General features: G+C 35.3%; 2 protein-coding genes across 2 annotated transcripts; both read right to left on the minus strand.

Annotated features, from left to right (window-relative positions):
- Nucleotides 1–2,802: 2,802 nt before the first annotated feature.
- On the minus strand, nucleotides 2,803–15,898 carry LOC138712173 (glutathione S-transferase 1-1-like). Its single transcript, XM_069843669.1, has 5 exons — nucleotides 15,649–15,898; nucleotides 11,137–11,195; nucleotides 9,207–9,348; nucleotides 7,739–7,903; nucleotides 2,803–3,140 (listed from the first exon to the last, which is right to left on the minus strand). Exons 1-5 carry the CDS (start codon nucleotides 15,787–15,789, stop codon nucleotides 2,988–2,990), a joined length of 660 nt encoding a protein of 219 aa, XP_069699770.1. The 5' UTR covers nucleotides 15,790–15,898; the 3' UTR covers nucleotides 2,803–2,987.
- A 6,732-nt stretch (nucleotides 15,899–22,630) lies between these two features.
- LOC138712175 (protein 5NUC-like) lies at nucleotides 22,631–96,632 on the minus strand. Its single transcript, XM_069843671.1, has 10 exons — nucleotides 96,420–96,632; nucleotides 73,377–73,847; nucleotides 37,781–37,984; nucleotides 36,116–36,323; nucleotides 34,366–34,566; nucleotides 34,050–34,213; nucleotides 32,202–32,310; nucleotides 30,737–30,892; nucleotides 29,331–29,534; nucleotides 22,631–26,920 (listed from the first exon to the last, which is right to left on the minus strand). The coding sequence occupies exons 2-10, from the start codon at nucleotides 73,728–73,730 to the stop codon at nucleotides 26,745–26,747; spliced, it is 1,776 nt and encodes a 591-aa protein (XP_069699772.1). The 5' UTR covers nucleotides 73,731–73,847; nucleotides 96,420–96,632; the 3' UTR covers nucleotides 22,631–26,744.
- Nucleotides 96,633–114,472: the final 17,840 nt, after the last annotated feature.

The following is a 114,472-nucleotide window of genomic DNA, read 5'->3' on the forward strand; positions in this document are numbered from 1 at the left end:
TGCTAACGAGAAAGACAGACTACGGAGTGATGTCACATTCTTAGTCATAATATGGCTAACATTGAACAGGTTTATATATAAATACACGTTTAACATGAGTTTAATGTAGCAATTCCTTTGTATTTTAGAACTTTGAATTATATTAGACGATTGTCACGATGCCCATGACTAGACCAACATAACCATGTGACTCTGATTCGTGCCTGTCTTTCTTATTAGCCACGCTCCAACTCAAGGTCACGTTGAACACATTGATTCTTCGAATGTTCGAATGCACTGTATACCGTGCGTTTTTATAGCGCTTTAGTAAAGCGCTTCATGCCTTTGCTGCAGTAAAATGAGGGTAAAAAAAATGCAATTAGGTCAGCTGACTGCAAAATGGTGGACAATTAATATTTGGCTTCTATTACTGCAGTAATAAATTTAACCCTAAAAGAACCGAACATGTTAAATAGTTTCGACTTCCATGATAATGACATGGAATTATTATTATTAGACGATTTTAACAATAATAAACGTTGCATAAGATCAAAACACGCATTCCCCCATGATGGATCATGCAGCAAACTTGTAAAGCGAAGTTTTGATTTGCTGCATGGTTGCTACAGCGCTGCTGCAGTGATGGTGAAGCAAATGTAATAAAAGAACGGTCTTGCTGCAGCGCTTTACGTCTTGCTTAAAAAAAACGCACGGATACATAGGTGCCGAATTCGTGGGTGGGGGGGGGGGGGTGAGTTAAGGCACTTTCTGCCTCCTCAACTTATAGAGCCAGGAGCGTGGGCCCCAATAAAATTAATAGGGAGCCTCGCCTCGCCTCTCCAAATAACTTTAAGAGAGCTTCCTCATGTTAAAAAGAATTAGAACTAGGACATAAGCCAAAAATGATTATTTCAAATCCATAAGGAGGGCCAGTTGCCGCAATAATCATGTTAGTGATGCAATTCACCCCTTTCATGTTCTAAAAACAGTTCTTCACTAAGTCCTCCAAGTAGACGTTGAACAGAGTAGATGAAAAAGGGCATCTTTGTCGCACTCCTCTACTATTTCACTTCCTTCCGACATTTCTTCTCCTATTCTGACTTTGACTCATTGGTTCGTAATTATAAATATTACTGAATAGCATTCTCTTTCAATCCCACACTAATTTTCTTTAGGATCCCCATAAGTGCATTCCATTCTACTCTTATCAAAAGTATTTTCCAGGTCCACAAATACTACATACACTTCTTCATTTTTTCTAGGTATTTTCCGCCGATTGTTTGTGGCAGTCCAGTTGCATTTCTCGTATCTTTTCCCTTCCGAAAACCAAATTGTTCCTCTTCCAACTCTCCTGCCATCTTAAAACATAAACGTTGATTCAATATTCGCAGTAGAATCTTCGCCGCGTGCGATATCAGGCAAAAGAAAAATAAATATAATTCATGCAAGAAAATAAATCTGTCCATCAAACACCATAACAATGCAAGAGTGTGGTCCGTTGCTAATTAAGTGACGTCAGAATATGACCCCCAACCTGGAGGACCAGCGATTTTAATCAGAGTACGCCCGTCTAGTCTGAGTTTGTAATACAATCAGAATCCCTTTTCCTAACTTTTGAAGCTCCTGCTCCTTAAACTTGCAATAACTAGTCCGTTTTAGACGAAGATTACTGAATATATATATATATATATATATATTTATATATATTTATATATATATATATATATTTATATATATATTTGTCTGTCTGTTTGTCCGTCTATCGGTGTGTCTGTCTTTGAGGTTAATTGGGGACGTGCCGTTAGGATTAGGACCAAATAGAACTAAATACACAATGTCGCCAACGTAAGGACATGACGTTGGTCTGTGACAACTCTGGGCCATAAGCTTGAAACAGTGGAACCAAAAAGATGTACTAGTATCGCCGTCAAATTAACCATAGTTCATCTCTTTTTTCGGTGTGTTTATCAGCTGTTTTGTTCATATTATTACGTATGATGAAGGATGGATAGAACAGAGAAAAATTCTCTCCGGCACCGGGACTCGAACCCGGATTATCAGCTCTACGCATATGCAGACAGCCAAGATGATCCTGTCGGTCATGGCCCTTATGATAGTTTTTGTTTCGTAATATTGATAAACACTAATATGAGAAAAGCGGTGAATAATTTCATGGCTGCTAAAAGTTTTCTTTGTAAAGGATGAGGTATTTTCTCTAGAACACAAATAAAACGGCAACACGATCATACGTACTTAGCGTTTTGGCGAACATTAACCTGAAATTTACTTTCTTTCATTTAATGATATTCCCTGAAACACACCTTTTTCCTCTTTATTTCATTGTGATAACCTACTTTAAGATCTTACTACAGCTGCATTTTCTTTTGGTGTAATCAAAACACCGCCGTTGTACTGCATAAACCTTGCAATTGACTAATGGAGTGAATTGTTTAAGAATATAGTCGCGAATTTTACTACCACTATTTCGATTATCTTTTGTTTGACACGGATCGGTACAGCCCGGTGACTAGTGGCCAGCGAACAATGTCGATCTACCGTGCGTATTATCCAGTTGTTTATTTATTTATTTTGTTTACTTAATGTGGGCGATATAATTTTAAGCCATCTCTATTGTTACGCCGTTGGCGCCAACATCTTCCTCTTCAGCGTTAACGCTGTATAGGTTGTGTGTGTGTATTATCGAATCGCCGATACCGTGCTACTTTCGTAACTCTGTGTGGGAGCGTATCCTCAGATAGCCAAAGTCGCCGATTTTTGGGCAGGAGGTAAATGGAATAATGACAAGGAATTTGGTATTTAATATGTAATAAAATTGCAGTTGTATCATTTATTGTTTCACAAACAGAAGAGACATACAATATTAGGGAAAAGTTTTGTCTTCAGAGAAATTCTTCAGGCTTAAATAAGTTTATTTATCCCTTCTTTATTAATAAATTGTCCCGATGTTACACCTCGCTCTATCAAATGGGAATTTGTCTTTCATAAACTCATTTGTTCGCTCTTTCAGCCACAAGCTTAAATATTTTAATAATTATGCTGTTTCCTTCTGTAATAATTTCCTCGTATCCTTCAAGAGTTTCCTTCGCCATCTTCAGCCATCTTGAAACATTAGGATGCTTGCTGACATCATACCCAACGTCCTGAGAGAAAAAAAAAAAGAGAATATATCTCAATAATTGCAGCATTTTATTAAAATAAAGATCACAATTATTATAGCTAGTGTATGTCGAATCGACATTGTCGCGTTTAAATCTGGTAGATATGATGAAATGTTGTATAGTGGATCCAGCTATTATATTTGATTCCCACAGAAGCCAATCAGTAAATGTAGACGCTGAAAAAAAATTTAGCCGACCATTTTCTACTACAAAAATGCCTACCATCTTAGCGATATATAAGTTATTGATCTGTTTGTCAGTGCAAGAGAAACCGTTACCACTCGTTTTCTTCCTTTTTGTAGTTAATTCCAAATACCAATTACCTTCGTTAACGAAATCGCTACTGAGCCCTTGAAGCTCTCGATTTACGTCTTTATTCCACTACTTTTCGGCGAATTGATATCATTGCCATTAAGAACAACTCGGCATAGATTCTCGATCCCACCATCAGATTTGTGACATGCAGATCAACCGCATGAGGTGGACAGGCGCCCTGGTGTTGCGTCAGCTTTTACACCGATGTTGGATTAAGATTTAATTTGGGTGTAGAATTTCAATTTGTTTAGGTCTGTTCGACCTTTAAAATCTTACTGCAAAATACCAATAAAACCAACCTTATTAGGACCTTTACGAATATGGATCTATGAACCAACAATCCCGTTCTATAAAGATAGGCTAAATATAGCCTGTCCCACATTGATGTAATAGGTCTGATGGTGGGAGCACGAGTTACCATACCCTCCTTCTTTGCCAGCAAATGTAAAAACCTGGGACTAACACACATCATTGTGAAGGAAATAGCCATTAGTGCCCTCAAAGGATCGGTTCAGATATTGAGAAATCATTTGTATGGGAGTGATAATGGAAATTTCAAGTTATCTTAACCGATGGCTGTTGATTGGTTTAGATATCAATGCCAATAAATCCGTACTATTATTTTTCTCGCGGTATATGGCATTCAAATCATTCTAACCTATCTGATGATATTTTTCCCACTTTCTTAACTGTAAATGGGCACATTGGGTACATTTCGTATATTCGATTCCCTAACCGTTTCAAATGTTTATCATTTTACCTTTTAGGTGTGTTTCCAAATTATATGTAATACGCTTTGTCAAATCAGGCAACTTTTTCATGAGGGAAGCTAAATTTATTATATATTTAGATTCTTCTTCTTTACTAACTGTTATATTGATTTCAATTTATTGTCGGTCTCACATTCACCATGTATTTTTGTGTTATAGCTTGACTGTAATATTGTATTATTCTTTGTCATAATGCACCCTCACAAGTTGGGGTTGATGTTAAATATTTTATCATTATTTATATTTTGTTGTACTTTAGGAAGTTTATGAAGTTTTTTTTATTTATTTTTAGTGTTGATTTCAAACTTCTGCTGTGAACGAGGAAGATTATTCTGGACTTCGCTATTCTCGCAGTGTGGAGAATTCCAAATAGTGACGTGCGAAAATAGGGACTAGCAGACTTCAATTCTGATGTGACCTAGAAGTGACTAGAGAAAATCTTTTTGAAACCGCCTCATTCAGGTAGAGATTTTTTTTTTAATATTTTGTAGATCTCTGATATACGACTTCTAGCTTCATTTATTTATCGAAAGAAGCTATAGGCCTATTATTTTCCTCTCCCTCGGGTGGAAATACAAATAAACTAATATATATTATAATCCTGTTTATAAACAATATAAATTGTTATATTTGAAGCCATGTTTAGTTACAGTACTTAGATTTCTGTTATTTTATATACTGGTACGTTAGAACAGTGCTTCACAGAGTGCATTGCACTGCATTAACAATACAATACTGAGGGGGTGTGAGTGCAAACTGTGTAAGTGACAGCGAAATAAATAAATGTAAGTTACATATTTATTTACAATTTTTGTTTTTATCAAGTAATATCTGACAGGAAGTGTGTTGAGGTAATTTGAATGTTTATTTTTATTGACAGAAACATAACACTTAAAAGTAGTCTATTGATTTTTTTTTTTTTTTTTTTTTTTTGCGGTCATACCAGTTATATCAGGAGCAATAGTACGGCTGACAGGAACCTTGAGAATATGGTTTAAATTAGCATCTGAAATACTCGACCGCAATTTTGTTTTTGTGCACTTGAGGACAGAAAAAAATCGTTCACATATACAAGTTGAGTAAAACTTAAAGTAAACAAAGTTAAGCTCCTTCCAGTGATCGATACCACACAATTATCTTTACATGTTGTGCCAGCCTAAGGTTCTATTTATCTAATGTAGCCTAACCAAACATAACAAGGTGTTTTTTATTTATCGAAACAACACTATTCTGAAGGTTAGAAAAAAAAAAAAAAAAAAAAAAAAAGATCGCTAAACTGCGTAACCTTTCGACTCAGTTCTAGTTCCGCCTCCTATACTTACCGCAATAATCGCGGAGGATGTATTTGGATACCTCACAGCGGTACTTTTTACCTCGTTGCACGGCTATTTGCACGCGTGCAATTTGGATCATTTGTGAAGCCCTGCGTTAGAAGATACGTAAATAACTTACTTTAGTTACTTACGGCTTTTCAGGAACCCGGGGTTTCATTGCCGTCCTCACATAAGCCCGCCATCAGTCCCTATCCTGAACAAGATTAATCCAGTCTCTACAATCATATCCCACCTCCCTCAAATCATTTTAATATTATCCTCCCATCTACGTCTCGGTCTCCCCAAAGGTCTTTTTCCCTCCGGCCTCCCAACTAACATTCTATATGCATTTCTGGATTCGCTCATACGTGCTACATGCCCCCCCCCATCTCAAAAGTCTGGATTTAATGTTTCTAATTATGTCAGGTGAAGAATACAGTGCAGTTCTGCTTTGTGTAACTTTTTCCATTCTCCTGTAACTTCATCCCTCTTAGCCCCAAATATTTCCCTAAACACCTTATTCTCAAACACCCTTAATCTCTGTTCCTCTCTCAAAGTGAGAGTCCAAGTTTCACAACTATACAGAACAACCGGTAATATAATGTTTTTTATAAATTATAACTTCTAGCTTTTTTAAGAGCAGACTGGATGACAAAAGCTTCTCAACCGAATAATACTTATTTTAGTTTTGTATATTCCTAGTAAAGATTATCTTTTATTGCACATACGCTGTCTTTAAATAAATACTTTGTTATTGTTTTTTATTAAACCCAAGTAATATTTTGCTCAGGAGTACTATTCCTGTTGTTCACTTATATAGGTAGGCCTACACATTGATACACGAATAAACAGTACCGGGGCGTGCAGGGTAACTGCTGAACTGCAGCGTGAACTGTTGACTCGCAACTTGCTCTCCGTACCAACCGAAGCTTGTAAGAGTAACCAAACGCAAGACTCTATCGTTGTATGTGATCAGGGGTTCAACTCACAGACAAAAATAAAATTCTAAGTTCAACTTGATCAGTATCCACTTCTCTCCGAGGAATCTGCGAGATTTGTAGCTACAGACTATACCTATTAGAGTGCTGCATTGGAGTTAAATCGCTCGCTTGAACTCGGTTGAGTGTCGCACCCTCGAGTGAGATACGATCGGTCGTGATACGCTCGTAATAAATAGAAGCACAGTATAAGGTCATCTCACCGACATGTCTTATCTTATATGGAAGGCGACAGATAAGATACACATATGTTTTGCTCACACGGTAAAAATAAGGCTTTATTTTCTGCGTTTATGACAAACGTTTAATGGAACAGTCAATGGAACGTACCAAAACAGCAACATGCAGTTATAAATGAAATAGTATGGAAAACTTCGATATACAGTTATTACTGATAATTAATAATTATTTGATTTACCACATAATATCATACCTATCATATTATATATTATATAATATGATAGGTCCATACATAGTGTTCCGCCTATATACTGCGACAATGTAGAAACGTTTTACAAAATATTACTGATATAGCAGTAGATTAATAACAATATTAGTACAGAGATAACGTCACAGAAAATATAATAAAACGAATAATCATGCTGCACAACTGTTACAGACGCAAAGATTGATACACTAATTATTATTAGAGATTATTATTATTATTATTATTATTATTATTATTATTATTATTATTATTATTATTATTACTAGAAAACTTGATACAGTTCTTGCATTATCGTGATTGTGTTCCCCGTTTATAATAATTACATTTACATCCAATAACATCTATCAGATGTGGCATAAACAAAATCAGTCCTGTGTGCAAAAAAAAAAAACATTTACCTACAACATTTATATTACTTTTAAAGCAAGTTTTGTAGTTGTACTATGGAGAGATTAGTTAAACACTGCAAAGTTTTGAAATTATAAACATCTGTGTTGTTACTACACAGTTCATCGCTGTAACAAGAACGAATGTCTAACGCTCGGCTTATACCGTTCGAGGATTTATCGCTCGTGATAATTTTACTCATCATGCATGTGCGCTACCTATCGGGTTATGCTATGAACTACTAGGCGCTCGAGCGAAAACGTCGTTTTACTGGGGACATCTTTCGAAGGATATCAAACTACGTAAAGATTAATATTAATGACAACAAAAGAAAAACAAAAGATATTACCTTCATTATAGTCACTGTAGTGAGAAGTGCTATGTCCGCTATGGTTAGGTCATTTCCTGCCACCCATCTTTCACCTTCAAGGAACTTTTCAAGTAATTCAAGAGGTTCTTGGAAAGCAGCAATGTGTGCGGGATCAGCATTGGCTCCTTTATAGAAGACAGGATACTATTCAAATGTAAAAAAATAAGTTAATATAAATCTAGATGTCATTTATTTATTATTAGTTTGCTAATTTATACAGTAATGAACACAAAACAACTACAAGTACTTATTTACAAATGGCTTCTAAGGAACCCAGAGGTTCATTGCCGCCCTCACATAAGCCCGCTATCGGACCCTATCCCGAGCAAGATTAATCAAGACCCTACCATTGTATCCCACTTCCCTCCAATCTACTTTAATATTACCCTCCCATCTACGCCTTGGCCTCTCCAAAGGTATTTTCCCCCAGGTCTTCCAACTAACACTCTAGATATATTTATAGATTCACCTATACGTGCTACATGTCCTGCTCATCTCAAACGTCTGGATTTAATGTTCCTAATTATGTTAGGTGAAGAATAAAATGCGTGCAGTTCTACGTTGTGAAACTTTCTCCATTCTTCTGTAACTTCATCCCTCTTAGTCCCAAATATTTTCCTAAGCACCTTATTCTCGAACACCCTTAACCTCTGTTCCTTTCTCAAAGTGAGAGCCCAAGTTTCACAACCATACAGAACAACCGGTAATATAACTCTCTTATAAATTCTTACTTTCAGCTTTTTCGACAGCTTCTCAACCGAATAATAACAGGCTCTTCTCATATTTATTCAACGTTTAATTTCCTCTCGAATTGTAAAAAAAAAAAAGTGATTCAAGCCTCATTGACCATGCATCGAAGAATTATTAAAATAAAAATAATAAATACAGTTTTTCTTTATACGATAATCTTTAAACCTCCTGCGACTCGGTTAAAAGTGTGTCTAGGAGTTCTCAATTTTTTTGTGCGAAACATTGACACCATAGTGCAACTTTTGCGAATCTTAAAATTTTTAATTCCGGAAAAATTTTTTTCGGCTTATTTCGATACACCGTACTGTAAATACTTCCTTCGCACATCGCCGACCAGTGATGGAAGAAACGTCATAAATATATTGGTTGGATGGTGTAGCTGCCTATATTGGAAAAACTGGAGATCCACGAGAAAAACACCAACTGCGACCTTGTTCGCCACGAAGTGTCATTCGTGTACATTTAGTCCATCATCCATATTGATTTCGACGACTTTGGACTCTGAATAATGTACATCTGCAGTGCAGAGTGGAACAGAGACAGAAAACCCTCTTTTTTTCTCTCGTTCTAATACGACTATCGCCAGCAGTGCTCATTACAGAAAAGTCTATTAGACGAACGCATGTTCAAGCTCATACTTGTTTTGTGCCTTGTATCTGTAAGCTAGGTGTAACTCGGCAGCTTGTCTCAAACTTACATAGTAATTTATATACTTAGGGTACAGCGTTCCAATGTCAAAGTAAAGTCTTTGATTGACCACTGCACGCTTCTTAGGATCTTTGGGATACAGAGTGTCGTCTTTGCCATATTCATCTACCAGGTAACCGAGAATTGCACGACTGTAACAAAAGGAAGTTAAAGTTAAACATTGTTTTGATTCAGAACTTAAAACTTAAATTAACTGTACTAATCAATGTCCAAAAGTTAATTAATAACATGTACAGACAGATTTCATATAATATGTGGACTGGAATTACCGCATCACTGACATGCATTTAGATGATGATGATAATGATGATGATTATTATTATTATTATTATTATTATTATTATTATTATTATTATTATCATTATTATTATTACTATTACTAGATATCTCGTGATGTTCCGCAGCATTCATTTGCACAAACCTATGAAACTTCTTTCCATGTGGAATTTGCTATATGCCTGCCCTGTGGTTCTATTTCACCCTTCAAGTCTTTCAAGACTTTGCTCGGGATAGTGCGACATAATGGTATCCATGACTGAATATAGGTTCTGGTAAATAATTGCCTACTTTATCTAATATCTAGCTTTGAGCTTTATTGATCATTATACAAAAAGCCAAATTTATTGAAAATTGCCTTCTTTTGATCGAAAATGGCAAAGAAGAGTCTGATGTCGTTACGTCAATGCGAGGAATTAATATTCTTTGGCCAACATTTGCGCCAGTAATAATGCATTTGAGGCATTACGCATTATCGATTGAGCCCAAATTGGCCGAATTAAGTAAATTAGGGCTCAATCGATAATGCGTAACGACTCGAGTGTTTAAACCCAAGTACGAAATCGTAGCTTCATTAGATCTCGAGATATTTCAGTTTAAGCACAGCCATGTTAAATTAACATACAGTGCAGTGGTCTGAACAGCAACTTTGCTGGTTGACCAATAAAAAAAATCAACATGGCTATGGTTTAAGCCCAATCTGGTATATACAGTCACGAAGCTTGAGTTATGAGGGTGCTAGGAACAATAGACTGTGCAGGTACTATTTCGCATTGTCTATAATGAGGCGATAGTAGCGATCCCAGTGGTTAGCAACTATCTATGGATGCATATTTACTACGTATTGAGCTTCATGACTGTGTATACTAGACTGTGGTTTAAGTAAGAGGTGAACAGATTCTCCAATTATTTTAATATAATGTATATATATATATATATATATATATATATATAAATTTATACATTATTATTATTATTATTATTATTATTATTATTATTATTATTACTATTAGGCCTATTGATGCTACTGTGCACACCTATACTACTAATCCATACTTATAAAATAAAAGTTGAGTAAGACGCAAGTAAGACGATTATTGTTTTTAAAAGTAAAAATAAAGAGGCATGGCGCTCTCAGGTTGTAGAAAAAAGTACCAGGGCGGCGCCCTGGCGCCTTGGCACGACTACACCCCTGGCTATAAATTTGACAACCTTTGGCGAAGGGAAACTATACTGCCTGTCTTTAATGTCTGTAAAGATAATTTCTTTCGCCAGCTTTCAAAGTTATTTCATAATAATCTGAGCAACAAGAGCGCGCGGAGACAGAAAACTGTATTATCTGACGCAAATTATTTCGCAATGGACCCTTATGATTTAAGTATAAAATGGAATGAACGGATTTAGCCTAATTCAATCAAACTGACAGTGGGGTACTAATAGCACAGTCAAATATATACATTCACGAAGCTTGAGTTGTTGAGGGTACTAGGAACAATAGACTGTGCCGGTACTATTTCGCATTGTCTGCGATGAGGAGATAGTAGCGATCCCAGTGGTTAGCAACTATCTGTGGATGCATATTCCCTACGTGTTGAGCTTCGTGACTGTATATACTAGACTGTGCTAATGGTTCGATTTATTACCTTTCCCACAGCACATATCCGTTATCATTCATTGTTGGAATTGTATGTTGGGGATTCATCTGCAAAAGAAAAATAGCAAGTCAGTCACTACATTATAAGACATATTAAGGAATATTTACCTATAAATCTACCTACTTCAATTTTGTGACCGATCGCTTAAAAAATCCTGTCTCGCAGGAAATTGTACTCTTCCTTTTAAGTTCCATTATCTATTAGTCCCCCTTCAAGCGAAGAGCACGGGCTGGAGATTGCCCTCGCACGTAGGCCGCTTGGGTAGTCCATTGTACTATCCGGAATGGAATGGTGTGTATGTCATAAGGTCCCCGCTACAGATGTAGGTACAATTATTATTTGTACTTACCGGTCGAGGTGGGTTCCTCCAAGTTGGTGACTGGGGGATGCAACGGTAGCTCTCGTACTGTTCTTTTCGTCCATATATCGACTTATCACCATTCTGTCCTTTTCGTTCTCTCTTCTTTTTCATCTCTATCTTTCTCTCCGCCGGCCACCATTGTATGCGGAACGCCCACCACATCATCACGGCCATTTTCACCTTTCCAGTCGCCCTGGTTGGCAAGTTGGTATAGCGCTGGCCTTCTATGCCTAAGGTTGCGGGTTCGATCCCGGGCCAGGTCGATGGCATTTAAGTGTGCTTAAATGTGACAGGCTCATGTCAGTAGATTTACTGGCATGTAAAAGAACTCCTGCGGGACAAAATTCCGGCACATCCGGCGACGCTGATATAACCTCTGCAGTTGCGAGCATCGTTAAATAAAAAACATAACATTCACCTTTCCATTCCCGCTGTTAGTTCTTTGCCACGTCCGCCTACATGACGGGATTTGTTAAGAATGCCTTGTTAGGCTTCATTCTTCTTTCTCTTCTAGTTTTTTTATATTCATTATTAGGTTAAGTGTCCTAGGCTTATAACTCCCGTCTCACCAGCGGGGATCTTACCTATGTTCGTAGTCCTGTCTCACGGTTTCGAGCGCGACTTCCAAATTGTGTGGCCCAACAACGAAGCAATAGTGGACATGAAGAAGTTTTACTTTGCCGGTTGAGGATTGGCCACTGTCGTCTGACACATGGGCATCTGCTATGTAGCGAGCCTCAACCGAAGTGTGATGTTTGCCTGTTACCAGTTACAATCGAACATATATTATTGCATTGTAGGAAATATGACCGTGCCCGTCGTCAATGCGCAATTCGGCCGAATCTACGTAACGCTCTTGAAAATGATTTTAATTGTGCAAATGCAGTTCTAGAATTTTTATCCAATATAGGTCTTGACAAGGTGATTTAGATTTTATTTGACCAGCTGTTTGTTTTACCCTTTGGATCCTTTACATCCTGAGGTTATTTTGCTTTATTTAACTTGACGTTTCGAAGCATCTACGTCCGAATGCTATATAGAGTTTTACTGTTATATTTGTGTCTGGTGGGATTTGTTTTATCATTTTTTTTGTTGCCTTTTAAACTTAGTCTGGTGACCAATAATTGATTCTTTATAATATTTTAACGAACACCTTGTTAGTAATGCACTTGTGTAGCTGATTTTAATGTGATAACGTTTTTTAGTTCCTGTTAGTATTCAGCTTATTATATCGTTTGTGTTTTGTTTTTTGAAAGAATTTTAGATAAGAGCGCAAATAGCCATAGTAGCTGACGTGCCCTTTTTAAACCCCACTAACTAACTATTTGTACTCACCCAACTCATATTTTATACTCAAAATGTCCCCCGTTGACTGTTACACATTGCTGACACCTTCTTATAAAAGTATTATTAACTTTCAGAAGTTCAGCAGCACTGATTGACTCCATTTCAGCATTTATGTAGTCTTTTACGATCATTTATTGAATCTGTTTCTTTGATTTTTTTAGCTAGGTTTGTTTATTGTTTTTACGTAAGGTACGGGTCTGTTTGGATATTTCTGTCGGAACTTGCGTCGCGTTTTCGCACAATATTTTACGTATGATTATAAATATACACAATCTCACGTAATAAAAATGGCATAGAACTAAATACTTCATAAAATAATCAATAACTTCACACAAATAATTAAACCAGCTCATAAACTAAAGAGCAGTGGAGTATGCGTCCACTCCGTACGGCAGCCAATGAGACCGCCAACCGGGAACTGCGTCATCAGCGTGTTAGTCACAAGGTCGCCTGGAAGCGGGAAGGGGAAATTCTCCGGGACAGTTAAGAGATATTCCCTGTATATACAAATATGCAGGGTGGAAGTGAAATAGCCTTGCAGATTTCCAGAGCGAATAGCTCATGTTATATGTAACAAAAAACTATAATCACATTGGTGGAAAGTTCATAGTTTTTTTTACTAAATGTTTAACAGTTTCTTGTTGGATAACTATTGCGAGTAGGATCGTGATTTTTGTCCATATCGATAGGAAATCTAATAAAGAATAATTTATCCATCTAGCGTATTTCAATAGCGTGAACAGTTTTCGTGTAAATTTAATTTTAAAAACTCTTAAATTCAAGCCATTCATTGCATGAAGTGAGAGAGTGGCAACGTCTCGGCAGAATGCATCTTACGTACGGAGACTCACCGAGTTCGTTGACCTCTTACATCTGTATAACGAGTAAAGTGTATTAACGACTGCTGAAACTTCGAACTTAATTTTCTAATTAACCGTGCATTTAATCACAAAACGTAATATAGGTTTTCTGTTCATTTACCCTATCGTCCCTTTCATGCTGCAAGGATATTTCACTTCCACTCTGTATATGTTATATACAGTAGTATGTTGCCCATATGCATGGGTGGGCAACTCGTACTCCCAAGGCGCTAAAAACCTTGGCACAACAAAAGCACACACCGAGGCAGCCGCTGCAGTTACAGCAGCCAATCACTGTAGACGCAAGCGAACCAACAACCACTCGTGTTGCAAGGCCCTCGTACACTGCAGCTATCACAGAGTTCGTTCTACCTGACTGAGTTTGTTCACAGTTTGAGAGCGCGAGTTGCCCACCCATGTCCATATGCTTTGGTAACTTTCTGTGAGCGAAAGAGTATCTATCGTTGGAGGATGATGGAGACTGGAGAAGTGACATTAAGGAAGACTGTTCTGAAATGTTTCCAGTGTGACAATGTTAATGGATATTTGTGTATTTTGGTGCAGTGTTTTTTATGAATATTAGTTTACCGAAAATGGAAAATGAACAAACTAAGTGATGTGAATAGGAAAGACGGAACTTGTAGATAGACAGATAGTGGGGTTCAAAAAGGGCGCGTCAGCTACTATGGCTATTTGCGCCCTTATCTAAAATTCTTCATAAAACAAAGACACAAATAATACAATAATCGGAGTGCTAAAAGAACTAAAAGGCGTTGTCACGGTAAAACGAGGTACACAAATGCAGTATGCACAAGGTGACTTGTAAAAAATCATAAAAGTGAGCAGTTCTCCGACCCTAGGTTGTATTCAAAACGAACAAATAAAATAATAAAACTAAGGCCACCAGAGATAAATTGTATATCGCATTTCAAAACAATACAATTTTATAAAATATTCGAATGTATAGGGTCCGAAGTGTCAACTACGTAAAATCAAATATAAAACAACAAATGTAACTTCCGGTTGTATAGAACGGAATTTGTATAAAACGGGGTTGATTCATGTTTTGTAATCGCAAGATTGTGTTAAGCACTTTCACACAGTAATATAGTTTCTGGTCATGAAAAATGCCCTAACAGTTGATAATATTAAAATTACGAAAGGACGATCCTCATCATTTTTCTTTTCTTTGTTTTTCTTTAGCATAACATCTAAATTATTCTCAAAGATCTTGTCTTCCCAGGGCCCTTTTCTGCGGATTTTTTTTTTCTGAAACTTCCGTCATTTCTTCTCTCATCCTCATCAACCACCCGCATTTCATGTGTGTTACTGTCCATTTCTGCAAAATGTTCCACTAAAATGTCACACATATCACGCCATGACTTCGACCTGATACCTCTATTTTTGTATTCTTCACAAAAAGTATTCCCAGAAACATTGCCTTCTATCTACTTGACTAATTAACAGCTCTATATCCACAATGATAATGCATTCAAACATTCACTGTACTGCTGCACTATGCTACTAAGCTATGCATAATGCGCATGATTGTGTCAAGTTTTGGTTTTTCTGAACTGACGCACGCGAGAATCAACTGTTCTCCGTAGTCCGTAGCACGAAGAGGGGCGTCCGTATGGATCCTACGGATGTGCATGGCACACAGAACTGTAAGCTCCCATATACAGTAGGCCTATATAGTGATCAAGGACAGTATGTAAGGTAGGTAATTTGCTACGGATCCGTAGTCCTTAGCGCGTAGCATACGCATGGCTGTGTAACGGACCTAAAGAGTACGATGAGATAGATTAATATTTTGTACTCTCCGTACCCCTCTTTATTACTATAGTCATATTTAAGTATAAAAAAACTATATTATAACATCACAATACGTGTATTACCGTATATAAAATGTACAAAACATGTAGAACATACCTTAAGATATTCCGGTTTCAAGTGATCCATTTTACTCAAATGAATTTCGATAAGGTTCAGTTCCAACCCTAAAGCTCTAGCCGCCAGCATTATAGCTTGACAAGGACAGCTGCCCTTCGAGTAATATAAATCTATAGGCATGTCCGTAACAATTGTTGAATTTGTGGGAATAAAAAAAATTAGTCTCACTTTTAGTAGAGCCACTGAACGTGCGTGAGAGCAACTAGGGCAGGCAGAAAAACATAACGGAAAAGTAACTTATCACTGGAAACACGTGACATTTTATCACTGCTTCTACCACGGATTCAGGTTATCTATACTTCTCGTAATCTCAACTGGTCAGATGTTAGGTAATATTTTTATTTTCGAATTAATCTAGAGACGACTTTCAGATAATGAAACAACGAATAATATTGGAGTGACAATACCGGAAGCACTAAACTATAAAAGAACTAAACTTCTAACTAATACGGGCAGGAAATATAGGCCTACGAGTCGACTATCACTACTACTCGTAGACCTGGGGTTTTAGGCTACTAAAAATGTATGTTTAGGCACCTAGAATACGTTTATAAAATGATAAAATAACACTTCAAAATGAATGCTGTAATAGGCCTCAAAATTGCATTTATTTCTAAGAAACAAGTTATGTCATAAGAAAAATACAATTTTCTAAATTTCAAGTTAGTTTGTGCATTCATGACTCATAGGATTTAGGTATTACATGGTTTAGGATTTATTATTAATAGTTTACAGAATAGTACATATACATAATAATTAAAATTAACATGTATACATTTACAATTTTACACATTAAATATAATTACAATTTTTAACACGATTTCTAAAATCAAATAATTAATATAAGTTGTCTTGTCTTGCATTTACTCAGTCATGACTCATAATACATCATTAAAACATTTAAAATTAATACACAACGATAATTTTCATATGCTGTATCTTTATAAAACTGAAATTCGCCCAATATGACGAGATTTAAAGCCACTGATATACCCAATGGCAAATACTATTATTGTAAAGCTCCTTTTTCAGTAGTTAGAAATTGAAACGGTGTGGGGTGAAGTTCCTGGGTAGCTCAGTCGGTAGAGCATTGGTGCGCTCAGCCAAATGTCCTGGGATCGATACCTGGCCCCGGAAATTTTTCCTCTTGAAATTATTCAAGTCTGCTTCACAGGGAGCTTTACCTGAAAGCTAGATTTCCAGTTAGAAATAGTTTAAATTGATAATGAATGTAAAAGTAATCTTTGTAATTAAAAGCAAATGCATAAAGCCATCCTGCGATATCAGACTTCCTTAGCATGAGGTCATTCTTCAGAAGAGAGGAGAAGTCCAAGAAATCAGAGATTACCATTTCTGTAACAATGAATGGTGATTTCCTTCCACTAATACGAACCAGTTGGGCCCAATCGTGTGGATAATGGATAGGTAGACCATACTTCTTTTTCTTCTTTTAAATTAGGCTTTGATCAGTGTCACACTCCATGCACATATGACCTGGGATAAGGAATTTGTGATCAATGGTATGCAAATGAGGGTTATGCTGTAGCGCAATCATGCACGTGACTGCAAGATGGCTGTTCTTATTCTGGCCTTAACATGAATCTAATTACATTGTGACCTGTTTTGTGTTGGGCTTAACTTCACACAAGTAAGTACTTATAGAGACATGAACCTTTTTCATTTGCTCCTCTAGCTACTTGTCCCTCATGCTACATGAAACAAATAGTTTGTTCTTGACCAGAATCATGCACTGTAAGATTGTAAGTCCAAAGTTTCCTTTTATAAAACACAATGGAACTGCTGACTACAGGAGTCGATAAGCACTGTTGCAAGTCGAAAGTTATTGTTTTACTTTCGTAATTTTGTTTGGACACCATTTTATCTATTATTTTCCGATCATATGCTAAATCTGCCATCATCACATGTTCTTCCATTCATTTTGTGATTTTATCTTTTTTTTTCATTTTCCGACACCTCTATTTTCATTTGTATCTTGTCACACTTTGGACATGTGTCTGCTTTCGGTTTCTTAGTAGCTATGTTAAGATCGTGAAATATGGTTTCTTACACTCTTCAGCTCACATGGTCTTCTGGGAATTTCCTGACGTACTCTTCATACATTGCTGTTAAAGTCACATGAGATGATAAGTAGGTCCTTGTGGATTTTTTCCTAGCATAATGACTCTCATACGTTGGTGGGCTGATTTAAATTACTGACTTGACTGTTTTTACACGCCATTATATACAAGGTTCATCCAGGAAGTAAGTTTCAATGGCCTATAAAGAAAACAAAAACATTAATAAGGAAGAAAAATTTATTGCACTATTTACAGAGATCCACTGGCTACTTCTCAACATAATCATCACCGTTATTGAGGCATTTATCGTACAGGTGCACCAACATTTGTATGTCCGTAGTCGAGATGCTCGTGGAGAGCGGTCTTGGACTGGGTGAGAGTTGCCGCACCTACTGCCAGTTACTGTCCACTCTATCTATAACCGCACTGTGCATTCGTAATGCTATTTCTTTACATTTATAGGCTTTAGTATTATTTACTCAGGTTCATTTATGCTATGTTCATAAATGGAAATTATGTCTTATTTATTGTTGTTTTCTAATGCCAGGCATTTGACAATAAAGTCATTTGACTTCTTGCAATATTTTTCAAAGATATTATCATGGTCAGCCACTGAAGCACAGATTTGAGGTGTTCCGAATCCATTTCTTGGTCTGAGTTGTACAGCTATCAAAAGAAAAAGTGGCCGCTCTCCTGAAACAAAGTTCCCTTCGGGTATCTTCGCTACAATTCGGAGACAGGCGATGTTACATGTTGTTGGACCACATTGCCTGATATCTACAGTTATAATTGAAGTATTCTGTGTGTTATGCGATAGCGTAATGGTAGCGTTCAGGCCTGTTATTCATGAGGTCCTGCGTTCGACTACAACCTCGTGCTGTCCACACCTGTGGAGTAACGGTCAGCGCGTCTGGCCGCGAAACTAGGTGGCCCGGGTTCGAATCCCGGTCGGGGCAAGTTACCTGGTTGAGGTTTTTTCCGGGGTTTTCCCTCAACCCAATACGAGCAAATGCTGGGTAACTTTCGGTGCTGGACCCCGGACTCATTTCACCGGCATTATCACCTTCATTTCATTCAGACGCTAAATAACCTGAGATGTTGATACAGCGTCGTAAAATAACCCAATAAAATAAAATAAACAACCTCGTGCTTTTTATGTTCTTTTTTGTTCTGTTTTTGAGAGAGACAAACTATACATAATGGCTCCTTTCTCTTTTACGATTATTTTAGTAATTAACATCAGGTTCATTAATATATTATGCCATGACTTTATCATTATGATATTGTGGCTGCAAATGGAAAGAAAAAATATTTTATTCTCAATAAAAATATCTTTCGTGGCATAAACAAAACAAATTTACTGGCGTCGGCCTTAAAACATTCAAACAATTAAGCGTTCAAAAAACAAAACAAAAAGCTACAATTCAATATTTAGTCTATCTTCCTCTTATCTCGATCATCTTGCAGTCGAGTGGGCATGGAATTGACTAGTCTTTGCAAATAGCGACTGTTCTTAGACACGATATTCCAGGCATTCTGAACATACATACATAAGTGTTCTGTCCATGGGCAGGTCTTTCATTGCAAACCCAGCAATCTCCAATCTTTCCTATTTTCTGCCTTCCTCTTAGTCTCCGCATATGATCCACATATCCTAATATCGTCTATTATTCTTTTCAACCAGAGACCCGACCAATTCCTTTTTCTCTTTCTAATCAGTTTCAGCGTCATTCTTTCTTCACTCACTTTTTCAAACACAATTTTATTTCTTATTCTGTCTGTCCAATTCACACGCACCGTTCTTCTCCACAACCACATTTCAAATGCTTCAATTCGTTTCTCTTCATTTCGTCGTAATGTCCATATTCCTTCCCCATACAATGCCACACTTCACACACCGCACTTCACTAGTCTCTTCCTTAGTTCTTTTTCCAGAGGTCCGCAGAAGATCCTTCTTCTTCTATTAAAAGCTTCCTTTGTTCATGTTTGCAGTTTTTCTTGGGAAGGATAGGTCTAAATGCGGTAACATCCCGTTGCTTTCCGCACACCACTATTTCTTTCGCATCTTATTAAATTCCAGGGGGCCCAAGCGTGGAGATGAGGAGAGTGGATTTGACTAACTGGGCCCTCCGGACTTCACCGAAAGTCACGGCAAGGGTTAAATATTAATTCTATCAGGATGTTTGACCCGATCAGAGACTGGGAAAGCTCAATTAGCCTTTGCCCCCTGCATCCTGGACTAGCTTCTACAAATCATCAGAAAATCTTAGAGTGTGATTGGGCCAATTTTTCCGAAAATGTTTCCACACTTTTGCCCTCGTAGCTCAGCGGACGAACGTCGGAATTTAGATATCTACGTCTCAGGTTCAATTCCTCGTTACTCCTTTTCATTTTATTGTGGTTCAAGATAGTATAATGTAATAATACAAAAAGAAAAACTAATACCAGTATTATGCAACTGGATTTTTCCAAACCTAATATTAAATGTATGTTATTTATATCGCTAAAGAACGATTACAATATAAATAACTTGAATATTATTTATACAGTATCACTAAAGAACGATAACAGAATATAAATGATAAATATCGGTTTTTTTAATTAATATAAGATATTATATAATACGTGTTTAATTATCTAAATAAAATAGCCTATTTTACAAAGAAAGATGTTTATTTGTGTTATAATAATTACTTACATAAAATACAGATTATTTATATTGCGAAAGAACAATAACAATATAGGCCCTAAATAACTTGAATATTATTTTATAATGCTAATGAAGGAAAACAGAATATAAATGATAACTTGAATATTATTTATATCGCTAAAGAACGATAACAATATAAAAAAAACGTGAATATTATTCATATCGGAATTTCACAGATTTATTACAGATGTATTTAAGAAATTGTAGAAGAATAGTAATTAGTAACAGTGTTCTATTTATTCTTCTTGGAGCCAAATTTGCAACTTTTAAAAGTGCGGTTACTATTGAAGTGTATGTGTTGCAACGGATGCTTGATTTATGTATGTGAGTCAGTTATGGGATGCTTGATGTCGTCGCAATGTCGTAATTATAGTTTGATTGTGTTTGTGTGACTATTGTGTATTAATTTATGATGTATGGTACGGAAAGCTGCATATTTGTGTTATAGAAGTGTTACGTATGTGTGTTGTTAATGTTTTTGTATGTTTCAAATTGATAAATGATATTTATTTTGCAATCGTAATGCCTAATTTACGGATTTTTTATGTTTTGCTTACATCGCATAAGCTAATTTAATTTTCTTTTCTATTTCTCTTTATGCTTATATTTTTTGTGTATAAAACTATAGCCGTAACATACATATGTAAAATAGGGCTAACCCCCATTGGAGATACAATAATAATAATTATTATTCATATCGTTATAAAACGATAACAGAATACAAATGATGACTTGAATTTTATTCATATCTCTAAAGAACGATAACAAAATATAAATAACGAGATATCCATAAAGAACGATAACTGGATATAAATGATAATTTGAATATCATTTACATCGCTAAAGAACGATTAAAAATAAAATGAAAACTTGAAGAAGGCCCGAACCCACAACCTTTGAATCATTAAACAAACACTCTAACGCTGGTCTACGAGGCGCAGATATGGAACACTTTCATAGTTCCGGAACTGCTTGTACAAGCACATGCATCGTGTAACATCGCCGCGACCCGAAGTGGACTTTGAAAATATTTGCTGTTCACGAGTGTGGCCACTTTTTTTTTTTTTTTTGACAATTGTACATGGGCAGTTAGGGGACTGATATATTTCAATTCTATGCAGGTGCTTGGCCAAACAGTCATGTCCTGTTGCAAATCTAAATGCACCTACAGACGATTTTCGTGGTAAGTCAGGAATTAACTGTGGATTATGATGGAGAGCATTCCATTTTTTCTCTTGAGATTGTGTTATCAAATTTTGTTTGTTGAAGTCTAAGTATGTAGATTTAATAAATCTTATCGCAGAGTAATACATAGATTTAGTAACACGTCAATGGATGGTATCCATTGGAATACAATAATTCTTTTATTGAGTGATATTAATTGAGAGAGCACTTTAGTTATTTCTGCTGTTTGAGATGAAGTGTGTGTCTAGAGACTATTGATAGAATAGCTGCTTTGGAGTCTGACAATATAACTACATTCTTAAATTTATTGATGTGGCATAGAAGATTCCTGAGACTTTCACTTATTGCAATGATTTCTCCATCACTTACATTAAGTCTTATCTAGAAACTAACGTGATATAACATAACTTTAGTTACGAAAATCATTATACATATAGCATATAGGTATAAACCAAAAATTCAAATGTCACTGTATACAATTTTTTTTATAATCACGAAGTTTCTCATTACTTGATTTTCCAAAAATGGAATATCGTGTATTTTTAGTGATAACTTAAGATAGGGATTTCGAATTCTAAAAAGCGAGATACTTCAAACATTTTTAAAAACTACGATAATTTGGTCTACTCACCATTTAAATGACATTTCCAGCTAGATCACTGCTAGAAAACAAAGGATATCGCCTCTCCTGGGTCCTGCAAACACTATATTTTGCAGATCCATGTATCTGAGTTAAAATCATACGATTTTTCGAAAAGAAGTCAATATTTATAGTCACTGAAATGATGTTTTATTGTAATTACAGCTTAAAATGCCCGAAAACACATTTTCCCTTTGGTGGAATCTCACTATCACTAAGCAAGAAGCCAATAGCAAGATAGCCTTCCTTCAATCATATTGCTTAACAGTTAAGATTCTATTTGAGAAGTGCAAGTGGCCGGTGATGAGTCACGTGATCACTAGGCAGAATCATTGTTGCGAATAAATATTAGTTCAAAAACAAAGAAGGAAATTTATTTAAATACATTTTTTATAGTTATGTATTGTACATTACAAATATATAAATATCATATTCAAATATTGTATACAAACATCTGTTTACATTGTTTTTCGTTTTTACATATTTTATTTAGTTCCCTGCCCATTTCTTGTTCATGGACTCGCACCGTTAAACGGACACTACATAATGCGACAAAAAAAAAAACTACAAAAATGACCTAGATTTCAAGTCAGCTCATGAAATCATAAAGCAAAACAAAATATAGAAAACCAACATCAAAAAGCAGTACAAATATAGGGCCCATGAGACATCTAGGGGAACACAGGACAAAGGTTTCAAAATCGGGATGTCTGAGGTCCCTAATTTAAGAAGCAGTACAATTAAATACCATTATACCAAGCTACTTTACTTAATGTGTTGGGAAACGAACTATCGTACCTTACTGAAAGGCCATCAACAGATTTTCTGTGGCTTCATCTTGGTACTCATATTAAGCTTCCATTACCCCTCCCTTCAATGTCTGATATAATTTGATGGCTGGCCTACACTAAATTACACAAATTTGTAAGTTGAAGTAAGGACAAGTTTTAAACAAATATTTACAAGAATATATTAAGTCAGTAGTATTTAACTATAAAATGAAATCAGTTTTAAAAATAAAATTTAACAGTGATGCTACTGATCATACAGTAGCTTGTCACTCGAGATATTCAGAATACTGCAAGTAAAAAATAAGTATATTGTATTAATTATTATAAAGAAATTAAAAGAGTATCGGTGGGAAAATCATGACGAAAAGTAATATTTTAATAATCTGTGGCTGGACAGCCCATGAAGGACCAAGGTCAACCAGCTGACTGCTGACCTCATGTCCACAAGTCTCAGCAGAAGTGAACGATCATCCAACCAATAAGGGGATGGTTGATCTGCACCATTCCTCCAGATTTCACTACGTAGCATAGCTCCCCAAATTCATCACAATGCTGGGTGGGCACCAGTTCCGTACACTGGCCGAAACTCCATGAGAATAATTATTCTTCCCCCATGAAGACTTGAACCAGCACTCATTCCGCAACGTGAGTCCTGTCATGATGCCTTAGTCCATGATAGTACAGCACGGGGCAAAATGTTTTAGTACTATCAGTTAAATTTATATCATATTGATATTTCTGTATTATCTGTCCCTAAAAAGTACTACAAAAATTACAAATTAAGGGATTTAACAAGCAGGGTTCGGATTTCCACTACCTAAAACCTGCCTAAATTGTTACAAAATGACCTATAATTTACAAACCAGAACTGCAAGAATGAATCAAATTCGTGGAAATTGGTCTTACAATTTAAAATTCAATTAATATCTGCATAAAATGTAGTAGATATGTACAAAATAAGAGAACAGTAATTTATTTATAAGAAAGATTATATAGGCATCAATTCTTTGAAATTGGTAATAGTTGTTAGAAACTAAACATGGAACATTTTAAAGCAACTTACTCGAAGGTTGAAGATTGGAATAATATTTTAATACCAGTACTTACAAATTCTGTTAATAAGGTACCGTAATTAAGAACTTAATTAAAATATCCTGCAATATACCAGTATATCTTTCATTAATAAAATGGAAATGAAACTTCTTCCTTTCAAAAGTAACTTAAAAATACTTCAAATTGCATATGAATTCATACAGAACCCTCTAGTTACTTCTTGATTCATGTCTACATACGTTTACAGAATTTCAATTTGTTGTCTGTAAGTTATTAAAGTTCTTCATATTGATCTGAGAGAGTAAGTACCGGTATATGTATTATTTATAGCCCCATAATTTGCTGTATGAAGCTTGTGTTTATGTAAATACATTTTTAAACAGCGAGTTTCAATTAATGATAAAATTGTAAGTAAATAAAAGTAATTGCTTATATAAATTAAATACCAGTAAGTTACACTAACACATATGCATGCAGGCACGCACACAGAGACATACAAACACACTTTTATGTCCATTGAAATAAAAGAAACGTGTTGCAATTTGGTACCACATAATATGTACTTCAAGAAAATGTATTTCCACGTTTAATAAGACTGTTTGACACCTGTCTCTTCATGGTTTTATTTTCTCTTTGCGACCAGATGTATTTAGAACACTAGCCTTATAATATCTAATATAAAATTACCAGATCTTTCTCATCTCTGGTTAACATTTCTCATGCTAGTAAATACTTGTATGTTGTCACAGTGGCTTATTTACTGAAGTTGCATGTAACTGAATCTTAAATATTATAATTTTCTATAATTGCACACTATTTCTAATCTGAATGCTACAGTGACTACCTATACTACACTGCTACTATTTCTTTTTTTTTTCTTTGTGCAAGTATCTTTGTCTAAATCTTAATTTGTGATAATGTTCTCCGAATGTACATTACACTTCAGCAGTGGTTCTGAAAAATGAAGAAATAAATGTGCCGTAATATCTTCATTTTTATTATTTATATAATTATAGTAGGTTAAATTAGTATTATTTTTTTGTGGTGTAACCAAAACGAGAGAGAATAGATGAAGAGAGCGAGAGACAGATGGAGAATTGGAAGCAGTATTGTAAAATCTATTACGAAAATATAGTTATGAATTGTTGTGTACTGTCGGTATTGATTACAAAACATAGTTAAAATAGATTTTATGACTGGTACTTTTATCATATACCTCATTCACGAATGGTAACTTTAATATGTTAAATTGTGTACAAGAAATCTAAACTCTATTACAATAGTATCACAGTCTAGTATATACAGTCACGAAGCTCAATACGTAGTAAAAATGCATCCATAGATAGTTGCTAACCACTAGAATCGCTACTATCGCCTCATTACAGACAATGCGAAATAGTACTTGCACAGTCCATTGTTCTTAGTACCCTCATAAACTCAAGCTTTGTGACTCTATATACTAGACTGTGGTAGTATGTGTAACATCATATCATACACAATGCAATTTTGGCAGAGTACATATTTGTAAATGCACAAAAAAAATAAAGAAAATCAATGACCAATGGTAATCTTTAGAGACAGGGTAATTCCTTACAATTGTGTTACTAACGGAAGGTGCATATCTCTTCATACCAACAACCGACCAGCATACGTATATACAAGGCATACCAAAAGCCTGAATTAACCTTACCTGTCACGATACTCGACCTTACGAAAACTCACTTTCTGTGTACCTACCAGGAAGCTTACATGCAAGGCATGCAATCCTTCCTCTCCGCCAGCCACCACTTTCACAGCAACTTTCCACCCTTATTTATGTGTGAAATTGGGTCACCACTCAATTTATCTTTTGTTTACAGTAGGTGTGACTACTAGAAGCCAAGTAGGCTACATAAATATCTTTCTTTGGTAACGCAATTGTAAAGAAAATCCTGGCAAAAGAGTTATCTACTAAAACTGTTTTACTTGTCTAGTTACTGCCCATTCCTACTAATACCGCTACAAGTTTACTTTATCTTGCACATGTCACATAGCCTTGTTCAGCTTGTATTAAAATTAAATACATAAAGCCTGCTCGTACAGTACCGGTACCTTGAATGTCATCGACAAAAACATTTTATGCAATAATAATAATAATAATAATAATAATAATAATAATAATAATAATAATAATAATAATAATTGAACTACAGGCCTAATTAATTATGATTGAGTTTATATTTTTCTCTTTAAGAGGAAATATTCGCACTAATGTTCATGATGACTTCATTTTATACTATAAACTTAAGACAGATTACTGGTACTTCTGTTTCACTTTTGAAGACTTAAGCTCTTACTGTTTTACATTGGTGATTATATTTCTTTAGTATATATTACTTTTCAAATGCATGAAGGTACCGGTAACACCATGGCATAAGAAGAACTGAGTTAATTGCAAAATGAAAGAAATGAAAGAATACCTCACTCTGATCTCTTTGAACATAAATGTTTTTTCTCTCAAAAACACACACATATACATTCAGCAACATGTTTTCTCAATGATATTTCAATAACTTGAAATAATCATTAGGCCTATGAGAACAGTGTGTTGGAAATGTCTAAAAAATATTTATCGTTTATTACACTGAACTCATGATAGAAGCAAAACACACAAGGAGTGGCATTAACAAGAAAGACGTGGCTTTTGACGCTGCTCCTGCTGAACCTTCTATTAATTTTATCCTCCCTTCCACTCCAGCATACACAGGACTTCTTTTTTCGAAATAATTCCTCGCCATATCTGTGTCAGTTGTGTCTGTGGATAAAATAAATGATGGGTATTATTGCATATTTACATTAGTTGATTGTGATTCGCTTTAGAACATTTTTAATACCTGTAACATATAATAAACTTTAAAAACTTAATGGATTCATCTCAAATCTGTCTCTCAAAAAGCCAGCCGACACAATTCAATTCTCTCACAATTTATACGACATATTTCCCGACATTAGAACATCACATAGCAAACTAAAACCTGCTACTGGCAGCTTCTGTGGACCTCTTAATTTGTTTACAACCAGAAACACTGGAGTGCTAGTTAAAACAAAATAATTGCATGAATGTTAGCTGTCTTATTGTGTTGACTCTTTGCTACTAACCAAAAAAAGCAATAATAATGTACATATAGAATTAGATACTAGTGATCAAATGGTTTCCCCATTTACTACTACTACTACTACTACTACTACTACTACTACTACTATTACTACTACTACTACTACTACTACTACTACTACTATTACTACTACTACTACTACTACTACTACTACTGCTGCTGCTACCACGACCACCACCATAATCACTACCACCCAATACCATTCCCATGACGACCAATACCACCACAACCACTGCTACCACGACCACCGCCAACACGACCACTGCCACCACGACCAAGACCACAATAACTGAGGGGCATTTGGCACTGTAGTGGTTAAGATGCTATGTTACAAAGCCAAATGATATTAGATTCAATTCCCGATGAGATCATTAATTTTTCCAGTTCACCTAATCTTTCTATCTGCATTATGGCTTTGAGATTGGTGCAGTACAGAAATGAGTACCAGAGAATTTTCCTTGGGATAAAGACGATAAGGAAGTGGCACTGATATCCCTACTGCTTATTTATAATTGCCTTTTAAATTACCTGAAGGTTTATTACCGCTGTCACATAAGCCCACCTTCGGTTCCTATCCTGAGCAAGATTAATCCAGTCCCTACCATATATCCCACCTCCCTCAAATCTATTTTAATATTATTCTCTCATCTACATCTCGGCCTCCCCAAAAGTCTTTTTCCCTCAGGTCTCCCAACTGCATTTCTGGATTCCCCCATCGTGCTACATGCCCTGCCCATCTAAAATATCAGGATTTAATGTGCCTAATTATGTTAGGTAAGGAATACAATGCGTGCAGTTCTGTGTTGTGTAAGTTTCTCCATTCTCCTGTAACTTCATCCCTTTTAGCCGCTGATATTTTTCTAAGCACCTTATTCTCAAACACTCTTAGCTTCTGTTTCTCTCTCAAAATGAGAGTCCAAGTTTCACAACCATAAAGAACAACCAGTAATATAATTGTTTTATAAATTCTAACTTTCAGTGTTTTTTTTTAAAGCTGACTGGATAACAAAAGATTCTCACCCAAATAGTAGCAGACATTTCCCATATTTATTTTGCATTTAATTTCCTCTCGAGTGTCATTTATATTTGTTACTGTTAACCCAATGTATCTGATTTTTAAACTTTTCAAAGGATAAATTTCCAATTTTTATATTTCCATTTCGTACTATGTTCTGGTCACGAGACTAATTACATAGGCTTACTTTGTATTTTCATGATTTACTTCCGAATCTATTTCATTACTTGCTTCAAGTAAAATTCCCGTGTTTTCCTTAATAGTTTTTTTTTTCTCCTAACATATTTATGTTATCCACATAAACAAGCAGCTGATGTAACCTGTTCAATTTCGAATCCTCTCTGTTTTCCTGGACTTTTTAAATTCCAGAGCAAATTAAAAAAGTATCTCCTCGCTTTAGTCCACAGTGAATTGGAAATGCATCTGACAGAAACTGACCTGTGTAGACTATGCTATACACTTCACTGAGAGTCATTTTAATTAATAGAACTAGTTTCTTGAGGATACCAAATTCACTGAGAATACATCCCTACTGCTACTAATACTAATTACAAAGGTGGAGTCTTAACCTCTCGCTACCCTATGGGACTCCATGGCCTGTAATATGGATTTCTTTACCACCACCACCACCACCACCACCACCACCACCACCACCACCACCACCAAAACCACAACCACCACCATTCTTTGTTATTTTGTCTTTTTGTTTAGTCATCTGTCCGAAGACAGATCTGAACCTCACAAGTGATACCAAGAAGGCACCTCTTATGAGGCAACGAGGCAAGGAGATAATGGAGTAGGGTGGCCAGTTCCTTTCTCCCCTTCATTGCATACATCGCCGATTAGCTACATATTACACTAATCAGATTTCAGATTCATACAAACAAAATTGTTCTTTCTCGGACACATATCGTCAAGTGAGATATACTGCCTGACAATAAATAGATGTACAAATCAGCCAGAACCTCAATCAGAGGCATTATTTTGTTATTAGGTGATATATTGATCATATTGTAAATGTTGGATAGACTTACCCATCACTAGCTCCCTTCTGAAGTTCTTTTTTAGAACTTTATAACCGTCACCACCTTCAGCTATAAAAACTGGCATTATTACGTTATATGTCTCTTTAGCCTCTATAGGCTTGTACACAGGCACTCGGCATTCACCACATCGTGCATATGCTTTTACAACACGCTTGCCATTTGGCTTGCGTAAATCATATTGCACTTTCAGACCTGAAAACAAAATAGAAAGGTCGAATATTAGAAAATAAATATCTTCTAACATGCCTAAATCTATTTATGTGCATCCATGTGAACTTGGCACACTTAATATAAAATATGTACCAGGTAACTATTTTTGAAAAATGTTCTTTTTATGAAAATTTATATCCACACATCCACACTCATTTTACAAGTCAATACTAATCGAAAACTATTTTCAATTTAAAAATTATAATATTAAATACTATTGTTAAAAAAAGGACGTTTATTTGTAACTCTGAACAATATGAAATACTGAAATACAGTTGTTAACAAAATTTGAAGTTACGTGTATAATTTTCCTTAAATCATACTCAAAATTTGCTCCTAATCCAGCCATAAATATAGTTAAACCAGAAATAAGTAAAATAAAAATACTTAATTAGTCACTAAAAACAACTCTAAACCGAATTAATAAAAAAAACCCTTGCAGTAACTAAAGTTGATGAGTGAACTAGGAAGTATAGGACTGTTAAGATTTGTCCAGTAATAATATAAGGGTCTTCTACTGGTCGTGCTCCAATTCATGTTAATAGAATTGCAATATTTGTTATTAACCAGAATATAATTTGGTTAATAGGATAAAATTGTATACCTCGGAAGTTTGAATTGTATATGGGTATAATGAATAGAATTGCAATAGATTCTGTTGTTTGATTGCATGTACTGCGATTATTTCTTATGCTCTACGAATATTTTGTTATTTAAAATACGACGGTAAATTAAATACCTTTGCTAAAACTATTTCAAGTAAAATAGGAATTCCGCAAGTCATTAGATATTAAATAACGCAGAGAAATGCAGATAGCTTTGTAGATGAATGATTTGATTGCTCGATTGAATAGCTAATTGATCTGTTTTTGGTTCGTATATTCACATAAAAATGGACTCAAATGGCTGACGTTTCTATAGAGATTTATTTTTATTATTATTACTATTATTGTTATTACCATTATTATATTGTGTATATGAGTTTTGTTTGCATCTATTCAGTCAATAAAATGCATGATAATAAGTTAAATAATGATAGATTCTGTCTACATTAACCCAAATATATTTTTATTTTGCAAATGGAATATAATTATTATAAAATTTGATGTAACTTCATGCTCGCATGAGCTACCTCAAGTACCAGTAACGAATAATCCAGATATTAAAATATAATGTGTACATACCTGAGTACTGAAGAAATTTCCCATTGCGCTCACTCGGATTATAGTTATGGACACTAAACTCCAACACTTCCAAGAGATCAGATCCTTTCAGACTCATGCGCACCATGTTATTAACAAAAGGAAGCACTGACAGCAAATCAGCCATTGTCACCTTTCCTGCATTGGACAAAGAAATATTTGTCTTCATTTAGAGCCGTTATGTTAAAGTACTTAAATCTTGATTTATGAAGTTACTTTTAAATTTTTAAGTGGAATGCAAATTGTTACTGTTGTTATGATTTCTTATATGTATCGAGGTCATGAAGTTTTAAATTTTCAGAACTAGTATTAGATATTCGAAAATATAATAATTATTCTAATTGAACTTGAAGTACAGTAGGGTTGCTAAATAATTCACTGATGTCAAATTATTTGTGTTTCCTATGGTATCCTGCAAATAATAAAATTTTAATAATATGATTACAATTACATATGCAGTACCTAAATATCTTCTATTTGATTTTATTCTGATGTTCAGATTCATCTGTTTGTCTTCATCAGTGCTAAAATTAATTAATTTAGTGAATTTAAATACTATTATAGTCACAATCATACCATGGTATGAAAGAAAAATTTCACAACCTCGAGCGGGATTCGTCATCCAACATCGTAAGATGAAGATTATATTTTGTAAAGTTTCTTCCCAGCCATAAGCAGTGCTGACTAGATCAGACGCTATGGACAGTACTCTATAACAGAGTCGCCAGTATGAAAGGATAATTCCAAGCCTTTGGCGTGAGACAAACTCGATAGCTCAGTGGTAGAGCGCCTGACCGGAGTACAGAAAGTCGCAGGTTCGAATCCCGCTCGAGGTTGTGAAATGTTTCTTTTATGCCATGGTATGATTGTGACTATAATAGTATTTAAATACATTAATAAGTCACATCAATGGACGTATATACGTCATCCAACAACGTAAGATGAAGATTAAATTCATTTAGTCTTCAGTTCCCAATATCTGCAACTAATCTATTGTTTCCACTGACAGGAGGACGATTTTTTAAATTTTTTACATAGCTCTGTATGTTGTAGTGTTTTGTAAGCATTAATTAGGTACCTATATTACCAATAAGTTATACGGTACGGTACTTTTATTAATTTTAAATGAATAATATTATGCAGTGCATTCTGTCATTGTATTTGTTTACTTGTAATGATATCGTGAGTACTTTTACTGTGTGTTGATTAAGGAATGTGGCTTGCTTTATACATTTTGAGAGATAACATTTTATTCACTTTGAACTCTCATTATATGATTATATGTAAGTGAATTTCGAAGTAGATAGCAATTTATTATAGACGAAAAAAAAGAAGTTATGTTCACAGTCTTTTCTTCTTCTCCTTCTTCTTCTTCTTCTTCTTCTTTATATCAAAAACAGTTTTATGAATATGTTTAGAAATGTTTTAGTGTACAAATTACACTTACCATCTTTGCCACTGACATCAATAGATGACCGAATTCCACCACTGTTTTGCAAAGCAATAGGAGTATCAGTCCAACCTACTCCATGGTTTAATCTATACAAACGTGCCATCTGAAAGGATGAAGTATAATATTATACATACTTGTAGATAATTGAATCTAGCATTATGAAATATATTAAATAATATTATTCATCATTGTTGGATATGCATTTCAACACTTATATAAGCAGTGATTAACTTTATAACTGGGACCTTCACTGGGCTTCGAACAATGAAGAATACCACTTCTAAACTAGTCAGCCAGGTAATTTTCTAATGTTAACACAGTAAAGGAGTTATAAAGTTAATGAGTGAACATTATTCACTTCATAAAATTAATTTTTGAAAATGCTACTTCTTCTCCATTTTTTATAGTGTTCATTATGGAAGTTTTAAATGTGAATTATTCGTTTATATCTATAAATCTTTTGTGAAGAATTTTAGATAAGGACGCAAATAGCCATAGTAACTGACGTGCCCTTTTTAAACCCCACTAACTAACTATCTATAAACTATATCTGTACGTACATTTAAATATAGTTTTCGCTATGAGCATTATCGGTATGGCTGAAATAAGTTCATTGACATTTTTTAATTAGAACCAATACTGGTTAGTGGCTTATTTAAAAGGGATTTGGATTGAACATATTTTTATTGCTAATAAAATAAAGAAAATACAACGTCTAGAAGATCGTATCTAACTTTATATTCAAATGAAATGGAGGAGAGGAAGAGAGTATATTAGAATTATGTAAACCTGACCTGAAAGTCGAAAAATATTGAAACCATCGTGTGAAATATGATGAACGATAATTTTTGAAGTATTTTAAATTAGTTTTTAAGGTTTTATAATTGTTTTTGAAACATAAATTCTAATAAATACTTGCAATTTAATAGGAAAGCTCTTCTTTCCTTTGGAGCTGAAATTCTCTCCCCCCCCCCCCTCACCCAATGCCACCAGGTTGTCATTTGACAATTTTGGTCTCTCCTGGCAATGGCTTATTTGTAACTCACTTCTGAGGTTGGCGTGCCTAGAAGGCAGAGTTACGCTGCCCTGATGATATTATGATAGGATGATTATGAAGTGCCAGGAGGGGTCTTAAATCTAAGCCTAATCTAATTTCCAGACCATGGACGAACATAGGAACATTCTCCTTTAAGGAAAAATTTCTGTGTTCTAACCAGGAATCGAACTCGGGATCTCATGAACTGTAGTTAGAAGCTCTTACCACTAGCCCATGAGGCTGGTCGAGAAAATTAATTATGAAGATACAAAATTTTTCTCCATTGTCTAGGATGTTGTAAGTAAGTTTTCACATCTTTGCAGTTAGTATGGGCAATTGTTTTTTTATATGTGGCTATTTGCTATGTAGATATGTGTGTAGTTTGGAGGTTTGGACATGAGCTCATTAATAGTTTCTTTATATTTGTGAACAACCGGTATTGAATATAAAGGTAACAAACTGCTACTGAAGACATTAAAAGTGTAGCAATTGAATTTAATTTTTTAGATGTTGTTGTTGTTTGCAATGCTCAAGACTTGAATTGAATCCATTTTCTTTCGAGCATCCCAGTAGTATGTTGTATGTTTTATTGATATATCAACGTCTTTCTTATTCATTGCTGGTGCACCTCATTAGATGGTTTTTATTATAGAGTTAGAGTGATGAATGTATGTTTATGTTTTTAGATGTACTGGTATGTATATAAATGCTGTCTCTCTTCCACTTGCCAGGATCGAAATTTCCTATCTTCATACTGATAAGAATATACAACAAATCAAAATATAGACTTATGTCCTTGTACTTACATAGTCAACATAAGCATCTGTTAAGAAATTTCCAAGGTTGCATTCCTTCAGTCGACAGTGTGTACTGTCTCCATCTAAAAGCACCTTAGTTTCTCCAATTGCCTGATTTAAAAATTCTGAAACGTTTCTCGCCCATTTGTTCAACTCTAGTAGTACAAAAGGATCTGAAAATTAAAACATTTCTTAATTCTGTCTTTATGTATTAGTTACGAATATTTCATATAAAATAGTCATTTACATAGAAATTAAAAGATGATCTTCAAAATACATTCAACAAAAATGATATTTCGATTTCTAGTTGCAACTTTGTTCTTACCTTGGTTTACTGTTTTATCGAGGAGTATTGGGTTTCCGGTTGCCTTTGTTACTTCTCCAACAGAATTGAAATCAAGTGTGAGCTGTCCCAGATATTTTGTGTAGGCATATGCTTGTACGACAGGAACTTTACGACCAGACTTCTGTGTCACCATTTTTGGGTAGAGGTCTTCAGGTATATCATCGCTGTCAGGTGATTTGCCTAGTATTGAGAGAGAATAGTAGTTATAATGCACGTTCTATTACAACCTTTGGAACCATTTGATAACACTTCTATTTTCACTTAATATTATTTTTATATAGAATTCGTCTAGGCCAGTTTCTATCTGATGCTTTTCCAATTCACTGCGGGCTAAACCAGGGAGATGCATTGTCACCTCTACTTTTTCACTTCGTTCTAGAATATGCCATTAGGAAAGTTCAGGATAACAGACAGGGTTTGAAATTGAACGGGTTACATCAGCTTCTTGTCTATGTGGATGACGTGAATATGTTAGGAAAAAATCCACAAACCATTAGGGAAAACACAGAAATTTTACTTGAAGCAAGTAAAGCGATAGGTTTGGAAGTAAATCCCAAAAAGACACAGTATATGATTATATCTCGTGACCAGAATATTGTACGAAATGGAAGCATAAAAATTGGAGATTCATCCTTCGAAGAGGTGGAAAAATTCAAATATCTTGGAGCAACAGTAATATATCTGTAATATAATGACACTCAGAAGGAAATTAAACGCAGAATAAATATGGGAAATGCGTGTTATTATTCGGTTGAGAAGCTTTTGTTATCTAGTCTGCTGTCAAAAAATCTGGAAGTTAGAATTTATAAAACAGTTACATTACCGATTGCCCTGTATGGTTGTGAAACTTGGACTCCCACTTTGAGAGAGGAACAGAGATTAAGGGTGTTTGAGAATAAGGTTCTTAGGAAAATATTTGGGGCTAAGAGGGATGAAGTTACAGGAGAATGGAGAAAGTTACACAACGCAGAACTGCATGCATTGTATTCTTCACCTGACATAATTAGGAACATTAGACGTTTGAGATGGGCGGGACATGTAGCACATATGGGCGAATCCAGAAATGCATATAGAGTGTTAGTTGGGAGACCGGAGGGAAAAAGACCTTTGGGGAGGCTGAGATGGGAGGATAATATTAAAATGGATTTGAGGGAGGTGTGATATGATGATAGAGACTGGATTAATCTTGCACAGGATAGGGACTGATGGCGGGCTTATGTGAGGGCAGCAATGAACCACCGGGTTCCTTATAAGTCATTTGTAAGTAGGTAAGTATTATTTTTATATAGGTAGGTAACTTAAATTTATCAAATCTGTTCTGAGATTTGCTCTGGAAATGCAAAACTGTTGCTAATACTATAGCTGCTACTAGTATCACTGCATTAACAGACTATTATTACAGCTGCTACTGGTATAGTAGCTACTGTTACTACTGATAAGATAAGATACGACATGTTTATTGACAGAATGTACAGTATAATAAAAGAAAATTGCAAATATTTAAAATTCTAGCACTGCTGCTTCTACTTATTTACTATTTTACTAATTTGACCTGTATTGCTGCTAATGCTAGCCTAGTGCTGTTTTATGTTTACTTCTGATGCTGCAACTATTATTACCACCACTGGCACTTCACGTTTGCTGATTCTTTGTGTTTCATATATTATGTAGTTCTGTTGTAAATCAAGATATGGGCTATGGACACAAGTCCATTAATTTTCAAGCTCACCAGTGTAAAGGAAGGTGTTTGTGTGGCCACCAATGACAGCATCTATATCTGGCACTTGTTCAGCGATCTTCTTATCCATAGCAAAACCAGAGTGACCTAGTGCAATGAAGACCCTGAGATCAGGATGCGCTAATTTGAGTTTGTCCACTTCAGCTTTAATGCTGTCCACTTCACTGAGAAATTCCACCTCTCCTGCTTGCGACACAAACTGCAAGAAACAGAATCATTGTCAATAAGTGTTTCCAGAATTTTTGACCATCTAAAAATTTCTTTTTCCTCTTGGCGTGTAATATTATACTGGTATTTTAAATATAATCTCATGTGTTTCTATTTTCAATAGAGGTATATGGTATTTTAATGTTTTATTATATAATTCATACAACAGTCGAAAAATTTCATCTCTTCTCCACTCTTTTATATGTTTCTTGGTGAGTGAGATAGATAAAAACTGCAACAGCTAAAGCTTAAAAAGATTAGGTTAATGTTTTATCCTTCATACTTTTTAAGTAGTGCTAATTTAAGTGTGAATATTAATTGAATGTATTTCATGTTGAATCTTTCGAACACTACTTTTAACACTTGAATATAAATAATTGATTAAATGGCGATCTTACTCGTGTTAATTATGTAAGCATGTGCGGCTTACAGCTATTTCGGTGCTACTTGACACCATCCTCAGAGAGAAAGATCGCCATTTAATCAATTATTTATGAATGTATTTATTAATTAATATCATATTTTTGTTTTCATATGTGACAGTCATTGACTTGAATAATTGTGAGAAATATCTCCAAAATAAATTATTAGAACACTGATACATTCCTAATCTCTACTACACTATTGGTATATATAGTCGATAAAATTATGATAAAATGACAATGAAGATGATCAGTTTTAATGTGGGCCTATATATATATATTATTGAAATGTTTATTTTTACTTACTCAAATTTTTTGTCATTGTACATATTTAGAAGCTATTGAGAAAATGAAATTCAAATTCTTCTCTCTGGTAGTTACAAGTACTAATATTCAGATGAACTATTAACCAATCTATTTTGTATTGTTTGTGATAAAACACACACACACACACACACACACACACACACACACACACACACACACACACACACACACACACTAGTGGCACAATCAGGATTTTAATCTCCGGGGTATTGCTAAAATAGGTTGTTCTTCTTGCGAGAATATGACTCTGCTTAGATCATTGCCTTATACATTCTTCTATGCCGGCATAATTCCAATTAATCGGATCACAGAAGTTTTGAATGGACTGATGCATTTTAAATCTTCAATGGATTTCTATTACGACCAGAAATTATTAATAGGCTGCCTACAAAGAATCAAATCTTCAGTAGGCTAATTATTTTCAAACATCATATAATTATGTGAAATGCTTAAACTACTGGTACATTGCATTTATTATATATCACTGGTTGTATTACAGTGAGTATTAGCCATTAATAATTGAAAAAATAAAAAGCATTTGGTCTGGAGGAGAGGCTCTGGCCTTATTAGATCCCCACAACCCATGGCAGGGCCACTATCTTTTAGGAGTAAACATAATAATCTTTCATTTGATTGCGAAATTCTGTGGCAGATTTAAATGTCTACTTATCAGATAACTTTTATGAATGAAATGCATTACCTTAGTGTCGGGGGTTATGTATCCAATGATAGCCACTTTAACTCCATCAGGAGAAGTGAAAACTACAGAGTTCTTAAGATTTGGTACTTTCAGTTGAGGCACTTTCCTGAGATCCAGGTTCGCTGCTAGGACTGGAAACGATACATTATTGATGAAAGGTATAAGCCCTTCAACTCCATCATCGAATTCATGATTTCCAAGAGACTGAAACAAACAAATACCAATAACTTACATATTAATTTATTTTTGTCATTGTACATATTTAGAAGCTATTGAGAAAATGAAATTCAAATCTTTCTTTTTGGTACTTACAAGTATTATGTATACTAAGATAATGAATATAATAATATAATAATTATATTGTGTGACACGGAAGTCAGTTGACAAATGGGAAACATTACTAATTATTGTAAAACTCAAATAATTATTATAGAAAATAACATAATGACGTGTTCCCTCCAAGATGCTCGTAATCTGAGTCTCCTTTTTCATTTGTACTGTTAGGTTGGCAGTACATATTCCTCTTTTGTACCACTAGAATTCTCCCAAATCTGCTACTGATAGACAGCATTCAGTAGACGTGATTGTAAAGATGATGGCCAGCCCCTAAAAGGTCAGTGCACTATGTGCCCCGAAAAAGTGGTATCAGTAGAGAATCTGTTCGCAGAATATTGAATTCTGCATGTTTTCACCCATATAAATTATAGCATTAAACACAATGCAAGAAGAGGATCCACTCAAGAGGCGAACATATTGCAACTGGATCACACAGCGTTTGAGCACTGATCTAGCCTTCCTTTAGCATGTTCTGTTCAATGACGAATGCTTATTCTTTCTGGATGGCATGCTCATACACAAAATGCACAATACAGTCCAAAGAAAAACCCAAGATGAATACCTGAAGCTAACAATCCTGGTGCTCCAAAAGTTATGGTGTGGTTGTGGAATACTAGGTGATCTGATTGTGGGATCATATTTCTTTGATGGAATTATAAACTAACACACATATGGGGAATTGCTGGACAGTACTGCAATGGAGTTCCTGTATGATTTTCCACTGAACAAACTGACAAGAATGTGGTTTCAACAAGATGGGGCCACGGCACATTACGCTCTAACAATTCGCCAGAAACTAATTGAGATGTTCGGTGTGCACTGGGTTGGACGAGTTGGACCTCAATCATGGCCTCCACGGTCACCAGACCTCACACCCCTTGATTTCTTTCTATGGGGATTTGTGAAAAAGCACGTTTTCAAGACAGAGCCAACATCTATAAATGACTTGAAACAAAGGATCACCCATGTTATCCACCACATTCCTCCTGCAACATTTTTAAGCATGACAGAAGAATGTCAGGATCGAGTGAGGCACTGTCTGCAAGTAAATGGATCACATTTTCAAAATTTGGGGCAGTGAATATTGTATACCCTAAAATTGCATTTTCAATTAGGGTAACTGACTTCTGTGTCACACAGTACTATAATAAACATAATTTGGTTACAAATGTCGGCACAATAATAATAATAATAATAATAATAATAATAATAATAATAATGATAAATTATTGTATTACATACAGGTATATTGTATTTATAATAATAATAATAATAATAATAATAATAATTATTATTATTATTATTATTATTATTATTATTATTATTATTATTATTATTATTATTATTATTATTATTATTATTCTGCAATATTTACCAACATAAAAAGTTATATTTTTTCCTCTCTTGAGCAAGGTGCATATCATTTGTATAAGATTAACATAAACGCACCTTTAATTATGGAACTGTATAACATTTTTATAAATGTTTCTTATGTGGCATAATGTAAAAATATTATTATTTTAGTACATAACATAATACCATAAGAAATACAGTGTCCCTCTGAAAAAAAATTAAGGATAATGTTCTAACTTCAAAATAATAATTTTAATACACTTATGTATTTTTTTAATGAGGTACTATATGATCGATTGCAGCGATATTTTACTACTTAATTAACTTATTATTCCCAGAACATGAATTTTACCAGCTACGTATTGGGAATAAATTTGAATAAGGAACAAAAAAAAAGTTTCCTTCCCAGGCAGGATTCGAACCACGAAAGTCTTAGTTACCAGTCTGTCGTGCTCTGGAGTGAACAAGGCTCTGAAATCAGCTACAAGGGTCGGTCCGGTTTTTTGCCTCTACTGTACACTGTCCGATAGATTTAAGTCCTTCAGATGTTTGCTGAAAATCTTTACTGGTAGGCCTAATACTTTAAACAAGATAACAATATGGTTTACTGTTGTTAGTCTCTTGATACCGGTATTGATCTGTATCTTTATATATGTAACTCTTACCATTCCAGGAGTAATGCATCACAACACAGAGGATGAGTATTAACTAAGGATCAAAGCTGTATGGGCTTATGAATATGATAGAAGAAAGAAATTAAACCAGGGACCGAACCTTCTGTCTGTACAAAGTGTCCTGTTGCTCAACATGAGAAACCAGCATGCATCTTCCAACTGTGAGTGATGACAATTTTATTCTTCATTCATTGCTGCAATTTTTTTTTTTTTTTTAATTTATTGAGTATGCCCCAACGAGTTTAACTCATATGTAGGGGCCATACAAGAATACATACATATGTTATACAATATAATTGAAAAGTCATGAAACTACAGTCTGTGAAAAACAAACAATAACACAGGAATTTATGAAAGAAAGCAAGCAAAATAAGAACAAATAGTAAGATAATATAAAGTTTTGGGCAGAAAGAAGAAAAATACTTGGACACTTGTACATTTTCAGCTTTTCTATAGTAATTTCAACTTTAGAAAGTATAGGTTCGGATACAAATTGTTCAGCAGTTTATATCTGAATTTCGTCCTGATCATTTCTATTTGCCCTAGGTATGTACATTTAGTAGTTGCCAATAGTAATATGCGTTACAAGAGCGGTATGTTGAAGTTTTCATGTTCGAGGAAAAGTTTGAAAAAGCGAAACGTAGTTGAGCTTTTTTAATTTCCGAGAATTGAAAGAAAACATATCGCTCGTGTATCGTACATTATTTTGTGCGAAGATCGTTTATTACATATCTGAAAGAGGAATTTATAATTAGTTGCAATGAAATCTCCATATTGGTTTCTGTTCAATGACGGCAAATTTGCGAAACAAAAATATCTATCTTCAACATTGTTGCTTTAAAATATTTTCTGTGTTTGCTCTACTCCAGCAGGTCGTGATATACGTCTGTCTTCCCCCCCCCCCAGTCTATAAATGCGAACTTAAAACAAACGGTAAGGTTATGTAATGATTTATTTTTCATTTTAATATTTTAACACAGCCTTGTTCCCAAGCCTCTTCAACTTCAAGATCCACATCTCCTTCGTTCAAAGTAGCCGCCATGATGAGTCTGGAATCTTGTTGATTTTTTCACGGCTTCCTTAATGTTACCTGCATCACGAATGCAGTAACTTATACTTGTTTTTTTTTTTTTTAAAGATGGGACATGACAGGAGCGTTGCGATCGGAAAAACAACTGAATGTCACATAGCGTGGTATGCCTGTTGCTATGGTAACAACGGTTGAGTTGCCAAACTTACAGGTCGCACATGGCGAGTACTTAATAGCTCTATTGGCAATATTTATTGTGGATACAATGTTAGCATTGGTACGTTTCGTCTTTGATTATCTGTCGGATTTTGTATTGTTTTCTTACCTTCGCGTCAACTGTCAATGAATGTTTTAACGTCAGCCATCTTAACGACAATTGCTACATTCCATCAGCTGGCAGCGTGGTAGTCCATATTGGCAACCTGGCACTGTAGTTCCAAGCTCGGCTGCTTAACTGTCATGTCCCATCTTTAAAAAAAAACAAGCATAGTGGAGTTATAGAGTTTACTTAATTTTTGCAAATATTCAAAAACAATAATTAACAGTGCAATTTAGGTGAAATTGCAGTGGTAAGTTTCCAATTTATAATTATTACTATACTAGCCGTACCCGTGCGCTCCGCTGCATCCGTTAGAAATAAATATAAAGTAATTACATAATTAAAATAGGACGTTTGATCCAGGGAACATTCGTGTTTGATAGAAGGATAAATCGTTTAATATGTTACTTAATTTAAATTGTATTTAAATAACTAAAATGCGATCATTTTGGCCCAGAAGGCACTCATTTGGTGCAATGACAATTCCTTTAACATGTTTCTTAATTGTTATTACATGCAACCATAGTTTAATAAACATTGACATCATTTAGATTTAATGTGTATATTTTATTTTACTTGCTATATGTTTCCATTGAATTATGGTAATAACTTAATTTTAACCCTTGTTGTTTTCTACGTATTCAGTAAATGGCGCTTGGCCCACTATGGTTCTGAACCCTTCAAATAACTTAAATTATATTGTATAGTATTATATTATATTACATTACATTATATTATATTACATTACATTACATTATTATATCAGAAGTTACTGTAATAACATTATAGTATTATGTCCATCTAGAGAAACTACACTTTCCAATGGTGAAATAATAATTAATTATACAAATCGGTTAATTTAGCTTCCGATATTACTTCATACAAACACAGAAACATTCTTTGTAGGTTATCTTTCATAGCTTTCGATTGTTGTTGACCAAGGTCCCTTATAGACGAAGTCATTTGTTTTTTATTTCTTTACACGGCCTTAGATGGCAGTTATTTTAATTTTAAAACTCATTTATCTCATTAAATATCAGTCCTATCAAAATTTTTCAAAGAATAAACTTATCGCAAATGATTTTTAAAGAAACGTTTGTTATGTAACATTTTTCACAACAATCAATAATACGCGAGATATTTCGATTTATTTAATTCAGGTCCCCTTATAACCCCCATTTTAAATAATGTATTTTGAATGACATATAGCCTAAAATCTAAGTTACAACGAACTTAATTTATATTCCAATTTTAATCGAAATCCGTTCAGATATTATCGCGTGAAAATGTAACAAACATACAGACAGACAGACAGACAGACATACAAACAAAAATTTCAAAAAAGCGATTTTCAGTTTCAGGGTGGTTAATTATATATGTTAGGACCAATTACTTTTGGAAAATCGAAAATTATCAGAAACATTTCGGCTACAGATTTATTATTAGTATAGATTGAACGTCTCTAAAAATAATATGTTAAAAGCCTAAAGCAGTAAAATCAATATGTCACTTTAGCGGTCAGAAGAGGGAAATTATGTGTGTTAGGTTGGAAATACTGAATGTGAAATTTTAGACTTTCCGCGGATTGGTTTTGTGCGGAAACCAAGCAAATACGTCGATCTCGCACAAAATAGTTTTTCCATCTGTTCAGGATGGAATGAGCTTGCAATGAGTTACAGAGGCAAAAACTTAAAGTTGTTTTTCTTTTTACAGAGTGAACCGTAAGTAACGTCATTAATTTCAGGTGGTTATTCTTTGAGATATTTCAAACAAAAAAATTGAATACTATTTTCCTCGTTTTTTGCTTCAAATATCTCAAAGAATAACCCCCAGAAATTAATGACATTACTTACTATTCACTCTACATAATACATTTTACTAGCAGGTAGTGAGAATTAAAACTTGGGTTAAAATAAAATGTGTGAAGTAATAACTATAGCTAGAAATACCGGTATATATTATACTTTTCCGAATACTATATGGTGAGTTAAATATTAGTTAGAGATTTTTCTACCTAAATATACATATATGTACATATTTCTCAGTACAATATTATACGACAGTTTATATGATCTGATTTAGAAAGGTAGACTTATATTATAATTGCTCAATAGTACATCGTCGTACGTGCAAAGTGCTTCTAACTTTCAAAACGTTTGAGAAATGCTTCTGTTCAGTTGCGGCTCCTGCATATTTCTTAAGAGGAGGAAAGAAATTAACAGCACTAAATGACACCTTCTTGAATGAAACATGCTACAAATTAGCCTACATGCATATATGTAAGACCAGGTAGTGTTGGGGTTGGCCTTCCCTTCTGTATAGCAATAATCTGTTCTTGTAAACTGAGTTTCCTAAATTGTCCAAAATATAGCCTGTTATGATTTCACTTCCATTCATTGTTGAATAATTGCACAAATTAACAATTACAAGGAAATTCACAACCTCGTAGCATTTTTCGAGCACACTACAGCATCACACGTGTTGGAAGAGACTAGCTCGTAACCGGAACCTTTTTACGGAAATGGGAATGGGAAATAATCTGAGGAAAACGAGAACACTGCACCCACCCACGTGGTCTGTGTTTCCACATGTACATTTTACAAGTTCAGTATCACATGCTTTTGAAGAATATCAGTTCTTGTAATGTCATACTATCATTATTGTTCAAAGCTGCCGGTGGCCGATTAATTTTTTATGTTAAAAATGATGTAGTATGGAGTACCTACTTTCAGTTTCAAATATATTTGCACAGAGTTGGGCAGATAAAACCGGCCCGTGTTATGACATTGATAGGTACTAATGATTTGAAACAAACTTCAAATGGAATGAAAATAAAATGCAGTTACCTTCATAATAAATGTTGGAAGTGCCCTCCATCTGCATCTAAACACTTCTGTGCACGTTTTAACAAGTTCATGAAAACACGTGTCATTTCCTCATGGGTGAGACTGCGGTGCAATTCCGCAAGTTCTCCTACTCACATGAACCTGTTGAGCCAATCTCGTGGTAGACTTTCGAGGACTCCTAGTCATAAATTCATTAATTCGCGCCGTAAGTTGAGGAGTCCGGACGGAAGGAGTTCTGTTCCTTGTTACATTTTTGATGGATCCAGTCGTACGCCATTTTCGCACCAAATCTTGAATGCTGCTTTTCGCTGGTACTTAGCGAAGCGGATATTTGTCTCTGAATAATTGTTGTGTTTCCTTAATAGAGCTGGTCTGTACGTACGCCTCCACAATGAATATTCGCTCTGGTATTGAATAAGTCATGCTTATATAAAGAACAACTCTTTACATGTGTTTAGAACGTCTGACTTCTAAACAGCAACCAGAAGAGGTTATAAGCAACAATGGCGCAACAACAATAACACAAAACACACAGAAGATACAGTATAGCCAACATAATTACATTTTCAAGAAAAAAGAAAGAAAAGAAATCAATACCCTACATAATTTATTTTCCAAATCATATGACATGAGATGGGGCCGGTTTTATCTGCCCAACCCTGTACAAAACTGACAACTTGGCTGTTGCCCTGTCTAGTGAACAATGAATAGAAGTGAATTTCAGGGGCCAACTACTTAAAACTACTTCTTCTTTGTTTTACATAAACCCGACTTTAACTTTCAAATATCCACGAAAATTTCAAACCATGAATAGTAGTCTATATAAAGTGCAATGAATAATATTTTTGATTTATAATTAACAAAAAGTTTACATGGTGTCTTTCATAGCGTTGCGTTAGAACTGTTTTTGTTGTGTCTCCTCCTAGATGTGTTATAGTCCGGTTGAATGCAACATCGTAGGTGGCAGCGGTAGCGAGCTTGCTGCACGACCAGTCGGTTTCTATTTCCCGCCCATGACTGATTCAGAGGAGGATCTCCTCTCTCTCCGTTCATTTATTTGCTTTAAAACTCTGCTTCTTTCTCTGGCCGCTAGTGCGCTGTTGTCTATGTGTGTTAACTGCAGTAGAGGAGGAATGGAGTGCCTTTCCTCTACGCAGACTATCTCGCATCTTTCTCACAGTTTTCTACAGCACATGAGCGCGCGTCGTTTAAAACTCGATCAACCGAGTTTTTCTTATAGCTGTGAACTTTAAAAATTATCGAATCTTCCTCGAATTTCAAGGCACATATTTTATTTGGTATTTACTTTCAAAAGAAGAAAATGTGAGGAGGACGTTCCTCCCTTCCCTCCCCCGAGGAACCGCCACTGCTTCTGTTACTTTGGTAAAGATTTCTGTCACACCCATTAGACCTAAATATGTACCAAAATCTGTGGAATAAAAAGAGCGTGAGGAGGCTTATGTGTTATTTTTTCGTGGTTACTGTTCATAAATAAATTTGAAGATTGAATTTTGGCAAGGGAAATATTTCACATGTGTAGAATTCTTCTTTTTGTCTGAAGTTCAGAAGTGCCACATGTAATAAACAATTTTTTCTGTTACATTTTTATAATCTGCATATGCTTGAGTATATTTTTTCTCTCTTGAAACTTCGTAGTTCCATCCATGAAAAATTAAGTGGGCCATGACGACACATGTAACATGAGCTCGTGATGTTACGCAATAGGCTCAGCTGTTTGTGTGTGCCTCTGAGTATTCTTAAGCAAGACAAAGTCCTCAGTTTTCGAGTAAAGCGAACTTCTAAGGTTCACTTCGGCCATAACTTCATAACATTGAATATTTTGCTTCACAAAATTTCATACTGTAGATGGAAAGAAAGAGAGAAAGAAAAAAGGAAGAAAGAAAGAAAATAAGAAAGAAAGACAGACAGATGGATAGAAGAAAGAAAGACAGCTAGAAATAAATACAGAAAGAAAGCAAGAAAGGAAAGAAGAAAGAAAGCAAGAAAGAAAAAAAGAAAGGAAGGAAGAAAGAAAGAATGCAAGAAAGAAAGGAAGAAAGAAAGAAAGAAAGAAAGAAAGAAAGAAAGAAAGAAAGAAAGAAAGAAAGAAAGAAAGAAAGAAAGAAAGAATTAATGCTGCATAGTGATTTTCGCAAAAAGAAAGTAATATAGGGCAATTTAAAATGAAAATCGGTATTTTGAACAAGTTAGTTTTTGAAGTTTAAAATCTGAAAACGTTTAATTTGCATCAATTTACTCTGTTCGAGTTTGGATCAACCGCCAAAAAGTTATCAATTTAACCACTAGACCGCGGAGTGTGTAGCGGAATTAAAATGGCGACGCCTAAGAAAAAATCATTTTGTGTACTGGGGTAAATGTACCAAGTCAAATCAGTAATCAGAGTGCTACATGAATTTAGAAATTTCTCGTGCAAAAGGTGTACGTGCGATTTTTTAAATATAATGTTGGGAACGTCATACATATGCATGCTAGAAAACGGACTGTTCCCTCAATCAAATGGGGAAGGCTTCAGTTAACATTTTCCAGCAAGATGAAGCACTGCCACACTTTCATAATGATGTTCAGAGGACTCTGAATCAGGTACTTCCACACCGATGGATAGGATGCGCTGGGCCAGATGACCTTGCTTTAATCGCTGGCGCCCCAGGTCCCCGGATCTAATACCTTGTAATTTATTTTTATGGTGCTATGTGAAGGACATTGTATATGTGCCACTTTTGTCTTGCGATCCTCGAAGAGTGCGAAATCGAACTACTGTGGAAACAATAACTATAGATATGTTGGAGCAAGTGTGGGAAGAATTGGACTATCTCTACATGCGTGTCGTATAACGCGAGAGACATACATTAAGGGATTGTGAGGCAGGAGATCAGAACTTGGAGATTTTTGCTTCCTTGTGGTGCAAACTACAAAGTTTTAAACTTTGAATATCCAAAGTTATAGACACCTGAAATACCAATAATTCATTTTGAATTACTCTGTAAAGCAAATTAATACATTATATATGACTTACCTTACTTCACCCGTATAGTTTATGAATGCATGAATGAATGAATGAATGAATGAATGAATGAATGAATGAATGAATGAATGAATGAATGAATGAATGAATATGTTTTTAGGTATAATGAAGAAAACGAAAATGTATCTTCTTCTCTCGGTACATAGTAAATGACTTTCTTCATATAAGTTATGTCCTTTAAGCAGGGCTGGGCAATATTTGAAATACATGTATTTCAAATACGTATTTGAAATAGGCCTCATTTGTATTTTGTATTTTGTAATTTGTAAGGATTTTCGAAAGTATTTTGTATTTGTATTTAAATACATAAAGTGGATGTAGTTTGTATTTCAAATACCCAAAATACTTTTTTCTTCTTCTTGTTCAAGTTTTGGATTTCGATTTGAAGAATGAATTTTTGTCTTATTTGCCTACATTTTCAGTTGTGCTAGCCATACACTTAGTTTTCTTACCACAACTGATTTCCTTAATGCCATGAAGAAATCTCCAACAGCATCAAGGATCCATCACCCAACACTTGCTAAATGTTTAGCATTATGGAATACGTCTAGAAGACTCAAATACTCAGAAATTATATCAGATGTCATGAAATATTCATTAAAGTTTCCTTGCCCAACTCGATGGAATTCTCTTTATGACTCAATCTCTCAAATATTGCAATTCAAATATGATATAAACAGTATATGTGAAAAACTGAGATTGCCAAACTTCAAAGATGTTGAGTTTCAGTACTTTGAAGAGTATTGTGTAGTTCTGAAACCCATTGCCGTAGCCCTTAATTTAATGCAAATGAGAAGACGTGCTATTACGGCCAACTTTTGTCCACATTAATTTCCCTTAAAACCAGATTACATATTCTGTTACCTAGTAATATAAGCCATCTATTCCAAGTAACTTTAATCCTAATAAGTTCACTTTCATCAAGATTTAAAGTGATGTTTGATCTGATCCCAGAAGAAAATTGAGCTATTTTGGCAGCTTGCTCCACCCATCATTGAAGATGAGATGGCTACCTGACATTTCCTCACTAAGTGATAAGAAGAGGACATAGAATATGTGTTGTGAAATCAGCTCAGCAGTTTTCTGCTACATCTTTGGTCAGTTCAGACGATGAAAACAATTTTTATGTTTTAAACTCAAGTAAAACAGACTTTGAAAAGCAAAAAGAAAAGAACTTGTCTGCTGTGTAGTATGAGCTCATACAATCCTTCAATGGCAAAGGGACAACCCTGTGCAATCTAGAGCATTACCCAACAGTGAAACAAGCTTTTATAAATATAATACAAGTTTGTGTTCCTCTACGCCTGTAGAAAGACTGTTCTGTTTTGCAGGATTTATTCATTCACAAGCAAGGGGATCCTTATCTTATGAACATTTGAGGAACTGGTTGTTTTGAAAGGGAGCAGTAATTATTCATATGTAGCATAATTTCATCGCTGACTGGGAAAATGAAGAAGTTCAGTTACAGTGTTTATATAAAACTTCGAGGTAAAAATACTTTTAATATTAATATAACATTTTAGATTTTCAGTAATATTCTAATTTCTTTAGGCCTATATATTTTATCGAGTATTTGAAATACAAATGTATTTGGTTAATTTTTAAAAGTATTTTGTATTTGTATTTCAAATACAATTATTTGAAGTATTTTGTATTTGTATTTGAAATACTTGGATGTCAGTATTTTGCCCAGCTCTGCCTTTAAGTGATAATTCAAGAAAATAGACTGTAAACAGTAAATTATCCTCAACATGATAAAGACAATTAATTATTGCGAAATGCGTAAAACTTATGAGAAGAAAATATCCTAAGCCTACATATGATCTTCGTGATATCCATTTTTAAAACTTGTAGTCAGAATCATATTTCGATATCACTTAGTTGATACAAAGATAACTACAATAATTTAGAATAGAATACATTTGTTGACTGTAGCACTGCAATTTTTTATAGGCATGCTAGTCTGTACAACTGTTACTTTTTGTTCCCTTCATTACGATAAGAAACTCGACTTCTCAGTCGACTACAGCTGCGGATCACGTATAAGTTACGCAACAAACAAGGGGAAATTTCGTCATAAAAATGTCGGTAGGATATACCATCTGACTTCACCTATACAACTTCATTTCCAGGAAAGAAACCAGAGGAATATTTTATCCCCAGAGGAAGTATTGACGACGTTGTAAGGTAGCTATGATAGGTAGGAGAAGATTGAATAAAAATCAAGCGAACACTTATTTTAAGTATATGAATTACCCTTTGCGGACGATGTGATGATTTTGCAAGATACTGAGGACAAACTACAAAAAGCAGCGTATTCTTTGAAAAATATCTCTAAAAATTTTAATTTAAAAATTTCAGAAAACAAAACAAAAGTTTTAGGATTTTGGGGCAAGTACCCTGTAAGATAAAAATAACAAATTGAAAATACGATATTAGAACAAGTGTCACACTTCAATTGTCTAGGTTGTGATATATCCTACAAGAAGGGTGAAGGTATAGGTAAATATGAATCTCCAAAATCGGCTAATGGAGTCATTAGAAGAACATTAAAGGGGAAATATAGACAAGGAACCTTGTTACGTGTTTATGAACTACATTCTGTACCGAAGCTCGTATATGGCAGTGAATCATGGACTGTGGGAAGAGAAGAAGAAAATAAAATACAAGCCACCGAAATAAAACTCCTGCGGAGTGTGTATGACTGTATAAAAATCGATAAAATAAGAAATGAAAATGTAAGAGAATCTCTAATTTTTTTTTCAATAAATTATAAAATAAAAGAAAATATACGAAAATGGAAACAACACGTTAACCGAATGAAAGAAGATTGATTGCCTAAAGAAATACTTTTATATAAACCAAGAGGAAGAAGGAATGTCGGTAGACCTGTTAGAAGACGGACTGATTCCGAAACATACTAAGCCTATTCTTGAAATATTGTTGTTTTGTTGTTGAGGATTATGATGATGATAATGGTGAGGAAGTTAAACATTATGACTAGTGAGATAATGTGTATTGAAGCCATAGTATACCTGAGTTCATGTCTTGTTAGAAAAAAAGGAGATCGGTGTTCCTACTTCGGAGACCGAATCTGCTGTCCTTATTTTGCGATTTCGGGTGCAAGAGAATCGTCACTGTTTTGTGATGGTTCGTAATAGCATAGAACAGTACGGGTAAAAGATCTCAATCCTTGCATGAAAATGGTGGTGATGGTGGTGATGGTGGTGATGCTGCTGATGATGACGATGATGATGACGACGAGGATGATGATGATGATATGTGAATTAATGGTGGCGAAATGAGTCCGAGGTACAATTCCGAAAGTTGTTCAGCAATTCTGCTTCACTTGGTTGAGGGAAAACCCCAGAAAAAAATCCAACCAGGTAACTTGTCCCAACCAGGATTTGAACCCGGGCCTGCTCGTTTCACGGTCAGACGCGCTAACCGTTATTCCACAGCGGTGGATTGTAGAATTCATTCATTCCATTCATTTATTTTATTCTATAGATCTTACATGAGCAATGAAGCTTTAAGATGTGGAACATGTCAACATTTTACAATATTACAATTACAATTTTTACAAATTTTTATAGTTTTACAATTTAGTAATTTTCTACAATTTTTACAATTTTGTACAATTTTTTTACATTTTGGCGAGATTTAGTTATCTTTGGAATCTCTTGTGAAAATGAGTTTATTTACTTGGTTATTTAACGATCCTGTGTTAACTACGAGGTTATTTAGCGTCGATGGAATTGGTGATAGTGAGATGATATTTGGTGAGATGAGGCCGAGGATTCGCCATAGATTACCTGACATTTGCCTTACAATTGGGGAAAACCTCGGGGGGGAAAAAACCCCCAATCTGGTAATCACCCCAAGCGGGAATCGAACTCCCGCCCGAGCGCAACTCCGGATCGATAGGCAAGCGCCTTAACCGATAGAGCTACGCCGGTGGCTTTGTGAAAATGGTGCTGTAAATTTGTGTAATTTATCAAATTGTGATTTCGACATAGCGAAATCAGGTTTTTAAAGGAAATTGCGATCATTATCTGATCGAGTATGCTTCTTTTTTTGTAACAGAAGATGACGTCTTAGATCCATTACCGGAATGAGATGCAGCTCACCTTCTAGAACTGACATCAACCTGTACCTTTGTGCACAGTAGTTACAACCTTGAACTGTAAATGTAATAAAGAATACGGAGTTCCGAATCCAAGAAAGGACAGAAAGCTTGCATGGAGAGAAGGAATTATGATATTCGTATGTTCATAACTTGATGTTTGTATCTCTTCAGCATTATCGTACAGAGAGGTCTACCGACAAGACAGCAGTAACTCAGGATCTCTCTTTATATCTTAATGAGAAGATAGAAGAGTGGAGGGTAATATAAATAATATAAAACATAGAAGAGAGAAGAAAAGGACGTGATGAAAAGAAGAACAGAAGGGACGAATGGAGAGGGAAGGGTGATTTATGACTAATGACTCGCGCTTTAGGAATCAGTTCTATATATAAGTAATTTTGAGCATAAAATGTAACATGAATGTGGGTCCGAATATACTTATCATTAGTTTGAAAGTTAATCGTAAAAATCCATACTGTTGATCAGGCTTTGAAGTTGCTTGCATAGTAATAGAAACATTGAAACGTAATCATTTTGGGAAACGGTGTATAAGAGACAGATGAACGGGAAGACAAATAATGGAAGAATGTAGATTAGTGACGTAGGTACAATATTTTACCATGCTTTACTACTTCAAGATTCTTACCCGCGGATAAGACATTGCGCTATAGCCGCGTCGCTGTTATTTCCGGCGTGACTCCTCCTCTTTGCTTACGCCTTAGGACGCGAAGGCTCTAGAAAGTCTAGGTAAGTAGTATCGTTTGCCATTTTTGTTCTTTCGTTGCCGAGCTACCAGACGAGGAATCTATTTGCCGTACCGTTAAACATTATCATGTCGTAGCTCCTATGATAATAAATCAAACGCAACGTGTGCTTTCTGCGAACGCCAACGAAAGAGCCAAAATGGCGAGGGATTATATTAAGTATTTATCGAGCCTTAGTATGTGCACAATGTCATCAGCAGCGAATATCAAGACGCAAACGTTTAAATGTAGCCGACCTGAAACGTGATTGGCTACCGGAAATAAGAGCGACGGGACTATAGCATGCATCCGTGGCTGCTGGTGGGTATGATTTCTGCCTCTCCCTTCTGCCCCATGGAGCATATTGCGATACACTGCTTACCCGTTACCCATTTCAGCGAGTGCTGACGACCACTGCCGTAGACGATCAGGAAGGTACTATTGTGAAAGAAGCTCCATTCGTCCATGGAATCAATTCGTTGACCTTCCATACTGTTAGACTAGACGGCATTTCGGAAGGCGGTCAGCTGCTATATGCGCCGTATTATTTCTGGTATGTGACGTCACAAGCTTGTACATTAGAACCAATCGGAATCAGTCTATTACAAGCACTTCCCGAGTTCGTTTGTTCATGTGTGAGTGTTTCAATACATTGAATAAGTAAAATTAATGTTTACTGTGTGGGTGTAAGATAAATAAATGAAAGAAGAGACTGTAAAAAGACAAGTATTGCACAGGCAGGTGCGGAAAATAGTGTTTAAGATGTATAATTATTTTAAAAACGTTGTCGAGCAGAACGCTGCCGGCCATCTTGATGCTGCTGCAACGTTGCCAACGCGCAAGAAACGACTGCAGAAGTGGGATTGAGAACAGTGCAAAAAATATTGTTAGTGAAGGAAAGAGGGTTTGTTTGGTATCGTGCTTACAGTAATCAACGGCTGAGGTCATTATTGTCTTTTGATAATTTAAATTCTCTCCTGCGCTATTTGTATTGCAAGTGCGCGTGAAGTACGATGTGGTAATGTTGTACGCTGCCTTGCTCTCTCTATCTGTCTCTCTCGACGCAAACGGTAGCAGACTACCGCCTTCCGAATTGCCGTCGACTCTAGCTACGTATAACTAGCACTCCATCCAGTCTTCAGTGAGCACGATATTGTATATTATGCCTCGTCTTTTGTCGCTTCCGCTATTTCCGAGATGTCACCCGTGATAACACCGTCATATCAGGAGCTGTAAATTCCAGCACTTGGAATTGCATTTATGGTTATCTGTAATCCACATAAATAACTTCCTGTGATAAATTGCAGTGTTGTGGACGTGCGCTTGTTCTATATGTGTCCGATTCATATTTGAAGTCAGTGGTCTAGGAGTACACGCCCTCAACTTGTCGGTTATCATCAACGCATCCGGCGTAATACAATGGGTCCTTTTTCAGATTTGGATATGTTGAGTTTATTTCATCACGAGCCATCTAACGAATACAAAGTTTGATACTGTGTTCTTGTCATAGTTGAAGATTTATTATATAGGCTTAGCATATGCGTTGTCTAGTACGTAGATTAACAAGAGACATCGCAAGTTTGTCGTGGAAAATATTTGAAAAGTCTGCAGTAATATTGCTGGAGACCCAACTGTAGCTCAGTTAGCTGAGATCTTTTCATTTTAGAGGACTGACTTCAATCCCATGAACATGTCATAAGAATTGTAAACGTGGCTATAGTATTAATTTTATCGAAATACTTAAGTTTTTCGTGCAATTTTCATTCATTTTTTGATCCAGTGCCAATTTATCATTCCATTTAATTGGTGTGATATCAAAATATACGTTACTCCAACAGCATTTATGTTATTCATAAGGAGTGAAAAATTGTTCTATACTTCGTACTTACATGGCTGCTATTTGATTGTCAGGTTTTTTTTTTAGTTTATTATGAATTAAAACCGTATCTGTCCCAGGGCGTACGGAGATAAGGTTAGTTGTTCATTGACTATTGACATGACGTTATGTTTGGCGCGTGCCTTAAGTACTATCAGGGAACACTTGCTTTTGTTTGTGCTGCAGTTGCCGTTCTATACATGATTCAAAACTAGACCTCGTAGATTGTTCACAATGCATTATAGTAATGTAAGGACTGATACTGGAATGACCTTTAGTATAATTTAAATTATTTATTAATTTATTTAATTGATTTATCTTTACTGACAGAGTTAAGACCATAAGGCCTTCTATTCCACCTAACCAGTATAAAAATACATAGCAAGTATAAATAATAGCAATTCAGTAAACAATCCAATAATAATAATAATAATAATAATAATAATAATAATAATAATAATAATAATAATAATAATAATAGGGCATTATATTGCATCAATATAAGCCCACACATTTTATGATAATGTAAATAGTAAAAATAGCGTATCTTAGTGTAGGCCTACAGTACATAGTGTAAAGGGCTGTCGGACATTGACTACTTTCAAAAGCTGAATATCAAATGACTCCTTTTCCTCTCTAGAATATGATCTTTCTTCAAATATTACTTTTGTAGAATATGATTTTTATTTTTAATATATCAATTTTCCTTCATTATGTTAATCATTTCTTTGGTCCAAATTATCTTATTTAACACCAAATTGTAATTGTTTAACTCTTAGAATTAGATGTAACTAAACACATCTAAATTTTTCTCTTACAATAATAATTATTAGAACCCGGATGTTTAGACATTTATAATAGTTAAAATAGGCAGGCAAAAAAGCCAATAAAACGTGAAAAAGGCACAATAATGTTTGAAAAAGTCATTATAAATTTTAAAAAGGCATAATATATTTTGGCAATATATTTAAATTATATCAACATAACTCACGTAATGTATCCAATGAAATTGTGTTTTCTTTCTGTTAAAGGCCCCTGGCGAACTTATTTTTTACGACCCTCGTAGTTGAGATCGAGTGGCCAAAATTTGTATAAGCACTTCTTTTTGACATTATTAACATGGTGAAAGAAAGAAATTTAATCTTTTTTATCTGCCTCCATCAGAATGTTTGCTTGTCAACAAAGCTTGCTTTCAGGTCTACACTCGTAACGTAACTGTCTCTGCTGGGTAGGGTCTAGGGCATTTCGTAACCGGAAATTTCATCACTGTTACAGTTTGTCATCTATTTTTCATTAGTTTTTTGGTCATCAAATACAGTTTGTCACCATGTTTTTTGTCACTGAGGAGATTTTGTCACCGAAGATATTTCGTCATCATATACATTTTGTCATCTTTTTATACTGAGGGGATTTCGTCACCAAAATAATAATCGTACTGTATGTCTTTGTAAAATAGATGACGTTGAAGTTCCATTTCAGCTTTCATTGCTTCTATACATTCCGCAGCTCCAATTCTACCCCAATTTGCTCAGTGGCTCGAATGCCCTGTAGGTTCTTTCATAATAGTTTTCTTACCTGAGGAAATAGTCCTCAGTGAATTACAAATGTCACGCTAATCACACCTCCATACAATACTGGTCTTTGTAATTTTGTGCTTTGTACTCGTATACATAAGTCCATTATAGATTAACTTATCTCTCACTCTATTACTTTTTACGAATCGAAATAATTCCACTATACCTTAACTTGAAGATTTTGAAACCAATGAATCCTGTAACTTGAAGATTTCGAATCCAAAGAATCAATGTATCCTTGGAAACGAATGAACAATACGAATACAATAAAGTAGGAGGTTTTATATTACGTATCATTTTATATAGGTATCATTAAGGGAAACGACACGAAGGGGAGAAAAATTGTGGTGGCGAATAGTGATGAGAAAATTAAATTGGAGACAAAAGTGATTTGGTGACAAAATATGGTGGTAACAAAAGTGAATCGGTGACAAAATGTTCCAGTGGCAAAATGTAATATGTGTAGAAATCACCGGGTGACGAAAATTCCGGATCCCGTAGGGGGAGTGGGGAATTAAGGGGTAGTCTGTAGTACCTCAATTGAGGTATTAACGCCCAGGCCTGGCTAGATAACGTTGATACAGCGTCGTTAAATAACCGATAAAAATGAAAACATTCATTGGGTTCGAAGATGAGCAGTGTTCATTGATTTATGTTCCATACGTATTTAAAACCTTACAGTGTGGGGACAAATAAGTAAACGAGTCATATGTTGTTTCAGATACGACTTTTGTAATGACCCACGCTTCCTGTCGACTTAAATTAACAAACCGCCACTCCAGTGTCTCAATCTGTTCTTTTACTCATGCCTCTCCTACTACGGTAACTCCATCGCACAAAATTCTCACTGAAAGAAACATCGATTGAAAATTATAAAATACGTTCAGCATTTTAAGGAGTACATGCTTTAAATTATTTGTTTCATTTGATTTGTTCCTTCATAATTATTGCAACAATAATTCGCTAATATAATTTTTAGGCAGCCATTCGTAAAGTAGATTTTTTAACGCTAGACAAGAGTGTTAAAATGGATTATTATACGGTAGCTTGCGGAAAGTACTTTTAACTATACTTACTTACTGGCTTTTAAGAAACCTGGAGGTTCATTGCCGCCCTCACATAACCCGCCATTGGTCCTTATCTTGAGCAAGATTAATCCAGTCTCTATAATCATATCCCACCTCCCTCAAATCCATTTTAATATTATCTTCCCATCTACTTCTAGGCCTCCCCAAAGGTTTTCTTCCCTCCGGCCTCCCAATTAACACTATATATGAATTTCTGGATTCGCCCATACGTGCTACATGCCCTGCCCATCTCAAACGTCTGGATTTAATGTTCCTAATTATGTCAGGTGAAGAATACAATGCATGCAGATCTGTGTTGCGTAACTTTCTCCATTCTCCTGTAACTTCATCCCTCTTAGCCCCAAATATTTTCCTACGCACCTTATTCTCAACACCCTTAACCTTCATAATAACCTATGCTCTGCTCAGCTGCAATTTTGATATTGTCTCGGATAATTTCCCGTATTCTATTAACATCTACCTCTTCCTTAACTTCGTCGGAACTTGCTAATACGGCAAATCTATTTGAAATTTCGATCTGATAATGTTGCTTAGTTTCCTCGTCCTTTAACTTCGGAATAATGAATCTTCTAATATTAACTTGTTGCTCTACTCGCTTGGCTACTGATAGTCCTTCTCTTAGTTCTCCAATCACCAAATAATGGTCAGAATTACAGTCTGCCTCCCTGAAGGTTCGAATGTCTACTATACTAGTATGTATTCTTTTATCTATCAAGATGTGATCTATCTGGTTATGTGTCAATCACTTTTAACTATAGTGTGAAAATTATTTGTAACACTAACTTTCAATTGTTTGAGCCGATTGTCAGTGATTTACCACCAATTATCACAACCTCACTTTTCATAACAAAATCACCACGCGTGGCATTTATTAAAAATAACACTGAACGAAACGAAAGTAGAGAAAATGCTGCGTCTAAATTTTCTTTACGAGAAATAAATGACGTGTGACGTCAGAATTAATTAGTTCTTGGGCCTTGACCGCGAGAATACAGCTCGAGTCATTTGAGATGAGTTAATTGGCATGGGTTAATTGCGTGTCTAGCCTTGTAAAAAGAATAGTGTTTCAACATTCTTGAATAAACTATACTGTGAATCAGTGGTTCCCTAACATTCTGAAGGAGCGGCCTACTTTTGGGCGAGAGTTATGTTTGTGATCCCCCACTATCGTACCGGTACTTAATCCCATTTGAAAAATCCATATCCCTGTAAAATCGATAGCAGCAATAATTTTACGACGGTACGAACATGTCGTAGCTGCTATGATAATCTATGATTCGTGCTGTAATTTTTTTAGTGATAAGTCAATGTCGGTATATTCAGTATATTCAGTATTGTACAGTCAGAGCACACAACATTGTGCAATTGACAAAGTCAATAGTAAAGAACAAACCAATAAAATCAATTAAAAAACTCTCAACAACGTTGACATTAAAAAAACTTATTAATTTCATAAAATGGTTTGTTGATTAACCAACCAGAGACAAGTCTGTTAAAAGACTTCTTTTCCAGATTAAAAAGATATCTCGGAAATTTATTTGCTATTTTTAACGACATAATAAAATAATTATTCATTGTTTTAGTCAGCCTACACTTAGGTATACCAAAAAGGTCACGGTTTCTGGTGTTGTATAGGTGAACATCATTCCTTTGTGTCAACATATGTGAATTTTCTTTGACGAAATTTAGGGCTTGATAAATATACAATGATGTTACAGTCATAATTGTTTCATTTACAAATAACGGTCTGCAGTGTGCCTTCATTGATGAATTAGTTATAATTCTAATAGCTTTTTTTTGTAACATAAGTACCTTATTAGTATGAGAACTATTACCCCATAAAAGTAGTCCATAAGAAATTATACTATGAAAATAAGAAAAATAGGCAACTCTAATGTAATTCTTCGGAACATACATTTTCAAATTTCGCAGAAGAAATATTACTCTTGACAATTTTTTACAAACAGACGCAACATGGTCTGCCCAAGTAAGTGTGCTGTCCACAGTAATACCAAGAAGTTTAAAATTCTTATTTTCCATGACTGTACTACTAAACAACAAAGATGCAGTTTTACTTTCATTTAAAAGAAATTTATTAGAACTAAACCATTTCTTGGCTGTATTAAAAACGGAATTAATAAGAGTTTTCAATTCATTAATATCACTATGACTTGTCAAGAAAGTGGCGTCATCAGCGAATACCACAGAATAAGCAAAGACATTGCACATCAAATCATTAACCATTATTAAAAATAGGATAGGACCCAACACTGATCCTTGAGGCACACCATATTTTACATTCATAAGATTAGATTTATTGCCATCAATGAAGACGCACTGCTGACGGTTACTAAAATAAGACACAAATAATTTTAATTCATTACCTCTAATACCATAATATTGTAATTTTTCTAATACAACATCATGCGAAACACAGTCAAAAGCCTTACTTAATTCACAAAATGTAGCAGAACTGAATTTATGGTCCTAAAGACCTTCTAAAATATAACTGATAAAACTAATAACAGCTTTGGTTGTATTAGAATTAGATCTGAATCCATATTGAGATTTAGAAAACATGTTATTAGATTCAAAGTATTCACAAATTTGATTCTCTATTACAGTTTCAAATATTTTAGCAAAAACAGGAATAAGCGAAATAGGCCTATAGCTACTGGGTTCCGTGTCGTTACCCTTCTTAAAAATGGGAATCACCTTGGAAATCTTTAAAGCATCAGGAAATACGCCAGTACTGAGACAATCATTAATACATGCAGTCAGTGGACCTACGATATATTGAATGATTTGTTTCATAAACTTATTAGAAATATCATAATAATCTTTACTACTTGTGTTTTTCATGGACGAAACAATTTTTAGAACATCATCTGTAGAAATACATTTCCATTTGAAAACCGAATTGGGCTTATTGAAGTTCGCTAATAATTCACTCGCTGAAGTATCAGAAAGTTCCAGCTGAGCATTTATATTCTCAGGAAGGTTGGACAGATACTCACTAAATTCATCACACGTAACAACCTCCTTATTCTTTTTACGTTGAGTGGCTTTCGATTTAATTAAGGACCATGCTGTTCTACATTTATTATCAGAAGCTTCAGTGAGTCTGACATTAGCATCCAACTTAGCTTTCCTAATGGCATATTTACATTCTTTATTACACTTTTTATAAGTTTGAAATATAATGGGATCTTTAGTACTATCAGCCAATATATGGAGACACATAACTTTTTTTTTCATATTCTGTAGTTCATTATTATACCAATAAACTTTATGTTCATGGTTTCCTGTAAATCTAATCAATTTCAATGGAAAAAAATTATTAAAGAGTTCCATAAACTCCGCAAAAAATATGTCAAACAAGTTATCTTGTGGTTGAGAATGGTTGCCAATAGTATTATACCAAGTGGTAATGGATAATTCATTTAAAAATGCATACAGATTAACATTAGAGATTTTCCTAACAGGTATAGTTGTATTCTGATCCAAGTTTAAATTCCTATTATACTCAATAACTTCGCAAACAACTGCTTTGTGATCGGAGAATCCAGGATCGGTGACCTTGACATTATACAAATGCGGCTGTAGACTAGTAAACATATTATCTAAACATGACTCATCTCTGGTTGGTTCAAAAACAGTTCTATAACCACCATACATTCTAAATAAATTACATAAGTATTTACTTTCCTTTGAGTTATTCATAAAATTTATATTAAAACCACTGAAAATTAAAAACTTGCAGTTAATCTTAGTTAAATAATTTAAAAGATTGTCTAACTTCTCATAAAATATATCAAGTGATCCACTGGGTGATCTATAGATATTAACAATTATTAATTCGATACGTTCAATATAAACACCAGAGGCTTCAAAGTGTAATTCCTCACAATAATCAGATAAACTAATAGCCTTGTATGATAATTCATTTTTGACATATATAATAGTGCCTCCATTTTTTAATTCAGTTCTTGAGAATGAATTTGCAACAGTGAAGCCATCTAAAACAGTAAACTCAATTTCATCCTGAAGCAGCCAGTGTTCACAAAGACAAATTATACTAAAATTTAAGAGATATAAATAAGCATTGAAAATCTCCATCTTATTACGCAAACATTGCACATTCATAAAAAATATTTTAAAACCATTAAATTTGTGTTCAATACTATTGTTATTAGCCAAATCTGGATCACTAACCACTCGTCTATTTAAAGTATTATCATTTATTACAGAATAATTATTTATTCGTTCTGATTCCGATCTGTGTTTTGTTTTGTCTTTGAATATAAAAAACGTCTTACACAAGAGTTTTCAGGCCAAATCATTGAGTCTAGGGCATAATCTATGTTTTCTGCATATATATCGACCTTAAAGGAGGAATATAGTTCCGGATGTCTCGACGTCAGTTTTTCTACTTTAACTTCAGGGAAACTGGGCTTAATCAGTGGCGTATACTGGTTAAAGGGTTTGGGCTACCCTGACCCTATTATTACACAAAATATATCTAACAATTACTTTAATTTTAATTACTATGGTAAAACTAATAATACAAAATTATTACATTATGTTATATTATAAACTTTTTCTTTTGTAATTTCCTTGGGCTACCGCCGGTAGCCCCGGTAGCCCGCAAAATACGCCCCTGGGCTTAATAAATTCAATCACTTCATCAGTTTTGGTCTCAGGAGCTAGACGATACACATGAAGTTGAACGTACTTCGGAACACCATGCAATTTGGAAACTGAAGTATCACTATTAGCTTTTTTACCAATAACGGTAATTCTTTTCGTCTTTTTACGAACAACCTCGGACCACGTTTGTTGTTTCGAACCTACTCCACTTGTCGATTCTTGGGCTGGATTCTTTTCTTCTAGCTTCTTTACGGAATGTTCAGGAGGGAGCACACCAAGATTCACTTTATTATCAGCCTTACTAATTGTTCCACTTACATTTCCGATAGAAGGTTTTAATTGCTTGTCATATGATTCTTGCGACGTCAATAATCTAGGATCGTGTCTTTCCGCAGTGTCGCACTGTTCATAACCATTACTGTTTACATTAGAAGTAGCCTGATAGTGAATGTTTAATAGATTCACATGTTTCGTGAGTATGTCAATTCTTTCCCGTAATTCACTAATTATTAAGTCCTTCTGATTCAAAATATATTGGATTAATTTAATGTCAACCTTATTGTTTTCATCTGCAATTTCAGTAAGAGCATCGTACAGCGTACCTTCGTGACTATCACTCTTGCACAGTTCACTGTCACTAACACAACACTTCACAGTATTTTCATCAATCGAAATAACGTTATTAATTAATTTTGCACAGCTGCTATGGAAAACGTTACTACAAACACTGCACTTAACTCCACTAATAACTTTAGACTTACATCGCTTACAGAGAGCAGACGAAGCACTTGTAGAGCCAACCATGGAATGACTGTGGTATAGAGCACGGAGCAGAGAGCGAACACAACCGCTCAGAACGACGTCAAGTGACCAATAGGAATAGTGTCTAAGGAAAACATAGAAAATATTATAAATCAATTTTTTAAGGCGAGAATGAATACCAACTTCGAAGTGATCTGTTCAAAATAGATATTTACACCTTCAAAAATTGATAAGCGGTACACTTTTTTGTTTTTCATGTTAGGTGCGAGATCAAAGCGACAGAAATGTTGAGAAAGAATGAAAATTACTTCTAAAAATTATCGCTGCTCAAAATCTTTACTGGTCGCCGAATTACGGGAGTTAAGAGTCAGGACTCAACCAAACGCGTGTAGGTTAAAATAAAATACAAATATGTGTAAATTGAATACGAATACTTCAGTAAAGTTAACAAATCACTAAAAAAGTCGTCTCTACTAATTGGGAAAGTCACCACTAATTGGGAGACGCACCTTTGGGTTCTGGCTTTTGCCGACTGGTTTTTGTCATGCGACAATGCCTATTGGCACACCTTAACGTAACGAGTAACTGATAACATGAGAAATTAAATTGTTTCGGACTGTATAAAATACTTGATGACAAATGTCACGTCGACGACAGTTTATTCTTAAATGTAGATACACTGGAGTTCAAAAATATTTGACCTATACTAATCGACAGTCATTCATAATTTGTTCCTGTAAACATGACTTCATTTATAATTATTACTTCTACGAATAGATAGCGCATATGATCCCACATGCTCACAATGCGCTCTCGGGTTAACGACAGTACAAAAATGAAGATAGCATATTTCACTTCTTGAAATAACCCCAATCTTTTCTCAGTATATATCCTGTTTATACTTTATATATATTATGAACAATTTGTAGAGTTGTTATGAATAAATAAATAATGCAATTTTCTGTTATTTTTACCACTCTTTTACTTTATGTATTTACAAATTTTAGAGATGTAGAATTACATTTTTTAAAGTATGGGTTTTAATTATTTAATTCTCTTCAGGGATGAATATTGATTTTAGGGGTTAGTTTCTTTTGACGTAAAGCTATGACAGGTTAGTGTATGATAAGTGTCGCCTATTGAGAACTAGCGAAACTGTGTCAAAGTTTATCCATTTGTAAATAATCTTTTATTTTAACTTATCCCCGTGGTTAGAAAATTCACTTACATGATTAGAAAATTCTAGGCCAGATATCTTTGAACTCCATTATACAATAAACATAATGGTATACAATATTACCTCAGCAAGGTCTCAAAACAAATTTGGAAAATTTAAATTGTCTCATGTGACTGCAATTACGGGAACCAGAACTAAAAGGTTAGGAGTAGGATAATTATTAAATAAGATTGAGAAAAACAACAGAAATATTGTAATTTTGGTATCACTGTTTTATCTTGCGAGAAGTTTGATAATATTCTGTATAGTAATTTTGATAGCACTGATTTATCTTGCAAGAATTTTATTGTGATCATATTCTGACTACTACATGGTCCTTAGAATTACATGATAGAAATTCTGAGTCAAGTTTGTGCCCTTGACTTTCAAACCTTACTGAAATAATAAAAAAAAGATCTCTTTTGTAATGAGTTTAATGGAGAATGAAGGTCTTTGTACTGCGTACACTGACGTCATTGTTGATATTTATATTCTGAGAAGTTATTCAACAAAATATATGAGACGATATTATGTTTCATGTTCTGTAACAATAGGTGTCAGTAGATTCTAATCTTTTCTATGGAAACAGAATAGAGCAAATACTTCGAATCATAGCATGTGCCCTCTCTTCTTTAGCAGTACTTTGATAAGAATCCGTAAAATTCATGTTTGTGTATCGAAATGCAACAGATGTAGCATCACTATGAAGGCAATGCCATTCCACTCATACAAATATATTAGCAACGAGAATGACTGTATGAATACCACATTCCAAACATCAATGGAATAGGATTGTAAACAGCTGTAATGACACTAAATAAGGAAGCCAACACTAGCGGACACCTGCATTATAATCAGATAGATTACCAGAGAGAAGTGCATTTATATCCATGGCCTTCCAACTTGAGCCCGCACCTGTGATGTGCTTATGACTGTAGTAATGGATGCGTTTCAAATAACATGGCAAGAATCTGATTTGAATGTTGTCAATGAGTCACTTATAGAGGTTTACCAGTAAATGTTAATTAAACATTTAATTGCTCTTGCATTTCATACAGTTTCATTTTTTCAACTGGCCTGCGATTGGATGAAAGCCGGGGCGAATATACGAATAATATATATGGATTCACATTTAATGGGAATAAATTTCTACAATATTATCACGGTCTAGTATATACAGTCACGAGGCTTAATACGTAGGGAATATGCATCCATAGACAGTTGCTAACCACTAGGATCGCTACTATCGCCTCATCATAGACAATGCGAAATAGTACTGGCACAGTCTATTGTTCCTAGTACCCTCAACAACTCAAGCTTCGTGACTGTATATACTAGACTGTGATATTATCTACTATTTGCAACAAATTAAGACCTTTCTCGCCGTCTTAATGTGAGTTTTTCATAAGGAGTTCAAACACAAACCAAATGTAGTGAATTTAATTAACTCAATTGCGCGTTATCTTGTGTATCTGAGCTCTGGGTCTCTGATCATGCGCAGTGTCTTATACCTGGAACTTTGAATATTCCAGCGTCCCAATCTTTCTTTGGGCAACTGTACAGTCTTAGAAAAAAGTTTTATCGCACATATACTTTTTAAGTCCCAGAAAAGAGGCAGTGCGCATGATCAGAGAATGAGCGACCTGGTTCACAAGAGAACGACTAGTCCGGTCGCAAACTGGTGGCATCAACATGCTCGAGCTTCTTTCTCAGGCTTCGGAGTGGGGGGTTCTGTGTGTGCGGCCGACTGCTTACTCATAGAGCTTACTGTTCAAACACCCCCCCCCCCCAGCAAGACTCTTGGGCGAGTCCATGTAAGTGGATGTCATTTTCGTCTTTCGCGCAGATGCTACGAGTTTGAGCTCGGGCTCTAATAAAATTAGTTTCGTTGTATGTCTGATCATGCGCACTGCCTCCTTTCTGGGACTTAAAGGTATCTGTGAGACATAACTTTTTTCTAAGACTGTACATAAAATATCTATATACGAAGATTGATTCATAAGTCATAGTAATTACTGGTATTTTTTCTCGAAGGTGTGCCAACACCAACATTGCAAATGTGGTGTATATTTTTTAATTTTGTCACCAAAATATCGGATATAGTGCAGGAAAAATACGAAATGCTATGCTTATGGTAGGCTATGTACGTCAGTTTTATACATCTTTTCTTTTTGCGTGGTATTAAATTGTTTCGTGTTGCCATTTTTACGTAAATTTGATGTATTTGATTGATAGAATTTAACTATATATATATATTATTTCGCGACCTTCTTATCAAATCGGACTCGGAATCTGGATTAAAACCATCATCCGGTGAGGTCAACGGCCTCTGATAAATCCACTGTCTTCAGAGACGGCTGTAACTAGACGAGGACAATAATTTGTTGCAATTAGAATTAGGTCAAGTCAGTGTTACAAACACGAATGTCTTCCAAATGACGCAAGCTCACCATTACAAAGACATGAAATTCGAGACAACTGCACGTAATTAAACACAGACGTGTTTGTTTTGTGTGGCAATGCACCGCGCCTTTGTGTTATATTGACCACAACACACGCAGCTGTTCAAGTGTCTACATACTGTGTGAAAGTCACGGACAGAGATTCAAATACCTCGCAGGATATTGTTGTTCTCGGTAAATGAAGCAGAGGTACTGTATTTTCAGGCACCACGAAGACAATCATTCTTAGAACTAGTACAGAGTATTGTAACATAATGTGGAAGAGAAGGATGTACTATCTCTACACAATAGCAACTCATTTAAGTAGAATTGTAGAATTGGACGGACTCCACAGAAGTACGTATGAAAATTTCGAGGTTTGCAATGCATAACATCAGATTATGAATACCAGAAAAGTTCTCTTAGAAAGATTATAAGCAAGATCATTACCATTGTATGGACATTTACAACGAATGCCAGAAGATATAATTCCAAAAACAATTTTTGATTGGTCCACACAAAGAAGAAGGAAACGTGGAGAACAGGACGAGGACAATTAATTCGGCAGCCTGGACGAGACAGTTTGACGTCTCTGGAGAGATAGTAGGATTTCCACTTAAAAAATGGAAATCTTTCAGACATTTTTAGGGACTCAAACGTTGTTAATTTCTATTAAATGACATAATAATCTGCATGTAACCATAGTACACATTCACATTTGTATAATTTATCATTTATTCTTTCACAAAATTTTGGTATTTTGAAACTGATTTAGCTTCATTTAGCAATTTACTGACATTCCATAATACATTAAAAAATTCTTTGCGGGATATGTCAAAATTTATAATAATCGGAAGCTCTGAATTTATCAGTTCTGGTAAGCACCTATTCTTAACATCAGTCCAATTGTCCTTCAAAATTGAAAACACTCGTTCCACAAATGCATTCCAGCCTGGTATACTTATTGTCAACAGTAATCTCACTAGAGATTTTGATTCATCTAGAGAAAATCAAAACTCGAATGGGAGTTAATTGACTATTACACGATTAGATTAAAGTATATAAAGATTAGAAGAAATAAAGTATTCTAATACGATAAAATATTAATTGACTTACTAAAATTTTATTTCACTAATGTTAGCTTCACCAAAACGTTTGAACGGAGCCACCATTTTCAGTTGACTGTCTATGCTGTAAACAAATGACGATCGCAAAGTATGTTTTATAGTACCGTAAAGAATTTACAGTTTGAAATGTTGGCAAACATTGGTAATGAGGCGATAAAAACAGAAGAAAATATATAAAGATTAGTAGAAATAAAGTACTCTAATACAATAAAATAGATATTAATTGACTTACTAAAATTTTACTTCACTAATGTTACCTTCACCAAAACGTTTCAACGGAGCCGCCATTTTCAGTCAACTATCTATGCGGGAAAAAAATGACGAACGAAAAGCATGTTTTATAGTATCATGAATAATTTGCAGTTTGAAATGTTGGTAAACAAAGAAACAAATGCTAGGTAAGTGATAAAAACAAACAAATGGTAGGGAAGTGATACAATTAAACAAATACTAGGAAAGTGATAAAATTGTGCGATAAGCAGCCATGATTGGTTGTACCGCTTTATTCATCAAAAGTGTATGACGTATAGTCAAGGCGTAATAGTCAATATAAAACATGAGTAGAGAAATATTTGGAACTTTTTGCTGAGGCACTAATACCCACATAGACACATCTTCACTTTAACTATACAGTCAGTAAAATTATCTTCCACTTCACAAAATTCTTCATACAGCTGGTACATATTGACTAGATCTTCCAGGTTGGAAATTTCAGCAGCAAGTTCGAAGTCACTATTTTTGTTTTCCCATTCAAAGAAAGTGTTTCCAACTTTTAATATTTTTATTACATGCTGGAAAATCATAATAGGTTTCGAGATATTTCAGCAAAGCGTCATAGAAACCGTCAAATTCACAGAGAATCTTGTTAATAGTTGTTGATAAAACCTCTCTCATTAGTTTCTTAGTCTTACTACCAGAGAATTTATTATTCACTGTTTGTGTGATCTTATTGTGTGTTATGCGCAGATTGACATGTGATACAAGAATACTGAGATCTTTCTTTTTCAGATAATTTGATACAGAGAAAGCAATAAAGTAATACTATTACCTAACACCAAAGTAAGAAAAGGAAAGAAGTGTTGTGTGGGGGAACAAAAAACGTAAGGCCAAAATTAGCAATCAAAAAACGTAAGAATACAGGATAAACGTACAACCTGACAGAGATGAAAAGTGTAAAGCCTATAAAAAGTAAAAGTGGGGTATTAATGAGAAGTTGGGAAAGCAAACAAAGTTACCACTAAGCTGCGCGTTCGAACAGTAACTTTTATTTTTTCTAGTACCAGTTTGGGACTCTTCTAAGCAACCTCTGTGGTATCTAGCCATCCCTTCCTTCTTATGGGTTGTATGAATAATAGATCGATTGTTCGAAGTACAATAGAACTTTCATCCGCCTCGTTCGAAGAAAATGAAATGCTTTTGTACACACTGAATTGTATAAGTGCTTCTGGAATGTTATTCTGAAAACGCTGACAGCACTTTTAAAATGCTGCGCACACATGTTTTATACGTGAGTGTGTGTGTTTCCTCAAAGTTGTAAAAGTCCACCTAGTTGGGGCTGAAGTATTCAAGATAACCTAACGACTTCTGTGGTCAGTCCGACAATTTACCGTATGAATTACTTTATGATTGATTTTACTACTATACCTTTTGCAGATGAACACATACGATAATTATTTCCAGATCAGAAAATGAGTTGCAAGAAGTTTTTATACTTAATCAAACGGCCATAATGGTTAATGCGAGTATGAAGCTTTCAATAAAAAAGTAACAAAAATTACCTTCAGTAGTGAATAAGGGCTAAAATAGTAATAGAGAATGATATAAATAGTTAACTGTCAGGTCTCTTACATGACAAATAAAAGCATTGATATACGTATAAAAACTCGGGAGAAAATATAAAGAAAGTAATCGTTCAAATTCGAAATGAAACAGTTGAACAAGTGAACAGCTTCAAAAAATACTTGGGGTGTACTGTACAGTCCGCATTTCACGAGAAGATCCGAGCAAGGAATGCGAATTTTTCCCCCACTCTTATAACCTGTCCCCGACACTGAACCTGCCGGCCATTGATTGAACCTTGTTTGTCCCAGTTGGCAATGACACCACTCCCATCCACCTGCTCCTTCAAGAAAGCTGAGTTACTGGCTTACATTCTCCTCTTACCCCTCAAGGACCATGCTCCCCTCGCAGGAATCCTCTCGTGAAATTTGAACAGTAAGAGAAGTAGTAACATGAACTGCTGCTAGAAACTCTAAAGGAGGGTAGCAATCACAAGGAAAGATTTTAATAGAAAAAGAAATGTCTGCGGACTTCTGGAAAAAGAACTACGGAAGAGGTAAATGAAGTGCTTCTTGTGGAGTGTGGCATTGTATGGACATTACGACGAAGTGAAGAGGAGCGACTAGAAGCATTTCAAATGTGGATATGGAGAAGAAAGAAGTTTATGAAATGGATAGAGAGAATAAGAAATGAAGTTGTGCTAGAAAGAGTGGATGAAGAAAGAATAATGCTGAAACAGAAGAGAAAAAGAAATTGCCTGGATCACTGGCTAAGAAGAAATGCCTACTGAAGGATGCACTGGAAGGAATGGTGAACGAGAGAAAAGTTCGGGACAAAAGAAAATATCAGAGGTTGGACAACATTAAGATAATTTTGGTCGTATGTGGAGATTAAGAGGAAGGCGGAAAAGAAGGTAGATTTGGAGAATGCTGGATTTGCATTGAAAATCGTGCCCTTGGGCAGGATACTGTGAATGAATGAATTAATGATATAAGAAGAATATATTGAGGCAATTTTGTGGTACAGTAAGACGAAAATTTTTAAAGGAGGTAAGAAAGAAGGTTGTAAGGCTATATCCAAGTTTAATTAAGTGATCCTCATTGCTCTGATCATGGATCTGAAAGCTAGACACTCAAGAAAAGTAAAATACAAAGAATAGAAACTTGAAAATTATAAGAATTAATGGAAAGAACATATATCAATAATGGAAAATAACAGACTACCAAATTAATACAGAAATAAATACACTCCTCAAAAATACAGAATTGTAGGGCGTCCAAAGATGTGATGTAATGGCAGTAAAATTTTAACAAATAACAATTATACATACCACGACTAATATAATTTGGGATTCAAAACTGGCCCGAAACGGACTCAAAACGTGATTGTTGGTGATGATGATGAATTACTTTAGACGAAATAATAAGAAAATGTAATATTATTATGGCGTAAGTGTGAAACCAGTCGGTCTTTATCATAAAATGGTAGACAATTAAACATTTTTCATGTATCGCATTTACGGCTGAATGCATTTAACACCAGAACGCAGTACGGAAAGATGACCTTGCTCTCGTCTGTTAGTATGATTTCTTTATTATTAGGCCTTTAAAAATAGAAAGACACTAACACGAAATGCCATAAAATTGAATCATAAAAGCAGGAATGGTCTTGAACGCTGTAGTCGTATTGATGAATGTTATTCTTGATAATATATAGAGCTACGGAAGAAATATGACCTTCTGCTGACATTTCAGGAGTACAAAATTGCTCGGTCATCATTCACAATAAATTTACGCGTTGGCGTTATCAAAATTAAATAAAAGAGAGAAGTGTATTCGTAACCAAGGTAGCTACAGTTATAACAGCTGAAATATCCCTTTGATTGCGACATATTGTGCATTACCGAGCAAGTAGGCTCCGACGGTAGCGTTTGAGACTCGCATTTGGGAGGTTCCGGGTTCAAACTCCGTGGCCGACCAATCTGACTGGGGGTTTTCTTTCTTTTCTTTCTTCGTCTGCTTTATCTCCTGTTTTTAGAACCTATTTACAATCCAATGCGGTATTGTTGAAGATATGAGTAAAACATAATTATTTACAGTGACACTACAAAACATAGGCAATAAAATAGAAAGATCTCCACCTCACTGTGTACATTCTAGAGACTATTGAAATTTTTAAGGTAATGTTCAAGCCAATGATGGAAAAAATCTAAATAATTGCTTGTCATGTTACACAGCACGTTCGGTAATACAAACAATATTATTATTATTATTATTATTATTATTATTATTATTATTATTATTATTATTAATTTTTATCATAATAATTTTGTAATAAAATAGATATTACAAACAGGCCTAAGTCTAAATTTAAGTACATATTTTCTGTCCTCATTTTTTCGAAAAATGTCCTCGTTTTTAATCTGGTCACCCTATTCTGACCGAAATTAAAACGCCTGTTGCTATTATCCATGCCATACCTGACTCCATATTGAAGAACTCACTCAGAATTACAGTATTAAACATCATTTATATTCTGTTATTTAAATTTTGTGTAAAGTTTTAAATGATGAATTGAAAGGCAGACAGCGTCCACTTACTGTCATACAAAATTATCTTATTGATCTTACGTATTGTTCGGCATGAACTGATTACGAGGCCGATCATATTCATCATATTGATTCCCTAATTGAGGCGGCTTCAAAGTGGATTCTCTCTCTATTTTAAGTGAGGAAAAAGAATTCCTTATGTTCACATTATTCACCAAGAGTCTCTTCTTAAAGGGCACAAATCATAACTAATGAACTATATGTTCGGAAAACGTATTATGTGTCTTTCACGTGTTAAATATTGTATTACCTTGTTAAGATGTTTCGGCCTGCTATTGGCCATCTTCAGAACACACACAAGATTGCAACCTCGTTCAAGAAATTAAATTACAACATCGCATACAGAACAAATAACACTCTACAAAAACATCTCAACACACAAACAACACAAATAAACAAATACAACCACTCAGGCGTAGCCTATACAAACTCAAATGTAACACCTGCAACAACTTGTACATAGGACAGACAGGCAGATCATTTCAAACCCGTTACAAAGAACACATCACAGCCATAACAAATTTACAAAACATTTACACATATGCAGACCACATCACAAATGCTAACCACACCTACAGAGACATCAACACAGACATTGAAATTCTACACATCCATCCAAAAAGCCAGAAACTAAACTCACTAGAACAATACCAAATATACAGACACACAATAAATACTCTTTAATGAAATTCTATCATAAAAATAGAATGAAATTTGTAGCTCAGCCACATGCTCATAATACGAGACGAAATGAAATTCTTAAATTAGTTGAACCTAAATATTTCACATCTGCTGCTTTACTACACAGTACAAATTATGGTCCACGGCTATATAATTCGATAATAAAATTTCATCCAGAATTGACTACTTTAAGCAATGAAATTTTCAGATCCAGAATTAAAAAATGTATATGACAGACCTCCCTGTATATATATTATGTACCATGTATTGTAAAACAAGTTTATTTCTATCCTAAGTGTATTTTTCTATTTTATCTTGGTTACTATATCAACATGACCTGCACTAATTATACTACTAATAATAATTTAATATTAATCCATCAATCTAAACATCGTCTCTTTTTTCACTCAGTTATTATTAGTATTATTATTTACTAATTTTATTACAATCTTTATGTGAGCTTTTTTCTTAAGTATTTTGTCTACAAAGTATGTGTATCTATGTAACGGAACTGTCCCCGAACACGAGCTTTGCTCTTTCGGGGTATTTTAATGTAACGTTTTTATGTATGTGTCATTATTAAATAAATAAATAAATAAAAATAAAATAAACAAAAACACATCCAAGTGAAATTCTCAACACACAACTCAATTTCAAAACACACACACTCTTTGACTCCACATTACACTACACAAACACACCCCCACAGGAAACAAAACAGAAGGCGCCAAGACCAGCAACAACCAGTTCTGATGATGGCCGATAGCAGGCCGAAACATGTTAACAAGGTAATATAAAATTTAACAGGTAAAAGACACATAATAGGGTAAATTAGGGTCCGTTGGACAGTCGGGCATGTTGGACACTTTGTACTTTAACGTGTTACCTCGCCACTTGTGGGCACCATATTCTGCTAGAAGTCAATGACGGAAGTAGCCCATTGACTTCTAGCAGAATATGGTGCCCACAAGTGGCGAGGTAACACGTTAAAGTACAAAGTGTCCAACATGCCCGACTGTCCAACGGACCCTAATTTACTCTACGTTTTCCGAAGTGATATAGTATTAAAAGTTGTGTAATCAAGATGTAGAACTATAGGTATGTATTCTGATTTAGAAAGAAATGACAAATTTAGTTTAATTAAAATTGATAAATGTCATTTTGGTCGTATAAGTGTTATAGTTCAGTCGTCTCGCAACTGAAGAAAACATATTCTCCAGAGAGATTGCCGAGTGTGTAAGCGTAGAAGTGTTGTCATTAGTACAGCGTTCGTAACTGACGACCATTATATCATGTCAAATTAAAAAAAAAATATACTCACCATGGCGTCCGGATGTATAAGGTTGGTCATTGCGGCCACGATCTTCCACTTGTAGAAGGTGTAGAGCAGCGTGCCCTGGTAGATGTCGCCTGCGATGAGGAAGAGGGCGTGCGTGTTCTCCACCTCACTCTTCCTCTTCGCGAGAGTCACGGCCTCTGAGACGCGAGCGAACCCCCCATAACACTTCCCTTCGGCCTTCTTGCTCGCCGTGCAGAGTCCGGAGAATTTGTCAGTCTCGTTGAACCTGGAGTGCAAATCGTTCGCGTGGATGATCAACAGCCTGTAGGCCCCCGCATGATCCAGGACCATCGCGCACACCACCACTGCCGCAAACACGTTGATTAGAGCTGTCATGCTGTGTGAGGTTCGAACTCAGCAACTCTCAGAAATGTCCGATGCCGTGAAGGACTTCGTTTCAAACTTCAGTTACAGTAGGAGATACATCCATCCGGGCGGTTGATTGCTGAAGAACTGTTTAAAACAGAGAGTGATTTGTAATTTATACCGATTAAAAAAATAGTATGTTGTTTTTGAATTATAATATTTCTTAATTATAGTGGTACTTAACAGTTGAAACTTAAGGGGAGAAAATAGTTAAATATGGTGGAAAATCAGTGAATTTTCAAAATATTCTTTTTTTTCTTTAAAATAATCTTTGATATCTGAAAAATACATTACATAAAATTTAATGCGCATTTATGGCCTTGTCAGCTAGTATTACGCTATTTTTTTAAAGCTCTGGTAAACAGGATTTTCAAATAACACTATACTTTGATTGCAGTTTCCCGTAACGTATTTTTTTTTTGCCATCGAAATACTATTTGCAATGTGAAAAGTACATTACATAACACTTAATGCACTTTTATATAGCTTTGTCACCTTCTGTCACAACATTTTTAAAACTCGAGTAAACAGGATTTTTAAATGACACTACACTTTGATTGCAGTTTCTGGTAACTTATTCTTTTTACATTTTCCATAGAAATACTATTTGAAATATGAAAAATACATTACATAGCATTTAATGCGCATTTATGGCTTTGTCAACTACCGTGACGCAATTTTTAAAGCTCTGGTAAACAGGACTTTTAAGTCACTATACTTTGATTTCATTTTCCCATAACTTAATTAATTCTTTTCCAGTGAAATACTTTTAAATGTGAAAAATACATTACATAAAATTTAAGGCGCATTTATGGCTTTGCCAGCTACTATGAAACCATTTTTAAAGCTCTGGTAAACAGGACTTTAAAAGACACTATACTTTGATTTCAGTTTCCCGTAACTTAATTTCTTTTTTTCCTTTGAAATATTATTTTAAATGTGAAAAATACATTACATTACATTTAATGCGCATTTACGAGTAGATATAGTTTTGTCAGCTGCTGTGGCGCCATTTTTAAATCTCTGATAAACAGCATTTTTAAAAGGCACTGTACTTTGATTTCAGTTTCCCGTAACTTAATTTCTTTTTTTCCTTTGAAATGTGTAAAATACATGACGTAATATTTAAGGCGCATTTATGGTTTCGTTAGCTATTATGACGTCATTTTTAAAGCTCTGGTAAACAGGATTTTCAAATGACAGTATACTTTGATTGCAGTTTCTCGTAACTTCTTTCCGCTTTGAAATGCTACTCCTTGAAATGTGAAGATTCATTACATAGCATTTAATGCATTTATTATGGCTTTTTCAGCTGCTGTGCCGCCATTTATGAACTCTGCTGCACAGGGTTTTTTTGATGACACTAAACTGTGTTTGCAATTTCCCGTTTCTCAGTCAGTATTTTAGGGCAGAGTCACTGGGACATTGATTGGCTGTGAATAGTTGTCATTTCGTGAATCTTTCATGAAGATATTGAAGTGTTGTTTCTGCATATGTTGCAATTTGATTGATAATTTGTTAGGTACAATTCGAGAAAAATTATGGTCTTCCTAATTTTACTAAGTTCCATATACATACTAGGTTCAAAAAGTTCCCGGAATTTGCTAGTATCATAGAAACAACGTACCTTAAACACTAGTCTACAGCATTCCCTTCAAAATAGTTGCCTTCCGCAACAACACACTTTTGCCAACGCGTGTAGAGTTCCTGGAAGCAGGCCTGGAAGCCATTTTGTGAAACCCGTCTTAGTGCTCTCGTCGCGTTTGCGATAACCTCTTCAGCATTGAATCTCCGTCCTTTCAGATGACTTTTCAGACGGGGAAACAGAAAGTAATCAGGTGGTGAGAGATCAGGAGAGTATGGTGGGTGATCCAAAGCAGTTATGTTGTGCCTGGCAAGAAAATTCTTTACGGTAATTGCGCGATGAGCAGGTGCATTGTCATGCATAAGGAACCAGTTGTTTTCTACCCACTTTTCTGGACGTTTCCTTCTCACTGCGTCACGGAGGCGACGGAGGATTTCTACGTACAATTCTTTCGTTACAGTACGACCTTCTGGAATGAACTCATGGTGGATGAGACCCTGAGAGTCGAAGAAAACTTCCAACATAACTTTGCCTTTGGAAGTGTCCCTAGGAAATTTTTGCTTCCGAGGAGATGTTTTCGATTTCCATTCAGATGACTGTCGTTTAGGGACTGGGTCGTACAAGTAGCACCAAGTTTCATCACCAGCAATAATTTTGCTTAAGAAATCACCGTCTTCATCAGCCATACTGATCATGTCCCCAGCAAGAGTCATTCTTGTTTCTTTCTGTTCTGCCGACAACATTTTCGGAACTAACTTCTGAGACACGTAATGCATGTTGAGATGCTTGTGAAGAACATTGTGTACACTTCCGACTGATATTCCGACTTCTGCTGCTATATCTTTTATGGTCTTACATCGGTCGTCCCTCACAACATTATGCACATGCCGAGCGATTGTTTCATTTGTTGCAGTTGTTGGTCGGCCGCTGCGTACGTCATCTTTGATGCTATCGCGGCCACCAGAAAAGCGTTTATGCCAGGCATACACTTGAGTTTTTTTCATTGCTGCTTCGCCATATGCTTCTTCCAACAATCTTAATGTCTCTGCAGGAGTTTTGTGTAACAAAACACAGAACTTGATGTTTGTACGTTGCTCTGTGGACATAATTACAAAATGCGACGAACAAACAAAACACTATGATAAACAATTGCCTACAACTCAAAACCAACAATCGCCATTATCAACAAACTTTAAGGAAATGACATCATGAATGTTACCAACAAAACAAATGTATAATATCCCTTGTTATATATTAATACGAAAAATGGTAGTAAAATTCCGGGAACTTTTTGAACCCAGTAGTACAACGTATTGCTTATGTGCAGTGCACTGCTGACTGTGAAAATTTACAATATTGTGATGTTATGATGGATGAAAATTGTGATTAAAAGAACAGTTATTCGAAACCAGAAGCCATCTTATTGTCTACTCCTCATTTGCATAAGATTTTGTCACTAGAACGCTGCAATATGATTGGAGCAGAAGTAACAGAAAGTATACATAGGCTTCTTTACACTCGCTAAACTCGAATTTCGCTACCTGTCAACAATGGTATAGGCACGATAATGCAATTTTCTGTTTTTTACTTGCCAAAGTGGCAAATCAGAATATTTCATTTTATTATTGGTAGGTCTTAGAAACTTCGACAGTGTGTAGAGTGCATTGTATTTTAGAACAGCTTAGCTGCAAGAGAATTATGAATTAGTTTTATCAACGATTCCTAACGTGAAATGTGCTAGAAGTGTAATGCTTAAGCATAGAGTTGAAGGACACGGAACTTTAGCAACTTATGATGTTTCAATATTCTTATATGTAACAGAAAAGGAAGCCCGACAAATCGTACCGGGAAATACGTACCGCGATAATGCGTCCCAAGAATATAATTTGTACCGCGACAATTCGTCCCAAGAATATTTAGTCCCGAATCTACGACTTACCACGATATATTGTACCATTGCAAAATTTTAGTAATTGAAAAATTTCAATAATTAAGAAATTGTCTAGCAATAATACTTAGCACTTATCCCAGGACAACTAATCCAGTTGAAGGCTGGCATCACCGGTTAAATATACTAGTTGGAAAGTCCTTCATTCAACGAGTTCCTGAAAAAACTCTAAAACGAAGAGGCAGAAATTAGTAGACAAATTCTTCGACTTGATACAGGTAGGTCCCCGAACAAGAGGAAGAGATCACGTCAACATATCGATCGTCGAATCGGAAGAATTGTTTCTCGTTACCTGGAGTACAAAGAGAATGGGGAAATTCAACAATATATCCGACCTCTGGGGTACGTCATAGCAGGAAATCTATTCTAAAATTATTATGTAATGTTTTACTTCACTCAAAGTTGCATTAATAAATACCTGTGAAAACACATGTCTTATTTGGCACAAACGCGGGACAAAAACATGTTGGGACAAATACTTTGGAACAATTTGTCGGGATACAAATCTTGTAGCAGTACCAAAACGCTTTGTGGCAAATAGTTTGGGACGAATTGTCGCGGTACGATTTTTCCCGGACGAATAGTGGTAGATTCAACAGAAAAACCACCAGTAATAGTAAATTGCTTTTTTCTTTCAATTTTAAGAGTGTATATTTTGTTATTTTAGTGCATATATCGTGGTTTTTATGTGCATACGTGCATGGATATTTTCCCGTTTTTAGTGCATATGAATCCGCCCTCTACTTATGAGGTTCCAAACAGTCTCCGGACTGTTGACTAATAAAGATAATTTTCTATGTGTGTTTTCAATTCAACTGATTAGGCAATTTCAAGCCAAGAAACTTCGTGCATATACAGGGTGTTTCCGAGCTAGTGTTACAAACTTTCAGGGATGATGGCGAAGGGCACATGTATCAATTTGAGATAAGGAACCCTGGTCTGGGAATGACCGAGTTACAAGCAAAAATAGTTCTTTGGAAATGGGATAATTTTATTCCTCTGTATACATTATTTATGTGTTTTTATCTGTACATCTTACACATACTGTATTCATCTGACGTTGTTTACGTTGTCTACTTACAGTATTCCATTCAGTGCGTTGTCTGAGACATGGGGACAGGAAACTACACTAAAGCAATGCAGATAGCGTAATGTGTAACGGACATGGTCGGTCCTGATATGCACGTCTGTAGACTGCAGTGTATGTGTACAAGTTGCACTGTCCAGTCGATCAGTCCTAGTGAAATGGAGGAGTACACGAGAGCGGAATAAGCAGACCTGATTTTCGAATACGGATGAGCCAATGGGAACAGTAGACATGCTCACAGATTGTATCGGGCAAGTACCCACGTAGGAGATATTCGGCCCATACCATCTTTCTAGGACTGTTCCAAAGGTTAAGGGAATGAGGACAAATTACAATTCCATTTCCACACAACTATTTTTGCGTATAACTTTCGACTCAGTCATTTCCGGACTATGGTTCCTTATCTCAAATTGATGCATGTGCCCGTCGCCATCATCCCTTAAAGTTTGTAACACCACCTCGGATACACCCTGTATACTTTGAGATCAGTTCCATTTAATGTAATGTAGTAGGAAATCTGAGCAGTATTATGCGTACTAAATTTTATTACACTGGTTTCTTCAATATTAAGTGCTAATTTATTTGCACTAAACTATCCAGCCATTCATTGGATTTAACACAAATAAATTAACATCTGTCAAAGACTGCAGAGGTTTACTTAAATAGCACTTCAACAGTTCTGAATAAATGTTTAATTCTCATGTAATTTATCCTGTCCTCATTCTTGTAGACTTACTTGTATTACCGTAACCTACATAATGCATTTACTGACTATGGTTTACGTAACAGCTAAGGCGCAGTTGACAATATGATCCACGATTTTGGTTTCGAAACCCGCCTAGAGCATGCACGCGTGTGTTTCCTCATTATGATATAGGCCTGCTGTTCTCCTAGACCAGCTGTTCCCAACTAGAGGTACGGGTAGTACTTTGCAAGGAAGGAGACAGGTAGGAAGACCACAGAACAGATGGAAAGAGAGCATTAAAAAGGACTTGGTATCTTCCTCCATATAAGTAACTGTAGTCAAAGCGCCATATGAAGGCACATCGTGCTAACATAACGATGGCTGAGAACCAGACTGTTCTAAGTCCAGCTTTTTGTAAGAAAGAAATCTGTGTTTCATTATGTTCCAGTTCTTGTCTGCATATATCAATCGAACAAAATTGTAAATATTTCTCTCCATAAGGTTGCTATGAAGCTATTCCAAATTTTTTCATGAAGCTTTGAATGTCAGGAGCTTAAAATAGCTCTCTCGGCAGGGGGGGGGGAAGTAAAACGGACTTGGAACAGTCTGGTTCTGGGCCATCGATAAATTTAAATTAGGGTAGCCACACATATCATGCAAATTTATGTGCATAATGATCGCGGTTGTAGTTTCTCATTGCACTAAGTGTAAGACAAAAATCTATGTCGAGATTTAATAGAAAATAAACATTTTCAGCATCACAGATATCGAAAAAGTGGTTTTTGGACATGCTGTCTTTCTGTGCACAGCGATTTCGTCTGAACTATTATGTTGTGAAGTCGTGTCAATGACATGGCGTTTTCACGAGTTATTTTTTTAAGTTGTAACGAATTTTATTTGCTTTTTCTTTTAAAGGAAGATAAGTTAAATCCACCTCTGATTGAGGTGCTGGCTCATATATACATCTATTATCAGGCAGCACATCTCACTTGACAACATGTGTCAGAGGAAGAACAATTGAAGGGTTCAGAACTATAGTGGGCCAAGCGCCACTTACTAAAACCGTAGAAAACAAGGGTTAAAATGAAGTTATCACCATAATTCAATGGAAACATATAGCAAGTAATATAAAGTATCCACATTCAAATTAGATGATATGTCAATCTCTAGTTAAGGTCTGAGATTTTTATAATTTTTTATACATCACCCTGTTGAAACAGCATTTGCGAACCTCGTTTTAACTGTGACAACGTTTTTTAGTTCTTTTAAGCATTCTGATTATTGTATTATGTCTCTGTTCTGTAAAGAATTTTAGATAAGGGCGCAAATGGCCATAGTCGCTGACGCGCCCTTTTTAAACCCTACTGACTAACTATGTCAATCTTCATTAAACTACTTTCTCCGTTTTTAATACATGACGCTTGGCCCACTATGGCTCTGAACCCTTCAATTGTTTGTATGCATCTGAAGTCTGATTAATGGAATATGTAGCTAATCGGTGATGTACTGTATGCATTGGAGGGGGAAAGGAACTGGCCGCTCTACCCCATTATCACCTGGTCTAGTTGCCTCATAAGTGGTGTCATGTTGGTATCATTTGTGAGGTTCATACATATCTTCGGACAGTTGACTAAACAAAAAAAGTCTACCACTATGGAGTAACGGTTAGCACGTCTGACCGTGAAATGAGCGGACCCGGATTCAAATCTGGTTGGGACAAGTTACCTGGTTGAGATTTTTTCGTGGTTTTCCCTCAACCCAATATGAGCAAATGCTGGGTAACTTTTGGTGCTGGACCCCGGACTCATTTCACCGTCATTATCACCGCCATATTATTCAGACGCTAAATAACCTGAGATGTTGATACAGCGTCGTAAAATAACCTACTCATGTGGTATATTCATTTCTGTTATACAGAAATTTATGTATTTTCCACCATTCAAACGTATTTTTAACATAGGTTGTAAAGCATTCCTTACCTTTGATAAATCAAACATTTTCAATAGCCCCAGTCAAGTTTAAAAATCATTCAGAAGCGGTGCGTTAAAGGAATTCCTAAGAAAACAGACATATTGTAAAAGATTTATTGACACCGTCTGCCCAGGATTGTTCCGCTAGGTATAAGAGGGATGGATGCACTCGAGATGTGAAACTAAAATTGCCTAGGTCCGGTATTCCCCCAGAAAAATAATTTATTTCAACCTTTGAATTCTTTGCTTCTTCTCAAGTAAGACGTGACCATTGATGCGCGGAATGGATTAGTAAATGTTTTGTAATAATCAGTATGGTATTATCATTTTCTGTTGTGCTCTATCCAAGGAATAAGCTGTTAAAATCTGCACGGTTAGGGCCCATATCACTTCCGCTCTGTATGTGCATCATTGAGGATGACTTCACTTAAATGGGGGCGAATCAAGAATGATATAGGCCCCCTACGAAAGTAATAATTGGACCCCTTGAGTAAAAATATAAAATAATAATAGTAATAATAATAACAACTACAATAATAATAATAACTCGCTTCTTTGATGTTGAACACAGGGACAAATTTCAATCAGTGACACATTTATTAACACTCTTTTTTCTTAAATACTACTCTCTGGTTTGTAGAGAGGAAGTTTCCGACACTTTGAGAAGGCAAAATCGTAAATTGCGTCTTCAAAATCAATTTCCAATGTTATATTCAATATTGATCAAGTATAAATTATTTAAGCATGGGTGTGTCGTGTGATTTCTCAATTAAATGCATCTTTTATTAAATTTAGCTTGGAAATATTAAATATTATGTTTTATTTAACGACGCTCGCAACTGCAGAGGTTATATCAGCCTCGCCGTATGTGCCGGAATTTTGTCCCGCAGGAGTTCTTTTACATGCCAGTAAATGTACTGACATGAGCCTGTCGCATTTAAGCACACTTAAATGCCATCGACCTGGCCCGGGATCGAACCCGCAACCCTGAGCATAGAAGGCCAGCGCTATACCAACTCGCCAACTGGGTCGACTTTAGCTTGGAAACGGAACGTTCTGCAAATGCACAGATCACAAATAATGGTAGCAAATTCTAATAGCAATTTCCAACTCGAATACGACAGGCCAGAAATGTCATTTATTATAACTGAAACAATTAATTAGTTTCAAATTTTTTTTATGCTGTACTTTCTTTTCGTTCTTTAACTATCTTTCGCTTAGCACAACCAGTTTGAAAACGCTTCGTTACTAATAAGTTGACAGAGAAGTACTTTAAAATAGGAAATAAAATGTAATAACTCGGTAAACTCACTCACATGATCATTTAGTTTCGAAAATGGAACGCACACTGTCGGATATTTTGTTGTAACAATCTTTAAATAAAATTTTCTTAAATACAATTTAGTTGTATAGCAATGCTCAGATATGTATGAAATATTAATAAAGGAATCTGATATCTTTGGTATATTATAATATATAAAAATAGTTAATGAAATATAAAATTATTTGAATGACACTGTTACGACGTCAATAATAAATTGTAATAGTTGTAAGATGCGAGAAAAAAAGCATGCGAGAGGAATGCAAGGTCGCAGACTTTCCAGAGCCACGCCTTAAGCAAGACGAGAATATAAAATAGAATGTGGGAGAGACAGTGCCAACAGGGATGCCATAATAGTATACTAGATAGGGTATTGTCGGAGCAGAGATAGCAGAGAGGTAGCAACAAACAATGCTATTATTGTTCAGTAATTAAAGTTCCGCTTCTAAAATAATACTGCATTTGACCGTATATTTATTATTATTATTATTATTATTATTATTATTATTATTATTATTATTATTATTATTATTATTATCATCATCATCATCATCATCATCATAATCATCACAATTTTGAGGCTCTCTTATAACCCGAAGATCCCTGTGGCTGCCGGGTTTGCCCATGCTTTGAAACGGCGCACAGTGGTCCTTCTTCGCTATCTGGCCACGCAAAATACAAAAATTGAGTTTCACATATTTTCATGTTTTATGGAGTTTTTAATTACTATAATATCCAAGGATACGAGATTTGTTATAGTTATGCTTATTAGTGCAGCTCTTGTGTTGTAAAAGAAGTCAGAAGTAAGGCGTTTCTTATCGCATCCCCAACCTGAAGCCGAGCTCATAATTTATGTTCGATAACTGTGCTTGTAAACGTGTTTTTCCGGCGATTTTCGTCTATTACTGGTGGATATGGGAGACCAAAGTATGTGCTATGTTTGTGATATTTTTAAAATCCCACACAACATACTACTTTAAAGTAAAATTTGCTTGAAAATTGAGAAATTATTGCTATCTTAACTTCTAGTTTTGAGTATTTTTACACCGGGAAATCTAGAATTGTCAACGATCGGTCAAAAATTTTTCAGAAGACTAAAGCCATTATCTTATTCTTTCTCCTATATAAAAACTAGCTGCTACTTTTTGCAACTTTGCCTTTTTTTTCAGGTTTTAGTACGCTCAGAAGAGGTATCGCGGAACGAACTTTTTCATGTTTGGCGCTATACAGATGACAAAGCAGAAAGGAGTGATGAATTATTTAACTGTTTACTGTAAAATAATGATTTGAAAACTTAGAGATAATCCGTTTTAAAGATACTGTTAAGATTGTTAATTTTGCTTGTTGCTTGTCACCGAATCCTGAGTAAATTCCAGTCACAAAAAGAAGTGGCTAGAGAGAAATTTGTTTTATAATTATGAACAAAATATAGAAAAAGTTTCCATAAGTGGCTTGTCATCTAATGTCGCATATGCTTTTGGTGTCGTCAGATTGTGTAATAAGCAATCTCATAAAGCGCGAAAGAGAAGTGGACCTATACTCAATGAAGTTCTTTGTTTATCAAGACCCCGTGCCCGCTTCAGGAACTTAATCTGAATCTTACAGCAGCACTGAGAACTAAATATTATTGAAAATACTTTTAACACTGAATTACATTAAAGGAAAAATTAGTAGTGACAACTGTTCATTATTAGTGTACGTCATGCCATCTTCCCCATTATTTTATACTTATAACATTTTCCTCACAATTTACAGTATAATAAAAAAACTAGCTACTGTATGTCATAATAGAAAACACTGAAGTGATAAATGCGTGGTACACTCCTCAAAGTGAATGTTTGATTACAATACCACCCTTCTCAGAAGGATCACATAAGTAGCACATAGCTGTTGGAATGGCAAGCTCCTCACTGCGACTGTAGAGGTGAAATCATTACTGTGAATATATAAATATAGAGAATATGTAGAATACACTAACATGTATTAATGTATTATGTATTTTGTTGTTAAAATTTGAGGCACCCACTACATTCAGTATGGAAAGAAAATGTACTTACTGATTGTAGTGAAATATCTTACTTGGTTAACATAAAGGAAACCATGTAGTTTTTTTATTGAAATATGATGTCATGTGTGAAGTAAAAAAAGGTAAAGGTATCCCCGTAACATGCTAAGAAGACACTTGGGGGGCACACAATTGATGAATTGTTTATGCTTGTGAATTGAATTATTCTACTTAAATGACATGTACAATTTTATATAGCTCAACTAAAATATGTTTTTATATTGACTTAATCTGTTTACTATGCATTGTATATTTTTGTCTAACATTGAATGGTAGTCTGTATAGCTCATTTGATGAATTGTATATGCTGTAAATTGTATAGTAGTCTGTATAGCTCAACTAATGAATTGTTTATGATTATAGATTGAATTAATCTACTTGATATTAATTGCAAAAATTTGAATAGCTTAATGAAAGTATGCTACTTTGTATTGTATATATTTCTATAGTTTTGGCCGATGAATTGTATATGCTTTAAATTGAATAGTAATCTATATAGCTCTATTGATAAATTGTTTGTGTTTGTAATTTGAAGTAGTTTGCATGATATGTATTATCAATTTCTGTATATTACAACTGGTGGAATTGTTTATGCCTTAAATTTAATTAACTTGTTTTGTATTATACATATAGCTCAACTGATGAATGATCGTTTGCGTTTGTAAATTTAATAATCTGATTGGCTATGTATTGTATACTTTTAGTAGAGCCATCGATGTAGCTCAGTCGGCAGACTCGCTGGGCTGCTGATCCGGAGCTGCGTTCGGGCTTGGATTGGATTCCACCTTTGGTCTTCGGTTTCTTCCGAGGTTTTCCACAGCCGTGGGACTGAAGGCGGATGGTCTATGGCGAGTCCTTGACATCAACCTCTTTGATTTGATTACCCCCCCTTTGATTTGATTACCTGGTTGGGGTTTTTCAGAGGTTTCCCCCAACCAAAAGGCAAATGCCGGGTAATATTTTGGCGAATCCTCGGACCTCACCTCATCTCACTACATCTCGCCAAAATGTAAAAAATTGCACAAAATTGTAAAAATTGTAGAAAATTACTAAATTGCAAAACTATAAAAATTTGTAAAAATTGTAATTGTAATATTGTAAAATTTTGACTTGTTCCACATCTTAAAGCTTCATTGCTCATGTAAGATTAATGGAATAAAATGAATGAATGAATGAATGAATGAATGAATGAATGAATGAATGAATGAATGAATGAATGAATGAATGAATGAATGGAGGTAGAGCCCCATGCTTTCCATGACCTAGGCACTAGAATGAGGTGGTGTGGTCGGCACCACGCTCTGACCTCCTTTTACCCCCGGGAACGACCCGGTATTCAATTTTATAGGAGGCTGAGTGAACCTCGGGGCCGTTCTGAAAGTTTGGCAACGAGGAAAAAATCCTGCCACCACCTGAGATCGAACCCCGGACCTTTCAGTCCGTAGCCAGCTGCTCTACCAACTGTATGAAGTTAAAATTGCAATTAAAATGAAAATTATAATGGAACTGATTTCTTCCATATATTTTACTTATATATTTCATACATGCAGTGATGAAGACCTGAAGTCCTACAGTGTTGTTGCCTATAGAATACCTATATGTGTGTGATTGAGTTAATATTAAGCCTAAATTGAATTCGAATCATGTCGATATGGATAAGGAAAATGCGTAATATATGTACAAATTTAATATTTTAGGAGAAAAATTCGCTCTGGCGCTGGGGATCGAACCCAGGTCCTTGGTTCTACGTACTAAGCGCTCTGACCACTGAGCTACGCCTAATTCAATCCACAGCACCGGATCGAACTTTCCTCCTTTGATGTTTCCCTTTGTGGCCTGACTCCAAGTTAGGCATATAATATGTTGCCGTGTATCCAATGCCTACTGCCATTATACTAGGAGCGCACTCAGCTGAGTGATGCCACAAAGGGAAACATCGAAGGAGGAAGGTTCGGTCCGGTGCTGTGGGTTGAATTCGGCGTAGCTCAGTGGTCAGAGCGCTTGGTAAGTAGAACCCAGGACCCGGGTTCGATCCCCGGCGCCAGAGCGAATTTTTCTCCTAAAATAAGTGTCAACATTATAGATAAGTTCTGTGGGACAAATTAATATATCTATAATATGTACAAATTGTTATTTTAATGTTTCTACATCATTTTAATACTGAATCGAATTTTGCGCGGCCAGATAGAGTGAAAGGATCACTGTGCGACGCGGCGCTGAGCTTGGTCTTTGAGGACTGATAGATTTTACTGAAGATGTTTGCATTTCCATCTTCTTCCAAACCTCTTTGCCCTTGAGGCTGGTGTGAAATGCCAATCTGTGCATGTGATCCTTATTCTTTCGTAAGAGTTGATGATTTGCCCATATCCTCTGACATGACTTCATATCCTCTACTACCCACTTTCAACTTGAATTGCTACACTTATTTGATGCTCAAAGTACTGTACAACTGATTACCTAAAGCTTTGAAATTGACACCTCATCTCATTTTGTGTGAGAGAAGAATTCAGTCTTGTTTGTGGTTGCCTATAGAGTTTTAAATTCAATGCCGTGTAGGCTATTACAAGATAAGAATTGCACGTCTACGTCTACACCTTGGGAAGTGTTTTGTATTCCATTCTCATCTGCTGTACTAGGCAAGAATTGGAATGCTTCACAAAATAAAATCACTTAGCAGTGACTTCGCACGTGTTACATACATCACCTGTCCGCTGTGTCTGAAGTGACAGCGTCCTGGCTCAGGTTCGATTCTCGGCAGGGTAGTGGACATTTATCTCTCTCTCACAACGACTTTCTGTGTTTCGAGTTTGTTCCAGTTTGACTTAAGCTATAATCATGCATGCTGCTGGCAGTATCAGCAAAGAGTTCGGCTACTTATAAATATGAAGTATTAATGTAAAATATTGAATAGAAAAATAATGAAAAAGACCGAAGTGTGAACTTGTCGGATACAGCTGAAAGCTTTTGCTATAGGCCTACATAATTTATTGTGCACCCAAATGAAGTTTCTTTTTATAGTTTATATTTAAACCGCAAAAGCACTGTGTTTCATTTCAGTTTTAAATTGTTTGGTTTCAGTTTGGACTACGTAATTAATTTTGCTCATTATTTACGTTATGCCACAGCCATCTTTAATTAACAAGCCATATTCATACACTTGGTAGTGAAGAGGCCATTATTTAAATGATTAGCTATAGTTAACCGTAATATAGTTGCAGTCATTTGGCCAGAGGGAGTAAGAATCAAGAAGCGTATGGAATAAATGCCATTAGAATAACGTATATCTGACGTCATACTTATATGATGGCATTTTATAGTCACGTGACTCTTATTTTTACATTATTTAATTTTAATTTTAATTTAAAATGTTTCGTAAGTTTTGGAATGAATTTTATGACAGTACGTAATATTTCTCATTGAAAGAAGCTGCTTTCGACGGAAAATTAAATCCATCAACATTTCCCATTAAAACTGTGTGGTCTAACTTTGTGAGCACTACAATATAGTAAGTTAACAAAATTCGTCTAACTTCATACATAAGCCTTTTATTGAAGTGTTGAGACTTTTTTTGTAAATGTAAGTAAACCTGCATTGTAAAAATATAAATAACTTATTGAACTACGGTATCAAAACTTTTAAGGGCCGTATTCATAGACATTCTTAGCGCGGACTTCCGGTGGATGATCAGCAAACTAACGTTTTTCGTATTCATAAACCACTGTTAACGTCACAGTGGCGGCTCATACATATTTAATGCCTAGTGCCAAAATCAGTGGTAGATCCAGGATACCCTAAGGGGGAGTCTTTTTCCTACTATTTCCTCCTTGGATCCGCCTATGGTCTAAATCAAAGACAAGAAATAAGCAATAATAATAATAATAATAATAATAATAATAATAATAATAATAATAATAATAATAATAATAATAATAATAATAATAATAATTAGAGACGAGAATTCCATGCAAATGCATGTTTTTATAGGAACATAGGACATACCTCAAACTTAGTACTTATCCATTTCATTACTTTCCGGTTCCAAATATGTGTAATTTTCCCGTGCATATTTGCATGTTTTCGACTTTTTAGGGATAAAAACATGCATAATGCATATTTAGGTAATTTTTAGCTTAATAATGCATATAATATACATTACATTCAGTTTAAATGCATGTTTTAATGGTTTTGTATGGACACCTCAGTTTCTCGATTTTATATCCCATAACTTATTTTAGCTTCAGGAATTAGGATTGAAGAATAAAAAGAAAAAGAACTAAATAACAGAAAAATTAAATAAAATGTTAAGATTTTCACAATAAGGTGTTAGAGGACCTTTCCCTGGACGGAAGTCCACTTTTACAACACTTTACCGACGACCCTCTATACACTGCGTGTCATAAATGAATTTATTACTTTGGATATTTTGAGAATACTAAGTAGAGAGGAAATATAGAGGGTTCAAGGAAATTGCCGACAAATAATTTAGGTTAAAAGCATCCTCTTTCAGGGAGGTTGTAAATTCTCTTCCTTTTCTAGTACTAGTAGCAATTTAGAGTCTTCTAAAATTGGAATCATTGTTAAACTGTGTTTGTTGTGTGTGAATATCGTAAGTTGTTAATGTGCTTGTTTATTCTGTTTGCGCGTGTTAATGTGGTTCTAATATGTTTCCAATTTAAAGATTCCAAAAGTGTACTCTTTGCACAGTGGATTACTGTAAAGGAAAAGATTTTATTAGATCAGATGAGGATGTCGTATTTTGCGACTGTTGGAGTAAAGAGTTAAGCAATGCTGTTCTGTTTCCGAACATTTTATATGACAATTGTTCTTTGTAAAAAAAAAAAAATTACAAAACTTGTTTAAAATAATTATTAAATTACGATGTCCGTATTTAAATCGTACCTAGGTAACCGTAAGGTCTACTATAATTTCAGATGAAATGTACTAAAAAATTTCAAGTCGACCAGCATGTCGCATCTGTTTCACATATTGTAAGAATGGAACAAAAGAAAGAATCTGCAAAGAATTTCATAGATCCCTCACTTATGCCCGTGGGAAAGTGGATGTAGCGGCGAAAAACAAATTGGACAGGGTCATAAATGCTAACCCGGATTGCGGATTCTTTTGTTCAGTGAAAAAGGTTATTTGTGGCGAAAACTTGAATGAAGAATTTAACCTGACACTGTCACAAATATGTTCATTCAAGTTTAAACCCGTAACTTCTTGCAATATAGAGAGGTCATTCTCTGCCTACAAAAACATATTGACTGACAAGTCCAGGAAAACCAATTTAAAAATGTTGTTAGGTTTTTAACTGTGCAAAAAAAGTGAAGTGAAATAAGACATTTGAAACAAAAATAAAAGTGCATATTTTAATGTATTTTTCGCTTGATCATGCATATTTCATTGTTTGATAGTGCATGAATGCATGCATATTTTGGGATTTTATAGTGCATGAAATTCTCGTCTCTAATAATAATAATAATAATAATAATAATAATAATAATAATAATAATAATAATAATAATAATAATAACAATAATCACTCACCAAAATTTATACAACTGGAGCACTTGAGCACTTTTGTTGACCAGGTTAATATGCGCGATATATAAAACCCATTCGCCGATTCTTCTGACTTGAAAATAAATCCATCATTTTTTGTTGAGGTTGTCTATTTTGCAAACAAAACTCCTCAGATTCATCGTGCCCTGTTAGTGCTAAATCTAGTGCCCCACAAAATCGTATGCAATTTATTATTAAATTTAACACATATCTGTTTTTATCAACTTGCTCATTGTGTTTTGCAATCGCGAGTCTGTAGTGTGAATTTAACTGATTTTCAATGTTCACTTTACCCAGCATAGACAAACTGAAGACGTTATTCATATTAACCTTTGACTTATGATGTGTTTTTATTTTACCCCATAAATGTACTAAATCTGTCACACCCACTCTTGACCAGCTAAGTTCACCTCGGAACAGAACACACGGGAAACAGAAGAACGCATTTTTCACATCACATCCACACAACCAGTTGTTTTTTAAATAAATATCTGGGTTGAATTTGCGAGATCTGTTAACTTTAGCACTTAGCTGCTTTTGATGAATATTTAAGTGCTGTATAGGTCTGCCTAATTCTTTAACACGAAGTTTGTTTTCATATGTTAATGTTGAAAACGGAGATTTCAATAAAGCGCCAACCGAGTTCATTTTTTCACAGTACACAACACGATAACACGACCACTATTACGATGACAACCTCACGACTTAACACGTTTACACTACAATTGGTACTGCTGTAGAAATAATAAAGTGAAAACTTTCTCAAGCAAGTTTTCAAGAAACCGGGAGAGATTTTATTATCTTATTGTCGCAGTCTTCGCTCTACGAAACTTGTTCCGACAAAGTGGAAGGGCAGACAGAGCGAGAGATATACAGTTTTACAAGCATTGCAAAAGCCAGAGGCAATTTGTGCCTAGCACATTTTAGATCATGCTTTAGATGCTGGAAAGGACGAGCGAACATGAAGATTGCGCGCGCATCCCATTATATTTCTTATGGGATGTAGTGCCTGGCACAGATCCATCCTCCAAACACTGGTTACAACGTGTTTCGCTGCAAAGATCATATTGACGCTAGAGATTGTATAAGCGTAACTTGTTTCTCTCAGGTTTTGAGCGAAAAATATGAATTCTCCTTTTCCTTCTGTATTCTGGTAGTGCCATGGCACAACGGCACTACCTCTAAAGCCGCCCCTGGTTAGCGATATGATATGATATGAATCCTGTACAAGTAACCTGTCGATAGCCGGGGCTGGTTTAGCATGCTCGTAGCGCGGGCTAGCGAAATGTGTATGAATAGCACCTTAGTTGTGATACATCAATATTAATGCGTGAAAAAGTCTACAAAGTTTGTATTTGAGATACACATTTATATTTAATCAGAACGTGGAAATGTGACATTCTGATAGCTGCTCATTTTATTTAAGAGCAAAATTCATCATGTTCACGGCGTGAGAAATGCAAGAGATGTAGGGTAAAGATTGGTAATACTGTGATACGAGTATTATTGTGATAGTTCTCTTTGAGAATTTGTTACAATTTTACTTTGCTCGAGGAAGATCGGTTTTTTGCGTCAGCGTATTGAGGGGATGTTCGTGGACAAGTTGCTGCACAAAACCGGTCCTTCTCTCGCTCAGTAAAACTGTAATAAATTTTCAAAAAGAACTATCACAATATTACTCATATAACAATATTACTAACCTTTACCCTATCTTCCGTCCACGGGTCTGGATGTTTGTCCCTTGCCATATGCTGTCCTGTGTTGTCTCAACGATGGCCCTGTACCGCGTTGACCACACGACCAGGAGACACGCGATGTGTGTCTGTCTGGATTTGAAGCAGGTAAGATAGGAGGATATGAAACATGACGAAGAATGTTGTAGTGACAGTGATGGGCTAATAAATGCATAATTTTAATAGAATATTTTATATTTCAATCATATAATTCATCATCATCAGCTGTAGTATTTTAAACTATTCAGATCTGTTCCACCAAAAAGAATGTTATTTATTTTCTCAAGTCATGCCATCAATCTTCTGATCTCTCTCTCTCTCTCTCTCTCTCTCTCTCTCTCATCTCTCTCTCTCATCTACTGGCTTGAACTGTCGAAAGTTTTTTCTTCGGAAGTCTTTCATTATGCAATCTGTTTATATGTTCACGCCAACTCATTTTTTTTTTTTTACCTTTTTAGTTCTTGTAGTCAAGTTGGAGATGCTTAACGTCTGCTTTATTATTTATGCACTTGTAATCTGATTTATCTGTATAGCCTATAAGTGACCTTAAAATATCAACTCTGAAGACTCATTTCGTGATCAGTGCCGGCTTGCATTCAGTATATGAACTGTCATAATCTTGTAAGAACTTTTTTCAATGTTTCGAAAGTGCACATTTTATATTAACTAAAAACGTAATTACTTTTTAGGGAGACAAGTCATCACTGCTTCCCCAACTTCCTCATCGACATCCCTTCCCACCCTTCAGACGACCATTGACAAAAGACAGATGTATGGAACAAAGAGAATGGTGAGTGGCTGGACATCGTTCAGGCCAGAAGAATTGGGTCTCAGTTGCAGCATTTTAAGTGCAACCTGAAAACCCGCGAAAACATACGAAATGTAGAAGCCAGACCCGACCAGAAGATTTCAGGCCTCAGGAACAAATTTTACTGCAAGACGAGTATATATACATCACAAAGTTTTCAAGTGCTTCTACAACGCTGCATGCTTCATTCAAATACATATGTTACGTATACGAGCCGTTCAGAGCAAAAGTGGTGTAAGTCAAAATTGGGTAATGAGGTTTAAAGTAAAATGTAAAATACAGCGCAAAGTAGCAATTACCATGTCTTTCTTGCTATCCACTGACTACTAATAGTTTAAATAAATTGAATATTAATTGCTAATTTGCGCTGTATTTTACAGAATGTTCACTTTAACCCTCATTACCCATTTTTGACTTACACCACTTTTGCTCTGAACGGCTCATATAAAAACAGAACATATGAGTTCATTTAAGCCAAGTGACTGAGGCCCGGCCTCACTTGCCTCAGCCAATCGGCCGCCACTGCAGTTTTATACTCCATCGGGAAGTCTATAGAGCTATCAGAAAAGGAGTGCGTTATATGGCAGACAAATTTTTAATAGTCTCCCTATGGATATAAAAAATCAAACTCAAAACAAAAATTATTTAGGGCCAAATTAAATAAGTCCTAATTTCTCGCGCCTTCTATTCTGTATGTGAATGTATGACATTCAACAGCACTGCATTTCTGTCTTGTATTAATTGAGGGGTTCATAACCAGAGTGGATCAAGTCCTTCTGGAATAATTTTGAGAAAGTGAGTCTTAAATTTCCTGGCTCACGCTTAGCAACCTTCACCTTCCATAGGAAATGCTGCCCTCTGTGGAGCAACAAATGAGTTATGGACTTTGTTTGTTATGGCAATGAATAAATCTAAGTTTTCTTCATCCGAAATTGTATTAATCCACAAACTGATCACTGGTGGACTTGGTCCACTCTGGTTGTGAGCCCCTCAAATATCGATACTAAATATTTGTGTTGTATTAATATATTTTAAAACTCTTCTGTATATATTTCAACTAGACTGTGACTATAACTAAGACTTTGTAGTACTATTAAGATTTTTTTTTTACATGTTCCATATTCTAACTGAGAAATGTTGAACGAATACCGTGGAATATAAATAAATAGAATACATTATTTTACATATGGTTTGTATAATTAAAAATACTTTCTATGAACTTATCGTCAGTCCATGTTATTATTAGTATTGTGTTCTTAAGGGTATATGTAGGTGAACGACCACAAATATTATTAGAAAATGCAGGCTCTAAATTTCTAAAATTGTATAAGAAAATGAACTCACAATTGGACAAAAATTACTAGGTACCAGAACAAGACTTATTATAACTTAAATATCTGATAAAAGTATAAAAAAGGTTACTAATAATATTTTTCAAACCAGTTTGATCAAAGTGCGAAAAAAAAATTCTGCAGTTACATAATTTGGTAACCATAACATTGTTATGGTCTTTCTGACATCTTTAATATTTTTCCTGCATGTAATAAACACTTATTTCTGAAAAGTAGACTACTCTCAGACATGTAGAGTTGTTTATTTTAATACGATTAATAAGTTATTTTATTTGTCCTATATAAAATATATTAAAATTAACATAATGTTTTGTGACCTAATTTTTCTATTTTCAAAGAAATGTGCATTATTGTAGTCCATCTTTTGCATAAATGTATGTTAAATCAGTGTACAAAATTTCATAATTCTATCTCTAATGGTTGTGGAGTTATGAACTAATATGTGTGAAAATTTTCAAATTTTGGAAAATTTAACTTAGTAACTTTTTATACTTTTATCAGATATTAAAGTTCTAATAAGTCTTGTTGTGATACCTTGTAATTTTTGTCCAATTGTGAGCTCTTTTCCTTATAAAATTTTAGAAATTTAGAGCCTGCATTTTCTGATAATATTTGTGCTCGTTCTCGTACATATATATACAGGCTGTTTCAAAAATACGGGGCATAATTTCAGGTATGTATTTCCCACATGTAGACAATCAAAATAGTTCATTACAACATGTGTCCGGAAATGCTTTATTTCCGAGTTATGGCCTTCACAACATTGAAATTCACCGGAACGTTTTTCTTTCCGCAGGTCGTTGCCGTCAAAGGAGACATTAAGAGGGCACTCTGACAGTTCATTCCGAGGCGAAGGTTACATTCAGTGTTGTGTAGGCGTTAGACTGTGCGACATGTATTCAAATCAAGAGCTGGCAAAGATACACTTCATGTACGGTAAGGCGGACGGCAATGCTGCGCTGGCTCGTCGTTTGTACCAGGAGAGGTACCCACAGCGACAATGTCCAGATCGGAAGACATTTGTACGTCTCCATTACCGTCTGTGCGAGTATGGAAAATTTAACTCTCCTGGTTTGGGAAGGGGACAACCAAGATCTACAACTCCAGAAGTACAGGAGGAGATTCTGGAGGCTGTGAACATGACTCCTTCTATCAGCACACGAAGGGTAGCGTTGCAAGTCAATGTTCCTCATACGACTGTCTGGAGACTGTTGAAAGAGTATCAATAATATTGTATCCTTATCATTTGCAACGTGTACAGGCCCTGTCACCAGCAGATTACCCTGCACGAGTTAGGTTCTGTCAGTGGTTCTTGCAGCAGTGTGGCGTAAATCCGAACTTTCCTGCCTTAGTATTATTTACAGATGAAGCACAGTTCACACGAGATGGCATAACAAATTTCCACAATCAGCATGTATGGGCGTATGAAAATCCACGTGCAACTGTTCCATCTCATCACCAGGTGCGGTTCTCCCTCAACATGTGGGCCGGTATCATTAGTGATCAATTAGTTGGACCCCATGTACTTGTAAACAGACTTACGGGGCAGGCGTACACAAACTTCCTGGAAAACACCATACCTCATGTTTTAGAAGACACTCCACTGATCAATCGTCAACACATTCACTTCTTGCATGATGGCGCTCCTGCACACTTCAGTCGTACGGCTCGCCGGTACTTGGATCGAAGGTTTCCTGATCGATGGATAGGTAGAGGTGGCCCAATTGTTTGGCCTCCACGCTCACCTGATCTGAACCCTCTCGATTTCTACTTGTGGGGCCATTTAAAATCATTGGTTTATTCGTCTCCGGTGCCTGATTTGGAATCCCTTCGGAATCGAATTGTGGCATGTTCTGAGGACATACGCAATACTCCTGGAGTTTGTGATCGTGTTCGCAGGTCAATGAGACATCGATGTGAGGTCTGTATTCAAGCAGGAGGTGGACATTTTGAACATCTTCTATAATGACAACGACCTGCGGAAAGATAAACGTTCAGGTGAATTTCAATGTTGTGAAGGCCATAACGCGGAAATGAAGCATTTCCGGACACATGTTGTAATGAACTATTTTGATTGTCTACATGTGGGAAATACATACCGGAAATTATGCCCCGTATTTTTTAAACACTCATATATATATATAGGGTGTTTATATATATACACACCCTTAACAACATTGTATAGAACACGGCACTCTAAAAATTGTCTATAGCTTTGAAAGATAACGGTGCAGAAGAAACATCAAACTATTCAACGTAGTATGAAGTAAAAATTCTTAAATGTTTCCGCCGTACTAGCTGAAACCAGTGGCCTAGATCTCTCTCCTCTCGTTAGTCGTGATCTTTGATCTGGAACCAATCACAGAGACCTTGGAAATTGTTGGAAATTGTTTTACCCTGATAGAAAGCACGTCACACTTCCCTACAAAAATACAATAAATCCTCGGGACTTCCTGTTTCTATAGTCACCTGCATACGTAACAAATTACCAGAGAATGACAAATTCAGAAATGTTTAATACCAACAGTTAAAACATTAGCTACCTGTTAACGAAGTCCCAGACTGAATGCGATGGCTGTAGTGCCGTCCGATACTAATCCGAAGTTAGACACGATGACACTTCCCGCAGATTTCGCACACAACCGCACGCGACTTAGTTTCCGCGAGGACTGAGTAGAATCCGCACTGGCTTTACAATACAGTCCCTCCTGCCTGCATGTCCGCCGACGGCTTTGATTCGCGTAGAACTGCCATAAATTCTCTTCAAGAGCGCCTCCTTTCTAATCATTATTTCGTATTGTTACTTAACTAAACTATAAGGTAACGCTATGACCTTCCATATTTTCAACTGTATTCAATTTTAATTTTCCCTCCAATTCTGCACATGCGTTGTAACTGGCTTCGCATTCTTCTGTGATAATAAATTTTATGTTACGCTCTACTCTACACTATGAATAAGTTAGCATACATAACCTAAGAACACTGATATCAACTCATTACATAAGAGTAACATAAATATATGTTTCTCAATACCTCGGAATTAGAGGATTGCAGGAGTAGCAAATGTCGGCCTTGGTGTAGATACGTTTTGAAACTCACCGTGGAAGTCATATGCAGGGTCTCGTGTCAGCGTGTGTTCTTTCGGATGCAGGCCTGTCTCATGCTTAGCCACATGTCCGGCAATATCACCGTGTATTCTTCTAAAATGAGGCTAGTCATAATTTTTTCTAACAATTATTGGAATAGATATTGAAGCTATTTTCACTCTTCTTTTTCTTTGTGAAAATACTCTATTCCTCTTTCTAGACTATTTTTTTTTTTCGTTTCTCATTTCTTCCTGCCGTCCTGCATTTCTTCACTTCTTCCTTCAATTTATTGTTCCTTTTATCTAACGTGCCTTATTTTCTCCATTTTTTTCCTCCAAATTTCTTGAGTGTTATTCTTGCTTTTTTCAATTTATTCTTACTTTCTGATTTCAATTCGGTTCTTGCTTTCTCTTTTCAAAATGGTTCTTACTTTCTTTCTTAAATTTTATTCTGACTTTCTTATTTCAATTTTGTTGTTGCTTTCTTTCTTCAATTTGGTTCTTATTTATTTCAATTTGTTCTTTCTTCCTTTCTTCAATTTGGGACTTATACTTTCTTCTTTCAGTTTGGTTCTTTCTTTCTTCTATTTTGTTCTTACGTCTTTCAATTTGGTTATTACTTTCTCTCTTCAATTTGATTCTTCCTTTCTTTCTTCAGTTTGGTTATTTTTTTTCTTCTTATAATTTGGTTTTTCCTTCCTTTCCTCAATTTGATCTTTACTTCCTTCTTTAAATTTGGTTCTTACTTTTTTCCTTCAATTTGGTTCTTACTTCATTTCTTCATTTTGATTGTTTTTCCTTCTTTTAATTCGATTCTTCCTTCCTTTTTTTTCAATTTGGTTCATATTTTCTTCTTTAAATTCGGTTCTTACTTTCTTTCTTCAATTTGCTTCTTACTTTCTTCTTTCGATTTGGTTTTTACTTTCTTTCTTCAAGTTGGTTGTTCCTTCCTTCCTTCAATTCGGTTCTTACTTTCTTCTTTCAATTTGGTTCTTATTTTATTCCTTCTTTCTACTTTGCAGGTGTTGGCCGCTTACCTTGAAAAGCCATTTTTCTCTTTCCTTTTTCTTTCCTATTTCTCGGTTTTTTTCTTTCGCATTTATTTTCTTTTTCTCTTTATTTCTACCTCGCTCTTTTAATTTTCCTTTCTCTAAACTTATTCTACAGAAATACTGTAATTTAAAAAGTCGCATAACATAGTTTCACTAAATATTTACTGAATGAAAAGAATAGTGTAATTTATAATGCAGTTCAGAACTTCTCTCGCAACGTTGTATTTGTTTAAAGAAATCATATCTGTCAACAATTCTGTCACACATTACATATTATAGTTGAAAATAAGAATGTAATAACTTAAAAATATATACCTTTTAGTTTTTAGTTGTGTAGAGTGTAGACCAAAATTAATTGTATTTGCTGTTTCCTCTACATATTTATTGCAGTAATATCGCAAGTATTTATCGTAGTTCAATGACGTAAAATACAAATTCATCATTCATCTCTATAAGCAACGGAATATATTGTCTAGAACTGATGTTCTATGTGTCATCAACTCATCATGTATCACTTGAAACATTCTTACATTTAGGTAAACTTCATAGGACAATATTTAATCCTGAAAGTGAAATAAATGTATTGTATACAGTACCTACTGTTGCTAGAACTCACACCGTTTGAGAAGAGTGTCAATATGATTTACTTTAGGTAAACTGAGATAGTATTCATTTCACAACTGATAGTGCTACGTCGAAGTTCCTTGAGATTCCGCTATCCGCATTACATCATAATATATACATCTGCAGAAAAATTCGACCCTCGGAACTAAACTTAGTGTAGATAGTTCTGCATTAAAGTCACCGTTATCATCATCATCATCATCACCATCATCATCATCATCATCATCTTCACCCCACCTCCTCCGCATAAAGATTTAGCAAAATTTTCTTGATTAAATGGCGATCTTACTCTTGTTAATTATGTAAGCATGTGCGGCCTACAGCTGTTTCGGTGCTACTTGACACCATCCTCAGAGCCTTCTGTGTCTCGGCATCATCTCGACTTCGCTGCCTGTTGTGTGGGTGCGTTCGTGTGATGAAGAGTTGTGTCAGTGTGTGTGTTCTGAAATTGATCTGTGTGTTGAGTATTTGATTGTGCTTACATAATTAACACGAGTAAGATCGCCATTTAATCAATTATTTATATTCAAGTGTTAAAAGTAGTGTACGAAAGATTCGAATGGAAAATTTTCTTGTTCCAGCATTCTACCCTTAGTTTAATGTCACCTACTATTATTAGCGCGATGATGCAATTTATTTAGAAATTATTTCATTTTGATCATGTTGATGTGGTAGGCCTATATTCATTAACTCCATGCTACTTATTTCATCATCGTCATCATCATCATCATCATCACACACAACCATCACCACGGTTTGAACCTATTGGCCCGTTCCATTCTTAGATTCATCGCTGATATTATCTGACAGATGAACAACTCTTCTTCTTCTTCTTCTTCTTCTTCTTCTTCTTCTTCTTCTTCTTCTTCTTCTTCTTCTTCTTCCACTGAAGTACCTAGTCACGAATGACCCATTTATTTATGTTAAGTTTATTTATATCACGCTTTAACATCTATGGTCGTATCGCGCGTGTAGGCTGTGAACTACTGTGATTCTGTTTCTATTGTCGTGTATTATAGATGACTTATGTTCATGTAATTGATTTAGATTCTTTTATATTTGTGATATTGGTGAATTAAGGCAGTGATAAATCATGGCATATAAATTTCCAATCCGGAATTTTGCCTTTGTGACTGAGGGAAACCAGAAAAACCTCTGCCAGTTTGACGGCCATGGGGTTTGAACCGGGGATCTCCCGAATACGAATCTCAAACGTTATTGTCTTAGCCACCTCGCTAGATAAAATGGCCTATTGTTCACCCCATAAACTAGAAACCAAACTAGGAGGACACCGTATCTCCTGAAGTTTCTCTGGAGACAACATGTGAGTCCCAGGGTATCGATGCCTAATGTGGCTTAAACCTGGACAATCCACCAAAATGTGAGATGATAACTCAACATCTATCCCGCATTTTTACAAGTTGGGTCATCAATGAGGCCTAGTATATATAGGATGGATGGTAACATCTGCACAAAATGTAAGAGGTGATTGTACATATTAAATATAACAAAACTTTTATTACACTTTTCCTTCGAAGAACCACCGTTAAGCAGGAAAAAAAATAAACTCCTTGCCCAATGTTTATAGCGCTCTATTGCGGTAATGGCCGGAGAGAAATGACTGATTGCTATACAAGCAGATAGGTAAGGAGTGCAGGCCGCGCAGCAGCCGTGATGTTTCCAAATGCTTTATAGAAACCTAACGATTTCCTCTAAAACAGTGAATGTTAGAGAAAAAACTTACTTAGATTTTTCAAATCTCTCCTCATGATCTATTGCCAGTTTCATTTTGATGCAGAGGTTACCATCCATTCTGTATAGAGGAGATGAGCCACTCACCCTCATTTCTTTTCTTCTCCCGCCATAGTGCAGCCACGCCTTCGTGAAGAGATGACTGACAGGATACATGCTGTTCCTCACCCATCCTTAAAAAACAGTCGAGCACGCATTGGCAACGGTCGTTGATTAAACCGGAAGACACAATCCCTGGTTCTCATACTGCTTTCTTTCTAATAACGCGGTTTCTCGTACGGTTCCCCCATCTTTTTATTCTCCCTTACTTTCGTAAATCACTGAAGCTCCGAGCTTCTATATTAAGTCTCTATCTACCTCCTCATTATTGAAAATTTGCTGAAATAATTAAATCTGCTAGAAATATATCTACCCTCCGCTCTACAAAAAAACTCTCTTGTCTCCTCCTACTTTCATCCCTTGTCAATCGAGGTGCTCATAGTTAGTTTTTCTGCCATTGTACTAGCCCTACTGGTTCACTTTTTCTCTTTTCTCCTTGTCCATCTTCTAGTCCAGCGTTTCCCAAACTTTTTTGAAGTGGGGACAACTTTTTTAAGTCAGAACAGTTCCGCGGACCACCTTACTCTTCCCTTCGAAAGCAAATTTATCATTTTTTGTAGCATATTTTAATACCAGTATATTTATATTTTAAAACAATTAATTTATTAAAATTAATTTCATTCATTTAATTTTATATTAGTATTAACTAATTAAGTTAATGTTAATAGAAAAAATTCATTTTCGTTTTTTAATAAGTCAAGGCTATTAGAGTTTGGATAATCTTTAACTTATTAACTAAACAAAATAAATAAATGTTGGTACTCACATTAATGAGATGGATAAGCCTGCTGATTCTTGTACAGTTCTATATTTGGATGTATGCTGGTAAGCTGGTAAGTCGGAGATAGTCACATACATCGAGTCGATTTCGGTACTTTGTTTTTATTAGAGTTAGTGATGAAAACCCTTTCTCACACAGATACTGAATTATAATCTGTAAAGGACCGTTGTACAGTTCACTATACTTATTCTCTTTTCACTTGTGATAAGGTCCAGAAATTAATCATACCTTCTGCTTGTAATTTCATTTTAAGTCCGATGTCATTCGAGAGTTCAATTAACTGATCTCTTTCATTCAATGAAAGTTTGTTATTTTCAATATCGCAATGAAAGGGATCACGAATCCATGAAAATTCGTTATATTTACTTGGGAAATAAGTTTCAAATTGTGACCTCAGAGTTTCGAGATGTGAACCATATCATTGCATAATTTTTTTTTCCAATAACGAAATAATTTTCAAACAAAAAAGACTCTAGGGTTGTAAATAGTGAAAAAAATCCTCTGTTTTACGGAACTGACCCACAAACCAATTTTCTTCTCGAACACTGTTTTCTCATGCGCATTGAGAACAGTCAAAGAATTAGCTTGTTGAGAGAGATTTAGTTCGTTTAGTTTTAAGAATACATCTGGAAGATATGCCAATGTACTTAGCCACGTGTCATCAGCTGATGTGCAAGAAAAGATGGCGAGAAACACCACGTTCATAGTGCTTTAAATCCCTCTTTTGTTGCTGAGAGTAGAGTGGGAAGTCGGTAGATAGATAGGGTAATAAATTTCATAATATGTCAGTACTGGGAGAAAAAGTGAAAGGTAATTGCTATATGTCATTTCCTAACTCTGAGATTTTCAGTTATAGTGTGATACGGATTTCGTTTGAATTTTATTTTTTCTTCTGTCCTTTTGAAGGACCACAAGGACAGACCTCGGGGACCACAGGTGGTCCGCGGACCATAGTTTGAGAAACGCTGTTCTAGGCTTACCAGATGAAAAAAAATGAAAAACAGAAACGTTTATCTGACTGAAAAAGGATTTTTCACAAGAAATGCATTTGACACTTGAAGTAAAGCTTATACTTTACATAATAAGTTAAATTGTTAGTCTTAGTATACAGAGTGAACCATAAGTAGTGTCATTAATTTCAGAGGGTTATTCTTTGAAATATTTCAAACAAAAAGTGTAATACAGTTTTGCTCGCTTTTGCTTCCTTTTCGAGATAAAAATGGTTTTAAATGAAATATTTCATAACGTGTTTTGGGAAAACCATTGATTTAATTCCCAAATTTATGCCTCTGTCGCCAGAATAAGGGGCACTCAAATATAATAGGCCTATGTCGTACTGTTTGAGTCTCCTCGTCGCATTTACACTTTCCTTCTCTCTGTATCTTGAATCTTGCAAGATCTCTCCGAATTTACCATGACCCGACAGAAATTGTGTCAAAATGAAGTTAGGTACCAATAGTTTAGACTTTAATCTTTACATTTGAGGTATAACAAATTGTGGTTAGCACCATTCTTGTAGGAATGAATAAAGAAAGAAGTGTTAGTACTAGAGATGAACAACGATCGAGAAAACAAGACTAACAGCGCCCGCAAAGTCGAAAACCCGCACAATAGTGTTGTATACGTCGCATCGTTGCGACGTAAAGACTGCTTGTGAGTATTTCGAGACGTCGAGATTGATCACTCCTTAAGTCCCGAACGTCGAGCAGTCTTGAATCGCCACAGTTGTTTATATCTGATTGAACTTTTATCTACTTTGGCAACTGTTATTTAACTTATGTATAAACTATCAAGTAGCCTATTTGAAACATCATCTCTACCTTTCAGTGTATAATAATCCGTTCCCCAATCTTTATTTAATTACTAGGCCATTATTAAAAGGCTAGGAATTTTGTTTTCATATGTTTGAGATCAAGTGTGCAATTTCAAGTAAAAAGATATTACGTTATGTTTTACGTCTCTTAGAAATACATATCTATTTGAGCATTTTGTTCTATTTATATAACCAGAGGTAATATCATGTAATAGAACCAGAACATTTTGATAACTAAGATACTGTTCTGTTTTATCTTTTTATCTCGTTTTTAAACATTTATAACGTTATTTATTTCAATGATGTATGTTGTTCAAAGTTACGAGATCTTTCCATGCCGACCAAATGCTATTTCGAGAATGATGAGCGAAACTCGAAACGCACGAGAATGACGAGACGAGACTCGAAAGACAAATTCAACGAACACAGCGAGCGAGAGCGTCAGTTAGTTTTGTTCATCTCTAGTTACAATCATCACTCTGCCAATTAAAACGTCATGACTTCTTCTATTATGACGGCATAGCTTGTAGATTTGTAGTGAAAATGGAAAGCAATCCATCTTTTTTATTCAAATATTCAGGGTTTTATTATCGAGAAAATCACTGAAAATACCGATCAGAATAACCAGCCCCGGGACTTGAATGCGGGCCCTTTCGAATGCAAGTGCAGTGTTTCACCACTGAGTCACCTTCCTTGATAAATATTTCCTTATAGGAGACTTAAATATATAACTTAAAGCATACCGTAGGTGTTGCTCAACTTGGTCGACACAAATCAAACTGTTACGATATACCGGTAGAAACAGGTTATGCGATAAAATTCGTACCAGAAGACCTATTGTACCTTACTTCAACAGGTAAACATTATTGCTAAAATGAAAGAATGAATGTAGTCTTTTGTACATTGATAAGTAAGTTCTTATTTGCATTGGCTTGGTTTTCTTTAAACAAATAAAACGCCAGCAAACATCAGAGATAGTCTGCTGTAACCAACGCGTACATCTGTACTGCGTACACCTAAATGGATGAGGATATTGTTCACTTTCCCTTGACATCAATGTTCTTTTGTTGGTTTGTCTTTCTTACATAGCACTCTTGTGTTAGTTTGTCTTTCTTGAATAGTTCACACCACAATGTCAAATCCTCCATCCTCCCCGTAATGACTGGGAAACCGCAAGGTCAGCACAGACTCTTGTTTTTCTCGTGATAAGATACAGGTGACCACACCTGTGGAGTAACGGTTAGAACGTCTAGCCGCGAAACCAGGTGGCCCGGGTTCGATTCCCGGTCGGGGCAAGTTACCTGGTTGAGGTTTTTTCCGGGGTTTTCCCCTCAACCCAATATGAGCAAATGCTCGGTAACTTTCGGTGTTGGACCCCGGACTCATTTCACCGACATTATCACCTTCATCTCATTCAGACGCTAAATAACCTAAGCTGTTGATAAAGCGTCGTAAAATAACCTACTTAAAAAAAAAAAAGATACAGGCACAATATGAAAACATTTTGGCAAAATATGAAATTTATTTTGAAAAGTCCACACCTGTGGAGTAACGGTCATCGCGTCTGGCTGCGAAACCAGGTGGCCCGGGTTCGAATCCCTGTCGGGGCAAGTTACCTGGTTGAGGTTTTTCCGGGGTTTTTCCTCAACCCAATGCGAGCAATGCTGGGTAACTTTCGGTGCTGACCCCGGACTCATTTCACCTCCATTATCACCTTCATATCATTCAGACGCTAAATAACCTAGATGTTGATACGGCGTCGTAAAATAACCCAATAAAATAAAAATATATATATATATAAAATATTTTGATAAATTATGAAAATATGAAATAAATATTTCAATGCTAAAATATTAGGTTGATGCATACGTTAGTAGTTTTTGTTTGTCGTCACAACTCAGGGTTGTTAGGAGATTGTTTTTCGTTTATCATTTGTTTTTTGAAGTGTTGTGCTTTTTGTTTTTCGTTTGTTATTTTTTTTTAAGTATTGTGCTTGTAAATACACCTTAAATTTTGCGGATTTGAAGAAAGTTTGTGCTATTTGTAGACTAAAGAAGATGGAATATCAAGTGAAAAGAAAAAAACGAACACTTCCGACATGTTCTTCTATTTGACTTTATAGAGGAGCAAAGGCAGCGGAGGCGGCTCGAAACATTTGTGCCGTATACGGGGATAATTCCATCGGAGAAAGCACTGCAAGAAAATGATTCTATCGTACAAAAGTTAGTGTCATCCACAGTAGATGATGATATGTGTCTGGTGGGATAAAAAAAAAGGCGTCGTGTACTACGAATTGTTTCCCAGGAGTGTAACCATAACTGCTGATATTTATTGTCTACTTAGACGCCTTAAGCCGAAATGTAAGAAAAATGACCGGGAAGGCTCTTGCAATACAATAATGCACGCCCGCGCTCCAATGACATGACAGAAACAGCTATCCAGGAGCTTGGTTGGAAGGTGATAACATATCTCCAATATTCTGCCGATCTTGTGCCCTCAGATTTTCATCTTTTCCGTTCTCTATCTAGCAACCTTCAAGGAAACTCCTTTGATAACGTAGATGCTTTACAAACTTGGCTTGACGACTTCTTTAACTTCAAACCAGCAGATTTCTTTTAGATGCGGAATCGAAAAACTGCCCAACCGTTGGCAGCTACGAACTTTGCATCAACCCAATATCTTTGTTCCTAAACCATATGAAGTAGTTTACATTTTTGTTCCCTTACAGAGTGATAGTTTGTCTCTATTTAATATACAATGTTAAAATTGAAATATACCATCTATACTTATCATGTATTATATGATTAATTATAACATAAACGTTTTCGGCACTAATGTGCCATTTTCAAATGTATGAGAATTTGCCTAATTACATGTTCAAATAGGTGCACATGAACTGTGTGAATGAAACATATAATGTGTACCCTGGTGATTTCATGTCACATATAAAATAATCTGTTTGTAGAAGATTAATGATTAAAAAAATTAAAACACACACTTATTACTAACATTTAAAATTTGCTGCAATTGTCCATCAATTTGTGGAACACTGGGGTTTTTTCTTGATATGTTGTGTGGTCAAATGCAGTTATTCACACAACACATGAAGAAAAAACCCCAGTGTTCCATAAATTGATGGACAATTGCAGCAAATTTTAAATGTTAGTAATAAGAGTGTGTTTTAATTTTTTAATCATTAATCGTCTACAAACAGATTATTTTATATGTGACATGAAATCACCAGGGTACACATTATATGTTTCATTCACACAGTTCATGTGCACCTATTTGAACATGTAATTAGGCAAATTCTCATACATTTGAAAATGGCACATTAGTGCCGAAAACGTTTATGTTATAATTAATCATATAATACATGATAAGTATAGACGGTATATTTCAATTTTAACATTGTATTACAACCTGCTTTTCGGATAAATCATACAACATGAAATGTCTATTTAATATGTTACGAAATTAAATATAATAAATCTACATAATTAAACGCATTTTCAGCATCATCAAATCTTTACCTGAATGCAACCCCCCTCTCGCTCTCCCTCCCCCTCCCCCTCTCTCCCCCTCTCCCTCTCTCTCCCTCCCCCTCCCTCTCTCTCTCTCTCTCTCTCTGAAGAGAGCAAAGAAGAAGTTCTTTCATTGGTTGGACTCAGTACTGGTTACAATATACCTTTCAGTTAATGTTTTACAGGATGAAAACCCCATGCATAGTCAAACATTACTAAGTTTATTAATATGGAAGTTATCTCCGTATTCAATTACTAGTCAGTGCACAGTGTTTCCTAGAGGCATAAAAGCTGGCCAAAAATACTAAAAGCCATTTTAACACTTTTTTTACCTATTTTTGGTATCAACTGAAAGATAATATCATATTAACAATATATCAGGTCTACTTGCTTATCTTAGGACAGTGTTTCTCAACTGATGGCTCGCGTTCCGCTGGGTATACTTGAACAGTGAAGTGTAGACCCAGTTTTTTCGTCCATAATAAAGGCGCTTAATTTAACACTTTATATATATTAGTATTCATTGAATTAGTCTGTGCATTCAGTATTACAAACATTTTACGATTATGTTCGTGACTGTTTAATAGTAACTTTTTAATTGTTGTTACACGTTAAAGTAACTACACTGTTTATTATATTTATTACGGAGACACTTAATAAATAATAAAATCAAGTGAGCACGTACACAATACAGATTCAGAAACACTTTAGCACTTTAGTAGGGTAGAGAATGTTCATTGATCACTGTTACTAGTATTGGTACTGTCCTCCCCTCCGAAAGTTGTGACTGCGTTTGCAGTAGGCCTGAGCCGTCCCTTGTTTGTTTCAGAACTCAATGGTTTATGACTTCCACATGTAGTATCCTTTTCTTGTACTGTATTTTGTTCGGTTCTCTTGGCGGAAGGATGTTATAAAAGGATCAGAAATGGCAAGGAGTCGATTGAATACATCCCGATTAGTGGCCTCTCTTGAAATCTTTCTGGCATACTGTTCACGAAATTGCTTAAGGTGTTTATATCTTGCTTCTTGTGCTTCTTCCGACATTTCTCCAATTGAATGGTAAATTTGCAAAACGACTTAAGTCCACATTTTGGGGGTTTTGAGTTGAGAGCATGATTATGTTACTATGTGCAAGGGTCATCGTTTAGTAACAGAATGACTTTAATCCACGCCTTTTGTATAGTTTTCCTTAGCAGCAGAATGTTTGGTTAAGGGATAAAACGAATTTAGTCCTGGTCTTAAGTTGTTTTGCCTGTCAAGTACTGAAGAAACTTACATAATATGTAATTTTAATCATACAATCAGTTGACAAAATGTTTTTTGCCTGTTGTCATTGGTAATTCTTCAGTTGAGAAAATTTATTACGTTTGAAAAACAGAGCATGCAAATGAAAAGCAATATGTTCAGTAATCGTGCTAAACTTGTAGCTGAAGTAAAAAGTATTGCAAAATGGAACCAAGTTAAGTATCTAGAGAGAGAGGATTTTCTTGCTGTCACATTTGACTACATGAAAAATGTATGCTTGCCTAACACCAGTTCAGGATATGTACTACGATCGCCAGCTCACAGTCTCAGTTTTCTCTGTGCACAGTATGAAAACTAGTGAAATGCCCTTTTGTGTCTACCATGAGGGACAGGCCTAGAAACGTCTTAATGAGGTATGTAATTTTCTCCTGCACACTACTTCGATAACGATGTCACATCCAGTACATTAAAGAACTGTGGTTGTTTTGCAACAGTTGTCCGGGACAAAATAAGAACAACACACTAATCAAATTCTTAATGGCAATAAGTGCTCAGAAACATTTCTTCAACATCATACTTTTCTCCATCAGAGGTCTGTGCTCATGTGTTTAAAAATTGTTCAAAATAATGTTGTTCAGCAATTGCAATAAAGTTATTTTATGATTTTGGTATAGGCTAAATACATTTAGTTAAACATGTTTATGTGTCAGTAACCTAATAATTATGATGCAGAATTGAAGTTAATTTGCAGAACAACTTAAGTCCTGAAGATAATTAAATTTTTTACAACCTGAAGAAGAGTACAAAAGTATGAATTTTTTTACTAAAAATTTTTCTCTTACGTATCTCTTACATATAAAAAATTATATTGTAATAATATATGGTTCAGCGAAGTCAAAAACAGTTTTCTTTAATTTTCTCAAAACTACTTCTAGGGACATAAGTCGTTTTGCAAATTCACCATTCAATTGGAAGTAATGCCTCGGAAATAATAGTCGAACCATGAATGTGTATTTTATGTACAGTGACAGGCATGGGATACCAAGAGTACAGTGAGACAAATAATCTGGCAGTCTCGGTTGCATATTTTTCAAATTCATTTGTGTTTATTTCAGATCCACAGGATATGGTTTTAAGTATAATTCCACATCTGTGGATGAGATTAATGTCAGTGCCGGTTATTTGTGCACTTACTTTATTTTTGCAGCCGATGTTAAATTTTTCGCAATCTCTGCAGATTTTCTTACATTTTGAGGTTTTCTACGCTTAGACCTACTACTGCTCCTTCCCAAGCTTTACCTGTGGTCCTCCTCTTTTCTGTAGAGTGGGTTTTATAGCATTTAAATCACATAAAAACTCTTTATCTAACCACTGCTCGTTATTTTTTAAAAATCTATCACTCATCCTGTTCGATTTATCGAATCTGCGAAACAAATTAATGCAAAAACGAGAAACATGTCTTTCTAACAAGTTTATTTGACCATGGGAGACTTCTAGACCGATTTTTGTAATAAGAAACTGCAATACTACGTCTTTCTGTTTCTTACGACCACTTTTTTTTCCTTCTGTAAAGTATCAAACAATTTCCCCCTTCTACAACGGTACTCCATTCTGAAACCAAAATAAATTACTAAAAATTTGTTATTTTTTACTTTTATAACTGTTTGATAGCCAAATTGAACATAGTTTTGCTGTAGAGAAGAAATTAACTGATACTGAGAATATTCGTATTTTAGACGATTAATTTGAAATACGCCATTTGTCTAAATTTTATCAAAAGGGGCAAATATGGGCAATTTTACCTTTCAAGATCATCAAGTAAACATATCAGGCTACATATTGGTCAAGGAAATAACACGGGGCAACGTGAGGCAATTTTTGCTGGTCTGCATAAAGACCGAACTTAAGGAATCACAAAATCAAATTTTACATAATATGATTATGATTCCTCAGCGAAGCATAACATACTTAATCATTATAATAATAACGTATTCTTAATTCAGAAACATAACTCTAACAATCCATAATAACATTTACCTGAAAATCAACAACAGAAGTACAAAAAATAATAATTGAAATTCTTATTGAAAAACACACAACCACAACACAGCAAAAACGACACTTCATGCATTGGCTTCAAAGGTTCGAATACAACTGCGTAGAATTAGACCTGCTACGAGGGTGGCTGTTTTATGACCGCCAGACCTTGCAGATAGTTGGGGTATATTGCAAACAGCATAAAATTAAAAGTGAAAAAATCATTTTTGGCCAGTTTTTGAGCCTCTTGGAAACACTGTGCAGTGGTTCAGTTAATATTATGACGTAGCAGCAGTTAATTGCGTACACTAGGCTTCTGTTTTGCGGAGTTGATAATTGGGCCTTGTATGGTAAATTTTCTACATCTCGAATTTTCGATAACTCGAACCAATATGCACTTCCCTAAGCACTTCGAGTCATCGAAGTTCGACTGTACTAAACTATTGCAATCCGGTGGGCTTACTTATCAAGGGTAGGGATGCTGATGGAAATTGGGATCCTTTATAGCAGTTGTACAATAATGTACAGATACCATACTTTTTGTGAAGCGCACAAGGATGCTGGCGCGGTTTGACTTGAATAGTTCAAGGACTAACAAGCCACAAGCCGCGCTATTAACGAAACTCGCAGCTTTAGTATAGGGCTTTCGTGCTGAAACATATAATTTACTTCCGTGAAATATGAGAGCAATTACCATGGTTTGGAAGACCTGAAGGTTAAAGAAAAAATATATATAAATTTTGTATGTCTAAATGAAGATACGGAAAACAATAGAGGTTAGTTGATGTTCTACAATGGATGAATTTACCTGTCGTTAGAATTACGAAATATTTATGTCGTATCATAATATATGGTTTGATTCAACATTTATTGCCTTTTATTTAAACTGTTTATCCGGCTGTGAAATGCACTATAAAGCCATCATTATATAAAGTGACTAAAGATTCTGATACTCATAGGAAGCATTGGGTTTCAGCCCTAAGAATTCTTACACTTTTTCTCGGAGTATATTGATTGAACCTTTCATTCCGGTTTCACGATTGCGTTATTATAATCGTATCACTATTTCTAAACTAAATTTGTAATTTTAAAGGTACAATAGATAACGAATTACGTTCTCAATTATTCAGAAATCAGAATTGATTGACTTTGTGTTTTTGTGGCGCTGCAATCGAAAAAAATGAGCGTCACAAAGTTGACACATTTGCGTTATAGGTTTCACACTCAATAATTCAGTTCCTTTGTCATGTTGTGAACGATAGATTATTACTGTTGTAATTAGTTGATTTTCTTGAATAATTATTCGTTATGTTTGCATGAATTAAATCATTTAACATGAATCCAAATAAGAAGACGAACTTCTTTTTCTGTAATATACACGCAAAAAACTTGCTGTATTATTAAAAATGAAGATATTATTTTGACTTCATCTATAAATCTTACGGTTCAAGTAGTGTGTCCAAATAATTTTTCATGAAGTAACAATAAGTACAGTATATTGTGATTATTGTTTTTATATTTAAAAACATAAATGTGAAAAAAAATAGTGGATATTGACACTTTTTCCTTTTAATTCTAATATTAAAGGTCTTGTTTCAGTAGTTCACGCGTAACAAATGAAGAGTTCACTGCAAGATGATGGATGTCACTTTCTTGTCGAAAATGAATCAAGACTGTCAATGCATAGCTTAAGATATATAGAATGTACATAGAGAGTTATATGGCATTAACACTGATAGTCATTGTCCAGTAATGATCGGAAAATCACAGTTAAGATTTGAGCGCTAAGCATTTCAAACTTTCAATTGCTTCTCCTGAAAAATGTATTCCAAATGACATCCATCATTCTTGTAGTGGATTCTTCAAATATCTTTACAAAATTGGCAAATCATTCGACAATGAGTTCGCTCTTGTCTATTCACCACTATACCTGCTCTATTGTGTAGTCTTAGGCTTTCAAAACTTAGAAAATTATTAATGAAAAGTAAAAGTACAATTTACAGTACGTACAGGGGATGTCAATATTATGGAAAATAAATATTTTATTTATTTTTATTTCAAGTAAATGTCACGAGTGACAGGTTAATGCTAGAACAAAGAAGAATATTTGCAATAGGCTGTGCATTTTGCTTGTAATATTGGTGATTTTCTAGACACTACATTTCCAGGAAGATGTGTAGGAAGAAGTGGACCCTCACAGTGGCCTTCCTACTTTCCTGATCTAACGCGCTTCGACTTCTGATTATGGGATGTGATGAAAGAGTGTACAGCACGAGAGTTAGGAGTATGAATGAACACAAGGAAAGAACAAATGTGGTAATAACTATTCCAAGAGAATTCTGCGTCTGGATGTTAAATACTACTTTCCATCGTTTCAAGTTGTATGTTGATTGTATTGTATTGTATTGTATTTATTAACATTCCATGGTATTCATACATTGCTTATAGCTAGCATATGGAGCAAGTCAAAAAATTAGTACTATTATAAAGTCTTAATTTATAGTCAGAGTCTAGATGAAATGTATACAGACGAGATTTACAATATAGTCTACTATTACAACACAAAGTTTTAGTATCAATTTCATGAAGTGTTATTGGATGTCATGAATTCACCTACAGAATAGAAGACGTGGGAAATTAGGTACTTCTTTAATTTGGCCCTAAATAATTTTATGTTTTGAGTTTCATTTTTTATATCGATAGGGAGGCTATTAAAAATGTTTATTGCCATATGACTCACTCCTTTTTGATAGCACGATGGACTTGTATACAAACATCTGTTTACATTGTTTTTCGTTTTTACTTATTTTATTAAGTTCCCCGCCCATTTCTTGTTCATGGACTTGCATCAATAAATGGAGGCTACATAATGCAACAAAAAAAAATACTACAAAAATGACCTAGATGTCAAGTCAGCTCATTAAATCATAAAGCAAAACAAGATATAGGAAAGCAACATCAGAAAGCAGTACAAATATAGTGCCCGCGAGACATCTAGGGGAACATAGGACAAAGGTTTCAAAATCGGGTCGTCTGGGATCCCTAATTTAAGAAGCAGTACAATTAAATACCATTATACCAAGCTACTTTACTTAATGTGTTGGGAAACGAACTATCGTCCCTTATTGAGAGGCCATCAACAGATTTTCTGTGGCTTCATCTTGGTACTCATATTAAGCTTCCATTACCTCTCCCTTCAATGTCTGATATAATTTGATGGCTGGCTTACACTAAATTATACAAATTTGTAAGTTGAAATAAGGAAAAGTTTTAAACAAATATTTACAAGAATATATTAAGTCAGTAGTATTTAACTATAAAATGAAATCAGTTTTAAAAATAAAATTTAACAGTGATGCTACTGAACATACAGTAGCTTGTCACTCGAGATACTCAGAATACTGCAGGTAAAAAGAAGTATATTGTATTAATTATTATAAAGAAATTAAAATAGTATCGTTGGGAAAATCTTGACGAAAAGTAAATATTTTAATAATCTGTGGCTCGACAGCCCATGAAGGACTAAGGCCTACCAGCCGACTGCTGGCCTCAGGTCCACATGTCTCAGCAGAAGTGAACGATCATCCAACCAATAAGGGAATGGTTGATCAGCACCATCCCCCCAGCTTTCACTACCTAGCATAGCTCCCCAAATTCATCACAATGCTGGGTGGGCACCAGTTCCATACACTGGCCGAAACTCCATGAGAATAATTCTTCCCCCATGAAGGCTTGAACCAGCATTCATTCTGCAATGTGAGTCCAGTCATAATGCCTTAGTCCATGATAGTACAGCACCGGGCAAAATGTTTCAGTACCATCAGTTAAATTTATATCATATTGACATTTCTGTATTATCTATCCATAAAAAGTACTACAAAAATTACAAATTAAGGTATTTAACAAGCAGGGTTCGGATTTCTATTACATAAAACCTGCCTAAAATGTTAAAAAATTACCTATAATTTACGAACTAAAACTGCAAGAATGAATAAAGTTCTTGGAAATTGGTCTTACAATTTAAAATTCAGTTAATATCTGCATAAAATGTAGTACGTATGTACAAAGTAAGAAAACAGTAATTTATTTATACTTACTTTTTACTTTTGAGGGCCTCTCCACTTTTCAGTGGTTACCCTTTATTCCCATTTTCCATCTGCGTCTATCATTCCAATCCTGCTCATTTAGTCCCCTATCATTCATCATCCTCATTATTCCAGCCCTCCATGAATTTCTAGGCCTTCCTCGTTTCCTTCTACCAGCTGGAGATCACTGAAGTAGCACGTTTGGCCACCTCCTCTCATCCATCCTCCTTACATGACCATACCACTGAAGTTGTCTATTCTCAATTCTTGCAATCACTGATTCTTCCATGTTCATTATCCTTCTAACATCTTCGTTTCTTCTCTTTTCCAGCCTGGATATTCTAGCACCTCTCCTTATGCCGTCCATTTCAACTGCCTGTATCTTACTTTTTTGGCCTTCCGATAGACTCCAACCTTCAGCCCCATATGTCAATATACTTTCCACTATAGCCTCAAGAATTCTCTTTTTTGTTTGCATTGTTATTGTCCTGCTCCATAG

Source organism: Periplaneta americana, chromosome 13 (assembly GCF_040183065.1).
Source record: "Periplaneta americana isolate PAMFEO1 chromosome 13, P.americana_PAMFEO1_priV1, whole genome shotgun sequence".
NCBI lineage: Eukaryota > Metazoa > Arthropoda > Insecta > Blattodea > Blattidae > Periplaneta > Periplaneta americana.

Bases quoted from the DNA above. Each gene is read 5' to 3' on its own strand.
- LOC138712173 (XM_069843669.1), bottom strand. From the start codon at position 15,789: ATGCCTATAGATTTATATTACTCGAAGGGCAGCTGTCCTTGTCAAGCT. The intron at 9,349-11,136 runs GTAATAAATCGA...CTTTTGTTACAG, and splicing joins GGATATGTGCTGTGGGAAAG to TCGTGCAATTCTCGGTTACC. The intron at 3,141-7,738 runs GTAATATCTTTT...TTTTTCTCTCAG, and splicing joins CTACAGTGACTATAATGAAG to GACGTTGGGTATGATGTCAG.
- LOC138712175 (XM_069843671.1), bottom strand. From the start codon at position 73,730: ATGACAGCTCTAATCAACGTGTTTGCGGCAGTGGTGGTGTGCGCGATG. The intron at 32,311-34,049 runs GTAAGTACAAGG...TCATCCTTTCAG, and splicing joins CAGATGCTTATGTTGACTAT to ATGGCACGTTTGTATAGATT. The intron at 26,921-29,330 runs GTAAGTCTATCC...TTTTATCCACAG, and splicing joins CAGAAGGGAGCTAGTGATGG to ACACAACTGACACAGATATG.